This window comes from Uranotaenia lowii, chromosome 2 (assembly GCF_029784155.1).
Source record: "Uranotaenia lowii strain MFRU-FL chromosome 2, ASM2978415v1, whole genome shotgun sequence".
NCBI lineage: Eukaryota > Metazoa > Arthropoda > Insecta > Diptera > Culicidae > Uranotaenia > Uranotaenia lowii.
Window position 1 is genome coordinate 116,793,710 of NC_073692.1, and position 144,179 is coordinate 116,937,888.

General features: G+C 36.0%; 6 protein-coding genes across 9 annotated transcripts in view; 3 read left to right on the forward strand and 3 right to left on the reverse strand.

Annotated features, from left to right (window-relative positions):
- The first annotated feature begins 21,204 nt into the window (after positions 1–21,204).
- LOC129742515 (annulin-like) lies at positions 21,205–90,173 on the forward strand. Of its 3 annotated transcripts, none has more exons than XM_055734421.1 (7): positions 21,205–21,321; positions 22,605–22,878; positions 77,335–77,850; positions 77,911–78,294; positions 88,703–89,352; positions 89,420–89,854; positions 89,912–90,173. In XM_055734421.1, exons 2-7 carry the CDS (start codon positions 22,701–22,703, stop codon positions 90,122–90,124), a joined length of 2,376 nt encoding a protein of 791 aa, XP_055590396.1. In that variant the 5' UTR covers positions 21,205–21,321; positions 22,605–22,700; the 3' UTR covers positions 90,125–90,173. The 3 variants fall into 3 exon arrangements, with proteins under 3 accessions (XP_055590396.1, XP_055590395.1, XP_055590397.1); XM_055734420.1 differs by lacking the exon at positions 21,205–21,321 and adding an exon at positions 21,987–22,523; XM_055734422.1 differs by lacking the exons at positions 21,205–21,321; positions 22,605–22,878 and adding an exon at positions 52,325–52,596.
- LOC129742519 (RNA-binding protein 25-like) lies at positions 28,150–29,464 on the forward strand. The gene is made up of 2 exons (XM_055734426.1): positions 28,150–28,286; positions 28,344–29,464. Exon 2 carries the CDS (start codon positions 28,483–28,485, stop codon positions 29,167–29,169), a length of 687 nt encoding a protein of 228 aa, XP_055590401.1. The 5' UTR covers positions 28,150–28,286; positions 28,344–28,482; the 3' UTR covers positions 29,170–29,464.
- On the forward strand, positions 41,283–43,967 carry LOC129742516 (annulin-like). Its single transcript, XM_055734423.1, has 3 exons — positions 41,283–41,500; positions 41,603–42,142; positions 42,214–43,967. Exons 1-3 carry the CDS (start codon positions 41,437–41,439, stop codon positions 43,884–43,886), a joined length of 2,277 nt encoding a protein of 758 aa, XP_055590398.1. The 5' UTR covers positions 41,283–41,436; the 3' UTR covers positions 43,887–43,967.
- Positions 90,174–96,591: 6,418 nt separating the features above from the next.
- Positions 96,592–98,711, reverse strand: LOC129748302 (inactive pancreatic lipase-related protein 1). 2 transcript variants are annotated; one of them, XM_055742848.1, is made up of 4 exons: positions 98,583–98,711; positions 97,566–97,746; positions 97,305–97,495; positions 96,592–97,240 (listed from the first exon to the last, which is right to left on the reverse strand). In XM_055742848.1, the coding sequence occupies exons 1-4, from the start codon at positions 98,674–98,676 to the stop codon at positions 96,606–96,608; spliced, it is 1,101 nt and encodes a 366-aa protein (XP_055598823.1). In that variant the 5' UTR covers positions 98,677–98,711; the 3' UTR covers positions 96,592–96,605. The 2 variants fall into 2 exon arrangements, with proteins under 2 accessions (XP_055598823.1, XP_055598824.1); XM_055742849.1 differs by lacking the exon at positions 98,583–98,711 and adding an exon at positions 97,803–97,930.
- Positions 98,712–116,939: 18,228 nt separating this feature from the next.
- On the reverse strand, positions 116,940–127,938 carry LOC129745333 (phospholipase A1 member A-like). The gene is made up of 4 exons (XM_055738336.1): positions 126,990–127,938; positions 118,172–118,480; positions 117,686–118,117; positions 116,940–117,629 (listed from the first exon to the last, which is right to left on the reverse strand). Exons 1-4 carry the CDS (start codon positions 127,051–127,053, stop codon positions 116,986–116,988), a joined length of 1,449 nt encoding a protein of 482 aa, XP_055594311.1. The 5' UTR covers positions 127,054–127,938; the 3' UTR covers positions 116,940–116,985.
- Positions 127,939–137,154: 9,216 nt separating this feature from the next.
- LOC129741801 (pancreatic lipase-related protein 2-like) overlaps positions 137,155–144,179 on the reverse strand; it is a 32,483-nt gene continuing 25,458 nt past the window's right edge. The window contains exons 3-5 of the mRNA XM_055733593.1: positions 138,482–138,716; positions 137,895–138,188; positions 137,155–137,654 (exon numbers count right to left, since the gene is read on the reverse strand). Of these exons, the coding sequence (XP_055589568.1) occupies positions 137,594–137,654; positions 137,895–138,188; positions 138,482–138,716 (590 nt within the window). The 3' untranslated portion in view covers positions 137,155–137,593. The remainder of the gene's footprint in view (positions 137,655–137,894; positions 138,189–138,481; positions 138,717–144,179) is intronic.

Genomic DNA, 144,179 nt, shown 5'->3' on the forward strand with positions numbered 1-144,179 from the left:
CAAAACAGGTTATGCTATCTCAAAAAGAGGTAAAAAAGTTTAAGCGTGTATACGTTCTTCTCGATTGTCAAATCATCTGTCACTTAGTTTTATCATGCCTACATCCAATGTTCCAATAAAACAGTTTTTCAACTTGGCTTCAACGCTAGTTTTAAAAGCGCATTGAGAGCATTATTAAAACCTTTACCAAAGCTCTAATAAAAACAGAAAAGTATGTGTTTTATTGAATCTTTAGCAATACTTTTGCAACTTTTTTACAACACTCTTAAGATAGTGTTTTATTCAAGTTTTAGCAAAACTTTCAGGGCTCTTTTAAAACACACGATAAATGAAGCATTTCCTATGTTACAATAAAACCGTTTTAAAAATGGGATGCCATCGAAAAGTCTTCAAAAAACAATATTAAAACTCAAAAAAGCCAATTGGCTTGATCTGTGTTACTTGGGAACATTTAATATTGAAGGAAAACTATAATAACTATGAACTGGCGATTGCTTCGTACTGTGATGATGAAAAAAAAAACTGATGCAATGAATGAATGTGTTCATTATCTTTTCACAATGCCATTTCTTCTATTTTTCATAAGAACATCGTATGAAAATTGAAAGAATTTCATAAGACTCTTATGAAACATTATTTTACACTCTAAAAAGCGGTTCATAAGATGCATCTTATGAAAATTATAATAAGAATTTGCCTGAGTGTACATTCGATCCAGCTCTACAACATTTTTTCAGTTTGGCGCCCGTTCTCTCTCTGTTGGATGCCTCCTGGTTCTTTAGTCTTCCGATGACTCTCAACTACCTTCCAGTGATTAGGGCTGGCGACTTTCTACTGTGCCAGTCCGACGACCTTCTATATTATTATACCAAACGGCCGTTATGCCAAACGGCATTATGCCAAAAGACTTTATGCCAAATGACTTTATGCCAATCGGTATACAATCGATTTGGAGCTAATCGGTGCAAGATTTCCAGCTGTCGATTTTTTTTAAATTTTAAGTTCAAAACAGTCTATACAATCTTGTAGCGCTGATGTGGTCTAGTGGATAGGCTGGCGCGAGTCTGGTAACCCAGGCGTACTAGGTTCGATTCCCGGTATCGGCAAAAAAAACTTTTGGGTTCGAATCCCATAAGTTGCCGACGAGATGATTGGGGAGTAAGTAGAGGCCAGTCTCGAACCCACCCTTGTCCTTCCTCCAACTGGTATCAGGAGGGGTTGGTTTATTATCTTGAACTGCATTCTGTCCATATCCAGCCGGAATGGATAAAATGAAGTGCATGATGATCTAACCAACGTCTCATGATCGCTTACTATTCTACGCTGCCTACTCTAAACTTTAAAATTTTCTTCTCCAAAAACTATCTCTAATTTTCATTTCCAGCGTCAGCTCCCCGAGCTATTTAAACGCCACAAAAAAAAAACAAAAAAAAAACAAAAAACAGTCTGTCTCACTGTACAGTTTTGAGAATATCCTTCTTTACATGAACCAATAACGACGCCGGCCAAGTCCGTGTAGTCCGGCTATATGCCATCCCTCCACAAATCTCACGCTAAATGTATTAAAGCCCTACACTCAGAAAAATCCTATTATGTAGACCATAAGAATCTCTTATGAAGTGGCGCCATAAGAAAAAGTAATGAAATTCATAAGATTGTCTTATGATGGAATGAACTCAAAGGATGAACACCGGTTTCAATGAGGGGCTGTTGCTTTTCATAAGATTTTCTTATGGAAAAAACATATATCGCATAAAATTAAAATAAATGCAAGATTATTTTTCATTTCATTTTATTTTCTGCTTAATTCGTTTGAAAAAATACATGGTGACTAGCTGCACTTCAACACCCGATTCCATAATGAAGTATTATTTTACCTCACCTTTAACTTTGCGCTTTTTTCCGGTAACCAAGCTGAAAAGTAAATTAAACATAAAATTTACCTTGAGTTTACAAATACTTTCAACTTAAAAATAGATTTCAACTCATACTTACCATTTAGAAGGTCTAATTAACATCAATATTTTTAAAAAAAAGTAGTAACTTTACAACTGGTGAGTGCTTCTGACGACGGTGGCAAACATGACTGATGGAATGAATGTGTTCATCATTTTTTCGCAATGCCGTTTCTTCTATTTTTCATAAGAACTTCGAATGAGAATTGGAAGAATTTCATAAGACTCTTATGAAAAACGATTTTACACTCTAAAAACCGGTTCATAAGAAGCAACTTATGAAAATTATAATAAAAATTCGCCTGAGAGTACAGTAAAAGGGTGGCAGACTGTCACCGCGAAGTCGTAATCGAACTGTCAAAAGTCGTTCCAATCGAGCATAACCTATATGCGCCATAATATTAATTGATTAACACCCAGTGAAATCAGTTTATTTTTCAATGCTGATCTGCCGTTTTACGTGTCCCATGTGACTTTTTGGTCATTTCCCCTTTTTTGCTGGAAACTGCCTTTTTGGTGTAAACTTTTGAAAAAAAAAACACAAACAAATAAGAAACTTTTTTCTGACTTATGCAAAATTTTGATCAAAGTGGTTTTCTCTACACGGAAAAAAGGTAAAATTTACCTTTTTGCGAGGTGTTTTTTTCCATCCCTCTTTCGAGGTAAATTTTACCTTTTTTTCATTCACCTAGCAAAAAGGTAAATTTTACCTTTATTCAATTCACCTAGCAAAAAAGTTAATTTTACCTTTTTCGCATTCACCCAGCAACATAGTAAATAATACCATTTTCCCTTCACTGATATAAAAGGTATTGCTAGTTGATTTGATGGTTTCTTCAATAAAAATATTAACAAATTTTATGAAGAGATTAACCACCGTAATTTTTGTTTGTTACTTTGATTTATCGGCCTAGCGGTGAAAAGTGATGTCCTTTTTAGTAGGGACATCTAAAGATTATGAATTTTTTTTTTTTTTTTTATATAGATGGATAGAAGGTTAGAAGAAATGAAAGATGGTGAAAATGAGCGGGTAGAATTTGTCTAGAAGCATTACCATCACATACCAAATTTTTGTTCCTCACGAGCCTACTACTATGAAGTGGTAGATACAGATAGAGTTGCATCTACCACCACACATTAGTAGGCTTAGCGTGGTCCGCCCCACAAGCGAGAATTTGTAGTGCGGACGAACCTTTGATTTATCGGCCTAGCGGTGAAAAGTGATGTCCTTTTTAGTAGGGACATCTAAAGATTATGATTTTTTTTTTTTTTTTTTTTTTTTTTTATATAGATGGATAGAAGGTTAGAAGAAATGAAAGATGGTGAAAATGAGCGGGTAGAATTTGTCTAGAAGCATTACCATCACATACCAAATTTTTGTTCCTCACGAGCCTACTACTATGAAGTGGTAGATACAGATAGAGTTGCATCTACCACCACACATTAGTAGGCTTAGCGTGGTCCGCCCCACAAGCGAGAATTTGTAGTTCGTCCGCACTACAAATTCTCGCTTGTGGGGCGGACCACGCTAAGCCTACTAATGTGTGGTGGTAGATGCAACTCTATCTGTATCTACCACTTCATAGTAGTAGGCTCGTGAGGAACAAAAATTTGGTATGTGATGGTAATGCTTCTAGACAAATTCTACCCGCTCATTTTCACCATCTTTCATTTCTTCTAACCTTCTATCCATCTATATAAAAAAAAAAAAAAAAAAAATTCATAATCTTTAGATGTCCCTACTAAAAAGGACATCACTTTTCACCGCTAGGCCGATAAATCAAAGTAACAATATTAACAAAATTCATTCAAAAATTTATATTTATTCGAAATAAATAGGGATATTTACCTGATATTTATTTTTGAAATATATCACCGTGTTTGAAAAAAATTTTTGAGCTAAGTCCTATTTTTGCCAGGCTCGTGGCAATTCGGCTTCGCGTTCTTCCACGCCATAATGGTCACTAAATCCTCCTGCACTGCGTTGCTCTCTCCGTTCGACTAATCCGGTCAGGTGCGGCTTTTCTGGAATGATATCTGGAGGATGACGTGGAAAACATCTCGAAGCTGGGCCGATCTGCAAAGTATTATGACGAGAATCAGCACAACTAAATGATATCTAAGAAAATACTTACCATTCTGTTCCGTTTTTCTTATATTGGGCACGAAGCAAAACTTCCCTTCTGAACGACAAAACAGCTGTGGCTTGTACTCAATAAACGGATTCGGCAAATAGTTACTTTTTTCGAGAAGAATTGTATAGTCCAAGTCAACTTCACCTCGCTACGAGGTAAGTTTTGTTAAGTATGCAGAGATCACTCCCCCATCCCTGTATGTGTTTGTCGCCCACTTCTATTTTTTTGCTTCTTTTTGTCGTGCAACGAATGCATATTGAGGCGAAGCCGCCATTCTCAAAAGTGAACTCCACGAGTGAAAATCGTTCTTTCTTTTTTACTAATAATAAAGTTTATACGTTTTTTATTATTAAACTCGGCCTTTCAATTCTACTGCATGACCTCAGCCCAAGAGGTTATGGGCCCAGCAGCGCGGAAGTGATCGTGTTTTGTTGAACCTTTTGTTCGCGTGTGAAATTTTCCTGTGTCGTTGTTGGCGTCGGCGGAAGAAGTTCGTTCTTGTGAAAAGCAAGATGGCGGAACAGAAAATTCTAGTTGACCGGCTGAACGATGGAAATTACGCCATATGGAAATTTAAAATGCGGCTGATGCTGTCGCGAGAAGGATTGTGGAGTGTAGTTACCGGTCCGTTGCCGGAGAAAGTGACCGAAAATTGGACGAGTCAGGATGAAAAAGCGCAGGCAATCATCGGGTTGGCGCTTGAAGACAACCAACTTATACACATCATCCAGCAGCAGACCGCAAAAGGGATGTGGGATGCACTAAAAGATTTTCACGAGCGTGCATCTCTGTCGAGTATTATTCATGTGGTGCGGCAGCTGATTACGATCAGAATGCCGGAATCTGGGAACATGGCGGAGCATTTGAAAGAAATGACGTCATTGCGATTGCGTCCCACTGCGCTGGGAGAGGAAGTGAAAGATAGGGTAACGGACTTATTTTGGACCGGGTACATATTTTGGACCACCTTGCAGCTTTTTTCCAATTTTTCTCTCATATATCATGTAAATCATAAAAATTTCGAACTAATATAGTTAAAGCTACTTCTTATGATTATAATCATATCCAATATTCCATTTAAATAAACTGATAAGAGATAGACAATTGAAAATAAAGTTTTAATTTTTCACAGTTGGGCCAAACCAAGCCAATTTCAGGAGGAAGTGCCATTATTGGACTCAACTTTCAAGAAGTTTTCTGCCTAGGTGTGATAAGTTTAACAACTACAAACATGTTCACAGCTATGATAAAACACTTGAAAACTAGTTTGCAAGCACGCAGAATCAAAAAAACTTGTTTTAATCGCAATTCGAGCCATGTCGAAAATAGGTCCTACTTATTTCCTTAGGGACTTATTTTGGACCACCCAACATAACCTGCGTATTAAACTTGTTGTTAAATGTTCATTAACGCAATAAAACGTTGTACGGCGATATGAAAATTATTATGCACACTATTTCAATCGCTAAAGCCCAAAACCGCCCTCAAACCGGGTTCATTTAAATTGGCATATAATCAAGCCATTTATTGTTTTAATTCATCAGTGTTTTAACTTACTTTTTGTGCATTATGCTTTAAACCAAGTTAATCTTACAATCTACATTAATGGCAACTGTTTGATAAGCAGTTGTCAAAACTACAGCTTAAACAAAAACATGAAAAACTGGACATGCACCAATTTTTTATTAAGTCATTATTTGTTATGTTTCATGAAATTTTTTTGACAGTTTGGTCTAAAACTTACAAACATACAGGGTTGATTTTCGAGAATATAGTTGATTAGGTAGAAAGACGAAATATAAACCCCGTTTAAGAGAAGGGTTGGGAAAAAACCGACAACAAATCGGCAAATATGTAACTGAGTTTAAAATTTGTAACAGTTGAAATATCTCAGTTAATAGCAGACTTATTTATATAATACTAGCTGACCCGGTGTGCTTTGCTACACATTCCAAAAATAAATGTAATTTGTAAAAATTCATTCAAATTTAGATTTTTGTAAGCATTTTATTAAATCAAACCATCATATTTCAGATCCAACAACTTCCAACAACTTAAAGATGGTATCAATTATTTACTGAAACTTGATCTCTGAATTTGTTTTTCAAGATCCAAAATTTGTACTCTGTTTTTAAAGCTTCATATTGATTTAAATAATGTCAAAATTTATGGATTATCCACCTCTTTTCCCAAAGCGGGAAGTTACGAACTTCCATAAAAACATTTGTAACATCTATTTTTGTGTTATGCCAAATACCCATACGCAAAAAAACTCTCTTATAAAATATGGTCCCTTCTTTGAAAAGCTCTTTATCTTAAACTTACATGGGAGCTCCCCCATCTTTTCCAATTTTGTCCCCCACTGCTTGAAAAAGGTAGGCAGATTTACCCGGCTAGAGTTTACATAAATTTCTAATTGAAAGAAAAAGATTCGCATTGTACTTTATGGAGATAGAATTTTGAAAACCGATCAATAGCGTGAATCGGGACAATTTTTTGAGTATATTCCTAATATTATGTATTATGAGCACTTCCAGTTCCTGATTAGCTTTAGATGGTGTATTTTTGGAGTTGAAAAAATAAGCTATAGAAGTTTGAAGAAAATAAAACGATGGAAAGGATTTTTAATAACTATTTTCAAACAGCTTTTTTCACCATCCTCGCCCTTCGAAGCACTTTGAATATGTATCCTTTTTGCGGCAAAATTATGTTAAAAAATGTTTCGCCATATGCCAAACACGTGGACATGAGACATTACAGCTTGAAGTTTTCCCAAACAGCACTTGTCATGGTATGAAAATTATCGATTTCATACAGTGCAAATTTCTTTTTTTCTAATAAATTTGTTAAATAAAAAAATATAAATATTTAAAAAGAATATCAGTTGCATCACTGAATAAATTCTCATCTTTTTTTTCTTTGGAAGTCAAATACTCAAAAATGTTGGCAAAAACAATTTCTAAGTTAACATTTGTCCCGTATATTGGGGCAAGTGTAAATGCAAAGTTTATTTTCAGATGCGTCAGAGTAATGGTATTCCTGCAGTATAAATTTATGTTTTTTTACTCCACTTTTAACGAATGCTGTTCAAGGCAAATGACCTTCATATCAAAGACATTTAAAAAATTTTAATATCCGCTTCCGTTTCAACATTCAGAATACCCCTTCTGGTCTTTCCAACATATTGAATCATTTTGAAGATGAATTTCTTAAAAGTTCGACGTTTGCCCTTGCCCCACCGTGTAAGTTGACAGGAGGGGATATTGTTTTGAACACTTTAAAAGCATACTAAAAATTTCTCATAAAAATTTTGCTTCCAGCAGTTGAATATCAGTTCTAAAGTCTCACTTTAAAAAAAAGAAGCGGATCAAAACCCAAGCAACCAAAAGTTCGGATAACATTCCTCTATCAGGTTTAATCAGCTTAATCGAGTATGCTAATACAACTTCTTTTCAGATCAATTTTTAAGTAGTTAAACGAACTTTAAAGTTGACAAAAAGTTCGCATAAATCGTCAAACAACTTCTAACCAGCTTCAACATCCACTTTATAAGCAGCATAAAAAATCGAAAAAAATAACTCTTCCGCTCCTTCAATTGCCTTCTCAAGTCTGCTATTTTGATTCGTATTAATCAACTATATTAGTTACTAACTCACATTACATTTTAAACAACATGTTCTTACCAAGCCTCGAACCCGAGCTCACCGCTTGAAAGTTGAGATCCATACTTGTTGCCCTATATGAACATCATGAGTAGGCATCGATTTTACTCGATGTGATGATTTTCTTTAAAATGACTTTCAGGTTGTTTATTTCTACTTAATTCCCACTTTCAAGCTGTTAAAAAGTTCTTCCAGAACTTAACCCATTCGAGACGGAGGCCTTTTCACGACATCCGAACTCATAGTACTTTACTCTTAGATAACTTTTATGTCGTTTTATTTTCATCAAAACCACTTCCCAATACATTTTGCCTTACATTTGCGGATTCCATTGGTATAAGAATATTATTTTTCCGAGCAATAGTAAACTCACAATGAAAGATTGTTCTGACAAAGGCACAAAAATTCCATTGCACACACGGTGTGCAATCGGTCTCGAATGGGTTAATGTGTACTTCATATAGTTGTTTCCCAAGCAACGATATGTGTTTATTTATGCAAACACGCGTTGAAGTTCGAAAAAAGTAGATTTTAGCCTTTAAATCTACTTCAAAGTTTCTATAAAACGAAGTTGTTTTTGAATGCCCGTTGGAACTAATTAAAAACTTTCAAGTTCACAAAATAGTACAACAGACACTTTTTACGAACTATTGAGCTGTACAAAAAGACTTGCAATCCTTTGATAGCTACTTGATTTAAAAAAAAAATGAGAAGTACGTAACAAGTAGATTGATTTTCTTCATACAAACTTTAAAGTTCCCAAAAAGTAGAAACGGAAACAAAAACAGTACTTTAAAGCTTTTTTTGAGTATTGGCTGAACTTGATAAAGAATGAAGTTCCATGGACCTCCAAAAAGCATTTTGAACAGCAAAAAAGTTCCACAGAACTTTTGTACAGCTATATATGAACTTATTAGTTCGTTCCTTAAGTGATATTCGAACTTTTGGTTGCTTGGGAAGTCTCTTTTATGCAGCCATGTAACACAAAAGCACTTTTTATGTTAAGTACGTACTTGAATTGGTATGTAAGCAAAAAGTATGATGTTTTTTCAGAATTTTTTGAAATAAAAAGTTTCCATTTTCATTTCTAAATTCGTTTCAGTTGTGTATTTGGGCCGATGTAACAATTTTTAGAAGAAAACATTTTTTTTTTTTTTGTAACAGAGAAAAGTTGAACGTTTGAACATGTTCTAGTGATCCTTGAATGAAAATTCTTTCGGAAAATTAATTCCCTCACTTTTGGTCAATAAAAATCAGTTTATTTAACTGATCTCGTTAGTCCTATCTTATCCAATTTAAAGAAAAGGCTCTTGATCAGTTCATGTGTCGGATCGGATTTGTTTATCTTCTTTAATTTTAAATGGCGCTTGATAAAACTTGTTCATGTTCAACAAAATGTTTCTGATCTATCTCTGTAGAAAACATTTTATTCATATTTCTGTTATCAATATGATTAAAAAATAACCTTGTAATCAAAATGGGCCAAAAAATTGTACGTAAATTCTTTACTTTTTTTTTTTTTCAATCGTCCGCAAAATATCATACCATTATTTCATTAGCATCAGAACTAAATTTATATTTTTTTAGACAACAAATGCTACTCACATTAACACGAACTATTTTGGAAAATCTTTCAATTGCTTTTGATTCGATTGATAAAATACCAATCCGTGTCACATCTACCTAGGCGTCATTTATTTCCACGTGCTGTGTACAATTAAGCAAGAAAAACATCTAGGTTGCATATCGCCCCCACGTGCATAAGAAATATAGGTACTTGGTTGAGAAACAGGCGCCAAATTGTTAAATTTTTCCAGCGATCAATGAACAGTATGCTTCGGTTACTATCCACTTGCGACGACGTTTGCTTAACCATAGGGACGCAAAACAAACCCCTCAAAGAAAAAAAAACCTCTAAAAATGGATCCCATGACTTTTTAATTTCAGATTTTGGCAAAAATTATGTATATGTTTTATACGATCGGCAAAATGTCAATTTCGATCACATCTAGGCGTCATTCATAACCATGTGCTGTACAAATGAGCTAGGAATCAAGTAGAAAAAAATCACATCAAGGCTTCATATCGCCACCCCTTGCATTGAAAATATGCTTGGTTGAGAAAAACGCGCCAAAATATTCCCACTGATCAGTATGCTATGCCATGGTTACTATCCTTTTGCGACGTTGGCTCGCGACGCCTTGACTATGGAGACGAAAAACAAACCGCTAAAAGGAAAAAAAACTCGTGAAAATGGATGTCATGACTTTTATTTGTTTCGAAAAACTACAAATTTTGTATGGAAGCCCTCCCTCCCTTAAGTCGGAGGGGGTTTTAACTATCATAGAAACCATCACCGGCCCCAAAAACGCTTAGATGCCAATTTTGACGATGATCAGTTCAGTAGTTTCCGAGTCTATAGGGAACAGACAGACAGACAAACATTCATTTTTATATATATAGATATTCAACTATAGCTATGAGATAGTCTTAACGTGATTGAAAACTTAGGAAAAATAATTGTTGAAATGTGTAAAAATTACAAGCGAAAAAGTACTAAAACTCAAGTTTTTCTGCCTCTGCAATTATTGAAAAAGAAAACTGTTGATTAATTTACTCCAACGATAATTTATTTCGTAGCACAAAAGTTGTTTCAAAGATAAAACTGAACTTTTGCGAATTTTTCAGCGAAAAGAAAACTGGCTTTTAGATGGTTACAAAAATCGCATAATTCTCGCACATTTGAATCTTTTTGGAATCTACGAATTCTACAGAACTGAATCGAAACCAAATCCACTAAGGTTTTGGAAGTCAAAATGCATCAATTTGATGTTGTCAGACTTTCTTAACTTATCATTGGGTCGTCTGAAGAAGATTTGCGTTTAAAAAATTGATCCTAAAAATAAGCCAACTGGCCAGTATTTAACACTGCAGAACAAATTTCGTCGAGATTGCAGTGTGCTGACGGAATTTTCAAAAGATTTCAATACACTATACAACGGAGAACTTTTTCTGTTTTTACTCAATTCTTATCGAAAATTACTGTTTTAAAGCATAATTAGTTGTAGAAAAAACCGATGGTTTTAGTAGGAAATATTCAACATACAAGTGTACTCAAATAGAGGCTGGGGAGAAATTGAAGAAAGTTAGTTCAGGGATGAATTAACATGAACAAATAAAACTTGACTACAAGAATAAGAAAGGCATAATTGCGCATCAATCGCTGTCGTAAATATAGCAAAATTTAGAAAAAAACTTATTTAGTTTAAGGGTGGTCCAAAATAGGTCTAAAGGGTGGTCCAAAATAGAAACTTGGTGGTCCAAAATACCGACCAGAGCAATGTTCCAAGAAACGAGTTTTTAGGCTTATATCTTGTTACATTGCAACAAACGACGATATGTTTCGATAGAAAAAGCCTTGATCTTCGTAATGAACGGATAAAGTAGTCAAAAATTGTAACATGTACTTTTTTATTTAAAAAAATAGCATAGCCACTTCCCAAAGCAGTCCAAAATTGGTCCGTTACCCTACATGGTTTGTTGCGCTGTTGTTATCCAGTCTTCCGCGGTCGTACGACGGTCTTATTGTTGCATTGGAAAGTCGGCCAGACGCGGATCTTACCGTCGACTTCGTAAAGGGTAAGCTGCTTGATGAGGGACGACGTCGTGTGTCCTGTGCAGTTGATCCGGATGAGCAAGCATTGGCGACCAGAGCAGGAAGTTTGAGGTTATCTCAAAGAGTGAAGAAGAAAATAGTGTGTCATTTCTGTGGGAATACTGGATATATTCGACGGGACTGTCCAGATTTCCTAGAAAATAGGTCGCAGAAGTCTTCGGGTGACCAGAGAGCAAATTTAGTGAACCATTCCGAAACAGAACTTGAAATGTGTCTCGCGGCTGGGAGAGTGCATGGTGCCAATGTGTGGTATTTAGATTCAGGCGCCACCTCTCACATGACAAATGACGTTTCCATCTTAAGTGAAGTGGACTAATCAATGGAGGTAGCCATTATTTTAGCTGATGGTAAACCAATAAAATCAGCTGGGGCTGGTTCCGGTAAGTTGGTTTCTGTGAATGGAGATGGATTGAAGATCAAAGTGGTTCTGGATAAAGTGTTCCATGTTCCAACCTTGGCGGGAAATTTGCTCTCCGTAAGCTGTATCACTGATTTGGGATACACAGTGTTGTTCGGAAAAACGGGTTGTAAAGTGTTGAAAGGTGATAAAGTGATGCTTGTTGGGGAACGCAGTGGTGGCCTCTACCGTCTTAAACAATTTGAAGAACGCGTGTGCGCGGTGAACTTGCAACACAGTGATATGTGCCAACATCTGTGGCACAGGAGGTTTGGGCACCGCGATTCCCAAGCAATTGCGAAGATTATCCGAGAGGGCTTAGGCCACGGAATAAAAATGAACAACTGTGAAGTGAACTCAATATGTGGATCCTGCTGTGAGGGTAAAATGAGCCGAGATTCGTTTCCGAAAGTGTCGGAAAATCGTGCTGGTGCAGTGGGGGAATTGGTGCATACCGATTTAGTTGGTCCAATGGAGGCAGCTACACCAAGCGGCAATCGATTCTTCATGACAATGGTGGACGACCATAGTCGTTTCACCTTAGTTTACTTCCTCCAGAGGAAGTCGGATGCTGCTGAAAAGATTCAGGAGTACTGCAGTCTGGTGAAGACCCAATTTGGTCATTTTCCGAAAGTGATCCGTTCGGACGGTGGTGGCGAATATTCTGGTGAGTCTCTCCTTAATTTTTTTGCTTCAAATGGTATTGTTTCGCAAAAGTCGGCACCATATTCTCCGCAGCAGAATGGTGTAGCCGAACGAAAGAATCGCTATCTAACAGAAATGATGAGATGCATGCTTTCAGAGGCTGGCATGAAGAAGAAGTACTGGGGCGAGGCAGTGTGTACTGCTGCTTATCTGCAGAATCGTCTTCCATCTTCGGTGATTGATAGAACTCCTCATGAGCTGTGGTACAGTAGAAAACCATCATACGGTCACTTGCGAGTTTTCGGATCTGAAGCATACGTACATATTCCAAGAGAACGTCGTCTAAAACTTGATATGAAAGCTGAGAAGTTAGTATTTGTTGGATATTCCGAGGGCAGGAAGGCGTATCGATTCTTGAATCCAGAAACCGATCGAATCCGCATCAGCAGGGATGCCAAATTCATAGAAACCTGTAGTCCTACTGAAACCAAAAGAATGGAGCCGGTGGTGCTTGGTAAAACCATGGAAGTACTATTAATAACATCCTCTGAAGACGCACCTGACTTCGATCTTGATCAAACTGGCACTGAACATGACGGAGATGGAAGCGGTTCGTCGGACTTTCAAAGTGCTGACGATGACGAATCTTTCCATGATTTCACGACAGATGAGTTTGCGCGAAGATCCAAACGTCGGAACAAGGGAGTTCCTCCGAAACGCCTTGTAGAAGAACTTTTCATTGCTGGCTCTAAGCTTGAGGAGGAGATAGAACCTCGAACGCTTCGGGAAGCGCTAGCCTGTGAACACCAAAACGAATGGATAACAGCCATGAAAGACGAGTTGAAATCCCATTATGATAACGGAACTTGGCAATTGGGAGACTTGCCGGCTGGACGAAAGGCAGTTGGATGTCGTTGGGTCTACAAATTGAAGAGGAATGCCGCTGGAGAGATCACTAAGTACAAGGCTCGTTTGGTCGCTCAGGGATATTCCCAGCAGTATGGTGAGGACTAAGATGAAACTTCTGCGCCGGTTACGAGATACACTACGCTTCGTGTCCTGCTGGCAGTAGCGAGCAGCAGTAAAATGACTTTAAAACATTTTGATGTAAAAACTGCCTATTTGTACGGTGAACTAGATCAGGAGCTGTTTATGAAACAACCACCTGGTCATGTGATCAAAGGAAAAGAGCACATGGTGTGTATGCTTAAGAAAAGCATTTACGGACTAAAGCAATCCGCAAGATGCTGGAATCGGAAACTCCATAATGTCATTCTGGAAATAGGTTTCAAGCAGGGCAATTCGGATCCTTGTCTATACACCAAATCGGTAAACGACAAAACAGTTTATATCTTGGTATATGTATATGATATTATGGTCGGTTGCACCGATGAAGCTGAAGTGCAGTCTGTGTATGTTTCTCTTCGGAATCATTTTGAAATCACCGATATGGGAGACCTGAACTATTACATCGATCGTGTAGCGGAGAAGTTTGGTCTTGGTTCGGCGAAAGGCGCCAAAACACCCATGGATATTGGCTACACTAAAACGGAAGATACAAGCCCCAATCTGTCAGACATAACGCACTACAGGAGTCTAGTCGGTGCTCTTCTGTACATAGCGGTTTGTGCCAGGCCTGATGTAGCAGCGAGTGTAGCAATACTGGGTCGAAAAATGAGTTCTCCTACCGAAGCAGATTTGACAGCTGCAAAGCGAGTTCTACGTTACCTGAAGGCGACTAAGGATTGGCAGCTTAAATACGGAGAAGTGGATGCTGGTTCGGTTGGCTATTGCGACGCTGACTGGGCTGGCGATATCACCACTAGAAAATCAACAACAGGATTTGTTTTCTACCTGAGCGGTGGAGCAGTGTCGTGGGTTAGTCAAAGGCAATCTTGCGTGACGCTGTCATCAATGGAAAGTGAATACGTGGCATTAAGCGAAGCTTGCCAACAGTTGATTTGGCTTCGTACTTTGTTGGAGGATGTTGGACAGCCGATCCAAGGTGCAGTGAATGTATTTGAAGATAACCAGAGCTGCATTAGTTTTGTGGGTTCCGAGAGGTGCAGCCGTCGCTCTAAACACATCGAAACGCGCCAATTTTTCGTGAAGCAGCTGTGCGAAGACAACGTATTGGAACTTGTATACTGCCCTACAGAAGAAATGGTTGCGGATATTCTTACTAAACCCCTTGGAACAGTAAAACAAATTAAGTTTGCTAGAATGATGGGACTCTCGACGAAGTGATCATTGAGGAGGAGTGTTAAGTATGCAAAGATCACTCCCCCATCCCTGTATGTGTTTGTCGCCCACTTCTATTTTTTTGCTTCTTTTTGTCGTGCAACGAATGCATATTGAGGCGAAGCCGCCATTCTCAAAAGTGAACTCCACGAGTGAAAATCGTTCTTTCTTTTTTACTAATAATAAAGTTTATACGTTTTTTATTATTAAACTCGGCCTTTCAATTCCACTGCATGACCTCAGCCCAAGAAGTTTTACCTTTTTTGAATTCACCTTTTTTCTCGGTGAATTGTTCCTTTTTTTCAACCTCGATTCAGGTAAACTTTTCCTCGCTGTAAGGTGAGTTTCACCTCGAAGAAGTAAAAGTTATCTTTTTGGCTTTCACGAGCGTTCATCTTGCTATCTCGGTAAATTTTACCTTTTTATTATTTTCCGTGCACATTACATGAAAGATGGCTATTTTTGGAAAAACCGCTTCTGAGATAAATTGAGTTCAATGATTATAGGACAGGCATGTCAAACTCGTTTAAGTGTGCGGGCCGCATTAAAAATCTTTCATTTCCAAAAATAATATTATTTCCTCTCGTAGCTAAAAAAAATCTTTTTAATATTTTGTGGCAGGAAAGCCAGTGTACTTCTGTGTAGTAGGGAATTTTGTGATAATTTAATACGGGGATACGCGGGCCGCATTGACCGAGGCCGCAGGCCGCATGCGGCCCGCGAACCCCCAGTTTAACATGCCTGTTATAGGGTTACCATACGTACTCTTAGAGTACATGTACTCTTTTTCGATCGAAAAATGAGCGTACTCTTCTTTTTGTGAAATCTTGCGATTTGTGCTCTTTTTTGTTCGAAAGACATTTTATCAGAGAAACGAACTTATTTCTTCCAGTTCTTAAGTTCGTGCTCCTATATGTACAAGAAGTCCAAAAGAAATGCAACACTTTATGCATTCATGGCACGGTACTTCAGGTTTCTCTCTTTGTTGAGTTTTCCAAACAATGAATTGAAATGGAAAGGATCAGAAATCGAATAAAATCTAAATTTTTCGTTCAAAATACATTTTCTATGGCATCAGCAGTTCTTATCTATTAGTAAAATACAACAAGTTTAATAATTTTAAACCCACCTTTGAGAAAAGCTTCTCCCAGACGTCGAAATAAACTGTGCAAGCAATCAGCCCCTTTGAATATGCAATTTGCGCCCAAACAGGTGGCAAAGAGCACAACAGCAATTTGAACTCTTTTTGAAATTCAACATTTTCTGACGCTTGAGATGTTTCACTAAAAATCTGCAAGAAAATGAACAAAAGCTAAAAAAATGTAATTTCCAATTTTTAAAAGTACAGTCCCCCCACAATCATGGGTCACACACAATTATAAGTCACCGAACATCAGAACTGCTGATATCTACTAAACTAATAGAAATTATTTCATATTATTATTTTTAGTTAATCGAAAATATCATCAAAATGCATTAAAGGAGTTTTACTTTTGAAGGAAATTTTTCAAGACCTTTCAAATTCGAATTCAAATAGTTAATGTTTTGCTGAAGTAAATTTTAAGTCGAAACCGAAGATTTATTATGAAGATCTATTGGATATTTCGAGGATGTAGAAAGAAATTTCCCAGGAGAAAAGATGCTTCCTATTGGCTGAGCTTTGCGCGGTTGGAACGTGAAATTTAGAAGTTAGTGAAGGAAAATGTGGGTGAAAAAGTACGGATTCGAGGTTTAGCATACAAGTATAATTGATAGCAAATACGAAGATCTCAAAAGAATATGGCATGATGAAGATAAACAAAAACCCAAGCTAAGTATTATTTTGATTTATATTTTCTCAAATCATTGTAACATTATTTTTACGGTGGAACCAATTCACAAGTTTTTTCATCAACTGTATATGTTTATTTACGATTGAACCATATACCCATGTGGGTTGAAATACGACAAAAATCCACATTATTCTTCCAATAGTATCAAACGAGAATTTCAATTTAAGTATCGGACTACCAATTGACGTAATTTGAATTAATGATACCTATTATGTTTTTTTTATGTTATTCGGGAATCCTTTGGATTTAGTCAGGTTTGTTTCGTACAGTACTCGCTCATTAATAGAACGATTTTGTTTTGAATGTTATTGGGAGCCGAGATAAAATCCAAATTTATTCTATGATTGTTCTAATAACTTCAATATTTTAACTTATAAGTGAAATATTATTGAATGCTCCCTTATGTCGGTCGTTTCAACATCTATAAATCGGTCGTCGGTAATCGAAAAGTTTCGGTAGTCAGACACACCCTTTGGTCATAATAACGTTCGATTAACGTGATTATTGATCTGTCAAAAAGAAATCGATTTTGAGAGTTACAGAAACAAAAAGATGTTGTTTATCCAATTTCAAGAACTCATACCAAATAGCGTTGAATATCCAACATTTAAAAATTATGAAAACTCGTTCATTTTATGTAAAACAGTTTGAATTTACTTTGAATTTCTCATCGCTTTTAAATCTTTTTAAGAATTAGTTCCATAATAAATTAACTAATCAAAACACATAGTGTGACATATTCAATAAGAGCACCTGCAACGGTTCAGGCGTAAATATTGGTTTTAAGTATACCAGTTTAAGCACAATTTGAAATTTTAGAATCGGCTAAAACACCCACTCCCCACCGGTGTAGGAGCAAATTTTAAACGGAAACGCTTTCATTGCGGACACTTAATAATTGAGAAGAAAAAACCCATTTTATTAGAAAAATTGCATAAGTTTTGAGTTTCACGGTTAATTGTTTTAAAATTAATTCTACGAATATTCTTTTTGACAGAACAGTGATTTCAACTATTCTACCAGGATTTCATTAATTTAAAAGCAAACATGACTACACAACGTGGAAAAAAGGTCAACTGAAACAATTCTTCAATTAATTCAATCAAATTGTTTTGAATCAATGGAATAAGGTTAAAATGAAATGAAAAAGCAATTTTTTTCAAGTTATTGCTGACATTGATAAAGGAAATGATAAATGTTTATTCCAAAGTCAAAGGAAATTTTCCTTTGATTTGTAAACACTTTTGTTTGAAAAAAACTTGTTTCACTTTGTAAATTCATGTATATGGATACAGAAAAATATGCTGCTATTCACGAAAACTCCGAGCAATCTATACGAAACTAAAAATCTCTCAATATCTCAAATAAACAAAATTTATAGAACAAACAATAAACATTTATTATACCTCATCGAAAAAGTATTAAAATTTTCTTTTCGTTTATTTTTTTTTCAAATTTTAGAACGCTGACTGGATTCACTAATTCGTCGAGCCCAAATGAAAAGCTTTTTCTTTAATTATAATTAATCGAGAATAATGTGACATCTATTATTTATACTTGATATGGTTTTTATTAACATCTATTCTCAATTTATGTTACGTATAGGCTGGTTGAAGCAAAAAAACATTCAAATAATATCTCAAAAAGAAACTATGATCACACCCAATGTTACCCAAACATGTGTGAAAGAAATCATTGTTGGCTAAAATTTTCTCATTTTTTCATATGTGATGAAAGAAATTAGAGAAACATGAACTATCAAAGAACGAAAGAACATAAGCCGTAAATATCATGAAAATTTCGAAAAAGATACAACGGCTCACCGACAGGACTTGAACCTGCAATCTCCGCTTCGGTACAACGGCGCGTTAGCCAATTCCACCACGGTGAACGTGATGGAACCGGCGAACCATCACGTTCACCGTGGTGGAATTGGCTAACGCGCCGTTGTACCGAAGCGGAGATTGCAGGTTCAAGTCCTGTCGGTGAGCCGTTGTATCTTTTTCGAAATTTTCATGATATTTACGGCTTATGTTCTTTCGTTCTTTGATAGTTCATGTTTCTCTAATTTCTTTCATCACATATGAAAATGTGATCATTTTCAGGTACAAAGATGTACCAAGCGATTTCATAACATCAGTATTGAAAATTTTCTCACCGTGAACTAAATCGGTCTGTCGTATAATTTGAAATCCTGTTCCAAATTTGCATGAATTTGGAACAAAGGCGTATAACTGTTGGGAATTTTGAAATCGATAACTGTGCTAAAACAGCAATATACGCCACTGGTGCCAGCCGAAATGTTTTAGCGTGGTCGAAAACCGTGTTTTGCATCTACCGTTGGGACAGCCCTAAGAATTGTCAAAATCAAAAATCAAAGACCGACCTTTCAAGTTTATTTGAATTTTCTGGATGATATAATGTGCAAAAATTTCTTATTCCATACAAATTTCCATACAAAATTGTAACGCGTGGCGCTAACTCAGGAATCAACCAAATCATCTCAAATTTTACACTGATGCTTGGCGAACCAAAAACAATGGAAAAAATATGTGAGAGCAAAAAGTCATTGTTTGCAGCGGTCTATTGGCTCATTGGCAAAGAAGATTTTCGGGATTTTTTTATTTCAATCATACAGTTAGTCATCATTTTGAGACGAAATTTATATATTTGTGTGCATAATCGAATTTCAAAACGTAGGCGTATTTTTACAGATGTTCTTTAGCTACTTTATCAGCATTTTTTGTTGATTTGATGAAAAGTGTTTTCTTTACTGTAACATTCCTGCTCGTTGAACAGTCGCTAGCATATCAAAATGTGTTCTATTTCTATTTCTATTTTTGTTTATTTTAAGAGGATTTAAAACTTTCCAGTCATTCGTCCTCTATTAAAATATGTATTTGCTGATATTTGCAAAACACATAACGATTGGCCAATTTTCTGCTCCTGTGATGAAAAAAAAAACAATTTTCGTGACATAAACTTTGGTTTTCGCTGTTTTTAAAAGCCTTAAAAGAGTACTCTAGTTTGTATAATTCGCAGCCTACGATCTCAACTAGCCGATTTTATTTTTTATTCAACTCCCTGATGATTTTGCAATGTTTTGCCAGATTTTGCTTTCTGGAATCCCAGCCGAAACGCGTTTTAGTGGAACAAAAACAATCAAGTCTTATTAATTTCAAAACAGCTGAATCCACCAAATTGTACTCAGGTTCTCTGAAAAGAGAAGAATTGTGCAAAACTGTAGCGGATAATCACTTTTATATGTGGTGTGAGCAAGGTTGCTGAAATCACTGAAATATCTATCACATCCCCAGAATTTCGAGCAAAATTTCGTCACAGATCACAGAATATATAAAATTTTCACAGAATTCACAGACTTTCTAAATTTTGTACAGATTTCCAAAATAATAAATTTGTTTTGTCACTTTCGACTTTTTATTTCTGACTCTAATTCATGAAAATAATATGAAAACAAGGTAGTGTAAATCGATTTTTTTTAAACTGAAAGTAGTCCCATTTGATGATATTTCACATGATTTCTCAATAAACTTCATAGAAATAGCGTCACAGAAAACTGTCACACAATTTTAGATTCAAATCATAGAATTCGAGAATTTAGTTTGTGTAAAACACTTTTTTTTTCTCAGCAACCTTGGTTGTGAGCCTACTTAGTTGAATAATTCTACTGAATCAAGGCAATCGAAAGATTCCCTTTAATTTATCCACGGATACCGTGGTTGAACTAAAAGCTTTCGATTGCTTTGATTCAGAAGCGGAAATTGAAGAAGGAAAATGCACCAACCTACAATACAAATTAGGAAAGAAATAGAGAAAAAACTTGTCAATATCATATACCATGTCATGTCATGACTGAAAAAGTGTGCAATGGCCGATAGGAGATACCAAGAATAAAGTAGAAATATTTCTAACAAAGAACGATGTAATTTTTTTTTGCATATTATAACATCAATTATCATAAGATTACTTTTATTCCTTTCTAAGAAAGTTTTTCGATCAAACGATTGGTTTTTAATATACACGCATTCTTAACTGTCCCATTTCGAAATTAACTATGCTTTAGTGAGTATCCTCTTAACATTTCTAGAAATCTCAAATGAAATTTACTTTTTTAATGATTTTTAGAGACAATATTCAAACTTTTGGAAAAGTTCATATCTGCTGGAAACTTCTGAATATCTGGAATGCCACCGATAAGAGTGCATCCCACAAAAAAAAATGTTCTTGAACATTCAAAGATCAAATGGGAAAACTGGCCATTTTTAAAATGGAGTTCTTTTTTTTCATATCAACTAACTGCATGAAAGCTGGATTCAAATATTGATTCAGAAGACATGACCGCATGAGAAAAAAATAGCTTCCATCGAAGTTTTTCATTTAATATTCTTATACCGAAACATAGATAATCGATAATTTTGAATGGAAAAAAATCGTAAAAAAATTCAAGATACCATCGATGCCCACTTGAGATATGTGCAAGCAAAAGACGACACCATTTCTACATACATATTTGGAATATTGTCGAAAACTCGACTCCATGTACCTACACAAACGGCTCGTTTCCATGATGTTCTCGATCAGATTCGTATTCTTTGAATAGTAGCAAGTTGAAGCACACATTCTAGCGCTCAGATCTGCTAGGTGCTTAGCTCGGACAAGTCGTTCCCGCGCCAATCGATCGCATTCGATGGATTTTACGGTTTAGCGGCGCGGTTCAGAACGTCGATTTCTTTAAAGTGACTTTACACAAGTTGTCGGTAAATACACCAATTACTCCTTACTGCCGTTGATAACCGGTGGCGATCGTGTTTCCATCCGTTTTGGAGTTATCATGTGTGTCATTAAAACAAAACAAGACTCAATTCGAATTTAGATTAACTACACAACTGAATGAAGGGGGCTTATATTACAACTAATTGTATGCAAATTGTCGGGCAGTTTTCCGGTAGTTGTTGGTTTAAGATTTACGGCGTAGTGTCGCCAACTGTCAATGAATACTGAATAGTGTTCAGTAATCAGAATCATTCGAATTTTTCAAGTGTGATGCATCTTACAAGACTCGATGACATACTTATGTTGTTTGGAACCGTGAAGATTAATCGTGATTGTGTCCATATGGTTAAAAAATAGTCCGTGGTTTTGAATTTGAAAATATTGAATAAGATTCTCTAACATACAGATTGTTAAATGTTCAAGAAACCTGTCGATTTCAATTGAAAATGTAGAATGAGATAGTCTCTGTACGGCACAATTTAAATATTTACACGAGTTTCTACTCAGATAATGCTTACCTTATCTGGTTTATCTTTCATCATAGCTCTTTGAAGTTTTGAAGTGCTTCGAATTACAATACTTGAGATCTGATAACAAGAAAAAAAAGTTTGTTGTTAATTGTGTCATTCGAACATCTGTTCTAACTGATCATAATTATTTGCAAATGACCCTATAATAAGGTTTACTTTCCAACCGATCTCCCGATTTAACAGTGAAAAGATTTGATTGTTATTGGCTGGATCATCGAGTGATATCAAACTAGCTATCATCAGTTCAGATCTACTGAGGTGAGCGAACGGGAGTCCATGGCTCAATGAAGTCACTTTGCTTGGTTTGCTTCTGAGACAGTTGTGTTCAGATAAATGCCTTCTGTAAGGCAGCCTACATCTATTTTAAGTGCGTGGAGCTAAGCTATGAACAAAAAAGTGAGACTGTGGGTGTCAATATTTGTATTTTTAAGTAAAATTTGGTTACGATACAACGAATTCGGAGATGTGTTTTAAAGTGCCTCTAAAGTTTGCATCAATTCTGTTGTGATCGGCAAGTAGGTTTGGTGCAATTCTTTGTCCATGAGAATAAACCTATCGAATTATGAACATCGTTAACCTTTGGTAACCTAAGTGTGTGCGCGCTCAGTGAATACGTTACATTTTAGAAGAGAAACGTTCCGTCAGATGCTTCGTAGGTAAATGATGAGATCAATATCAGTGAGTGGAGAATTATTATTACCTTGTTAAATCTCAATGAAATTAGTTGTTCCATTTAGCCAGACAGTGCGAAAACAAAAGGTGTCGAGAAGTTGTTGGAAAAACTAACAAGTTGAATCGGTGGGTTTGAAACAGTAACGTACATTTGTTGTAATATGGGTAATCAAATAAGTGATTGTTGTGGTAAATCCACGTCTTGTGCGGATCTTCAAAAATGCTGTGGAAGCTTATGTGCCTCAAAAGATAAGTCCGGCGAGGAACGTGGACGCCTGATGGGACCCCTGAATCCTCTGGCAAAGCCGGTCTTGGAGCTGAAGAGATGGGATGAAGTCGGTAATTGAATGATCCTTATACATTTTTGCACTTGTTCTGGAGCTCCGTCTATCATGTTAAAAATAAAATTGGAAATGCAATTGTTCTATAGAAATTGGTACAAACATTAGCGCACTACTCAAGATATATTTTTTAACCATTTGGTTTTATTGAGGTTTTATAGAGTTTTTTTTTAATTATCACTGTTTTGTGGAATCTCTAGAAAAAAATATAAATAAATTCATCGTTCGTTTCTGAACAGGTTAAAGTTGCTTGTATGTATAAATAAATCAAGATATTTTGAAACAGTTCCAAGAATACATCAAAACACAAACTTTTCTATTTTATTAAAACCCTTTTTTTTCGTTCTGTTTCAATTAAGCATTTCATACGACCGTGGCCTAGAGGATAGCGTTCAAGTCTTCTAAGCCAGAGGTCATGAGATCGAATCTCGGTTTACATACAGCCCAAAAAATAATCCGCACGTCGTGGTTACGTGAAACACACATATTTTTTATCCAATTGATTTTCACGTAGCTTCTACGAGTAAAACATGTGAACGCACGTCAATAAGAATTCGCATGCTATAGACTCAGCTGCAATTTACGTGAATTTTCAGTATGTTCGACGGAATGGGATGATGAAAGCGTAATGAATTAATTTTAGTTTCGAAATGAAATTTGGGTCGATTTGTTTGATGCTTTTCTTTTTTTGTTTTTCATAAATACCAACGAATATGAAATTTAATCAAATTTCTTACCACCATTATTATTCAACACAACACTTACTGTCACTACAATTTTTTGTGATGAGAATTCCGCGGACTCTGCATGCATATGGCCTTCTATTTCCTTACTGGTTTGCTTCCTTTAGAGATCCCGGTTGACTGGCCTGAAAACATCCACAAAATTAGTATTCAAAAACAATCAAAAAAATAACTTGCATTGAACTCACCAGGATGCAACGATTTCTAGGAGCCGCTAATCGGAGTTTACCAAACATGACTTTCCTTCTCGATGCGCCGGAACTTCTCTAACCGAATCACTTTTCGTAGCAGAACGAATTCTCTTATTTCGCGAAACTTCGAAATAACCGTAAACTGCTGACTGACATCAGCTTCAATTCTTATAAGAATTTACTAGCACGCTTGGGAAAAATAACTCCAAACGCCATCCACTTAGACTTTACGTGAAAATCATGAGTAAGTTATGTGGAAGTAAAGTAATTACTACCAAGGCGTCCTTTGTACACTGTGGTTACTAAAAGATTCACGTAAAAACGATATGATGCAACAAAATCTAAGTGTACGTGAAAAATCCCGTATAAATAATTTCCTTATTTTTTTGGGTGTAGTACTCTTTCTGTGGGTTGGTGGTGTTAGCATTAGTATCCTTGAAAGATGTACGCTTTAGTTTATTTAAATCTCTTCAAAGAAACCAGACGGCGGCAACGCTATTCAAACCGTATGGAGCACATCTTTCAGATTTCTCCTCAGATTTCCCTTTTTTTGACAGATTTAAGCTTTTTTCTTCAGATTTAAGCTCTCGTCTCCTATCTTCTCAAGGTAAAAAAAGCTTAAATCTGAGGAAAAAAGGCTTAAAAACGAGATTCACGACCACTTATTTAAAAGATGTTGGTCACACGATACATAGACAAATCGTGTAGCGTTGGCGCCATCTGAAAGAAACATGAAGTTTCTCTGAGATCCTATATGTGTGTTCGTTTAAAAAAAAAAAACAAAGTGTCAGGTTTCGATAATGTACAGTGTCGGACAATAGAATAGGACCGCTCTAATGCAAAATATTCAAATCACCTTTAAACTGCCAATTCAAATATAATAATATGCGACACCTAGCGGCAAGCACTTATTGTAGTATGCCAACTTTGTAAACTGCACGTTTGTTGCAATCAAAGCAACCCGTTTGTTCTACTCGACCAGAAAGCTGTCAGAGGGTGAAAAAAGTCGCGTCATAAAATAAGACCGGCTCATCGGTTCGGCTGTTCCGGCATTTTTAGCGCTCTAGATTTGAAGAAAAGGTGTTGTTTTCGGTGTTGTTTGTCCATTTTCGTGTCCTGGTAAGTATTTCCCATAAAATTAATCGTGTAAATCATGAAAACAAACAAAAAATAAAGATTTCCTTCCCCCTACTCGGTTTTCAGCGAAAAAGCGATGGGTCGGGCACAGCACTGCACGGAGGTCCAGCGAGCGATCATACGGAATCTGTACAAGGCTGGCAAAAGCCAACGCGAGTTTGCCGACTACTTAGGAAGGTCGAAAACTTTCGTTTTCAACGCGCTTCACAGCACCGGCAAACGGGAACTGACCGGCCTCCCCCGCAAAACGACGCCGAAGGACGATTTGGAAATCAAGCGGGCCTCGCAAAATGACCCTTTCAAAGCGTCCAAGCACATCAGAGACGAGCTGAACTTATCTGTGAGTTCCCGGACGGTTCGGCGACGGTTGACGGAGAAGGGACTAGGAGGAAAAGGTCCCCGGAAGGTGCCGATGCTGACGCCGAAGCACTTGAAGGCGCCGCTGAAGTATGCGAAGGACCACTTCGATTGGGTCGGTCCAGAAAAGGAGAAACTATGGAGAAATGTGCTGTGGTCGGATGAGACCAAAGTGAAACTCATCGGCTCGGACGGAAAGAGTTGGGTCCATCGCCCACTTGGCTGTGCGTTTATGCCCCAGTATACAAATAAAACATTCAAACATGGAGGAGGTAGCATCATGGTGTGGGGGTGCTTTTCTTGGTACGGGGTGGGTCCCTTGTACTGGATCGACCGGATTATGGTTCAGCATCTCTACGCCCAGATACTTCGGGAAGTAATGCTGCCACACGCCGAGTGGGAGATGCCTCAAAGTGGCAGTTCCAGCAGGACAACGACCCCAAACATACTGCTAAAACGGTTAAAAAGTGGTTCCAGGATAATAAAGAAGACGTTATGGAGTGGCCAGCACAGTCCCCTGATCTCAATCCTATAGAGAACCTATGGGAAATAGTTAAACGTAAGGTGTACGCCGAAAAATCAAAAAAACAAGCAGCCGCTTTGGGAGAGAATCCAGGCGGTGTGGTACGCTATCCCGGTGAGAACGTGCCAAAATCTGGTGCAGTCGATGCTGGACCGAGTGCGAGAAGTGATGCGTAATAAGGGTTATACCACCAAGTACTAATCCTGCAAATCTATCACGGTATGAATTTCCTTTTTTTTTTAATTTTTTTACCATGAATTCTAAAGCGGTTCTATTTTATGTCGCGTTATTTTAGTCAGTAAGTATGCTTAAAACGCATTTTTAAATAAAGGACAATTGTTTTAACTACGGATGATTTTAATTTCTTCGAAGAATGGAATGTACAATTTGTAATTCGTTTGATGCACTTAAATGGAAATGTTTTTCTCAAAGTTTTGACACTTTCTGTTTTGGATTGCGCTGTGGTCCTATTCTATTGTCCGACACTGTATGTATGTATGTTTGTATGTATGGTTCTCCCTTCGGTAGCAAGGTCCAGCTTATGTCTGTGTGGCTTGGCCTTCGAATCATTTCTCAAGGCTTCCACGGCCGATGGTTCGTCGAGGAAAGGCATCCAACCTTTAGAGACATACAACCCAAGCAACTAAAAGTCGCGTTTTTACTTAACTCCGAACTCCGAAGTTCACATTTGGCTGAAAAAATGTTTTACGGGAACTTCAGGTGACTCTTGTCGCGTAAAAGTTACTCAGGAACTTCTATCGCCCTTTGATAGGATAAACTATCGATAACGAAACTTCTACGCGCATTTAATGGAACTGCTTTCAAGAAGGTCGATAACGTTCGCGTAACATTCCTAAACGTACCATTAAGATACTTGAAGGTGTTTTAAAGAACCTATATGGGAATTCTAAGCGACATGTCAAAAATGTCTGTCAATTTCATGTCATGGTATTTGTTTTGTTTATATCTGTACTGATATTTACAAATGGAATTCAAGATTTTTTCGAATTTTTCTTATAATTGTTAAGATATTCGAATAAATTTTTGATGATGCGAATTATTGTTATTATTCATATTGTGTACTGAAAGTCCTTCAAACGACATACGTAACTAACTATTGACCAACCTATTCAATCATCTCAAATGATATTGAGTTTAAATACTAATTATTACAATGGCAATGAACTATTGCTGGATTGGTCGAGAGGCTGATGAGTTTCATCGCAATCTAGAGAGCAGCGGTTCAATTCCCTAGGCGTGTAAGCAGCTTTTGTAATCAGAACAATATAATTAAAACCAATGAGATAGACCATGAAAGACCGGTAACCTAGCAATCTGACATCTGATTGTCAGAGCAATCTGTCAATCGGATTTTTTTTTTCGGCGCGTAGAAGTTTCTTGACATTCTCTTAGAAGCTGAATAGCGTTCTCTACAGCCACCTAAACGAACTTGAAAGTAGCTTTAAGAACTTATATTTTGGGCTGATTAGCATAACCTTCAGACACAAACGAGAGCTGATTGAGCTTCTATGGAACCTTTTTAAGGGAATTCTGGTTGCTCGGGAATCGAACCCGGTACACCTGGGTTACAAGACTTGCGCCAGCCTATCCACTAGACCACATCAGCGCTCAAAAACAAAGTGTCAGGTTTCGGTAATTAAGTAAAAATGGCTAAAATTTAAATTATTTTTCAATTCTCGATTTATTTTTCCTCCGAAAGGAAGGATGGTTCAGCGTTATTCCTATGCATATACCCTTTCATGTAAAATATTGATAAGTTCTCGAATTGTTTCAAAAATTTAGCATGGAATCCCTGCTACTCCGTCCCATCTTTTTACTGGAATATTGGATTCAAATAATCATAGAACATCCGTATCCAAATGCACTTCCCTGTTAAATTTGGTTTCACTTGCTTCATTTGCTCTTTATGTATACAAAGAAATTTGTAAAATGATCAAAACAACATAAATGTTGTAAATGACAAAAATTTCAGAAATGACCAAAAAGAACAAAATTGATAAAAAAAATTACCAAAATGTCAAAAACTACCTTAACGATAAACATGACAAAAATTACAAAAAAAAGCCAACATGGCAAAAATGACCGAAATGACAAAAATTACAACTATGATGTACATTGAAAAAACAAAAAGAATGAAAATTAAGAGGATTTTTAATTCATTTTCGCTGGACTAGCTGCGTTTATTTGATTCAATTTTGTCGAGGTTTAAAATGGATCATCACTGATCGTATTATTGTGAGCGTGTATCAACACCATAATTGAAGCTCGTTTGGCAACCCTGTGTTGAATGAAAGCACAGAAAGCGTAAACATCACTAGCTGAAGGCGATCCCGAGAAAACAAACTGAGTTCGTCAATAATCAAAAGTAAAACTTTGTATAAAAACCGTGAATCTACTCGATGTACACTGTCCAGAATTTACAATCGTAAAACAGGTAGATGTCTAAATTTATGTAATGTTAGTATTCAATCCCCTTCTATTGTCTCAACAGAATTGATAACAAGACTTGGCTGTCATTACCCGAAGCTCTCCTTCAAAACAAAAGAATAAAAAACTAGCCTGAGTATATGTATGAGCACTAAACATAAATAACAGAAATAGGAGTAAGCCGGCTGAAACAAAAAAAAACGATGAAAAAATTACCATCGAAAACAATGCCAAAAGCCAAAAAGATGAATTTGGATGAAATGGTAGTGGTGTCGGATGCAGAGACTGAACCCGAATCTAAATCTCAAACTGAACCTGAACCCAAAGGCCTACCTCCTGCTAAGAGGCCGAAAGCAAGACGAAAGAAACGAAAAACTAAGGCTGAACTGAAAGCGTTAAATCGTGAACGGGCCAGAAAAATCCGGGATACAGAAAGTGCGGAGGCTCGGTCAATCCGTTTGGAAAAGCTACGCCTGGCCCAAAGAGCTCGTTTGGAAAACGAAACTCCCAAGGAACGTGAGAGACGGTTGCAACGAGCCAATTTCAAAATAGCTAACCGTCAAATAGATGAAACGCCCATTGGCCGGTTGGAAAGATTGGAAAAACTGCGGGAATATCAACGGCGCCGTCTGGAGAAGGAAACTCCTGAAGCCAGAAAGGAACGATTGAGGAAAATGCGTGAATACTCCTACCAACGTCGTGGTGTTGATGCTTCTGAGGTGAAAAAAACAACCCGCAGCTTGAAGTTGGTAATCAAACTGAAACCGGGGACAAAAACAGGTCCACAAAAACCAGAAAAAACAAAAAGTCGTTCGACGGGAGAAAAATCCTTGAATAAAACTAAGGTAACAAACGCAAAAAATAACCAGCCGCGAAAGAAAAAGGGATAAATAAGCTTAGGAATAGAAACTCACATAAAATAAACTGTTCAGCATTGAAAACTTTTTTTATTTCCTTACTGGAGATTTTAGGTATATATCAATACGGTTTGTTCAAAAGATGGAATGAAATTGAGACAAAACCTAAGATAGCACAAAACATGTCAACGATTTCCTCTGTTGAAGTATTCTCGATCATAAGGAATCCTAGCAGATCTGCAAAACACAAGAAAAAGTCACACGAACGAAGAACTTCTGTTGCTATAATAAACTAAAATTAGCGATAAGAACTTAACGATGTGAGAGAAATAAATACAATGTATGCCTTCTTTTAAATATTATTGTTTGCCGTATGTATTAATTACATTTTGTTCAGCAAACGAAATGAAAACAAGAATCGGAGAAGTTTGATGACTACCTTGGTTTGGGTTTACTGTCTTATTCAATCGTTACTTGTTGCATTGATTCAAAAGATCAGACTGAGGCTGAAAAGGCGTTTTTCATAGCGTTTTTTACAGAATTCCATTATATTTTGTAAGTAATGTAAATATTACTTGAAAGATTTACTTTTTTTTTGTAAGCTGTGATTTAATTTTTTCATGTCCATCGTTTACATGAAATGTACAGCGTATACAGAATTGATTGAAACATCGAAATCCTCTTCATTTTAAACCATTCATTTATTTAAGCATAGGTTTTTTATTTAAACCATATGAAGCGTAAGAAGTCCTCACAAGTACTCCCAATAGTTTATGTCATGATCTTCCGATAAAGTTTCACCTGAATATTTCGTTTTGCCTTTTTAATTTGGAACAGATTGTGACACAATGTGACAGGATTATTGGATAAACTAACATAATCAAGTGAAAATTCTTGATGTTGGTTTCTTTGACTTCCTACTTTCAAAACGACAAAAATGTACACGAGCTAAGCAAACACTCGCAATCGTTTGATGTCAGAACTATTCCCTAGCAAACCAGTATTTACTTGAGTGGTTATTTTTCAATGAGCTGAAAAATATTGAAATAATTTTTATTTAGACTTGGGTCTTGTACAGTTAACAAATATACTTTTGGTATCAAATTCGGTATTGAGATTCAGCCTTCAGATTTCACTAGTAAAATTTCCCTGAACAATTCGAATAGTATTTTAACATTTCCGTTCCGCAGTTGCATTTGCCCCGCTACAATTTTATACAATTTTAAGCATTTGTTGTGTTTTTGGAAAGATATTCATGGTGGCCCCTCAATATCAATTTTTGATTTCCCCCCTTTTTTCCCGATTCTCAAATACTAAAAATGTTTTTTAATTATCAAATGCTTATTTAAGGGGGGTAGGGTCTAACACTTTCAAAAAAATCGATTTTTATTTTTTTTTATTTTCTTATTGTAAAACATTTTAAGAATGTTGTGTAAAATTTTCAAGTCAATCGAAGCAAAACTGTAGAAATTATTGGCTTTTATCTCCTCTTATCTAATACTGCAAGAATTCTAGAGCAGAAACTTCAAACGCGTTTTTCTCGAAAGCACATTTTTGAAGTCAGTGGACATCGTCATTTGAAAACTACTTCACCGATTCTTTTCAAATTTGAAACATATTTTCTACATATAAAATACCAGACCCCAACGTTTTTCTTTTTTTTTTTTTTTTCGTTACTTTGAGGAGATTTTACAGATAAAAAAATGGCGGATTTTTTCGTGAAAAATCGTAATTTTTACTTCAAACAGCCACAAAAATTTCATAAAATTTTTTTTAAGTCAAATAAAAACGTTGGGGTCCAGAAAAACATCTATTAAAAATATTTTGCTCTGATTTTTTTACTTCAGATGATTCTGTGCTGAGATACAGTGTCCACCGCAAATCCTGTTTTCTAAAAGGCATCCTCGAAAGTGCTCCGTCACCGGCTCATTTTTCAATATTTTTCTACGAAAAAATTACTAAATGTTCTTTAAACAATGCTTTGTATAATGCAAAAAATTTGAATACATTTGTTTGAACGATAGCTCTAGAAAAAAATCGTGAAAATGGTGTTTTTTTACCCGTTAGACCCTACCACCCCCCCCCCCCCCCCTTAACGATTTTATTTAAAGGTAATAATTTTATTATACTTTTTCTCTCCAAAGCCAAAAATTATAGCTTATATAAAAAGATCTCAAATTTCGTGACCTGCCCTTTGTTCTGTGTATTTTCATATCTCGCTCAAGAGAAATCCATTTTTCAAATTAAAAAAAAACCAAACAAAAATGAGAGAATGTACAGAGTTTGGGACAACATTTAAGGAAATTGGATAAACGCAGTGATATCTAAGAAGTGTATTCGAAAAATCTGGCGTGAGCTTTCATTACGTGGTATGAAACATCTTAAGAATTCACAGAAAACAGCTGCAAAGGTTATCAAAACATCTTTAAAATTTTTATTTCACAAATAGAATATGTTGTGCAATGTCCACACTACAAATATTCTAAATGGAGAGAAATTGCGACTAGTTTATGTCAGTTTTTGTATTTTTTTCGTAATACTTTTGTTAACATTCTGTTTCATTTTCTGCTAATTTTCGAAAAATATATGGAAAAATGACAAAACATGATAATTTAAAAGCATGTTTACTCGAAATAAGATTTTATGCACTTAATCCTTTTAGCTCCAAGGGCCTCATATTGCTTCAAACTTCCAGTAAACACTTAACATAGGTTAAGTTTCCTCGGCAATTACTAAAACTGTTTGATTAGTTTGTTTTGATATAAAATCATATACATATCTTTTATTTTGGTAAACAAAATTATATATTTTCCATTAATTTGCATTATTGAATACATACTTATTGCTATCAAGCCGGTTAAATAACGTAAAAAATAGTATTATTCCTTGATATCCGAATTTTAGTCCTGTTCAAAGTTTACAGGTTAAATAAGATTCTTATGACTGAATTCCGGCAATGTTAGTGATAACCGAATAGATTAAATGTTCATCCATGGAAAATGGCACAATTGGTTTTTTAAATCGACTGATATAAAGATGAACAATTAAGAACATAAAAAAAGCTCTTGCCTAAACATTTTATTTCGCAGGTTTTTTTTCTGTTTACTAGATTTTTTGAGACTAGGTATACAATTTAAAGATTAATAAGCATTGCCATCTAAAATTAATATTTTTTAGTATAACCCAAAATGATCCTACAAAATAAGATAAACATGTGGAGCATATACAAAATCTGTGACTTTTAAATTAAAATCTTTAATATACATTTTTACAACAATTTGTTTTTGAGATACTGGATCAAAATTTGTTTGCAGCTCTGTGAAATTATAGATATTTTAGTATTGAACCTGATGTTAAGTTCTATAAAGTAATTTAATAATTTTTCATAGAATTTTGTCGTTGTTATGTTAAATTCACTTTGATTCGTGATTTTAGAAATGTGAATTACGACCTCACCGGCCCCCTGAGCCCTTCCAACGCCCCCCAAATTTCAAAATTGAGGTATTTCTAAGTCGGTTAGTGAGAGATAATATTTTTTTCATTCCAAGCAAAGATATGGTTGTATGCTGGTATTTATGGAAATGATAAAAATTGAATAATAAAGACAGAGGTGAACCGATTTAGATTTCTTATCGATATGACCTAGCATCAAAGTCTCCAACAAAAATTCTAATTTCTGGTCAAGAACAGTTTCTGTAATTCTGTTATTCGATCCAAAAAGTTGGTGACGATTATCTGTGATGCTATTTTCAAAAATTTCATAGCAAAATCATGCCAACAATCTTGACTCAGAACTGATGTCAAAATCTCAAAAACTGATCCCAGGTTCAGAATTCAGCTACAGTTTTTCAAAATTTTCTCACTTATTGGTAGATATTCTATTCTGAATACTCATTTTTAAATAAGATTTGACTCATTACAGAAATTCTGGTTCCTTATAATCAAAATCTGAATTGTATTTGTGTTTTAATATTTCGGACTATGTATCCAGTTTAGGATTCTTGATTTTCAGTTCGAATTACCATTCAAAGTTTAAATGGAAAGCAGTGTTTGAAATCGTCGCCAAAATTTGGTTTTACATTTCCTTTAAAATTTGATTCATGAATTTCGGAACTGATACGCATTTTTAAACATTCATTTAATATTTTTTCCGAATTTAAAAAAAAAACTTAGAAACCTTCTGAGTTTTTGTTTCAAATTCAGATTCAAAGTTCATGAACATTATTTATGCTAAATTCAAACAAAACAAAGATTCAAAATGGAGATAAAGGATCATCATACAAAAATTTAGATTTACAAGTGATTTAAATAAAGAATAATCATTGAAATCCGAAACATCCGAATTATAGTTATGAATTCATGATTGAGGGCTTTGAAACTGGTTTCGATTCTTGGCTCATATGTTTAAATTCAGAAACCGTTTTCATTTTCATTTAAGAAAACGTATTGAAATTGATAAATTCCAAAACAGATTGAAAATTAATATTTTGAGTACAGGTCAAAATTTAGATTCAGATTCAGCTCGTAATTGAGTTCCACAATCAAAATAAAATGATTTTGACTATTTCGGTAAGGAATTTAAATTGCAAGAGATCGCAGGCTCATAATTCTGTTCGTTAGTTCGATTATAAAATTTAACGAAAGTATTTTTGTTTGCACAATTCAGCTGAATATGACAAAAATTAAGTAGAATTTTATTTCATTTTGAAAGTTTTGTCTTATGAAATACTTTTCTAAAAAAACCCCTTTCGCGGGAATTGATTTTTGATGAAAAGTGATTCATGATAAAGAAAAATTTATCTTCTCTTTAAAAATTGCAGGGAATTCTATATGGTTTGGTTTATTGTTCAACATTTCAGTTTTTTCAAGAACCAAATTTCAAGCTAAAATCTTGAACTAGGATCGAGTTTGCATAAATCCGATTTGAATCGCAAAATTTTTATCTTTTACTTTTACTTTAAAAAATTGGATTCATTTTTAGAATTTTTTTTTCTTTAAAAAATATTGTAAGTATAAATCAAATCAGCAAAATTAAGCTAGCCAGATTACCGGGTTTTACCCGGACTTGCCCAAGTGTTTAATAAAAATAAAATGGGAAAGGTTTGGCTCTGCCCGGTTGCCCAAATTTAGTTGAAAATTTCCTGATTTTGTCCAGATTCACTCACATTTTTTTGGAAAATCAAACGAACAATTCAAATTGAATCATTATTATTTTTAATTTTGCAGCCCGAAAATGAAAATATTCAAACTAGATTTATTAAAATAAACATAAAGGATTTTATGGGAGCCTGAAATACGATTCAAAATCTGATTACATATTACAATTAAAAAAAAATGATTCAATTGTTTTTTTCTTTATTTTTGTTGAATAGTTCGTGGATTTTAGTCAATTTTTTTCCAGATATTGCCCGAGTTTTGGTTTAAAAATTTGAAAATAGAATGTCCGAATTTAGACAGGTTTTAAATAAAATAACCCGGCGCGGGATACGGGATACGTGCGGCAGAACTTTTGGCAATCTTAAGTTCTCCAGATTTTTATGCAAATTTTGAGATTTCAACCATCGATGAAACTAAGTTTCCTATTTTGTTACTTAAGGATTCTTTATACAAATCCTTATCAAAGTTTCTATTTAACACGAAAAACTTAGAAATTAATAATCGAATAGTTATTAAAAATAATATTTTAACTTTTTTTTTTCATGCATCGTTTGAGCAAAAATTGTATATGGAAAAAATGTTCGCGAAAAAGTTCAAATCGATTAAAAAATTTGAATTGTTCAAAATTATCAAGATGTACGGCCCGTGCTGACTTTGATGCCCAAATTGATTGCAAACTTAGATCATAATAAGGTGTCAATAGCAAACTGAAAGCATTTTTTGCTGTTGATTTTTATACGAGAGCAAAATCAGGCATAATAAAGGTTTCATAATTTTTTTTGACAGCAAGCTGAGACCACATTTAGGTATTAGTAGCAAACAGCAAAATTTCGAGTAGAATTAAATTTGATAGTTTAGGCATGATTAAGGCCTTCCCTTTGGTGCCCGAATCGATAGCAAAGGGTGACGAAAATGAGCTATCAATGCCAAAATTATAGCATTATTTAGTGTCGTATTTTTTGCTAATGGCAAAACTAGGTTTAATAAAAGCAAATAGTAGGATGATGGCAAAACAACACCAAAGTATAGCATTGATAGCTAAATGAAAGCACTATAAGGTGTTGATTTATCTTCGAAAGTTAAATATGGCATCATTCAGTTTTTATTTGTTTCCATAGAGCAAAAAAGTGAGATTAACAAAACTTGGTACCACTTTGCTAACCAAGTATGAAAATTTGTGCTCTCATTTTTGCTGTGTACCACCTTGTGTCAAGCATAATGAGAGCAAATTTGGCTCTCAGGGCGTGAAAGCAAAATTGGCTATAATCATGTATCTATTCAATTTTGCCTTGTATTTAAAAAACACTGCGTGAAATATCGGTTTTCCTTTGAACACATGAATTTGTTTTATTTTCCCTCTTTCAGTTACGTTTTAGTTGAAAATTTGTTTTAAAAAACTATGACGTAAAGCTCTGCTAATTATTAATAAATATTATTTAGAGTGCGGCCCTTCGAAAAGATTTAAAATCAAAATTGGCCTTTTGCTTCAAAAGGTTGCTCACACATGAGGTAGAGGTATCTTTTTTTTAAATTTTTGTGTTACGCAACAAAATTTGAGCTTGAGCTTGAGCTTGCTATCAACTACGGTCCACCTACGGCCCCTCCCGGCCAATGGCATAATGGTTGCACTCCGTGATTGGTTCGAGATAATCAACATTGTACAATGAACCAATTGAAAGATTGCTGGGAACAAGCAATACAATCTCACTGTACCATTTTGAGGATCTCCTACTTTTAAATGAACCAATAACGACGCCGGCCAAGTCCGTGTAGTCGATAGGAGGAAGGGAAGTGCAGCACATGTGATGATTTGTTTTGCGGAGACCGGCTGTACGCCATCCCTCCACAAATCTCACGCTGAATGTTTGGGGGTAAAGGTATTGTGGCATGGATATCACTATGGTAAGTGATGTGGCCATTTGAAACCTAAGCTCCTACACCTCCTGAATCCTATGTTTCCTATTGAAACTCCTAAAAACTCCTATAGAGGCCATATAAATAAAGAATTCAAAAAAAAAGGTACACTGTAGAACAGTAACCGTGGTTAACATTATTCACACTTTTAAATGAGAAAAAAAATCTTTCATAACGAATTAGTATAAAAGCACAATTATTCATCTCGATTTTTATCCATATTAAACCTAATTTAGAACAATTAAGTGTCCCTATCTGAACTTGGCCTCAATTATTGAAAGCTGTGAGAATTTGTTGGTTGACCCTCAGTCCTCACCGATATAGATACACTTTTATTCCATTTATTCAATTTTGGAAATACTTAACTATTCCATGTAAAACGGCAGAATATTTAAAAATCTACACTTTTGATTGTATTTAACAAAATTGTTTGCCTGACATATGAAGCTATTTAATATTCTGGTAAAATTGATCACGTTAGTTCTAATCCGCGAAGAGTTAAACCATCATAAAAAAAAATGAAATTGAAATATCTGTGATGCAAGATGCACGTCTGCTAAATTTGCTATAATGGTTTCACACCTTGACATTAACATTATTGACTATCATTAATTGACCCAGGGCGAGAAGTAAAACCGGTAGAATCTCATATTTCACTCTTCAAAACACGGGAAACTTATGCAACATCAGTAAAATGCTAATCCCCCATGCACTCATGAAAATAATATATTAAATAAAGAAAATACATTTCATTTACGACATTCAACGCGCACAACCTAGAGGCCCGAAACTCTGTAGGTACTCACCAACAGTCCCATTAGGAAAGAAAGTAAGAACTCGAAACACAGACCTTCTCGTGAAAAAAAGGTGCTACCGGCGATAAGGACTAGAATTTTTATAAGGACTCCAACACTCAAGGACTCCAACACTTAAGACATATCCGATCTCCCTACGGCTAGCAAACATCATTAGACTTAGATTCTATCCACCCGCTATCCCTCATATCTGGAAGCTAAATTTAATAATATAATGTGAAAAGGTACTTAGCTTTTCTTTCGGGTCCTCATATGTCCATGTAAATCCTATCGCAGCAAGCCGAGCAAAACTAAATACTTATGTCATTTCTACAGCAGCTCGGCCAACAGCAACTCCTCGCCATGATCTTATTTCAATCACATTTTCTCATTTTTTTTATTCCCCCAATTTCACATGCATTTTTCAGCTAATTTAATTTTCCGTCTCTTTCGATTAAATAAGTGCATCACGTTGAACGCTTCGCTCTTTTCCTCTTTCACTCCAGTGCAATACGTTTTGATGCAAATTTTTCACTAAAACCCAACCATTCCGAAAACCCAGCGCAGCGCATGTATATTCAAAGTTCACTATATCCCAACCCTAACGACACTAGCATTTATACGCATGCAACGGAAATACAGACTTCCCTAAACATTTTTGAGGTTCCAAACCTGCCTCTTGTACAGCATTTATTTTAAGTTTTTCTAATAACTATTCCCTGAGCTTCAAAATGCCAGCCCGCACAGTCGGGGGACGAGAAAAACCATCCACTACACATTTCGATAGCCGTCTACCGATTCTTCAATTCTTTCTCCTTTCCCGGCAATAACTAGCAAGCACTTTTAATGTAAACTACTGCAAATTACTACTTTGGTAATAATGTTTTCGAGGTTTTTCTATAATTTTAATAGCAAAATAAAAACTTGGAGAAAAAAAAACACGTGCGCTCCGAACTGGTCAACGCCTACTTCAAATTTTTGTGTTACGCAACAAAATTGTATACAATCTTCATGATACAATATCGATAAATCGAGTTATTTCAATACCAAAATTTGAAAAAAAAAAAAGCTGGAGTACAAAAGCTGGTAACATTTTCACCTTTCGCAGTACTTTAAGCTTTATTTTTTCCCCTCTTTGGGTTTTCTAAAGTTTGTAGAAGTCGATTAAAAAATTATTGAGATATAAGGTGTAAGATCCAGCGTTTCAACTTTTGTGGGGTCTTGTGCCTTAAATAATCATTGGGTTTTAAGTGTTAAAGGTACCTAAATTTTGTACCAATTTACAACACTTCCGATATCATTGAAATGGTACTATAGTACCGTATATAGTATTCTTGAAAAGATCAATTCTATTTTCACGACTCCTATTTATCGACCTATATTTATCAGAACAATTATTTCGATCAACATTTCTGGATCCTAGTTTGATAGTTGGGGATTTTTTTTAATTATCTGACAATTTGCGCCGGGGGTCTTCAGATTTTCCCCAAAATTGAAAATTTGGTTCATTTTTGCGACTTAAAAACACATGTATTTTTTCAGATTTCTAACATTTTTATTTTTTGAGTTAACTTCGGTTAGATTTTTTTGTAAATAAAAAATAACCATTTTTCAAAGCTACATAACTCTATTGTTTCTCAACGGAAATTATAAAATAGCACAAATTTTATCAGCTTTCCAAATAGAGTAGTTGAAAAAAAATTAAATAATGACCTTCAACATGAAAAGTTGTAAATAAACTTTAAATGGCGTCTAAAAGTACCGTCTGCACCACCGAATATTTTGCAAAAAATACCATTGTATAGCTCGATTCATGATGCAACTTTCATCTGAAGACACCAAAGTGGGCCATTAACACCTTGAAGAGTTATGAAAGAAATAATGACAATTCATCTCTTTTTTTGCATCGAAAACAAACAATGGTGGAACAACTGCACTCACATATGGGGATAGCAAGTACTTCTAACAACATGGAAACAAAAGAACTTACCAAAGCAGGTAAAAAACACTACTTTTTCGTGCTTTGTAGAGTGTTTGCAGCAAAACTGGCTTTAAATTTTAACCAAAATTCTGAGTATCGTATTGTTTAAGTGATATAACTAATAATGGGAATGTTGCTTTTACAACCTGGTCATATAATATATAACTTATTAATTTTTCGATCAAAGATCATTGTGAAGCATAATCAATGCCAATAGTAAAAGGTTCAGTCCCTGTGTTTGGGATCACAAAAATGTGATTAAAAAAAATGAAATATATACGTGCGTATTTATGTCGGGAGCTAAGCACTGGACACCAAAATCCTTTCCCATTGATCAAAAAAGTATGAGAAAGTGCCACAAATGTTGTAGAAATAATCAAAGAGCTCAGTATGGCCAACCCAGACTGTAAAATGATGAAAATATGATACTTTTACCGTATTCGTTTTCTACATTTGCCCAGTTTTGAGGTTTACCATACTAGAACGAACATAATTCGTTGTCAGTGTTTTGCTATCTCGATCGCTCACACACGAATCTTCAGTGTTTCACCGTTCATTTTAAATCAAATCTGGGGAATTACGGATGTAAAACTTAGCGCATAAACTTCCAAAAATTACAGTAAAATGTGCATAACTTGTTGTGACCTGGTGCAAAACTGGGTATAAACGAATACTTTATTAGATTTTTGGATATAACATGAAGTCAGTTAAGCTGCAACAATCTAGATCCCCTTCTTTCATAACAGTCCCATATACAAAAATGAGCAAGCGAGACAATCAGCTTTTTCTGCTTTGGAATATATTTTTAAATTGTGACCACCACTTTCAGCATAAACGAAAATCGTGTCTAGGTTGTCATAATAAATCGTTAGGCCTGAAATTTTCGAAGTTGGGTTATTGGTAAGGTCGAGAGCACCATTTTTGTTCATTATGGGACTGTTAATCGACCATATTTGAAACCTTTTTCGAATCTACTAGCATAACAGTCCCATACAAAATATATTTTTCTCACCAAGCTACTTTCTAAGACTTAAATTTGATCATTTTTGAACTTCTAAATGCAATTGTCAGAAAAAGAAACATACTTTTGCAAAAAAATATCATGAATTCCACATTGTAAGTTGAATCTTTTTACGATTTTTGATTGCATCCGATAATTTTTCGCTCAGGAAGTTATTCCTAAGAAAGTCAGACCTGCCTTCGAAAACTAGTGTGCATCATTCGACATCAAGTGAGTTAAAAAAATGTTTAAATGATTCAAAGCAATAAACCAAAGACTATTTCGCCGAAAGAAACATTGAAAAGTAACCAAATCCGTGGTATTCCACATATGGGACTGTTATTCAGGTATATTTCATATAGGACAGCCACGAATTGAAATTTTTTTCGAAATTTCTAGAACAAAACCTCTTTTTTTAGTCTTTTATGTTGAAGGGCAGTCTGAAAAAGACGAAAAAATAGTGTTTTTTACCTGCTTTGGTAAGTTCTTTTGTTTCCATGTTGTTAGAAGTACTTGCTATCCCTATATGTGAGTGCAGTTGTTCGACCATTGTTTGTTTTCGATGCAAAAAAAGAGATTTGTTGTCATTATTTCTTTCATAACTCTTCAAGGTGTTAATGGCCCACTTTGGTGTCTTCAGATGAAAGTTGCATCATGAATCGAGCTATACAATGGTATTTTTTGCAAAATATTCGGTGGTGCAGACGGTACTTTTAGACGCCATTTAAAGTTTATTTACAACTTTTCATGTTGAAGGTCATTATTTAATTTTTTTTCAACTATTCTATTTGGAAAGCTGATAAAATTTCAATGCATTTTGATGTGCTATTTTATAATTTCCGTTGAGAAACAACAGAGTTATGTAGCTTTGAAAAATGGTTATTTTTTATTTACAAAAAAATCTAACCGAAGCTAACTCAAAAAATAAAAATGTTAGAAATCTGAAAAATACATGTGTTTTTAAGTCGCAAAAATGAACTAAATTTTCAATTTTGGGGAAAATCTGAAGACCCCCGGCGCAAACCCGTCAGATAATAAAAAAAAATCCCCAGTTGGAAAAATGATTATTATATTCAGCTAGACGCCCAAGCAAATAGTAAACGCCCGGAAGGATGACTAATTCGTGTAGAACACTGAAGCACGACCACGAAATAAATCAGGGATAGGACGATGATGATGATTGCTCTTGAGCCGTTCCGTTTTTCAAACGCAGCTTCGACACATCAGTCAGTCACTCACTCACTCGAGTCAGTCAGCCGGCCAATATTTTTTTTACGGTATCGTATATAAAATCTACATTTCTCCGATTGCGCGCGCCAGTCCGGTTCGCATCGCTGATCGTGAAATATATTATTGCTGAGTGACAATTTCCCGCGGGATCCACCGGGTATTGCGAAGATATTGTGTAACAAAATAGTAGTCGAAAAGTGTTTGTAATCCTGCTGCGTTGAGAAATGTTCAATATCTATGGAGCCGGAAATTTGCCACCGTTCATGACGATGTGGCCTTCGATCAACGGTGAGTTTAGTGAGTTTGTGTATTGAATAAAAGTTGTTAGAAGTGATGTTCTCGGAGCTAATTCTTAACATTCCACCTTGAATTACGAATGTGTTATTATAGAACCGGATTCGGGCGGTGATGATGAGACGAGCGTCCTCAGGGTTCTTGAGGTGGATCCTTGCATAGCAGAGAATGGAACGGCCCATCGGACCAACCGCTTTGAGCTGATGAATCGAGATTCTATCGATGGAAGTTCGTCGGTGCTAATAGCGAGACGAGGTCAAAGTATTAAATTCAAGATTCTTTGCAATCGTGAATTCAACGAAGAACGGGATATTGTTTCCATAATGTTGGCCGTTCAACCGATGAATAGTGAAACAATTAGCCATGGTCACTCTACAGTGGTTTACTTGCCACTAGACGTTTCAGGGGGCGAATTTGATGAAAATGTGACCAGCTGGAAGGCTCGATTAAGTAAAATTAAAGAGAACACGATGCACGTAGAAGTTATTACTTCTCCAATGGCTTCAGTTTCCCGATGGGAACTTTCTGTTGACACAAAACTCAAGGGAAATGACAAAGTTAACAGCTCCAACACACCTATTCCGTTCTATCTGCTGTTCAATCCTTGGTGTGAGAGAGATGCTGTTTTCTTAGAAGGTAAATCTATTATCAATATTTGATATGGATTTTAACACTGAGTGTATTATTTATTTCTTTTCAATTCACAGACGAATCTCTCCGTGAAGAATACGTCCTAGCCGATACGACTATGATCTGGCGTGGGTGTGACCGAAGTTTTCACCCAACAATTTGGAAGCTGGGCCAGTTCGAGAAAGATATTTTGGACTGCGGTTTACTGTTGGTGTCCCGTGTTGGGCGGGTGCGTGCAACTTACCGCGGTAATCCCATACGGGTGGCCAGAGCTCTCTCGGCTGCAATAAACAGTAACGATGATAATGGTGCCTTGATCGGCAACTGGGACACAGAATTTCCCGATGGAACAGCTCCAACTGCTTGGGTGGGATCTGTAGAAATTTTGCAGCAATATTATCGCAATCGAAGATCCGTTAAGTATGGCCAGTGTTGGGTATTTTCGGGAGTTTTGGCTACAGTTGCTCGAGCATTGGGTATTCCCTGCAGAGTTGTGTCTAACTTCAACTCAGCTCACGATTCGGAGGCTTCACTAACCATCGACTACTACTTCGGAAATAATAACGATCACCTGAAAGAATTTAGCTCCGATTCAACCTGGAATTTCCACGTATGGAATGAGTTGTGGATGAAGAGGGAAGATCTGGGTCAGGAATCTGCTGATCTGTACGATGGATGGCAGGCCGTTGATGCAACTCCTCAAGAGTTATCCGATGGAATGTACAAACTTGGTCCAGCTCCAGTGAAGGCCGTAAAACGCGGTGAAGTTAATGTTTTGTACGACTGTGATTTCGTTTTTGCTGAAGTTAATGCAGATGAAGTTTACTGGCGCTATAGAGGACCAGGACAAGCCATTAAACTTATAAGAAAAGATCCTTCGCGTATTGGTCAATTTATCAGTACGAAGGCTGTTGGCATATGGGAACGTGAAGATATTACGGAATCGTACAAGTTCAGAGAACGATCCTGTGATGAAAGAATCACTATGATGAAAGCTTTAAAGGAAACCAGTAATCCTTTCGCTAGACTATACACTAATGAAGAATTCCATGACATTCACTTTGATCTGGACATCCGAAATGATATCAAAATTGGCGAGCCGTTCACAATCACGTTAAACGTGAGGAACACATCCGATGAAAACACCTACCCGGTAGAAGGAATTGTTCATGTTGACACGGTTCTGTATACCGGTAGAATGAGAAGACCTCTGAAAGCTCTACCATTCAAAGTTGAAGTTGAACCAAATTCCACCAACACCGTAGAACTTCACTTAGAATTTGACGAGTACTACAGCAACGTTTTAGATCAAGCTTACTTCAAGATCCTTTGCTCAGCCAGCGTCGAGGGAACGAATTATGAATATTTCGCTCAAGATGACTACCGTGTCAGGAAACCAGACATCAAAATTGCCCTGGACAACGAACCAATCGGTAAAAGTCCTCTGTATGTAACAGCCACCCTAACAAATCCATTGCCCATCCCACTGACCAGTGGCGTGTTCAAGTTTGAATGTTCCGGTGTGTGGCAATCGGTCGACATTCCGTACGATTACATCGGAGCCGGAGAGGAGTCAACGGTTAAGTTTCGCATCATGCCTCATTTCCAAGGGACCGCACAGATAGCCGCCAAATTTAGCTCAACCGAACTGAACGATGTTGATGGTTTTCTTTCATTCCATATTCAAGAGGATCGAGACAGTGAATTAAATGCCGGTCATTCCCTAAAAAATACGCTAGTATTTTCCTGATTTCTAAGCCTGCGATTTCGTGTTATTTTTTTTGCGTTATCCCACCATGACTCAATAAAATTTGTCCTATTGTAAAGAAAACATCTTTTGATTATTCTTCGGTTCATTTGAAGGTATGACGAATAGATGGAGGCGTCTTAACAAATGCTTCAAATAACCACATCAGTTATAGAGTTTTATGAGACTTCACCACTAAGAAAATGATTGATGACATTCAACAATAAAGACCACTTTGTAAATTAAAACATTTACATCCGAAAATGTTTGTTCTACATGCATATGCAAAACATTCATCATTCTACCGATGAATTAAGTTTTTTTTCCTAACTATAAATATTAGAAAATCGATATCGATTAACGTTATTTTGGTGCGTGTGTTGAATAAGCAGAGCACACATAAATATCATTCGTTGATTTGCAGAAATTCATTTTCTAAAATTTTCTCTGTGAGCTCCTTTCCTGTTGAGTATTGATTCATTTAGAAACTTTTCAGAGAAATAAAATCAAAACTGATTGAAAAATGTAGGAGCTTTGCAACATTCGCCAGATTATTGTATATAACACAACATTGCTTTATAGCTGAACTCTCACAATCAATGGAATGAATGTTTAGAGAAGATATAAAATTGTTTTTTTTTCTCGGGAAAGGGAAATTTAAGTTTTGATTCAGATTTGAATCTTTTTAAAATCCATGAATAGTCTTTTTTCAGAGCAGCAAATGTCATATTTAGATTGCTTTACTGCCGTTCCAAGCAAGACTGTCCCATGTGACTTTTGAGTCATTTTCCCTTTTTTGCTGAAAACATTCTCTTTTAGTGTTAATTTCCGAATAAAAACACAAACAAGAATACTTTGTTCTGAACTTATACGAAATTGTTGACGCTTCTCTCTATGTTGATGTTTCTACATGGGACAATTTTGCTTGGAACGGCAGTTTAGCGTTCTCAAAACAGCCATAACTAGTTTTAACCAAAAAAAAAAAAAAATTTCATGGACGATCAGGCACGGGAATCCCGGTTTCTTCTTGATTATGTATCCTTAGTTACCGAAAAAAACATTTGATTCATTGTACTTATGCATAATTTAAATTTGCATAACACAGGCACAGCTAGAGCAGCTTGTATCTATTTTTTTTGTAAGTACATATGTTAACTTCAAGTGTAGATTGAATTTAATACCGATTTTTCCCATACACCATTTTAAAAGTAGATCATTTGAGAAAGGCTTCATAACTATTCGTAGATGATTTTCTTGGTGTATAGAATATCAAATTTTGGTGGAAGTCATTCCTGAACTTATGTTCAACCAAAGGCTGAACTTATGTTCAACATTGATGCCGGCGACTTACAAAACTTACTTTTTAAAAGTGTGTTAAGGAATTTGATGCATTCTTACATATAGCCCTTAGAAATCATTTTACCCCTCAAGTTGTTTATTGAGGAATATATTACTTTATTTTGGATATTTGCTGCTGTTTTTTGTGTAGATTATATGTTTATACTTGTTTCACTGTTGAATTTTGACGAATTTATCTCTTTTCCCTCATACGGATACTTACTTTGGTCAGAGAACAAACTTACAAACTCAAACAAAAAAATCTTCCAAAAAGTGTGTAAAATTTCAAATGTTATCATCATCAAATTTATTGCTAGTAAAAGAAATTAGGTTTACTTTTAACTGCACAGCAAAAAAAGTATTGCGATATTACATTATATACCTGCACACAACTTGAGTCGCAAATGATTCTAAATATTACCGTCTTGATGTACCTGGTTGTTTGAAATCATTTGATATTTTCAAATCGGTTGAATTTCCTGAAAATGCAAAATAATGAAATTATATTCGACGCTATGGCACAAAAGAACAGACAGGAAGAAAATCCGATAATTTTTTCGCAAAGTGATTTTACTGTCATCTGTTGCCGACATTGCCTACCAACATCACGATTGTTAAATAAATCATAGTAGGAAACTATGATATCTTGGCATGTATAACTCAAGTTTAAACAAACAATCCATAGTTTTTGTCGATTTTATAATCTAGTAGGAAAACTTTTGGTTTTCAAATAGCCGTGATTGATATTATTATCGTAATATAAATAGCTTCACCAACCCAGAGTGGAGTAGTGAAGAACGAAGTATAAGTACTTCACTAATCAGAGACAGCTGCCACAAAACAAAAGATAATTGAATAATCCTCCAGTAACGGAAGTCAATATTTGGAACCGTTGAGAACATTTGAAATGAATGCATGAATATTGTGTTAAAACATAAATTTTGTTTTTGATTTTATCAAGAGAATAATTTTTATGATTTCCGTGAATTCTCTTTAGTTCGGTAACGTTATTATGCGGGTTGAATTTTTTTTCATACGTATAAACAAAGTCCATTGAACGGGTTTAAAAAATGTGGCATACATATTATCAAAGTCTAAACATTTTGAGGTTTTATGTTTTTAATGTATAAGTTTGTTCGTTTAAAAAATATTGACAATATAAGCTGAGACTCAGGTTTGCGCTAAAGTATTTTTTTAAAATTTGATATTGTAGTGCCTCTTGTCGTCTTTTTGATTTAGGTTTAAAATTTTATTTTATTCTCTAGTTTTCTGCAGTAACTGTGCTTTTCAAGAGTCAGGTAATAATTCCAGAATGGCGGACGCTCTTTTTTCAATTTTCTTTTGAATGATTCGAGTAACGCTCGAATGTAATCAATTCTGGTAGCAAGACCGGTTGTACAACACTTCCTCGGCAAGAGTTTTTTTTCCCCTTTGAAACCCCTCGCACCGTATCGTAATTTATTAATCGCAGCGCACTAAATTGGACTGCGCACTCATGACTGCGACATTTGTGCGAACTTGTACATTCGTGCGACCTGTCAAATCAGTATAAAATCTGTCGGAGTTCTACACGCTAACCCTTTTTTCAGTCAATCTTTGTACGGATAACTGCATGCGACTGCAAAACATTGCACGAAATCCAATTTTTAATGAAAGAGATAATATGAATACAACTTTTAGCCTCCTTGTGAAAAAGACTATGAATTGTTTTGACAGCTGTTCGGTGATCGCGTGTTATTTGTTTATTTGTTTATTTGTTTATTTGTGTAAAACATCAACGGATCACATGTTGATCCTAATGATAACCTGATAAAATATAGACATCTATACTGCCGCTTTTCGCAAGACTGTCCCATATGCATTTTCGTAATTTTTCAGTTTATCTCAAAAATCGTTTAAATACAGTTAGTTCTTCAATTTAGACTAAAAACTTTCATAACTTTGTTCTCAACATATATGAAAAAAATACCAAGTCATGTCTGTCCCATATGAAATATACCCGCAAAGCTGTCCCATATGTCTATTTATACAGAATGCTTCAAAATTGCTCCTCTAATTTACGTTAATTTTACAAATATTCATACAATGTGTGTGACAAAATAAGCATTCATTGAAATTGCGAAAGTTAGACTAGATAAAACAGTACAGTAAAGTTAAAATTAACAATCTCCATAATTTTTACAAGCTAAGTTTAGCCTAATGGGTAAATTCCACCGAACTGTTTTTTTTTTAATTTCGCATGAAGCTTATTGAATTGTTCTTTGTAAAACATGGAAAATAGTCAGCTACAAAGCCATATTTTTTAGGTATTTGTCATGCTGTTACTTGCTGCTTGGACTTTCATAAAATCTATGAACAAAAATACGCGTACCTGGTAGCACACGCTTAAGTCATATTGAATTGATTTTTCTCATCAAATATTTGCAGCCAAGATACTTTACTGTTTCTGATTCGGCATTAATTTAATTTGAAGGTATTTATAGTCTTTCTAAAAAGATAATCGACCGAAAAGCTTTCCAAAATATGATAGTACAGGTTGTTTTATTCATGGAACGTTGTTATTCATTTTATTTTAGACCCACTCAATTCTTACGATAAACTTTCTTTATCTTTGACTATCTAAACATGTCACAAACATCATTTCAAACTCATTTTTATCAGTAAACAACCAGTAAAGTGAATAATACAGCGCAGATAGAGAGAATCAAATGATCAACTGACAAAAGAAAAGCCAAATATGGGACAGCTTTGCGGGTATATTTAATCCGCATGCGAAATATACTCGCAAGGCTGTCTCATCATTATTTTCTCCTCCGCATCAACAACTTCCAAATCAAAAACACATTGGACGAAATTCTACAACAATTATTTTAATATTTGTGAAGAAAGGAGTAGAAAATGTAAAGTTTCAACCGAGAAATCTACGAAAGTTAATAAAATCTTTAAAGCCGTTTTTCTCGGTTCGTTGTTTTTGCATATGGGACAGACTTGCCGGCAGCGGCAGTATAGACATAGTAAAGAAACAGAATATCACGAAAAAAGTTGAGTTTTGAATCCCGGCGCAGCAATGAAGGGACTTTCGAAAGAAAAACGGAAAACGAGTGTGACCAAATACTACTGCACTACTTAGGCAGTCAAACTAACTCAAACCTCTGGAATAAGTATTTGCAGTCAAATAGAAACATTCGTGACGATCAGTCTCACCCAACAGTATTACTTCTAGTAGACATCTCAAAGCGGATTTCTATGAAGTATCATTTTTGCATCCTATTGTTCAAAACTTAGTACTTTTAGCAGGTTTGAAGAAAATAGCGAATAAGTTTAAAGCTATTTTTTTCATTTTGAAACAGGACGAATGTATTGTGTAAGCCCAATTTCCGTTTGCGAGTCTCCGAAACCTCTGGCGGTCACACCAGAACTCCCTACGAACGAAAATCCGAATCTTCAACACGAACGTCAGTCCGTATTGTTGTACGGGTGCGAAACTTGGTGCACATATGCGGTGAAGACGCAAAAACTGCAAGTTTTTGTGAACCACTGCCTCCATCGCCGGTGTCATCAAAACCCAGAAAACATCAAATCGAACAAGAAATGATAGCTCTCGTCGTCAACAACGTTACAGCGAATCGCAATTCCTACCATATACATAAGAAAACGATCGTAAAAATAGTTACTTGAAGTCGGTTCAAATCGGATATGAAGAAAAGTCTGCCATGTTTGCAGATTGTGAAGCCGATTTCGCACAATTTGTACTCTCACGTGGGCTTCAAGTGAGAAAACAGCCTTGTTGCTCTCTATGCGACCAGCAGTGCAACCAATATACTCAAATTTAAAAGGTGTTTTTGGAACAATTGTCCAATGAGATAATCTGTTAATATTGTCGCTGGCAGCGTTTAGCGTTGAGAACAAAAACTTGCGCCCTCTTGTATTGTTTCAGTATGTACGAATAAAGTGTCGAATATCGTCCCATTCGTATAGTTCTTACCGCTTTCACCAGAAGTTGAAAATTTGTGTTTATATTGCCTTCACTTTGGTAGGTAAAATTATGTTTGTGATTTTTTTACGATCATTGTTCAATGTATATGAAAGGTATAAAAAAATTGTTGAGAAACATACAGTTGCGTTAAAAAAAGGATGAAATCGCTTCCACCTTTGACCAACTTAATTTCCAAACCAGTCCATCGCATTAGACGATTTTGATGAAACTCGACCAGGTACTAGATAAAACTTTTACATGTTTTGGCCAGATTTTAGGTATTTTCAATATATATATATTTTTAAATACAGAGAATTCTGTGATCTAAAATTTCCTTTTTCACGCAAATAGCTGTATTTTTTCAGTAATAGTACAGTCATAAAATTTTGTGGAGTATTAGATTTTGTGAAATTTTCATGAAAAAATATCAACCCAGACAGACATGGAAGCTGGTCAAAGTTGGAAGTGAGTGCACTGATTCACGCGATTTTTTTTTAAAGCAACTGTACCTACAAAAATATTTGTTGGAAAAGAGCTAGAAATCGAGATTCGGGTACGTAAGTGGGTATAGATTGGGCCTACGCTGCGAACAGATGAAAACGAGATTTGCAGAGACGCGCTTGAATGGAATTCAGGTGGGAATCGAAGAAGAGGCAGACCCAGAAGCTCGAGAAGAAACCTTGGCTGGCAGCAACTGACGACAACTTTGTTATTTTTCTCAGTTTTTTTTTAGACAGTTATCTTTGGTGTGTTTAGAGACATCTGTTGGCTCAGCCAAAAAACAAAAATGGGTTCAAAAAGGTCGTTGGAATTTTCACACAAGTTTCGTAGGCCAGCTTGTACGTCTGATCTCTCTGTTGAAAGCTACCGGTCGATAAAAATGACATTGTTGAAGAAAATCGGAATCACCCGCAACAGTCGTACTTCCCGTTTAAGGTCTACCAAACACCCTTTTTCATAGGAACTTAACCCATTTGGGCATTCTTCCTCCGGGAAGACACCCCAATTTGAGGTTGCAAAAGAATTTGTGGAGTCCATTTCGAGCTTGGCGAGTTCAGCTGATCTGCACTCTATGGAATTAGCTGTCTGGAGTATATTGAAGGCCGAAGTCTGCTCTACATTTGGTATGTTTATTGACTTTTGTCACCGACTGTAGATTGCAAAAGTAGTGGATCCAACAGCTTTATTAAGTTCGGGAATGAATTCGTTATAATCTCCACAACTTAGGTGCCTGGGTTACAAGGCAATTTATTCGTAATCTACCTGTTCCCGAAAACTGTTGATCTTCTGTAATCCGTTTTATTCTCATACGTCCCTTTCTATAATTTTCTTTTAAAAACTTAAAAAATTGATACCGAGTTTGACTTTTTCAAACCAGTGATGTAGGACGTGATGATCATACGGACAGGACACTTAGAACAATTTTCGTCACATTTAGCAGGTTCGCTATACCGACGGTAGGTGGCGAACCTACCATTTTTCCGATACAAAAGCCCTGTAGGAAAAATGTACCTGTTTAGCCTGATTTTATCGTCTCAATTGCCAATTTTTTATTCGAAAGTTGGGAAGAACTTTCTTACTGGGATAGCATTTCTTTAAATCGATCGATGCTTACTCTGGAATCGATATTGCGTACTGTTGGAAAAATTATCCAACAAACGAATTCGAGTGTCCAGTAAGTATGGTCAGTGCCACATATACAATCTCATTTTAAATAAACAACCATAAAAAAAATTAAATGATGTATCCTGACCTGGAGTCTGCTTTCCTTGACGAATCTGAATCAGAATCGCAATATAAATCTATCGTTTGAGCTTTATTGCCTACGTACAAAAATGATAATTCATTTGCATTGGGTCAACAATGGATGTGATTGATGGCACGAGAGCTTCCCTAATATGTTAAGCAATAGTTAGGTTTGCCATTAAACGGTATTGATCAATTTGCTTTGCCACTTCAATCAAAGGCTTGTCAACAACCTGTCGATTGTGATTCTCTACATTGTGAGAAATAAATTACTTTCTGTTTGCTTAGAAACTTTTTTATCCCATTTGGAAGGATAAACAAATTTGTCACCTCTAGCGATAACATGTGAGTGTTCTTGCTATTCGGTTACAAAGTTTTTCCGTGTAAACTCGCTGAGTTCCCGCCTATTATTATCCCGAAAATGCTTGTTGAACGTTCGTTTTCTGCGATGACATCATGTTTCATTATTCCTGGCCACTACTCGAGACACAATTTGTTGAAGCTTTCTGCTAGTCCTATCGGTGACGTCCAAATTGTTTCTGCTGTTTCGCTTCTGCTTTCGATCGTCGTGAATGACGCCATGAATCACGGCTTTTTTCTTATTATTTTCGGCGAAACTCTCTTTACCCCGTTGCTGATGATGATTGATGACGACAAAAAGCACAAGCAATGTGCGGTCCTGCTAGCATTATTGGGGGGATTCCCAGCATCCACGCCTCCCGTAGGGCGCCTTTTGGAATGGCAAATCTCGCGGGTGTGATCGGCTGCCGGTTGCTCGGTAGTTTGTCGGTCGAGCGAATACAAACTCGATGAGCAATGATGCCGTTGATTACTCTCGGAGACGTCGATTTGGCCGGTTTCATTCATAAACCTGATGGGGCCGTGTTTGATAGACGAGGTGCGATCATACATTCTTCGGGCTCGCCAGTGGCGTAACTGGAACTAATAAGGGTTTAATGGTGCTCATGAATCAAAACTGTTGTTTTTGCGAATCAAGGGTCGAAACACAAATACGTCGGGATAGTTTAAGGAACATGATCTTAAAAACTAATTGAATTATTGTCAAGTACTCGCACATGGTTAATTCATTTGTCTAAATGGAAATCTAACTTAACTAGCTTATAGTACTATAGTATAGTACCAACTCATGAGGAATTTACTAGCATCATCATTGCATCCGAACGTTGAACAAACACTGTTGAACGTTCGGGTCATGTTTGATATAAACGATCGAGCGTGTTGGGGTCACATATTGGGACCGATCGAATGAAGCTGTTCCGTGCATGCATACGACTCGTCTCACGAATCGAGCCACGGGATAAATCCGCCATGTGGTTATAAGAAAATCTGTAACCGTCAGATCTAACGTTAGTTGGAGCTCTTTTTGCATCGCGTACGGTTCTAAGCGGTAGAAGTTCGGTTTCGAGTTCTCGGCAAAGGTTAATTGTGGGTGATTGGACAGTTTGTGGAACAGGGATCAGATACCTACTGTACACCTACAATCCTCTAACAATCAACTAGTGATCGCAAGTGAATACCGGATCTAGATCGAAAAAATGAGCTACATCTACGATTATATGGAAAAACTGCTGCCAGTTTCCTGGAGGCGGAAGCGGATTCGTCGTCCCATGGTGCATTGGTCCCCACCGGAAAGTAAATATTCGTTTCTAATCAATTGTGTGATTCCATGTGTATAAGAGCGGGTGCAAATTTATCGGATTGCATCATAGGTGGTGTCGACCGTGTCCAGTCGAGCATTTGTAAATATTTGCAAGTCGTTCGCGGGGTGTCATTCCTCATTCCAATTCTATTGAAGATGTTAAGGAAATTTTATATGCATCTGACGCAGCGATAAACAATGCGGTTGGAATTAATTGAAAATTTTGAATACTGAGTCTGTATTTAAAACTTTGGACTATGAATGACTCAGATCAAGTGTTCATGAAAATTGTTAGGGTTTGTTTATGACTGGTGTTTATCCTGTCCTGTGGAGAATCCGCAAATATTTGGGAGATGTGAAGTGCCTGTGTGAAGAAAATTTGGTTATTTGGTATCCAATACTGTGTTTCCTGTGTGTTCTCCGATTTCAAAATTTGTGGGATTTCAAAAAGTTCTATTTTGAAGGGTAAAAATGAACCAAAATTTTTTGTTCCAATTATTTAAAGGTTTTTTTTTCAAAATAATTCTTAGTTTAATATGTTTGTTTTGCGACTAGATAATTTACATTTCAAGTTTCAATAATTTACGCCTTGGTCAGGTCAAATAATTAAAAAATTCTGGGCAAAAGTACCTACCGTAAAGGTTGATCACTTTTTTTCAGTATTTCTCGATTATTTTTTCTGTTAAGGGGATATGGCATATTTCATATTTTTAAAACCAGTACTGGACTCCTATGAACGTAAAACATGATTGTAGGAATGTATTAGATTACTTTAAATTTGATTTAAAAATCGATTTCGTCTTTTTTTAGAATTTGATGCTTTGGAGAAACATTGCTATTTTAACGGTTTTAAAGAGTTTCCTTGATCATAAAGGATACAAAACACCTTCATAATATTTGCAAATGCTAGTAATTGATAAACTAAGGCAGTTCGTGTGTTAAGTACAAACAACAATTAAAATCAAAAGATAGACCATGATGCTGCATAAATTATGGGGCTATTTTTTTTACATTACTTATAAAATTTTAATTACAAAAAAAATGATTTTTTTTTATTAAATTTTTTAGGCCCTCGTACTAATTTCCTTTAATTTTTTCCTTCAAATTTTACCATTTGATAGGGTTTCTAGCCTTTTGTCCCAGACTGGCTTGCTCTTGGAAAACGTCCCTATTTTTTAAATATCAAAAATTTACCTCCAAATACAACAGAAACTACACCAAAACTATAAATTTACTAAGGAAAAAAGTTGAAATGTCACATAAATCAACCTGCTGCTTCTAAACGCTTTGATTCCATCAGGAAGGGTGTTTGTTTGCGCGCCTTCGAAAGAATTAATATTTCAAGATTTTGAAATAACATTTTTACTTACATTTGAAATGTTCTAAAACAAACCAAGTTTTATCCAATTTGAAACTCAACATGTTGGTTTTTAAACGTAGAAATAAGTTTAAAGATATTTTAACTTAAGACTTAGTTGTTAATGATTATGTGGCAAAATTTAATGCTGATCAAAGCTACCCCGGTGATTAATGTTACCCCGTTTTACGGTACTCAAAATCGTACATTCTAGGTTTCATATTTTGTATCATGAATAGCATTTTGATCGTTTAAATTCGAATATTGGATCCAAATAAGGAAAAACCTCGTAATTGTTTGTCTCTACTAATGATTCAACTGACCAAAAAAATAAAATGAATTTTATTAAAAACGAGTGTTTCTAGAAAAATGTTACATGATTGGTCGGATTTTATTCAAATTTTCAAGAATGGTAACCAGAATGTAATTTAACTTACCTTTGGGAATAATTTGTAATTTTGATGAGTTTTTCCAAATTGTTCCAAAGTCATTTGGATTCTTTACAAATAAATTAGATTTTACTACAATTTGTTTTCCTTTGTTGGCTTAAACGTCGATAATTTTGAAGTGAAAGTATTTGCGGTGATATTTAAATTTCAAAGATAATTAAAATTTTTCGTTCTACAAGTTTTAAATTTAAACCTAACGCATGTTATGCAGTATTCGTTTTTGGACCTTACCCGTAGTTAGCTACCTGTAGTATAGAATATTCATTTTATATATTTCTTCGAAAAATTTGCACCTCTTCTGCTAGCAGTAAAAAATTGCGTCAAAAACCCAAGACGTCACTGATATTATAATTTTAAATGCTCGCGAATTTCATTCAGAACATGAGTTAGATGCATATTATAAGTGACCTTTTTTCATACCTGGTATGAAATTTAAAAAAAAATTAAAAAAAACCAAAATCAGTAATTTATTTCGAAAGAGATCTCATATTAAGAAGAATGACTTGTATTGTAATGATGTATAACTTTGAATATTGAAGTAAGATAATAGATACTTTACGTTGAATATTTGAGGCTAAAAATAGCTTACATGGGCAAAATTTTGGTAGATCCGTGTACTCATGAACAATAAATAAATGTATCTAGTTATTTTCCATATTTTACATTCTTACTAGCAAGCATAATGCTCATGAAAGTTAACCCGCTAGAACGCACTATTTTCACTAAAAAATTCACAGAAGCCTAGTTTTATGATTACAAAAAAATTGTTCTACAAAAAGCTTTATGGATAAGAAACTTTTTTTTAACAATTTTTCCAAAAATTGTACAACTACAGGGACTTAAAACTTGACTTTCTGAACTTTTCCAGTTGCAGTTTTGATTCACTTCAACCCATTTTCTTTCTAAATTTTGAAGTATGTTAACCCGTAGTTTTTGTTGAAATTGTTCCAGGAATATCACAGATATTTTAACTTATATAAAAATAAATATTGTGCATTCTTGAATTCTCGTCTTGCTTTCCTAACCTTAAGAAGGGGTTTATGTTTCGTCTCACCTATCCTTAAGATATTTTTTTTGTATATTAAAATTCTATCGACTGGATGGGTAATGAATAAATTGATTTTCGGCGATTTCAGTCACGAAAAAATCATAAAACGATTTTTATTTCTTCATCCGACGTTTCGGCATTTATTATGCCTTTTTCAAGGAGTCTATTAATATAACATAATTAATGATGTGCTTAAAAAGGTGTTACAATATATGGTGTACTTACTGAAATTTCTCGTTTTAATTGTCCAAAAAGTTTTTTGAATCTGCTAAACTGTCTAATCGGGAAATGTAAGTCCAGTTGTCTGTGGTGTATAACAAAAATATTAAAAGTTGAGCATTCTACTTGCATGCAGTCTTCCTTGGAATCTGTTCTACTTACTATTGATCTGGTTGAGATGGATATAACACTTTGAAAGTTTTGAAAACGAAAACGAATATAAAAATAATTTTCACTGTTTTGGATGTTGTTTTCCACCTAGCCACTACTGATGTTTGTTGTATTTTGTGTGTTTGATGTATTGTTATGTGTATTGGTGTGTTTTTGTTTGTTTTTGATGGAGTTGAAAATGCCGGCATAGATGACACTGAGACCTTCAGTATCAGTCTTCTTATTTACCGTGTTGCCATTCCTCGCGATGTGACAGATTTCTAAAGTTTGTAGACCGGAAGTGGATTGGTGACGATCAATTATTTTCGTGCTGTTCAAATCAAAGGAGTGATCGTGTTTTATGCTGTGATGAAGTAATGCAGTTTGACCATTCAAATTTGCCATTCGCGGGTCGTCTTTATCCACTCCTTCGCTTCGCAGTTTGTCCAATGCCTTTTTGTTCGATTTGTGTGCGCCAATCCTCTCCTTAAGTGTGTTTGTTGTCATTCCAATGTATTGAAAATCGCAGTCATTGCAAGGTATCGAGTAACGACGTTCGAAAAGTCGTCCTTGTGTACCGGATCTTTTACTTTCGTTAAAATCTGCTTTATTTTAGAAATCGTTTTCGTAGCTAACTTAATCGATGAATAGTCTGTTTTTAGAAACTCAAACTAAACAATTATCCTGTTTCACTGCGACATAGGTTAATTAACAGTCGAAAATGTAAAAAGACAGTGGATTTGATTGAAACTGAGCAATACAAATACAAATCCATCTCGTACATTCCTGGATTAACCGAGAAAATCGGAAAATTTCTAAAAACAGACTATTCACAAAATACAACAAACATCAGTAAAGTGGCTAGGTGGAAAACAACATCCAAAACAGTGAAAATTATTTTTATATCCGTTTTCGTTTTCAAAACTTTCATAGTGTTATATCCATCTCAACCAGATCAATAGTAAGTAGAACAGATTCCAAGGAAGATTGCATGCAAGTAGAAAGCTCAACTTTTAATATTTTTGTTATACACCACAGACAACTGGACTTACATTTCCCGATTAGACAGTTTAGCAGATTCAAAAAACTTTTTGGACAATTAAAACGAGAAATTTCAGTAAGTACACCATATATTGTAACACCTTTTTAAACACATCATTAATTATGTTATATTAATAGACTCTTTGAAAAAGGCATAATAAATGCCGAAACGTCGGATAAAGAAATAAAAATCGTTTTATGATTTTTTCGTGACTGAAATCGCCGAAAATCAATTTATTCGATATTATTTTGCTCAAAAAATCAATCCCGAATGGTGGTAACTCTTTGGCCTAACCGCCAATCTTTTTTTAGATTAAAAATACATTGACGAAGGGGGCTCCCAAACGGATGATTTATCGAAAAATAGGATTGATAGATTAACATCTTGTTAAACATTGGCCGAAAAAAAATTGTTAAACCAACTGTTCGATGCGGTTTTATGACTATTTTAGTATACCCCGTCCAAAGGCGGGGTTTGGCACCAGAGGTTTAATATTGTATTTAAAAAAAATGGATGTATAAAGAAAAGGTTTGAGACACATAAAAAATTTAATTAATGAGACATGCGTTAGGTTTATAAACTTATGATACTTGATATATCGGCCTTACGGGGAAGAGCTATGTCCTTTTTAGTCAACATATTAAGAATTTGAAAGTTCATAGACGGAAAGGATGTTAGAAAAGGATGTTACTCTATTTTTATCTACCGTTTACTGAACAAAAATTCCATATGTGTTGATAATGTTTCTAAATAGAAATCCACCCGCTTCTTTTCACCAGCTTTAATTTCTTCTAACTTTCTATTCGTCTGAAGAAAAATTAAATTCTTTAGATGTTAATAAAATCTTCGATGTTTAATATCTTCTTAGAAGTTTCAAACTTATTTAAGTGCACATTTACATATTTCAAATCATACAAAATACTTAATATCTTTACAATTTCACAACCTTTTCAGAATTATTTAAAATTTATCCATTATTCAATACAGATTTACCTTAGAGTTTAGTTCAACTTGCTTCAGAATAAGTTTGGAAATGATTTAAAATGCAATTTCCAACCTTTTTGAGTTTCTGCAGATTTAATTCAAAATTCCATTAAAAAACATTCAAATGTTAACTTATTCGTTTGAGGATTCATTTAAGGAATTTAGAGTTTAAATCAGTTATTTGAGAGTCAGTGTGAGAAATAAAATTTGGTGTCTTTAAGTCTTTTGGTGAATTTGTACTTACGAATACGAAAACCGATTTCGAATTAATTAAGGATTCATATTTTTCCTATATGTAGCAGTTTGGTTCAAATTTCCCGAAATTCTCGTATTTTATTCAGCTCTTAAATTTTTTGCGTTTTGTAAAAATGTTAATTTTGTAGATCTGTCTGATTTGAAAGGATCGTTTCTGATGATTTTCACATATCATAAAGAATTTCTATATTCTATGTATTTTGATAGAATTATAATGTTTGATGTTGATCTATTGATTCTCGATTTCCAACTTCTTCATAAAGAACTCATTCATTCGTCATTTAAAATAATTCAATTTGTTTATGTTCAATAGCTTAGTTTTACAAAAAAAAAACAGCCACAAGTAACAGTCCTAAAAATCTGCGCTCCTTAAGTCAATCCGTCTTTTCCACCGGAAGGCCAAACCAAAACGAACAAGAATCACAAAAAAAATATACCGAGATGTACCGGATATGCGGTGTTCAAGCCAATTGAAATGAGCTTGAAAAATTTAAAACTTCCAAAATATTCTAGAATTTCCTTGCTGAATTTAGTCACGTGTTTTCGAAGCTTCTGGATTCTTATTTTCAGGTTCCAGAATCTTCTATCTTCAAGAGTTGAGTGCCAGGAACATTCTAGAAAGTTCGATGTGCTAAAAAAGGAGCCGAGTTGAGTTTCATTTAAGAATCATTGGAGAATCATTGTCAGTAAATCGTAAGGTAAACCTTCCAAGTTATAGTAACCTTTGTAAATTAAGAGAAGAAAACATAGAGAAAACCTTTAAGTTGAAGTGTTGTGTCGTTCTTTAAAACAACAATCCAAAAATACAGTCCAATTGCCCAAACATTCGGTCAGCCGAATATCACCAATAAATCGTTAAGCCGAATATTCGGCTCACAGCTTTATTTTTAAAATTCATAACAATAACAGATTTGTCAAATTTTCTACATGTTTGATAACTGATAAAATCATCGTTTATTCCAGATTGGATAGATTCGGGCCTGCCGATAAATTCAATAAAAAATTAGAGACACGCCAAATGTGACCAGGATGCCAAGATATTTTTAAAAACTTGCCGAGTTCTACCCGGGTTTATTCATATTATTTGCTAAATTGAAAAAAATAAATAAAATTCTTCTTTAAAAAGTTTTAGTTTTGGAGCCAAAAACGATTTTAGAGTTAATTGCTAAATAAATATTATTTTTTTTAGTCCTTAGATACGATTTGAACGCTGCTAATTCGAACAAAAACTTTAGTTTCCTCTTGTATGTTTTGGAATATCGCCTAGTTTTTTTTTCAGTTTTTCCGTACTTTTTTCCAGATTTTTCAAAAAATTTGAAGATATTTTACCCTTTATTTGACTTTCATCTGATTCTATATCAAATATGCAATTTCAAATAGCTTGGTGTCTGTTTCGACATATTAAGTCCCAGATTTTAGTGGGATTCATCCTCTTGTCGATGGACGCCCTAAAACGCGACAAATTATGTCTTTTTAGTGAGTTATGACTTTTAGAAAATCGTCTTATCCACTGGAGCGTGCTTAAATGAAATTGGATTGACGAGGGACCCATTCTCGACATTACATCTTAGACATTATTTTAAATTAACAGTCTGATATCTGGTAACCTGATTGTCAGCAATTTCCTTACTGGTAACGCATCAAACTTCTGCTATTAACTTGTATTTCACATCTGGTTGGATATAATCGACTCTTAAACATGAGGGTCATTTGAATGGAAAAAAAGTTTCAAATAACCACATTTGTTTTTTCTTGAAAAAAAAAACTTTTCATCGAATATGTAGTTGAAATGGTCAGAATTGTTGAAAAGATCATTAACAGTAATTTTTTTATTTCTGCAAAATCCCGAGCATTTTGCAAATTTATTACAGTCTACCATTTTAAATTGTTGTACAAATGTTGAAAATGTTTCTCGGCGATTTCAGCCTCAAAAATCATAAAACAATGTTTAATTACTACAAACGAAGTTTCGGCTTGTTTATTTAGCCTTTATCAAGGAATAGTAATTTTTCTTTTCAATTGTTCAAAATGTTTTTGAGTTTATGAAACTGTCTTGAAGAAAAGTCGTCTCGTTGTTGGCTGAGCGTGTGGAAATCTATTCCAAGCTTGTGATGTTTTTGTAGATTAAGAAAACATTCTGGACAATTAACACGAAAAATTACTTTCCTTGAAATAGGCAAAATAAACATGCCAAAACGTCGGATGTAGTAAATACTTAAACACCGTTCTATCATATTTTGTCAACATCACCGGATCAGTCGATAGGAAATTTAAATATGAAAAATACAAACGTTAGACGAATATTCTTGATACATTCTGGTTACACTTTAAATTAAATTTGATCATCAAGTATGTGTTCTGATTTCTCTTATTGAGTTTGGAGAAAGATGATAATAGATCTTTGAATTCTAAATTCAGAGATACTATTTCATATTTTTAATCTCAGCTAACATTAAATTTAACTTCAAAGTTGTCTGATTTTTGTTTAAAAATCATTTTTCTTCTTGTTCAAGAAGGGCTTCAGATTCTGCTCTAATTGAAAACATTGAATTCAAACCCTTTTTCTGAATACAAGCTTTTTGTTTTAAATTTTTTTATGTGCTGAATCTTTCTTAAGCTATGAATTGTAAAAGACCCATTTCAACGTTGCGTCGAATCTCACTCAGGGTTTTGCTTCTGATGTAACGCAACGTAAAAGATAGCTCTGGGTTTTCATCAATAACTTATTTCAATAGTGATAGACAAATATTTCACTCGAAACTTCACCTCGATTGGAGTTATAATATAAAAAAATAATAATGGTTAGAAAATTATGTGAATTACATTACAAAATACTTATAGAGTAAGTTTGCCCGGTTTTAACCGAATTTACCCGGATAATAGACAAAAAAATTGGGAACAGTAATCAGTCCGGTCTAATTACCCGGATTTTTTAAAAAAATGGCTGGATTTTGCCCGGATTGATTCACTTTATGTATTTGCAATATCAGACAATAACTCAAAGTTGCGGTACTCTATCGTTTTGATATTGCTGGCAGAAATTTGTGTAGTTGCGGCCAAGGTTACCATGACATCGAGCATATTGTTTGGTCATGCGAGGTCCATCTTGTCGCTAGAACAAATTTGATAGACTCCCTTCGGGCCCGAGGAAAACCACCCTATGTTCCAGTGAGAGATGTGCTGGCTGTCATAGACTTGGACTATATGTTTGAAATATACCTTTTCCTAAAAGCTATTGATCTTCGTCTATAATTCTTTTTTATTTTCATATTTCCCTATCTATCTTCTTTTTTCTTTAAAAGTGAACTAGCTATAAGCACACAATTGTAATCAAACAAAACGAGTTTGGCTCCTTAAAGCCTAAAGGTACGAGCCGTTTCAAATAAAGAATTTACAAAAAAAAAATAACTCAAACTGAGTTTTTAAACAACAATCAAGAACAGTTTTCTGGAATTAAAAATATGATTTCAAAACTGCTAATGTGTTTCGATGGTGAAAAATGTATCAAATGTTTTTCTTCTTTATTTTTGTTAAGTTATTCCCGGGTTTGTCCGGTCCGGAAAATTCTGGCAACCTTCGGATCGGGATCTGAATCAGAGTCAGCATTGTATTCTAAAGTACCAATAGGAATAGGCAGTTTAAAAATAAAGAACAATAGCGTACTTCGGTATCTTCTTTTTCGACTATCCATTCAATGATAAGAAGGCTTGGCTTGATAAGGGGCCGTCCATAAATGATGTCACGCGTTAGGGGGGGAGAGGGGGTTTCGATTTTTGTGACAATTTGTGACATGGGAGGGAGGGGGGCTCAGCTTGAGCGTGACATCACTTATCTTTACAAAAAAAAAAAACACAGCAAAACAATAACAAATAATTTTATCCTAAATTCAATAAAACTACACTTGCACCATTCATTTAATGAATAATAATACTCACGTAATCACTTTTGGTAAATTTTATTAGCATAAGGAAGTTCACAAGAACACTTTCACTGCAACACTCAGGAAAGTCCTTCCCACATAAATTGTGGCAAAATGTGAACAGGATTGCTTGGTTATTCTAACCTGTGGAGAAGATTTGGATTGCGAATGAATTGAAAAAGAGGAACTAGATTTGGATGGTTGGATAGACTAGATTTGGTCGTTGATATTGAAAGTCATCAACATAATCCTTGGACTCATGATTGAAATGTGTTTTAAGCCATGATTGAAGGCTTGTTAAAAGTTGTTAACCTTTTTTTTCAATTCTTTGAATAAAACTGATGAATTTAAAAAAGCAACATTTTTAATCAAATTTCAAAAAGTTGAAAATTTTACTCCAGGGGGGGGGGGGGGTTAGGAAAACGTGACGTAATACAAAAGGGGGTTACGGAATTTGTGACAATATGTGACGGAGGGGGGAGGGGGGGTAGATTTTTCCAAATTTTGCGTGACATCATTAATGGACAGCCCCTAATACCATAAGAATTCCTTTAACACTAAACGTACCGGAAGCGGTCAAATGACGGTTTTTGAACTTTAAACGATAATTACGCCTTATATAATTGTTTTTTCGCATATTTAACGACAGGACTATTTTTGTTTTTAAAATGCAAGTATTTTTGCGTTTTTAAATTTTTTTAAGTGTTACGGTTTTCGAATAACGTATGTGGTATACCTATTCATACCGCGAGCGGTCAAATGACGGCAAACACCGTTTTCGCTAAAACTCTCTTGTTTCTCAACCGATTTCTACCAAATTTAAAGTTTTGAAAAGCTTATAATTCGACTCAAATATGTTTCTCAGACAAATTTCAGCTACAATCAATAATTTTAAAGTTATTTACAGTACAAGAAAAAATTTATGAAAAAACATGCTTCAGGAAAAAGGTTGTAAATCAGTTATTAAGTGCTCGAAAAAAATTTCACTTAGTGCCTGAGAAAGCTGAAGTTAGAAGCTATATGTTGCACATATGGAAAAAAAATTTAAAAAATTTCTAAGATCATGGCCACAAAAAATGTAAAAAAATTGTGTAAAACCCGTACTTTTCAATTAATCAACCGCCAAAGCTGTTCCTGTTACAGTAGAAAATATTGAAAAAGTGAATTGAAAAGTAGACGTAATTTGTCACATTTTGGCATCTTTAGATTTTTTGAAATACGAAGTACATAATTTATGACGACTTTTCAAAGGTAGCTGTTTTTCGAACTTTTTATCAATTTGGATTTTCTAAGACAATTCCTACACCTAAGCTCAGCTTTGCACTGCATTTTGAGTACGTTAACGTAAGGTTTAGGCAATAAAACTATATGCAAAAGAAGGCAAATTTCATACCGGTTCTAGTGGTGTAAGTGCATTGGCGGTGCAATGCTTGGCAAAAATATTATAAATGCAACAGTGAACTAGTTTCTGAATTTTGAGAAGTCAGCACAAATTCTTGCTTGGCAGACGGGCGAAGTGGGTGGTAATATCTCAAAGCTATTTTGCACACGAAGACGGATAAAAAGAAACGAAAAAACAAACAAGCATTAGCTCAAATTTTCTAGTTTTACTTTCAGAAATATATTTATTATATTTTTGTAAAGCTGTGCACCGCCAATGCAGTTACATCACTAGAACCGGCATGAAATTTGCCTTCTTTTGCATATAGTTTTATTGCCTAAACCTTACGTTAACGTACTCAAAATCCAGTGCAAAGCTGAGCTTAGGTGTAGGAATTGTCTTAGAAAATCCAAATTGATAAAAAGTTCGAAAAACAGCTACCTTTGAAAAGCCGTCAAAAATTATGTATTTAGTATTTTAAAAATCTAAAGATGCCAAAATGTGACAAATTACGTCTACTTTTCAATTCACTTTTTCAAAATTTTCTACTGTAACAGGAACAGCTTTGGCAGTTGATTGATTGAAAAGTACGGGTTTTACACAACTTTTTTACATTTTTTGTGGCCATGATCTTAAAAAATTTTTAAATTTTTTTTCCATATGTGCAATATATAGCTTCTAACTTCAGCTTTCTCAGACACTAAGTGAAATTTTTTTCGAGCACTTAATAACTGATTTACAACCTTTGTCCCGAAGCATGTTTTTTCATAAAATTTTTCTTGTACTGTAAATAACTTTAAAGTTATTGATTGTAGCTGAAAATTGTCTGAGAAACATATTTGAGTCGAATTATAAGCTTTTCAAAACTTTAAATTTGGTAGAAATCGGTTGAGAAACAAGGGAGGTTTAGCGAAAACGGTGTTTGCCGTCATTTGACCGCTCGCGGTATGAATAGGTATATACAAAGTGTCGGTATGTTTAGTGTTAAATAAGAATTCTTTTGAAAAGGATAGTGACATAGTACTGTGGCGCGAAATTCGTACGGAAATTTCAATTTATACCCCTATATGTAGTGTTGTCGTAAGGCGTAATTCTACGTAATTATTGTTTCATCAGTTCACATTTTGTAGTTCATTCGGCTACCTACCATTTGTCAGATCCAGTTGTGAATTAGCGTCTGCAAACGCCCATATAAATCCGCAATAATCAACGAATAATAGACTATTAACGGAATAAGCACCCCTTTTTGTCGTAAGCGCATTGCGTGGGACTCAACTTTGTTTTGATTTGCACCTTCTGAGAAGACGCCGACGACCAATATGTCGGATCCAGCCACGAGCAAGGTGGTGGTACACATCAGTCATTTACATTTGGGGGAGATTGAAACCTGATCATTGTGTATGCGTTTTTTTTTTCAATGATGTTTGGAGGTAGGGTAACCATTAAAGTAATCATCGATGAGCTGCAATATTGTTCCTTCTATTGTTATAAGTAATAAACACTGCTTCTTAAAAAATTAATTTTATTCTCTTATTTTCCTATAAGTTTAATTTTCACCACCGACAAAAACAACCCAGAACGTATTGAAAAACTAAATGTTCATTCAAAATGAAAATATCATGGTCACCTCCAGATCGAAACGTTTTGTATCCAGCTGTGGATTAGAAGTAATACGAGCTTCACATTTCGGTAACCTGTCAGACTAAACTCCGCGATTAGACCCCTATTTCAAACGGCAAGCAACGACTTCAAACGCGAATAGCTGTGTTCTGTGCGTAGGTTAAGGTTATGAGAGGAGGAGATTTTGGGGAAGACCTTCACCGAGTTCGTTCGTGGAAGTCAGATTTGTATTTTAGAAGCTGTTTAATGCGGAATGACGTAGTGGTTCCGATCATCGGATGCATTGAGGCATAACTTTCGAAGATTTCCAGAGTATCAAATATTTGCCGCTGACAGAAACAGTTTTGTCAAAGTCTCAAAGTTATTTCCGAGGAATGCAGAAGGAATGCACCAGCAAATATGTTTACTCAGATGAAACATTTGTCTGAATTAATTTTTGTACCATTAAAACATCTGTAGAGATGATTCAGCTGTAGGTATATGAAGCTACGTGAAAGTGTACTTTTTCGTTTCGATTGATTGCAAGGAATAATCATTACTCATAACAGCAATCGTCAAATGTCCAGAACCGTTTGAAAAGGAAATGTGGATCCCGGTAGCAACGCAAGAAAATATGTAACCTCTTAATCATCTTCGCAGAAGTTTCAAACCTGACATAGTTTTAATCTTCAAAGCACTGAACTCGACTGATTCAAGCTTTGGGTTTTCAGGAGCTCAGCACTGCAGGCGCCACGCGGAAGCACTCATTCAATATTTCCATTTCATCGAATAATTGAATATTCAACCTGTCAATTTTTACAGGACTGTTGTGTTGTGATCAAATTGTGACTTACTTGTTTGAACCTAGAGGATGTGATGAGAAAAAGTCGTGACTAAGAATAGCTGAGCACAATCTGATAGGAGATTATCAACTTTCTATGCCAAGCAGTTGGTCTGACTGAACAGTCTTCAACTTTGATTGTGTGAAGATAAAATGTCATCAGCTGTTACGTGATGATTACCTAGTTGTCGATTTTGATTTATGATATGGTGATTGATTATTTATCTTATTGTGGCCGATGGATTCATCGTCGGTTAAGGACTTTGATTTATAAACGTCTACGAACCGTTTTACGTCATTTTCTAAGCCTTCAATTGCGCTTATAAAATGACGCAGCTGTTTCTCCAGACTTCGAGAATTCTTCATCTACAGGACTGATTCCCGTGAAAGATTCATTAACCCTTCACTTTTAAAAGGTAACGGCCAAAAGATAGCCATAACTAACCTACGACATGTGAAACTGCTTTGTCACTGAACTGTTAAGTATGGCCACTGACAGAAGCTGATTATAGATAAATACACAATTTAAACTGTAGATACTTTAGATAGTTGACAACTTCTCTAGAAAGAAGAAAGTGAATGGTTGAACAGTTTAGCCTAAAGACTTGTTAAGGCTGAAAAAAATAGACATGCACTTCTCCTTCTTATTCTACTTATTCGCAGATGATTTTTTAGCACAACTCGGAACTGTCTTATTGACGAGCTCCTAAAATGGATCAATCATAGAGACCATATGATCAATGTTTCCGTTCATACTCCGTAGAGATTTTTAGCATTTTTTTATACTTAGTAGAGTTTACAATTTTCGTTTCACTGGGTTTCCTTGTGGGCTACAATACATTGTGTGTATATGTTTTAACATCCGCGGACTTCAAAATTTTCCTTAACCTAGTTAGGGGCGGCAAGATTCGATCTCTGATTGCCTGATTACAAACCAAACACGCTAGCCATTAGGCTTAAACAATTTTTTTGTATACCAGACCTCTAAACAGACACATCTCCTGATGAAATTTATGTTCCTGAATGAAAATGGTCAGCTTTTTTTAAATAAGATTTTCAGCTTAAGAACAGAAAAATAATCAAAACATGGCTTGAGCTGAAGTTTATTTTGTTTTTTTTTCATCAGCTCATGATGGTTACTGGGAATCATTTTCTTCAGCATAATTCTAAGCAGCTTTTTCCACAGCCGTTCTTTTTTTTTTAAAGAAACTTCAAAGAGCATTTCAAAAACTGCTCCTATAACATTGTTTTCACATGTTTTCAAATATTCTTGCTTATTCACTACAATTTTCAGTACTTTTTTTTTATTATTTTGCAATTTTAAGTTAGAAGTGAATAAGCAAGAATATTTGAAAACATGTGAAAAGAATGTTAGAATTCTAAGCTGCTTTTTCCACAGCCGTTCATTTTTTTTAAAGAAACTTCGAAGAGCATTTCAAAAACTGCTCCTATAACATTTTTTTCACATGTTTTCAAATATTCTTGCTTATTCACTACAATTTTCAGTACTTTTTTTTTATTATTTTGCAATTTTAAGTGATAAGTAATTCATTACTTATATACATGTATATTGGAATGAAATGTTAAAAAAATCAAAATAATACCAATGCGCAATGGCTGCTGGAATGACATGTAAAGATAATAGTTTTTCAAATTCGATCTTCACTTAAAATTTGAAAATCAATTCTTCCAAAGATTCCAATTTGGGTGATATAATCGTTGAACAATTTTACCACATTTTGCTATTTCGGTAAGTTCCAATATCCCAATTTATCTTTACCATTGTTTCATTCAACTTAAAACAATTTTAAATACAAAAAAATCTAATTTTGAATACCGATACCGCCTTTACTCAAAACAGTGCAATCTGGCAAAATCGATGTTCAAAATTGGAATGGTTTTTGTATATTTAAATATTGTTTGGATAATTAAAGCGTTTGGAAACGTTTTTATTCTTTAAAAGACGCTAAGTAATCTTCTAAATTTTGCGATCCTTTTTTGTTATTTTTTAATTCAGTACCCTCTTGTAAAAGACAGAAATATCTATCTAGCATAAAGTTGACAGAATTTTCCCGCACGGCTGGGCAAATCCGGGCTATTTTATTTTTTTTAAATAAGATTTTCAGCTTAAGAACAGAAAAATAATCAAAACATGGCTTGATTACCATTCATTTGAATCGATTTAGGTGATCGACCTTTTGCTGAAGATCGCACAATCCTATTTCTGATTCTAAACCGGAGTCTGATACTTATTCTGTTTCGGTATATGATCCCGACTTTGAATCCAATCCTGAGTCTAAACCTTATCCCGAGTTCTGGTTCAAAATAAAATCACAATCCTGATCCATAATTTGATCCTAAACCCGATCCTATTCCCAATTCTGATACAGTTCTAAGGTCCTGATCGCGACTTGGGATCCACGTTTTGATTCTATATCCTGGATCATGATCCATATTCTGATATTGGATTCTCATCATGGACTCTGATGCTGAACCTGGATCACAATACTGATTCTCATATAGGACCCTGAACCTGGATTTTAATCCTAAGACTGGACTTTCTTCCTGGAATCTTCTCTCAAATCCTGGTCCTGGATAATGATTGGATCTTTTATCCTGATCCTTGATCAAGAAATCTGCTCCAAGATCAAGGATCTCTGACGCTAATCTCTGAGCAATGCAGAGTTTAACCTGGTCTTGATTGCGGATTCTAGTTTTGCTCCTGTATGCTGGGTTCTGATTCTGATTATGGATCTTGATCATGATTCAGGTTCGCGATCTCTGATCTTGAACTCTATTCTCAGATCCTAAATTCCATACTGGATCCTGATTTCTATCCTAGATTTTGATTTTAGATACTGACCCTATACTCTGATTTTGGCTGTAGGCTCCCAGCAAACATAAAATCGCATTAGAAATAGCTCATGATGATAGCTCAAATCATTAACAATGTGAATGCGAATCGCAATTCCTACCACTTTATTGAACGATCGTAAAAATGATTACTAAAGTCGGTATAAATCGGATCTGATAATAAGTACGCCATGTTTCCAAATTTGTTCGCCCGCGTGGGATTCAAGTGAGAAAACAGCCTTGTTCTTCTTTCTGCAATATGCAGTGCAACCAGATTGCGAAAAATCAGATAGTTTATTTGAAAAAATTGTCCAATGGCAGAAGTAGCAAATATTGTCATTGGCAACGGTTTGCATGCATTGGAAGGAAAATGGTCGCTCTCTCGCATACTTTTAGGTTATACGAATAAGGTGTTGAATATCGTCCAGTTAGTATAATTCTTATCGCTTAAGCCAGAAGTTGAAAAAATGCATGTATATTGCCTCCACTTCGGTTGATAAATTCTGTTTTTTCAAGTTTTATACGATGATTCTATTACGTATATGAAACATATAACAAAGTTTGTTAAGAAATATACCTACAAAAATATTTGCTGGGCTTCAAATGTTTTCTCAAATACGATTTAGTAAGAGCCTATAAAGCTTCAATCGGTCTCGCTTGAGAACAATTTGGCGGATTCATCTTATTCGATATGATCTGAACTTAGTTTTATTAGCACCAAGCCATCGTGTCCTTTGGGTAGTGAACTGATAGGAAATCATTCCAAAACAGTACTGGGTGATCAAGCTTGCCGATCATGAGGAACAGTCGAAAATTTTAGGCACTCTCGGACGTAAAACGCTGTATTTATTCTTATATGTCTTTAGATCCTTACAAATCTTACATTGGCGAGATGGACGGTGCGGAGAGGGAATCCTACATTTTTGGCCACATCCTGTACTGAAGCAGTTTTTCTGCTGACGTAAGCACGCATGATTTTCTGGTCCTAAGTTTTGTCCACCGGACCCGGTTTTCGCACAGATTTCCACGAAGATATATTTCTCACTACAGTGCTTTAAAACTGGAAAAATTTGATCATGGTCTTTTTGAAGCCTTAAATGTCAAAATAGCTTTATAGTATGTTCTACAATGTTTCATCATTTTAAAATGCGCATATTTTATTGTAAATTTTTTCCTGATCAATCCACCTATAAGTGAGATAATTTTTCTATTTTTTGTATTTATCATTTTATCACTATAACGTCTTCAAAAAAGTTGTAGATCATCACATTTTAAAAAACTTTGTTGAAGACGTCAAAGTTCTATCTTTTGAAACAACATGTTTTGAAGACATTTTTTCAAAAACTAACCTCAAAAATCGAAAAACTCGTTAAACTTTTTTCGAAGCAAGTTTGAGGCCAACTTTGTATGAGCGAGTTGTGACAATTGTAAAACTACACAACTTCATTGGAGGTGTCAAGTCCCTATTTTGAAGTTAAATAGTACTTTTGAGGTGATTGCTTTTAAAAATAGCATATTTTCATTGTTTAATATATCTGAAAGTTGCAAACATACCAAAACAAAAATATAAACATTAGAAAGGGCAATCTATAAACTTTCATGGACATATTTAGTTTCATTTGCATGCATGAGGATTTACTAATAAATAAATTTAAATGAGATTGGCAAATTTCATTACTTTCTCACACTCTTACATAAGTTTCCGCTTCAACACGAAAGTGACATAGTTGGCTGATCGAGGAATTGTTGAATCGGCTTTACTAAAACTTTAAAACTGGCATCTTTCAGTTAGGTTATTTTAGTAGTAAAACCTCATGCATACATATGAAACTATATGTCCATAAAAGTTGAAAGATTGCCCTTTCAAATGAATATATTTTTGTTTTGGTATGTTTGCAACTTTCAGCGAAAATCATGAAAACTGTAGCTCACGATACACAAAATTTTCAGTTGAACTGTAAACAACAACACACAGAAGAAATCAGCTGTTTAAGCGCCATCCGGAATAAGCAGAATTGTATCAAAACCGGTCTTAAACACAATGGGACCCCCTATAATTAAGGTTCAAGTTCAATTTCATTTTTCAAACTCAGCTCGTTCCATTGAAAAATTGGATAATTTTAACAGTTTTACTTATTGTTGAAACGGATATTTTTTTTGTTTATCGCCACGTTAGATTGTGATTTAATTAATCGACTTTTTTCGGCGAGTTATCGAATGATTAAAAACTTTTTTACCAGTTGTCCATACGTTTCGAGCAACTATGGCATTCGCTCTTCTTCAGTGGAATATTTTACTGGCCTCCGTCTATTTTTATTTGCCATTTCAATAATGCAGTCTTGGAATTAAATATTTGTCATAGTTAAGATTATAAGAAAAACTGTTTTCAAAACGAAATCGGCAGAAGGGGACCAAAGTTATTCATGAAAAACTTGATTTGCATGTTCCTCCCGAACAAATTGTCTCAAAATCCCATACAAACTTTAGGCTCGTTGAGCGACCCCTTCCCGTGATCCGATCTGGCCCAAATTTGGCATGAGACCTTGTACTAGGCCTAGGATCAATTTAAGCCTGCAGCGCATAACATTTCACTATCTTGAAATTTCCCATATAAATTTGAGGCAGTCTAATGAGGAACAAACCGAGCATTTGGTATCCAAATTTCCAATCTAGATTAGGTATTAGAATATTTGGCTTAGTTTACGGAAAATTTGGTTTCATTTGGGTGGGCGAATGATCGGTAGGTAGGTACATATCTATTATTGGGCACTTCCAGCGGTAAAAAGTAGTAATGAATATACTGGAAGAATTGATGTGAGGTTATCCTGCAATAATGCTATAAAGACTATCTTCAATAGAAGCAAATCGAGCATAACTGATAATGATAACTGGTTTATCACATGCTTGAGTCTTATACTGTATTTGTTTATGCCGAGTGTTGCACTGGTGCACCACTAGGTGCTGCCAAACTGTTTGTTTATTCGGACGGTGTTGCACTGGTTTTGACCTGGTGTTGCACTGCCATCGGGCGGTGTTGCCCCGAAAATTTTGTCAGTGTTGCGAGAGAGCGTGTGAGTGAGCGAGGTAGCAATACACTGGCGACGATTTGTGTTTGTTTTTATCGGGTACGGTGGAACCAAGGGACTGAAAGAGAAGGAAATTTCCGAACTGACATTTCAGTACCGCACTGACGTTTTGGTACCAAAATGCCATTGAAATCAAAGGGGAACTGACGTTCTGGTTCCAAAAAGTCGGTACGGTCCGTTTGTATGTGATTTGACAGTTGCTTCAGTCCTTTGGGTGGAACACTCCACGAAGACTTCTCATCCGTTTGCAATGACGATCAAGATGACTCGCTCGAAATTGTTTTCTCTCAGAAGCGTTGCCAAATAACAAACCTCTTAAATAAGTAAATTTGACAGAAAACGAAAAATGAACTGATTTTAAACTGGATGACCCTTTTTTTAGGTCGTCAGGTACAATTTTCGTTTATCCGTATAATTTCCTGTCCATTTTCGATCATCCGTAGGGAATGCAGAAAATCCGTAGTTTTCGAACATCGATCTGTAGATTCGTAGAAAAATTCAAAATCCGTAGATCTACGGAGAAATCCGTAGATATGGCAACGCTGTCTCTCAGTCAGTTCTAGTGCTGAGAATATTATAGAATCGAGCAAGAGAACAAACGCACAGGCAGTGCTTTTTCCGGCTATTTGCGTCCATTCTGACTCTCTACGCCCTAAGCTCCATGCAAAATAGTGAGAAATTTTCTCTTGTACGTAAGCGAGAACTTATCCTTGAAGTTAAAAGAGAAGATTAATTTGAATCGGAATGCACAAATTATCGAGAGCAAAATTGAAAGTGATGAGTTGTGTTGTGTTTGCGGATGAAAAACTTCCCATTTAACAACCTTCTTCGGTGTATTCCTAACTTTTCAATTACTAATTCGAATCATCTCCTGCCGTTTTTCAACAAAAATTTTGAATTTTGACTTTTTTGTCAAAAAATTTAAGTCCAAACTCGAAAGCCTGGAAATATCTGGAAGAAATGGCAAACCTCTGGAAGTCTGGACACCTAAAACAATGTCTGACAAAAGTCCAAAACGTCTGGAAGATCCAGACAAAATCTGGAAGGTTGACATCACTGTCGGCAACCTCTATCAGAGGATAACGATTTTTGGATTTCCTGCTACCTTCAGAGTGGGTAAAATTAGCACTGCCATCGGGCGGTGTTGCCCCGAAAATTTTGTCAGTGTTGCGAGAGAGCGTGTGAGTGAGCGAGGTAGCAATACACTGGCGACGATTTGTGTTTGTTTTTATCGGGTACGGTGGAACCAAGGGACTGAAAGAGAAGGAAATTTCCGAACTGACATTTCAGTACCGCACTGACGTTTTGGTACCAAAATGCCATTGAAATCAAAGGGGAACTGACGTTCTGGTTCCAAAAAGTCGGTACGGTCCGTTTGTATGTGATTTGACAGTTGCTTCAGTCCTTTGGGTGGAACACTCCACGAAGACTTCTCATCCGTTTGCAATGACGATCAAGATGACTCGCTCGAAATTGTTTTCTCTCAGAAGCGTTGCCAAATAACAAACCTCTTAAATAAGTAAATTTGACAGAAAACGAAAAATGAACTGATTTTAAACTGGATGACCCTTTTTTTAGGTCGTCAGGTACAATTTTCGTTTATCCGTATAATTTCCTGTCCATTTTCGATCATCCGTAGGGAATGCAGAAAATCCGTAGTTTTCGAACATCGATCTGTAGATTCGTAGAAAAATTCAAAATCCGTAGATCTACGGAGAAATCCGTAGATATGGCAACGCTGTCTCTCAGTCAGTTCTAGTGCTGAGAATATTATAGAATCGAGCAAGAGAACAAACGCACAGGCAGTGCTTTTTCCGGCTATTTGCGTCCATTCTGACTCTCTACGCCCTAAGCTCCATGCAAAATAGTGAGAAATTTTCTCTTGTACGTAAGCGAGAACTTATCCTTGAAGTTAAAAGAGAAGATTAATTTGAATCGGAATGCACAAATTATCGAGAGCAAAATTGAAAGTGATGAGTGCTAGTATGTTGTGTTTGCGGATGAAAAACTTCCCATTTAACAACCTTCTTCGGTGTATTCCTAACTTTTCAATTACTAATTCGAATCACCTCCTGCCGTTTTTCAACAAAAATTTTGAATTTTGACTTTTTTGTCAAAAAATTTAAGTCCAAACTCGAAAGCCTGGAAATATCTGGAAGAAATGGCAAACCTCTGGAAGTCTGGACACCTAAAACAATGTCTGACAAAAGTCCAAAACGTCTGGAAGATCCAGACAAAATCTGGAAGGTTGACATCACTGTCGGCAACCTCTATCAGAGGATAACGATTTTTGGATTTCCTGCTACCTTCAGAGTGGGTAAAATTAGGTATTGAAGGAATAATTAGAATTGTTTGCACGCTGAAGAATGAAATTAGTTCAAAATCGACCTACCAGATGGTCACATGCAAATTTGAAACAAATCAAATCACAAGACACAATTAGTCTGAAAGTTGCATGAAATGTCTAGACATTTTGTTTAGAAGTAGTAAAAATAGGTTATCATCGACAAACAAGCTTCGATTATTTTTCGATCACTGCCGTAACTATAAGTTGCAGGTAAATATTGATATTGTTGACAGCTATTAATACAAAAAATATTTATTTCGTATCACCCAATCCAACAGGATAATTTTTGTTTAAATCTATCATTGTTTTACGGAAAATCATGCTTAGGTAGAGGCTAAGAATCACTTTTACCTTGCAGCGCATATGATTTTGACAGTCAGTTCATATGAGCCACATATGTATATTAGGGGGGCAATTAATGTATGAGAAAAATTTAATCTTCGAATTTTGAAACCCGATCATATACATTTTGTAGATGGGCCCAAAACAATTCGCCTGTGCAAATTTTCAGCTAAATAGGACTTGATTTAGGGGTGCCTTAAAGCGATCAAAGTTTCGGTTCATTTTGCCTTCAAAGGGGGACCAAAGGAAGTTTGGAACATCGAAATTTTAATTGGATGCAAATGACATTGAACGTCTGGTAATATCACGAGAAAAAATGTTTTGCGCAAAAATCGACTTTCTCGGGTTTTTCAGAAAACCGAAGAAGTTCAGAATGTCCAAATTTTTTTTTGAGATTTCACTAGATCTCGACGTTACATGTATTTATAAGTCTTGTGGCATCAAAATTATTATTTCGATTTTCTGAATTTCCTTTGGTCCCTCCATTGATGATTTTTTGATATTTATAGTCGATTTTTGACATTTTTGTTTCGAGATAATACCAGATTTTGATGTTTTATGCATTTTTAAATCATTTGGCATCAACATGAAAATTTCGATACTTCGGATTTCCTTTGGTCCCCCCTTTGGCAATTTTTGAGAATAAAAAAACCGAAGTTTTGAGCGCATTGAGGCACCCATGAATCAAGTCCTATTGAGCAGAAATTTTGCCAGGTCAGTTTTTTTGCCAATCTACACAATGTATACGGTTGGTTTTCGACATGACTCATTTGGCTGCCACCCTAATGTATATAAAGCTTAGTTCTTTTAGAAATGGGACAGTTACGAATGCGTGTATCTCGAAAACCGTTCGTTTGACCTAAATACTTTCTATGAAGCAAATGAAGGTAATTTTATGATGATTCATGAAAAATTTTGAAAAAATTATTTATCGTTTTTTGTAAGAAAAAAATCTACTTTATTCTTGGTACCTCCCATCGGCCAACGCACACTTTTTTCATTAATAATATTGATCAGTTTTTCAAACATATACTTCGTCTAATCTGAATTTTAAATTGCTACATCCTCCTCCTTCAATTTCTGATACTTTTAGGTCCAATACTTCTCTTTTAAATGAAACTGAGTGCAATTAAGTGGATTCAGCTGTTTCGAAATCAACAAAACTTGGTTATTTTTGAGCCACTTTAAAGCGTTTTACGTAGAATTTCTGCTAGCAAAATCTGACAACAACGAAGTAAAGCCATCATGAGATTGAACTTAAAGTATAATCGGTTAGTCTAGATCGTTGGTTGCGAAGAGTATTTACAAGATTACTCTTTCAAGGCTTTTAAAAACAGCGAAAACAAAAGTTTTCTTTTTGAAAATTGTTGCTTTTTTCAACAGGTGCGGAATTTTGGCAAATGATTATATTTTATACAAAACAACCAGCAAATACATACTCGGGACCTTGCCACGAGCAGACATAGTATAGAATTCAAACGCAGAAATTTGTTTGAAATAGGGTATTTAATAAGGTTTGTTATTCATTAGAAATCATCTATCCCGTTGCCTCGGTACCGGTTATGCAGCTTACGAGCTCTGGAAATAGCAAAAAATTGTTGTTTAAAGTTGGGTTTGAATGACTCATTACTAGGTAACACTTTCAGCTTATCGGAGAATTTTTTTTCGAACATTTCAGAGATCCACCCTAAGTTTTGAGCTTATTCCAAATAAAAAATGCTGCTAATGAGACTTGACTTCTCAGATGACCCTTAACCGTAGTTGCCGATCATGTGCTTCACTTCAATGCTGAATTTGAATTTTTTGGACATTTTTGACAGTGTTTGCATACTTTTCCACCACTCACACACAGTAATTCTTTGAATAATCAACGGTTTTGTCAGCTATCAATTTGATAATGATGGATTTTGAAGGAAACTGTGCAAAATTATTTTTTTCATTTTCTCTTGCATCGTTAATATCTCAAAAACGCATTAAGTTAAAATTGTGAGAAAAATATGTCAGAAAGTAGTTTTCACAGGCAGCAAAATGCTGTCAAAATTTTGAATGTCCGATTACTAGTAAACGAGCTATTAGCAAAACAAAGTGTCCCATTTCTAAAAGAACTAAGCTTTACATAAATTTCCATGAAAAAAAAACTATACAGGTGAAGTACCTTTGAACTAACGGATAAAAAACTTCACCAAGTGCAATTAATCAAACAGGAGTGGTGATATACATATATGCTGTTTTCCACCGGGTGCTGAAGTTTGGTTAATCGCTAGTTCACCAAAAATTTAGTGAGATTATAAATTTTCTTAGCGAGTTTTTTTATACAAGATATCGCCCAAATCTATCATATGTTTGAAGAGGTGCAACCAGAAACAAATGTGCCAAATGTGCCAAAAAGCGCCAAATTCAAACGGATATTTAACACCGGCTTAAATTTCAACGAGGTACACCATTTTGTAAGAGATTGATTTGAAAAATTTCAACCAGCTGTCGAGCTGAGTCATGGAATGTCATCATTGATGTCCGTTATTTAATAACAAATGGCATCTATAAAATTCATCGCCATTCTTACGACTTCTTAGATGCAAAGTAAAGGGAATATTGTAGGAATAACAATTCACTCGATTAACAAGATAGAACACTCTAGCAGAAGCTAAGTATTACGGCATCTAAATTTACATTCTGGAAGCAGGTACCCACATGCATTTTCTCAAGCCAAGGCACGATCGTCTCTAATCTCGTGGGCGAGACTCGTGCGGTTAATGTGATTTCGGCGCTGTTGGCCCGAGCTCCAGACGCAATGCCGTGATCACGTTTGTTTAGTGAAATATTGACGTTAAATGGTTTTTCGAATTTATGCGATTTCAGATTCGCCATCGGCAGACGTCCTGGCCGTGAAATGGGTTGACCTGTGTCTTGAGGAAAACGGAAAGCTGCATCACACTAAGAGGTTCGAGTTGATGAATCGAGATGGCAACAGTGGGCCATTGCCAAGGTTGGTTGTCCGGAGGGGTCAGGAATTCCGGCTGCGAATACACTGCGATCGACCTTATGATCGAAGCCGCGATGCCATGAGTTTGATCTTTTCGGCGGACGAGGAAGAACGTCCGTCTCATGGCCATGGGACGCTTGTGGGTGTTGCCTTGCAGCAGTACCGGTACGCGATTGAAGATCCAAATGAATGGGGGGCCGCTATCGATTTTGTAAGCGGTGATTTGCTGGAGATTCTGGTTAAACCTGCTGTGACGGCCCCAGTTACCCGGTGGAAGTTGGATTTCGATACAAAATTGTTGAGCGAAGGGTTTGGAAAAAGCTACTCACTGCCACAGCCGTTCTATTTGCTTTTTAATCCTTGGTGCGAACATGATCAGGTGTATATTGAAGGTTGGTTTAATGTGATCTATATGTATTAAAGGTTTCTAAATTTACTTCTATCGATCTCAGATAAAGCTAGCCGGGATGAGTACGTGAAAGCTGATACAACCCTGATCTGGCGGGGCTCCTACAATCGGCTCAGACCAACAGTTTGGAAATTCGGACAGTTCGAAAAGCACGTCCTGGATTGTTCCCTGCTGCTGGTTTCCAAAATCGGTAGAGTCAGTGCAGCCCATCGCGGTGATCCGGTGCGGGTGTGCCGAGCCATATCGGCAGCCGTAAATTCACCGGACGACGATGGGGCCCTTCTGGGAAATTGGAGCAACGATTACTCGGGAGGAACTGCCCCCACAAAGTGGGTGGGATCCGTTGAGATTATGCAGCAGTTCTACAAGAAGCAGAAGCCGGTCAAGTTCGGCCAGTGCTGGGTGTTTGCTGGCGTTGTTTCAACAAGTAAGTAAGGATGCCTGAACCCTGATCCGTCCTATATTTGTTTACTAGTGAAATCTCAAGGAGTATCAGTTTGGCGCTTCTTACTTGAATCGATATATTTCATTTGTTTTTCAATCGATTTGGACATAATTAATTAATATGAAACCATGCAAAGTCGCCGAAAAAAGGTCACGTTATATCACGACGAAAAGCATGTCACACAATCTTTAGGCTTCAATCATTTTTTTCGGATTATAAAGTCGAAGAAAAATGCAATAAAATCTTTGACAAAAACTTGTAGATCGGCTATCAAATGCCCAAAAAAGCTCCGCTTATTGCATTAATACGCTAAAGTGAGGCACACAAAAATGTATTTGTTCTTAATTTTTCATTGATCATGACCCCAAAGACTGTTGAGAGTGGTGAAGAAATCGCACTTTTAATTCAATAAACTGTCAAAATTGTTTCTGTAGAAACATTTTGATAAATGGAATGCGAAGTTGACGTAGTTTTACACATCTTGGCATCATTGGATTATGAAAAACGAAATACAAAAAAAATCAAAAGTTGGGCTGTTTTTTTAGACATTTTTCACCTTGAACTTTTTTAATTTTTTAACACCTACACCTAATTTGTAGGTACATTTATTTAGAATTACACACCCATTTGGCGCAACTCCTTATTAGTGTACTTTTGATCCGATATCGGATAAGACTGGGTTAACACCTTTTTCATGTATAGCCCTTGTACCCTTTATAGGGTACCCAGGCTTTATTTCTGATGTCGGGTCAAATTTACACATTATTTGAAACGCTTGCCCTCGGTGGAGATGTGAGCAGATTCATGTGGCGAGGAAGTATTACATGCGAGGGATATCAAATCATGATAAAGTGAAATGTGCTTAGATAAAATTCCTGGTTTATTATTCATATTTCACTTCACATAGATTCAAACTAAATAAAAATATAATGTATAAATCATTTATAATTTATCGTTTTACCGTCTCAAATTTTTTGCCAAAATTGTCTTGTTTTAACCTTTTCATCCTGAGTCAATCATCTTTGAGTCATCGAGAAAAATACTTTTCTTTTACTTCAAAATCGTGTGAAATATTGGAAAAATTACTTTGCAATCCCCTGTAGGAGGAGCTTATCAATTAAAAACCCGTCTTCATTTGTACCTAGAAAGTTTTCCGATTTTCGTTTTTCAAGGCAGACCTGTAAGAAAAATGATTCTCGTTTAGTATACAATTATGATGGATATAATGTATAATAGATTGAGAAAATACTTACCACAATTCTACATCGTAATGAAAATTGCAGCAAAACGGTTGAAATTTTGACAATATTTAACACTACCGTCTTGCAGCGTACTCGAGCCGTTCAAAATAATGTGTGAGATTGACCGGATAAATTGACCCATTATTTGACAGATCATGGGGGTTCTAAATAACGGGTCAATTTTAGAACTTTGAGGGGTTCCGCCAAAAGAGTATGTGCTGGTGTGCTTAGCTACACAATCAATTGTTGTAACTTGTAAAAATTATAAAGATTAAAAATAAATTGAAATAGAAGCTGAGCTAAATGTTTTATAGTGTCTAATAAGTTAAGATTTTATTTTATACCTTTTTTGGAATTCGTCCTGAATTTTATGTCAGTTTTTTTTTCAGGGAAGTTCATCTTTATTGATGATTCATTCCTAAAGACGAATCAGCATATGATTTTTTAATAACTTTCATGACAAACGCGATTTTGATGTTTTCAGTATGAAAATAAATTTCGGTAAGGTTCACCGAGGTAAATGGGGACGATGGATATTAAAACAATACTGTGCACTATTTTTTCAAACTTTTGATGCAGAATGTTTAATTGACTTATAATCTATCCAATAGCTTGTAAAATGATACGATTCCGACAATAACGGATGTTTACAGCGATTTTTTATTTACTATTGGTATTCAACTACGATGTCGAGTTTATGTGCATCATTTTCAATTGCAATTTTCTCGTAAACTAACAGGCTCTAAACAACAAATTCTTTATTAGAACAATCCTTACAATCGGAATAACAAGTTAAGAAAAGAAACGGCGGTTGAAAAAAAATTCTTCATTCGTTTACAAAACACAAAAATTTTGTCTCCAAAACCCAACCTGGAGTAAGTGGGGACGGCTTTATTCAGACTTTTAGCGTAACATTTCATAATGGCGAAACTAGCAATAAGCTCGAAACGAGAAAAAAAGCGTTTGAAATTTCGGAACATCTTATCAAATCCTATTTAAAAAATCAAACCCCTTTGGTTCAAGAAAATCAAGAAATGAGCATTATATTCACTTATTGTTCGTTGGTTATCAAGAACTTTTTTCACTAAATTTCAGATATTTTCGAATTTAGCCCTTTTATGTTTTCGATTCCAGTTATGCTTGCAAGTTTCGCCCAATTGATCGACCGTTTTTGTTTTGATTTTAACCCTCATCCGCATTAGATTTCATTACCCTAATCAGCACTTGTGGTGTCAATTTGACACCATAAGCTCAAATCGTTATAACTTATGGCATGTTAGACCGATTTAAACAAAACTTACATCAAAAGAAACCTTGTAATGTCAGTAAAATATGTTTAGAACATTATATACAGCTAAAGTTACAAGTTTTTTCATTATTCAGCATGAAAGAAAAAAAAACCGAAAAAACATGCCTCACGAAAACTGCTGTAGTTCATATGTTACACGTCCAAAAAAATATTTGCCGAATCGTGTTTGTTTGCTCTCCGAGTAGGTACGGTGGGTGGTGATTCAGGCAGAGAGCGAAGCCGACAGACGAAATAATGATGCGTGTCGTACGTTTCACGGTTGGAAATTTTCTATTGAAAGTAGTTCTCGTTTGCTAGTCACGACACGCATCATTATTTCGTCTGTCGGCTTCGCTCTCTGCCCGAATCACCACCCACCGTACCTACTCGGAGAGCAAACAAACACGATTTGCTGGACGCGGTGCTTGTAGTTCTAGAAATTCAGGAATGATTTTACGTTTATAATTTTCATATTTTTGTGAAACCTCACAACGTGAATTGTAGCACCTCACTAGAATTTAGATTAAATGTGCTTTCCAATGAATATACTCTTGATTGGTCCAAACAAAGTAAAAGCACTGATAATCTGGGTACAACCTGACAGTGGACCACAAAAACAGATGAAATTTCAATTTGTAAAAAAAACGCGCAAAGTAGTGAACTTTGAAAAATTACAGTTAATTCAATTTTTGTTGCATCAAAAATCTAAAGACAGCAAAATGTTGGAATTTTAATACATTTTGTAGTCATATTTTTTTCAAAACTCTACCATCGCTCAAACAGTATTTACTAGCAATCGAATGAAAAGTAGGTTTTTTAGACCACTTTTTTAAACTTTTTGTGACCATTTCATTAAAAAAAAAAATTTAAAAAAATATTTCTTGTCTCCATGATGTAGGCATTAACTTCAGCTTTCATATGCATAAGGCAAATATTTTTTTGGACGTGTAACATATGAACTACAGCAGTTTTCGTGAGGCATGTTTTTTCGGATTTTTTTTCTTTCATGCCGAATAACGAGAAAACTAGTAACTTTAGCTGTATATAATGTTCCAAACATATTTTACTGACATTACAAGGTTTCTATTGATATAAGTTTTATATGAAGTTCATAATGATTCAAACGACTTAAATAGATTTTACTTTTGTGGTGTCAAAATGACACCAAAAGTCGGAAAAGGGAGTTTTTTTGTCCAGGCTTCCAGGGTTCGTCCATAAAAAAAGTAAAGATGCAATATTGAAGAACTTTTGAATTCATTTAGGGTCCCCGAAGAAATTTTTGTATTTTGAAGCTTCTGAAAGAAGTTACAAGCCTTCAAACTTGCAATGGTGTCAAAATGACACCCTTATGCGGATGAGGGTTAAAGTGATTAGGCCATTTCGTCACACACGGTCAACTCAGTTACGCTTATTGGCCATACACGAATAGAAAAATTTGCCCCATTTTGAATAGGCGCAACTTCACGTTCCAACGAAAATGCAGTAACAGGAAGTTTCGCCCAAATGAATTTTATCAATTTTTGGAAAGTTTTAAGTGATTTTAAGATGAAACTGCGCTTATTAGGTAAAGTGCAACCGCGAACATCCGGAATGATCGTTAACTCGATTTATTTACACTTGGTAATTTCGCCCTTTTGAAATGTTATGCTAGACTTGATGCTTATACATTTTTTTTTCAATTTGCTTTCCATCATCCAATGAAATTTAGCTGTAAAAAGCTTTTGGGAGATAAAAAGATGGGAAAAGTACTTGCTTTCGTGTGTTAAATTTTCGATAAAATCGACACCAGACACCAGCAGTACAAAACAATTTACGTGATAACTTTTCTCTTTTGCATTTATCAAGCTCATCTCTTCAGCATTTGTAAAGAACATGTTCTGCATCACATTGAAAATTGATCAACTGCTGATTTTTTCATGATTTTATGGAGTATCCACTTACCCCGGTGTACCCTATCGAATTTTCAAAAGGGCATACGTCAAATGTAATGAAATCGAGTAATCAGCTGGGAGAAATAGTACGTTCGAAGACCTGCATTTTGAATGTACTCACTTTTAACAGATGGATAATTTGTGTTCGAGGTAGGTAAGGAGAACAAAATAATATTTTTATGACCTTATAAAGCTGTCAAACTTTAAATTACTAAAAACGATACCGATTTATGTTTATTTTCAAATGATCATTGATTACTTATTCTAAAAATTTTGAAATCAATTACTTTTGTATTTTGAATTCTACTTCCAGCCTATCAAATTCTTAATTGTATGATGATCAGCATCGTTAAATATCCAAAAAAATCTGTTGACAGCATTCAATATTTTAACCTTTGTAGATGAATATTTGAAAATCGGCTTTATTTTGATTTCTGAATGAAGAATTTAATTCGAATATCATGCAGGCTTTGATCAGGAATATTTTTTACAACTTTATGTATTGGAATAAAAGCTCTCTCTTTCAAGGTGTTCAAAACAACAAATCATATCATTATGTTAAAACTCGTTTCAAACCAAACTTTAAAGAGGATCATTTGCAAGTGATTTGCGCCAATTGTGACGTGGTTTCATTTGGGATGTTTTCTTTACAATAAATGAAAGAGGTAAACTAAGTCTATTAACGCAGTGAATCTTACATTTAATCAAATCTGAACAATATACCAAATTTTATAAAAAATATAGAAATTGTTCTGGTTGATTGTATGTTACATTTATTTACTACTAGCTAATCCCATACGAACTCCGTTTCGCTTTCAACTTGTTGTATAAATACGCCAATTGTCAAGCATTTTCCAGATGCACTTCCATAATCATTGTTGTTATTATTGCAAAAATATTGGACGTTCACTTTTCTGTCGTCTGCTACTAAATTTTAAATCAGAAATCAATTGAACGTGCCAAAAAACCCCGTGTATGAATTTCGACTCGACAGTTTCATAACAACGCAATTATTGCCAAAAAGTTAAACCCCTTTCGGTGGCCTCTTATACAATCTTTGATATCTGAAATTAATTTCCTTCCCTCAAAACTTCCGTGCGCAAACTTTCAAGGAAATCTATTGCATAGTAACGTCAATATTGCTAAAAGCAGTAAAAAACTAATGGACGACTCCTGTCGTAGACCTCTGGCAAAACATATGACATCTATAATCGATTGTCCGTCCCTGAAAACTACCGTGTGCCAATTTTCATCCCAATCCGATGTATGGTAACGACGATATTGCAAAAATATTGAAACGTTAATATGGACGCCCACCTTTTGCCGGCCCCTTACACTAAATTCAATACCTGAAATTGATTGCCTCAAAACTCTCGTGTACAAATTTTCATCCCAATCCTTCATCCTTTCATGAAAAACATTTTTTACAACCATCATTTTTCAGGAAGCTTGAATAGATTTGGCTGAATAGTTTTATCTTCAAAAGATTAAACTGCTTTTTTATTATTTCCATCCCCTATCTAATGAAAATATCTGTTGAAGATTATCCCACTTTTCAATATGGATGATCTCCCTGTAAAATGGTGTATTTAAGTTTCATTTAATTAGAAATTTCTTAAAAAAACCTCCGAACTTTGTTGAAGCATGTTGAAAACTCACTTTGCATGTTTTCAATTGCATGTGAGTATTTTTTTTCGCTTTTCAATTTCGCTCTGTTTTATTATTAGTTTACCTTAAATGTTGAAAGTTCAACGAATAGCTTTTAGAAGTTATCGAAAGCAAATCATCCCGAAAACACCATTTTTATATTATGAAAAAGGTTTTTTTTAGTTCTGTTTTTTTCATGGACACAAACATCCCATTCAAGGATAACTCAAAAGTTAGAAATTGGCCAGTGAAATCAAATTGTATAAAACTCAAAACCTCAAATTTAATTATCTTATCATTTTTCTAATCCCCCATTAACATTCCAATTGGAGCGTTAAAATCACAGCCTTGAACTTATAACTCTGAATCTAAAAAAAATTTCTTTCTCTATGAGGAATTCCAAAAATATAAAAATCGTTGATCCTCAAAGCCCCCCAGCGGCGGTAAAGAGCACTTTGAAAGCCACTACTATTCAAGTCAATATATTCCTACAGGCTAGTTTAATTTTCCAATCAAAATGTAGGCTTATAATTGCATCCAAATATCTCGTACCGGTAGCATGTGCTTTGAACAGTAGAAGGTACAAAAAACACCCGCCAAAATTTTTACTTTCAAATTTTTAATGCTGAGCAAGCTTTGATTTGCTATCCAGTACATGTGAGCTCTGGATGGTCGTTTCTAATAGCCTGCCTATGGTGATGGTGAAAATAATCCCGCCAACGAAACGAACGGAAACGAAAGTCGGTTCAAAAAATGGGTGCCATGACTTTTGGTTCGGGGGAATAAAACCGTTGTTGTATGGACGACCGCCTTCAAAAGGGGTCATCCGAAAATCTAAAAACATTTTTCATCATTCCTGGTCCTAATGAGCACCCATGCCAAATTTCAGCTCTCTAGCTCTTAAGGCAGCTGAGCCTATTGAAGACAAACATACAAACGAACAAACAAACGGAAATTACTTTTTATATATATAGACTAGCTGAACCCGTACGAACTTCGTTTCGCTTTAAATCATTGGTACGTCAAAATGAGTTTAGAAAATGAATTCGAAACATTCTTTCGACAATTTTGGGGAAAAAATTCAACAGTGTTTAAAGTCGCTACTATTACTATTACTTGAAATTCAAATTAAACTGTTGATTGGCTTTCTATTAAAATTTATGTGAGAGTGTTTTCTTCTCGATCGGTTGCAAAATCTAGACATTATGGCAGAAAAATGTACTATTTGTTTGTGTGCACGACTCTTGCTTGACCTTCACACTTAAATTGGTATCAATTAACTGCCTCCAACAAAATTATTGCACAAAACACTGAACTTTCAATGAAACCCTCTTTTTCTGTCCCATGACCCGAAATTCGATAATTGAAACCAATTTGTCGTTCCTCAAAACTCCCTTGTGCCATTTTTTCTTTTCAAATTATATGTAAAATTACGTCAGGAACTTGAAAACAGTGATCAGTGAATATAGACGCCCCTTTCGCCGACCCTTGACACTTAACATGCTACCTGGAGTCAATTGCTCATAGTTTATAACCCTCATCTGAACATTTTCCTCTCAATCCGATGCAAGATCACGACAATATCGCGAAAACAGTGAGCAACTAACATGGATGGCCTTTTTTTTACCACGATTCAAAACTTGAACACCTGAAATCAATTATCTTTTCTGTTAAACTCCCATGTGCCAATTTTCATTACAATTCTATGCTCAATCAAGAGAATATCGTAAAAACAGTGAACAGATAATAACCCCTTTTGCCGACCCCTGAGTCAAGATATGAAACCTGAAAGCAAAACAGCGTCCCTCGAAACTCCTATGCGGAAATTTTCATCTCAATCCAATGTAGAATAACGTCAAAATCACAAAAACATTAAAGTTGGGTATGGACGACTCCTTCAGCCGACTTCTGATCCGCAATTCGAAACTTGAAATCGATTGCTCGTCTTTCAAAACACTCATGTGCAAATTTTCATCACAATCCAGTGTATAATAACACCAATATCGCAAAAACATTAATCAGTGAATATGGACGACCCCTTTGGCCAACCCCTGACCCTAAATTTGATAACTGTAATCGATTGTTCGTCTCTCAAAACACCCATGTGCAAATTTTCATCACAATCCGATGTAAAATAAAGCCAATATCGCATAAACATAAATCAGTGGATATGGACGACCCCTTTTGCCGACCTCTATCCCTAAATTTGACAACTGTAATCGATTGCTCGTCTCTCAAAACACTCATGTGCAAATTTTCATCACAATCCGGTGTATAATAACGCCAATATCGCAAAAATATTAATCAGTTGATATGGACGACCCCTTTGGCCAACCCCTGACCCTAAATTTGATAACTGTAATCGATTCCTCGTCTCTCAAAACACTCATGTGCAAATTTTCATCACAATCCGACGGAAAATAACGTCAATAACGTGAAAACAATATTTGTCTTGTATGGACGACCCCCTTCAGAAGGGGTCGTCCAAAAATCTAAAAACATTTTTCATCATTCCTGGTCCTAATGAGCATCCCTGCCAAATTTCAGATCTCTAGCTCTTAAGGCGGCTGAGTCTATAGAGGACAAACAAACAAACAAACAAACAAACAAACATACAGATAATTGCTTTTTATATATATAGATGAAAGCTGATTTAAAAAAAAAATCAATAGAATAAGCTATCTCATTTTAGCAAGACTTGTTTGCTAATTCAATCTATCATATATTAATGAGAAAACTTATTGTGCATCGATTTTAAATGAACATCTATTGGAAATTATTGTTGACGTTTTTCGGTTATTTTGTATGGTAGTCCCTCTTAAAAAAGGGAAAACGAAAGAAATCTTCTTATTACCTTAAAACTTTGAATTGTAGGTACCAAATTTGATAAAATAGTTTGAAAATTGTTCGAGTTCTGTCACATTTTATATGAGCATTTTATATGAAAAACAATACATTGATGATGTCAATTGAATTTATTGTTTTTCAATGCAAAAAGACATACCCCTGTTAAATAGTAAAAAAATACCCAAAATACTCCACACTCCCTGATACCGAATCCTGATTAAGAAGTTATAGACACGATTTTATTCAATTTTTCTGTAATCGTCTTTAACAAGTTACTGTGGTATTTTGGAAAAAGTTTCAATAAAAAGTAAAACTACAAGATTTTTCGAAAAAAAGTTCCTTTTTCACGTTAAATTGGTCTATATTTAGGGGGTATAACTGGGTATTGATACACTTAATCGGACAAAACGAATTTTTTTTCTCTAAATTGGTTTTAAGCACTTACAAAACTATGGATTTGAAGATTTTAAATATTTTCACGTAGTATCAACACCATTTTTTCGATATTTTTAACAGTTCTGAAAAAATTCTAGAGAACCCAAAATTTTTACAATTCTTTTACAAATCTTTTTATTTTTAAAGTCACAATTTCCAAATATTTTGGTGTGTTTTTGAGGTGAAATGATATATGTTCCAAAAATTGAAGAAGTTACAGGTACTCGTTATAATTTCTCAACAGCAATGATGTTTTGTTAAAGTGTTTGCAGATCTTATCCACTTACCCACACTCCCAAACAATTTTTTTTTGCTTGGATACAGAGGTGACCTTGGTCCTAAAGTACTAGGACGTAGCCGGTGGCGTTATTGATGTTCAAAAAGCATGCATTAATTTTGTATATTAAGAATGAGCTTCTAATCCCAAGAACTCTTGACCCTTGTACAAAATTGGTAGCCTCGGTCAATCACTGAGAAGCAACCATGGAGGAAGATCATGGAATTCGAAATTATTCAATTCAGATTAAGAAAAAGCAACGAAAATTTAAATATAGACTTCAGTGTATCAATATCTATGTATATCAATATTCCGTTCAATTTATGAAACATTTAAAAATAGTTTCGAGTTCAATGATTTATGGTGGATGTGAGTAGTCGATCAAGCTAAGCTAATTTAACTGACATTCATATTTTTGTTTCGTTACAAGGTGTATAAATTCATAAATTTTGTACAGATCGGTTAAAGCAAGAACGATATAGCTATTTCCAAACAAAATTGTTAGAGTGTCTAGAGTTTTATTTTATCTGGGCTTTCAGGGAGCTTCCATAAAAACTAGTTAAGCAAAGTAAAAGACTCCATCATTCTTTCGGGGTCCAAGATGTTTTTTTGATACCATTGAAAAAAGTTACAAGTTACCAAACTTCCAATATTGTTCAATTGGTACTCTAAATAGACCAGATACGGATTAAATAAAGTCTATAAATTAATCAAATTCCTATAGTTGCCAGAGCCCTCGGAATCCCGTCCAGGATAGTGACCACCTATTCATCGGCACACGACACTCAAGCGTCCCTGACGGTAGATTATTTCGTGGACAAAAACGGAAAAGTAATGGAGGAAATGAACTCCGATTCCATTTGGAACTATCACGTCTGGAACGAAGTGTGGATGCAGCGACCGGACCTGGGTGTTGGGTCCGATGGCGATTATGGCGGTTGGCAAGCAATCGATGCCACACCTCAGGAAATGTCTGATGGCATGTTCCGATGTGGGCCAGCTTCCGTGCTGGCCGTAAAACTTGGCGAAATCGCTAGACCGTACGACAATAACTTCTTGTTTGCGGAAGTGAACGCTGACAAGGTTTTCTGGAGATATACAGGGCCAGCACATCCGTTGAAACTCATTCGGAAGGATATTTACGGTATTGGACACTTCATTAGCACGAAAGCGATCGGAAAATGGGAACGAGAAGATATTACCAGTAGCTACAAGTTTGCCGAGAAGAGCAAAGAAGAGCGGGACACAATGCTCAAGGCTTTGAAGCAAGCCAACAGCGCCTTCAGTCGATATTATTTGAACGAAGACTTCAACGAAGTCTACTTTAACTTCGAACTCAGGGATGACATCAAAATTGGAGAGTCATTTTCAGTGGTAGGTTTTAGAGTTTGTTCACACAAAAAATATCGAACTATTCAAAACTATTTCGGTGTTCTTTCAGATTCTTCAAATTAAAAATCGTTCATCAGAAAACACCCACGTTATTGCTGGTTCACTGAATGTGGAAACAGTCATGTATACTGGGAGAAACCGTGACTCGGTAAAAGTGCTACCATTCACCATAAGCTTAGAACCATCATCGGAGGAATTCGTTCGAATGGACGTCTCCTTCGAAGAGTATTACAAGAAGCTAAGGGACCAAGCTGCCTTCAACATCTCCTGTCTGGCCACCGTGGAAGATACGGAGTACGAATTTTTCGCACAGGACGACTTCCGGGTCCGAAAACCCGATATCAAAATCAAACTTGCCGATACTCCGGTCCAACGGGATCCAGTTGAAGTTACCATTTCCCTGCTTAATCCACTGCCCATCCCGCTTCGTAAGGGAATCTTCCACATTGAGGGATCCGGTATTGAAAAACCGTTAATATTCAAGGTTGGTAGTAGTCTGATTCGTTTTTGTCCCAAATAAATATTTTTTAAACTTTTTAAGCACTCGGATATCGATGTGGAGGAAACGGTGAGCAACACCTTCACGCTGACGCCGCAGTTTGTGGGGCGTGCCTCTATTGCTGCCAAATTTACCTCCAAAGAGTTGGACGATGTCGACGGTTTTCTGGCATACGAGATCGACCCTCGGCCGGAGGATATTATAATGGAAACTCATGATAATGAAATTATAGAAAGGACAGATGTTATCGATTGATATGCTTGAACGTGGTACGCGAAACCTTACCGTAAGGTTCGGAAGTTTTTAATAATTGAAAATTATACATGTATGATTAATAATTTGTTAATGTGACTATGTATATTGTGTTGATATAAATAATTTATTTGTATAAAAGAATTTCAGTCTGATTTTTTTTGAACATTTGTCAATTTGTAATAAAATTTGAAAGCCCTAAGAGTGTTTGAAAGCTTCGATCAAGCATTTTGATTCTATTTACTTCTGGACAAGATAACAATATTGTGAATGTATATACCTATGATTTTATAACTTATAGTTAGAACAAATGACGTAAAATTTCCATACAAACTGGCTTTGAGGCTTTTGGAGCTACCCTTCAGAGTTAATTAAATGAGCTGACATTTGGGGCTTTCTGGCATTTCAAGGAACGATTGCAGCCCCCAAGGATTTATTCCGAAATAAAGGCCTATTTTTGCCTATTGTTCGAGTCCCTGAGAGTGGTAGGGGGCTCAAAAAATAAATGTTAGGGGATTTTTTTTATTATCTGACAATTTGCGCCGGGGGTCTTTCGATCTTTCCCTAAATTTAAAATTTTATTCATTTTTACGACTAAAAACACATGTATTTTTTCAGATGTCTATCATTCTTATTTTTCGTCAATTAGATTCGGATAGTTTTTTTTTTGTAAATAAAATAAAACCAAATTTCAATGCTACATAACTCTGTTATTTTCCAACGAAAATCTTAGAACATCAAAACGCATTGAATTTTTTCCAGCTTTTCACGTAAAATATTTCAAAACTTTTAACTCACGACCTTTAACATGATTAATAGTGAATAAGCTTTAAATGGTGTATGTCCACATCACCGAATAATCTGCAACAATACCATTGTATAGCCCAATTTATGATGCAACTTTCATCTGAAGACATCAAAGTGGGCCAACAACTCCTTTTAAAAAAAACGAGCACACACACATAGGATCTCAGTGAAATTTCATGTTTCTTTGAAGAGATCTCCTTTTCCTTAACTCTATGCGTACAACTTTCGAAGTTATGATGGCTAGTATCTAACAAATGCTAAAACCACTAGACCACAGAAAGTGTACTATGTATGCCATGAACAAGGCTCAGCTCACAGTGTCTATTATTTGTCTGTTTCATAACACAGCCCAGCATTACACTTCGAAACAATAAAGCTCAGCCCACGGTGGCTTTTATTTATCTGTTGCATTACACAACACAGCATTACACATCGTAAAAACAAAGCACTGCCCACAATGGCTATTATTTGTCTGTTCCATTACACAACACAATGTTACATATCGTAGCATCCAAACTGCAACACATTGACATGTTATATAATGAAAAATAAAACCCCTTTGATCGTAATACCTTCGTTTGACTTTCTAACTTATCAGGGAGGTACCAGTGGTTTATTGAGTGCCAGTGCTTAGTTCTTTAGGGGTATTACGGTCTCGCCAACTCCTTCCCAATTCATTTACCTAGCTTTCCCTCAAGGTGAAAAGTTTTGCACTCGAAAAGGCCTGTGATGTCTCACAAGCTACGCAAAATTGTTCACCTGTTGTCGGAGTTCGTTAAAACAGCAGTAGTTACTTAACCAGGAGCGGCGATCGGTGTTACACCACCTCCTTTCCACAAACCATTCACATTTATTGTAAAATGTACTGTAGCGCCTATTAAACTCACTTTGTAGGAACACATCTTCACTCCATATCACCTCGCAAATGAATTTAGTGCTATCCGCACATCTAAATGTAAAATTCAAAATTAAATCTTATGCCAATTACGTGAAGATACCTAGATGTCATGATGGGAGTAGATCCTCCACTGTTAATGTTTATAAGTTGATCATCCAGGTGGTAAATCCTTTTGACGGATTGCATTCCAAGGCACGGCGAGCCACTGCGTCCCCCCAGTATGCTACTCTGGGTCCATAGGTGCAATTGGTCGAATTATGATACGCCATAAAGTTCACCTGGGGCCTCTGGTCATAATTCCCATCCGGACCTGCATCAAAGGCTGTACCCGAGATAGGAGACCAAGTCCGCGCTTAAGCGCTCATCGGCTTACTTAATTTGAAGTCAAAACTCCAGCATATATACCCTGCCTCTTGTTACGATTCAAGACTAAGGACCTCTCGTCTGACGACTCGAGGTCCGGTCTTTACTGGTAGCTCGAGGCTCGCTTGGTTTGCACGACTATCGTGCGCTCCGCCTCTGTTCGAGACCACTGCAAGAGGCCAATGACCTCTCCTCTAACGACTCGAGATTTTGGCTCCGCTTGGTTTGGTTCCGCTTGGTTTGGCTCGAGGCCCTCTCCTCTTTGCCCGTCCGTGAGCCGAATCGAGAGCAGCTTATCCTAAACACGCGCCTTTCACAGCACACGTCCGGGGCTTAACGAAACTACTCGGATGTTTCCCGGCGAAGACGTCATTCTACTCCGACTCGAGTAACTCACCCACCGACGACGTGAAGTCACTCTACCCGAGAGTATTTCACGGCGTAAATACTCTTCCCCCTATGAGTTCGACTGCGAAGAAGGTCAAGTCTTATCCCCGCAGTTTCCGTCGTAGGGAGCGCGTTCTACAAAGATACTCCGCGGCGGTGGAGGTATCCTACACAACGTTCACGAAGTACCTAGCAGCTCGGCATACGCAGAAGGTAGAGTCTTATCTTTGTTTGCTTTACTGCTAGGATCGGACGCACACTACTCGAATGCCACCCTCACCCCCCCCCCTCCCCCCGCCGAAAGGGCATTCTACTCCGACCGTGGTTCGGTCTTCCTCCTTCCTTTGGCTTGCAACTTTGGGGCAGGCAACCCTAGGCTTTTTGACCGCCGTGTACCGAATCGAGAGCAGCTTATCCTAGACTCGCGCCTGTCACAGCACACGTACGGGTCTTAGACGCTTGCGACTCAGATGAATCCCGACGGTGATGTCATCCTACTCGACTCGGGTGACTCAACAGACGCGACGGCGACGTGAGACCACTCTACCCGAGAGTACTCCGCGACGTGAATACTCTTCTCCCTACGAGTTCGATAGCGGAGAAGGTCGTGTCTTATCCCCACAGCCTCCGTCGCAGAGGGCGCGTACGACTCGGATACTCCACGACGATAACGTTGGAGGTATCCTACACACAGACGCGTGACGTACCTAGCAGCTCGGCATACGCAGAAGGTATAGTATCTTTGTATGCTATACTGCCAGGGTCGGACGCACACTACTCAGGTGCTCCCCGACGAAGGAGTCACCCTTCACCGATCGCGGACTGGTGCTGGATTCAACTCCTCTGCGGAGCAGTCATGGTCCGGGTGAGCCCATCGCTGACCACGCGGCAAGTATTGGCATCCTCACACATCCTCCGCACGATCTTGTCGGCTGTCGTGTCTGCTCCGCAGGTGGCAAGCATGTAAGCGCGTACCCCTTCGAACCTCGGAAAGTTGAACACTACGTGCTCTGCTGTCTCTACTTTGGCACCGTAGGTTGGGCAGAATGGCGAGGTCACGTGTCCAAACCGTTGGTGGTACCGTGACCAATCAAGAACTGTGTCATGCAGAAATCCACCTCTTCATCCATCCAGAATCCGACTTAGGGATCAAGCGAGGGGTCCACTGGCCACGTTCCGAACTGTCCCACTGGCGCTACCAATTGAACATCGAGGCCTCTCTGGCATGTTTCCGCACATCGGGCATGTGCCTGTGCTCGTAGCAGACATCAGCAGCTAACGAGGACACCGTTCGGTATGCGTTGAACACTCGCAGGTTCATCAGCAGCTGCACACTGCAGATCTTTTGTAGGTTACACTGCCTGCACAAGGCTGCCGCTCCGTACCGCAAAATGGACGAGGTCACACTCGCCAGGACCCTCCTTCTGCTGCAGCGGATCGCCGAATTATTCGACATATGCCACGTTCTCAATAGCTACTGTGGCGAGTAGCTCGACCTCTCCGGTTGATGGGCCCGATGCCAGGAGAATCACGTCGTCGGCGAATCCCACAAGTCTCACTCCCGTGGGTAGACGCAGTCTTAGCAGTTCGTTGTGGACAATGTTTCTCCATACCGGGCCAAGTATCGATCCCTGTGGAACCCCTACCGATACACTCATTGTTTCCAGTCCCTCGCTTGTCATACACTGTAGTTGGCGGTTACGGAAGTAACGCTCCACCATCCTACAGATATATGCCGAAATCTTCATATGAATAAGCGACGACGCAATCGCTGGCCAATTGACGCTGTTGAAGGCGTTCTTCACCTCACGGGTAACCACTGCGCAAAACCGATCTCCTCTCCTCTTCTTCAGTCTGGCTTCGTCTGTCCCTTCGATGAAACTTCGGATGGCATCCACCGTACTGCGGCCTTTCCGAAAACCGAACTGTTTATCGGATAGGCCGCGTTCGCATTTTCGGTATAGAGCTTGATCCTGCTCTGTACCACCTTCTCTTGCACTTTTCCAGCAGTATCTTTTTTTTTTTAGTTGGTAACCACAGGTGGTAAATCCCGGTTTACGGATTGTATTCCAAGGCACGGCGAGCCACCGCTTCCCCCCAGTTTGCTACTCTGGGTCCATGGGTACAATGGGAAGACTCATGATATACTCTGTGTATACCCCCTACTCCCTAAACTCCACGTAGGGCCGCAGACCTGGTTCCCACCTCGAACTGTTTAGTACACTATGCTTCAATAGTGGGAGGTCTCTTCGCGCTATTGCGCTCCAAGGCAATACTCATTAACTAGACCACTTTCAGCAAAACCTCTCGTCTTTACGACTCGACGCCTGAACTCTCCTCTAACGACTTGAGAACCGACATCTCCTCGCAATGACTCAAGATTCTCACACAAACCTCTCCTCTTCGCGGCTTGAGGCCTGAACTCTCCTCTAACGACTTGAGATCCGACCCCTCCTCGTATCGACTCGAGGTTTACCTCTCCTCTACACGATTCAAGGCCCGATCTCTCCTCTAACGACTTGAAACCTGACCTCTCCTCGTAATGACTCGAGGTGACCACTTGTACCCCTCCTCTTGTTGATAAGGGGCCTGATCCCTCCTTTTACGACTCGAGACCCGACCCCTTGTCATAAAAACTCGGGGTTGACCACACAAACCTCTCCGCCTGAAGGTTTGAGACCTTACCTCTTCTCTAACGACTCGAAGCCCGACCTCTTATCTAGGGTTCGAAGTTTGCCACCTTGCCCGTCGTGTGCCTGATAGAGAGCAGCTTATCCTAGACTCGTGCCTGTCACGGCACACGCGCGGGACTTAACGCAACGACCAGCAGTATCTAGGAGATATATCGAGCGATATGCTGATGGGTCCCCTGGTGGCTTGCCCGGTTTTGGCAGGAGCACCAATCGCTGCCGCTTCCACATGTCTGGGAAGACCCTTTCATCCACGTACTGTTGCAGTGATGACCGGAACATTTCCATGAGCGCGGCCTTCACTGCTACATTAGGGATGCCATCCGGACCGGGAGCTTTGTTCAACTGGAGGGACTTAGCGATGTCGCGCAGTTCCTCCAGCGAAATCTGATCCTCTTCACTCGTATCCCAGTCGTATGGGACCCTTGGCCATGTAACTTCCCCATGCTGAGAGAAGTGCCCGTTGACGATTTCTCTCAGTTTGTTCGGACACGATTCATGTGGCGCACTTCCGCTCCGCGTCTTCGCCATGACAATCCCGTAAGCGTTGCCCTAGGGGTTGTCATTGGCGTCCTCGCAGAGTTGCCTGAAATGTACCTTTTTGCTCGCCTTGATTGCCCTGCAGAGGGCAGACCTCGTAATTGCGTAGGGCACTCTTCGCTCCGCTCTCGCTGACGGGAAATCGCTCTCTGCATATGTCGTCTAGCCCGTAGGCAGGTAGTACGCAGATTCGCAAATTCCGTCGTCCACCAGTAGACAGGTTGCCTAGTGCCTTTCCGCTTGGCCCTCATGCGCGTCACATGCCTCGCCAGGTTTTCCGCGGACAGGTTTTCCAAGGTCCGCTCCCAGTTTAACTCTTCGACAAAGACGTCCCGGTCGAACTGTGTTGTCTTCCAGAGGCGTGTGTGATCGCTATCAGTGTCGCTTATTCTCCAGTCGCTCGTCCAGCCCGGACTACTGAAGATGACTGCTATATTCGATAATGATTTTTTTCCCATACATCCATTGCCACTCTTATGGACATACTAAATTTAAAACGGGAGTGATTTTTTTTCTTGCCGGTTACTGTAGGTTAAGAAAAAATACAACAAATTCTAGCGATACCTTTCTTCAACGTCCCTGCTTGTTGCAAGCTCCACGAGAGATTCATGTTTGAATTTGTAGCTTGCTACTATAAAAAAACGATTTTTTCAGGATCTGCTTCTTTGATAAAAAAAATCAGTGTTTGCATGACAAAATGTGAGTTGATTTTTACAAGGATGACAAACTTTGTTTCTCTAAATTAAAATTATGTAAAACATTAACAATCGTATCAGTGATTATTTATTTCTAACACCCATCAATCCAGACCTCTCCCATAGTTTGGTTCCGGATTGGTTTCCAAATAGTAGGTTCCACGGGCATCGACTGTGGTCGCATCGCCCATCGGTTGCGGAGCTGCACGACACTGCTCGCTGCGATATTCATTCATATCGCCACACTGATAGGACATGAACCCTTTCTGATAGTTCACCGATTCCGCAAAGTATTCGTACGCCCTTCCATGGCTACACGCTCCGGTAAAATCATTCATTCCGGAGCACCCTGGTTGATTGGCTCGGCCACCATTAGGGAAAAAATCTGCATGACCAAGGTTCTGCTCCTGTCCCAACATGCCGGCACATGTGTGAATTACATCCACGAAACGCGCGTCGCTAGGATCCAAAATTTTGTCCGGTTGATTGTCGGTGAAGCCCGGAAGGGCAGGATCCAGCCCCGTTACTCGTGCCACTTTGCCCGTTCGGGTGAATTGTCCCGCGAAGCCGGAAGTATGGGCCCCCAAGCTGTGTCCAATTATGTGAACCGAATTCAAACTCGTTCCCTCGTTAAGAACCATTCGGTCCACCAGGGCCGCAACATGACGACCCACGTCTTTGGTGGCCGACGCAGATCGGAAGTAGAACGTGTCTCCTGCTAACGCACTCCAGTCGACCACTGTGAAAGGATATGGGTTTTCAAGTAAACATATTTAGTTTTGGAAATAATTTTTCATCTTCACCAAACACATTCATGTCCTGCCGTTGGAGGTACGCGTTTTTGATCAGTTGGGCAATAGGACTGCTGTAAGAATTGTGCCAGCCGTGTATCAAAAATTTTGTAGGAAGTTTAGGGTTGTATGATAGAGGAATTTTTGCTGGAACAGCTGGATCATTCTTGAATTTGAATGCCACCGGATTGTTGATTGTGTATCTAGAAGAAGAAAGTTTCTGTCAGCGTCAGTCGGAATGACTGTAATTAATTTTGATTTTCCGCCAATTACTTCCGATAGTAGTAAAATGTCACATCTTCGTTGCAATTATTGGCAGCACGCTCGCTGGACGATTCGTTGGCAGGGACCGTCAAATCGACCACGTGAAGGTTACCTTTGTCATCCGGCATAAACATCCAGGTGACGCCATAGTTTGGATCGATGCTTTTCAGTTGCTCCATATCACATTTCACTGAATCGGGAAAGATAACATCACTTTAGAACTATGCAGCAGCTATGATTTCTTACCGATAAATCTTACGTTCGAACACATTTTTCAAGAACAAATGTTGACACATAAATGTTATCAGAAATTCGAACATTTTTGATTTTCACTAGTTGAAAACTTCCCGTGCAAACGATTCGAAATATTGTACATAGGACTGGTCAAACTTGTCACTACGAATAGAATCAGTATTTTTCATCCAATGAAGGTCAGTAGTAGAAGGTAGTAGATACTACAAAAAGTTAGCGATCCATGAAATTATCGGCCATTTAAACGGTGTTCGAAGCACGTGTTGTATGATTGGGGTTTTTTTTCTATCGTGAATACAAAAATTAAGTTAATGCTGATAAACTTATCAGATTTGATTTTGAAAAAAATAACTAATGATTGGTATAGTGCATGTTATAAAGAGACGACGCTTGGATGAATTGAAAGTCCAAAGTTTTTGTTTAGTCAGAAACGTAACGCCAACAACATTCAACCGAAGAATATTCTAACGAAGTTCCACCGATGGTTTATGACGAACACTTTTATCAAAACAGGTCTTTCTAACCAAGCCCGTTCCAAGTGCTTCATGTTCACGTTTTAAAACTGCGGTTCAATTCCACTTAATCAATATTGTATGTTTTAAACGTTAGATCCCTACTACAATTTTACTCGAATGCTCACAAACACCACCCTACTCGAAAGTAGTTTTCACTTTTCGATTTTTTTAAAAATAATTTTAGTTTGAACAGTTTAACGATTGACGAATTCTTGAGTAACATATTTGAAAATCTTCTCCAACAGTTATCTTCCACTACCTGAATAACTAACAGCCAGAACCACTAGGACAGTGTGAAACCCGAAAAATTTAGCGAATGTCATCGTGCTGCTCCAGACACCATCTGTGGGCATGAAATATTGCTAAGAAACTAAACGGCGGATTCCTTATTGAGCACGAATTTAAATGGTTTCCTTTCGGAAAACAATTAAAACGAACATTATCAATATACTTGCGCTGGTAATGTCTATCAAAGAATGGTGACACCGACGAGGAACATGTTCCGGTGGCGAAAAAACGACTGAGCCAGCTTGTATGTCAAAGGTGTGCAACTTCTTGCACATAAATACTACAGTTGATTAATGACCTTTGGTTTACTTTCAACGTTCTTTGAAAGGGTTTGTAATTTCGGAATAGACAAATTTTGTTTTTGCCGTTTGCAACGCTTGATCAATATTGAAGTAAAAACTTATTGTGATTCTTTCCATGAACATACTAACATCATCATCATCAAAACCAACAGTCAGAAAAAATTAAACTTTTTTGACGTAATCGATTTCGATGATGTTTAGGTAAAAAAAATAGAAGCGTTTTAGAAAACATGCTGTAGAAAAAAGGAAAATTCAATGCCAAAACACACCATACCAAAGCAGAGGGGTAAATAAAACTGTAGAAAAGATTGTATAATTTTAATACTATGTATAATAGATGCAGGTATTTTATATACGGTCTTCTGTTCAAGCACAAATTGTATTAAAAAAAAGGTAAAACATATTTTTTGTTATGTAATGTGCTCAAGAACTTAAAAAAAACAACATGCAACACTTTTATTAAATACCTTTTATTGCATGGTAAGAACCAATGAAAATTCGAGAAAAAACATACTTTTGAATACAAGGTAACAAAATTCATCTTAGTTCTTTTTTTCAAGAATTTTTTTTAAAATTGGTGAATTTTTTTTGAAGAAATATGTGTACTTTTTTTTTGGAAAAACTTTGATCCTTACAAACGTGTTGAAAATAATTTTTGATTTAAATGATTAACTTTCCCAAAGATCGCGAGTAATGTTGACTTTTGCGAAAAATAATTTATAGAAATTTTCTTTTGGTTTATTTTTCCCACCAGACAGAATTGCATCGTAAATATTTTTTTCAGTAAAGAAAAATTGATTCGTAGTCTTCAACAAAGTTGTTAGATGAATTGTAGCCTTCAATGTCAAAAACTTAAAAAACTCTCATTTTTTTTGTCAGATTTAGTTGTAATGTTATTTAACAAAATTTCCATAAATTATATAAATCTTTTTTTACAACTCCGTAGGTGAGATGGGGGCATAATGGCCACCTTAAGGAAAACGCTTATTTTACCATAGAAAACAGCTGTAATATGTAAATTACATCATTGTTTTGTGTTCAGACACTCAAATAGTCTATTGCCTGTCTCTAAACTTGAAAAAATAGATAAAAACGTTTAAAAATGCATTTTAAAATTTTTGTGCCGAAAGCTTAAAACCAGTTATTGTAGAGGCATAATGAGAAACCCCCCGAGGCAGTATGAGCACCATTAATCAAGGCATAATGAGCGTTTTCTGCCGGGGATTCTAGCAGCAAATTCGACTCGATGAAGTCAACTGGGTAATAGAGCTACAGCTTGACTTGTATCGTCTGACGATTTGGCCTATTGGTAAGATGTCGGTGAGGTAATCAGTAGGCTCGAGTTCGATTCCTGGTCGAGGTGATTTTTTTTTTTCATTTATCATTCATGATCATGATTGCACTAAACGGCGAGGCGTAGATTCATCAAACAAAGCAATAACAAAATAATCTAGGCCTGATTGTAGAATTGAAAGAATTAACACACGCTCATACATTATGTTTCTGGTGTTTTGTTTGACGGATGATACTTTGATGATATTAGCCGTATAATGTAACAATAAAAAAATCAATCATGAATGGTATGTGCAAAAAAAAAACCCCTCGAACAGGAATCGAACTCGAGTCTACTGATTACCTCTCTGACACCTTACCAATAGGCCAAATCGACAGACGAAATAAGCCAAGCTGTAGCTCTATTATTCAGTTGACTTCATCGAGTTGAATTCGCTGCTAGATTCCCCGGCAGAAAATGCTCATTATGCCTTCATTGATAGTGCTCTGTTCGCCTCTAGTGAACAAATTAAAGTAAAAAATCGTTTTAAAATTGATTAAAGTGAAAAATCAAAAATTTTATGATGTTGAAAATTGAGAAACAATGTGTAGATCATGTTGCAGTACGTACATTTCAGATCAAGATGATTTAAAGGTCATAAAAGCTTATTTAGTGGTGCTCAAAAATTATAATATTTTCGTCACTTGAGAACCTAGCTGGTTATTATTTAATATTTCTGTACTGCCGTTCTAAGCAAGATTGTCCCATGTGGAAAAACGTGCAAACGAGAAAAACGCGATTGAAATATCAGCTATATTTCCAACTTTTCTCTCAAACTAAAAATTCACCGACAATTTTTTCGTAGTGAACAGTTCAAGTTAATCATTTTACAATGTTTTCTGCCAAAAAAATTACATTTCCTACAAAAAAACAGCGAATTAGAGCCAAAAATGCTCCGTGTGACACTTTTGCGTAGAATCAGAACGCATGCCGATGCTAGTTCTACGAAAAACTGTCACACGGCTACAATTTTTCTATCATTTTAAAAGCTTGCGTAGTTTATTTTTTTCCTAAAAACATGCTAAACCGTAATTTGAGCAATACGTTCCTCTTTGTTAATAAAAATGTATAGTTGAGTATGGATCCTGTAAGTAATGCCTACCGAAAAGTGTTTAGTGAAAATTTCTCCGAATAAAACACTCAAGGCTTATCGCTCCTCCTCTGCCCTCTATTTCAGTGTTCTTTTCAGTGAATAACATTAAATTCAATAGTTTGAACTCATCTTAAGACAATTTTTGATAAAATTTGCATTTTTCATAGAATTTTCTCTAGTGTGACATTCTTGCGTAGAACTACCAACATAGAGACAACCACCTTGATGAAAATTTCGTATAAGTTCAGAACAAAGTATACTTGTTTGTGTTTTTATTCGAAAGTTAACACTAAAAGAGACCGTTTCCAGCAAAAAAGTGAAAATGACCCAAAAGTCACATGGGACATTCTTGCTTAGAACGGCAGTGTAGAGATGAAAAGGGTATTTCTTTTTTGGTGAAAAATTAATACTACGGGTAGTACGAAACAAGTCCTTATGAAAATTTGTTCAAGAAAATACGTACTTATGTAGAAAAAAGGAGTGCTCATTATGCCCTGGGTGCTCGTTATGCCCTCATCTCCCCTACTGAAATTACCAAGTTTGGTTTTGAATCGACCTACTTTTCCTACCGAGTAATTTTTAGATACATTTTTCAAAACAATAAACGGTTGATAAAGTTGATTCTGAAGGGTATTTTGAGATATTGTGGAAAATTGTGTATTGAACTCGTGGGAAGCCTCGTTGGATAAATTTACGATTCCTGCTGAAAAAATCTACTTGTTGCAAATTGTTTCATAAATAACTATTTCGATACGAAATTTGGTTTTGAAAAGACCTGCTTTTTGCACCAAAAAACAGTTCCGAAAAGTAGTACTTTTCGGTACAGTTTTCAAAACGAATGCAACTTTTCGACACCGCTTTGATTTGGAAGGACTGTTGGACCTCGACGTTGTGTGATTCCTAAACGTTCCAGGTTTACGACGTGCAACGGTTTTTAACGTTAAACTTCCGTACTAGATGGCGGGCTAACTCAGCTGAGGCGACAACCAAACTTGGTTGTGAACACTTTTCGAGGGGCTCAGATGAAACACACCGGTAATTGGAAACGAACTTTATTGCTTGGAAATGAACCTTACTGAGTAAAGATTGCGTCCTAACCTGGGGGAGGAAGACTGAAATTTGCTGTATCGTTTTCTGTATCGTTTTTTTACTGTTCGGCAAAAAGTCAGCAATTGTTGAAAAGATTTGTAATCGTTCAAATTTAAACTTTAGATGATCCGTTTCGTGTAACGAGTCATGTAACTCAGTTGGTTAGGTGCTTAATTTAGATTTAGCTATATTTTTAGAACAACCATTAATCAAACCATTTTTATTTATCAGCTTAAAAACTTTGACGAAATTTGAGCGACTCAATACGCCTGATCATGCAGGAGTTTGCCAGAGCAAAACAAAACCTAATTAAATCATTGTTTTATGCAAAACAAGTGCTTTTCAGCATCAAACAAGTTTTATTAAAAATCACTAAATAAGATAGTAAAATTTTGAACCTTCGCACTGGTCGGTAGATTGATTTGAAATTTGACGTTTGAAAGATTTTTTTCTTTTTTTATTCAGTCTTCCTCCCCCAGGTCCTAACTAACTTTATTCAAATCATTCTTACTCTCTATACATGACAGCTGGCGTTGATCTGAACAGTGTGTATGTGGTTGTGTTGATATAATTATGGCTAACAATACTAGGGATGTCAGTGTTTTCTGGGGAGATAAACTGCTCGAATCCTAACAAGGACTATAATCGGTTTTTTTCAGGTTGAAAAACTAAATTCTGAAGTGTCTTTCGCGGTATTGCAAAAAGAAATCTGTATGCAACTTGGTTTTTCCATCACTCGTCGTTACGTTGGGTTTTAGGGATGAATGACAGCTTGCTGTTAAATTCCCGGAAAAATAAAAATCTTCGTTACGACTAATACGTATACGACTCGTGCTGAAAAAATCCACTATTTGCAACTTGTTGCATAATTTACTTTTTTCTTAAGAGTTTTATTTCTGAAACTAAAATATCTAGCTAAAATGATCCTTGATTGAATGAAGAATAATGAATATATTCGAAATTAGTTTTGTTTCTCGTGTAGTTTTATTGGTTCATCATTTATCAATGATTAATTTCACTCAGACAAAATTGTACGATTGGTTCGATTTTTGGTCGTCAAACTCTTTCCGAATCAGTTATTAAAACGAAGACTTAAAAAAATTCTGTTCCCTAATGCAATGAATTGATAACACGTTACAAAATATTTGATTTGAAGAGACTACATACGATTGTTAGTCTGGCGCACTTTTAATATGACTTAAGTCTTTGTCTAAAATGCTATCACTTCAAGGAGAAGATTTCCAAAAGAGTTTTTTTCTAATGAAGATTGGTACCTTCAAGTCGCATACTTCGTAGAATTTTTAATATTTTAAATAGGAATTTTTATACGTTTACTTAAATCAGAAAGTCCCAGCTAATCCAAATCATATTTCGACAGCTCACAGCGTTGAATTACGATAGTATTGGTGAAATTCAGAGCCGGTTGGATGGGCTTGTGAAATAGCTCAGTTGGCAAGTCTGATGTCTCCTGAGCCGATGTCCGCGAGTTCGAGCCCAAGAGTAAACATCGAACACAGTTGTACCGGATAAGTTTTTCAATAACGATCCGCCAACTGTAACGTTGATAAAGTCGCGATTGCCATAAAGATGGTAAAACGACTATAATCGAAACAAAAAAAAAAAAGAGCCGGTTGGAATGTTACGTGAGTTTTAACGTTGAAATAAAAGTCAGTTGAGGAAAATATGTTTGGAAACTCAAGCCGTTTAACACGTTCGTCGCCACGCTCATTTTGGTAGTTTTACTAACCGGACATAAAGAAATTCTCGGAGAGACAAAATAAAGAAGGAGATTTCCCAGCTTTGCAGCGTGTGGCTTAACTGAGCGGCTAACATGAGTAAGAGAGCGTCACACGTTTTTGATGTGACGGGGCCTCGCACGAAATATGTACACCCGTCACCCGAATATGGGCCCAATCTTGACGAACGTGTTTAATCGCGGTCTTTTATAACGAATAATTCATCGGTCGATCGCTACAGTATGTCCATTCATTTGGCCATACATTGTAAGCAAATCCTTTGATATGACCTAATTTTTATCATTTTTATTTGTTTTAAGAACATTTAGTCTGAGGAAATTTTGTACAAGGTGCCTATTACGTCTAACGGAACCTCGCAGTGGATGACGCAAGGTTTGCAAGTTGAAGCAATATAAACTGACATGTGCAAGGCTTTCCTCGTGTTCAACATAAACGCTATATTGTCGGTATCGAGCAAAAATGGACCGTACCTGATCGAAAACACTCATTACGTCAAACTGGAGAACGTGAGATCTACACAGCAAAAATATTATCGTGTAATTTTCGGTCCAAAACGATGCAAATTTTTGGACCATCGCTTTCAACACACATTTAAATAAGAGCATTTAAAATCGCATTGAATGATGTAAAATTACAATCTATGAACAATGCCAAAAATTTGATTTTACATGACCCGCTTTTTATTCAAATTTTAATTTTGCATCCAATCGAATGTAAAAATACTTAAGCACATGTCACAGTTATAGCTAGTGAAGTAGACAATGTGCAACTCGAGACCCCATACACCCAACCTTCGGGTAGTGGTCATATCACCTCTTGTCTGCAACTCCGATTCTCTACCTCCCCGTGGTACTAGCTGGGGTGCGAGCAACCTTAGCGGAGATCGGGTACCCAACCCCGGTGGATGCTTTGGTCGCATGCAGAATGAGTTAGGGGGCTTCGTACGCGTCTGTTCTCCATGTTAGGGGCGGCGTGCGGAGTGCAACAACGTCCTGGTGGTGTTCGGGACCCAAAACAGCAACATCACGACGGTCCTCCTGCGAGATAGTGGGGTTAGCTGCGGGCCTTGCGAGCCTGTGACTACTAAAAAACATAAGCAACGAATAACGAACAACAAATTTCGGATGGAAATCGGCAAAGACCCACGCGACGAAAAGGGACTAGCGATTGGAAACTTGGAACATGGAACTGCCGATCTCTAAATTTTGTGGGCAGTACCCACGTGCTCTCCAACGAATTGAAGAGCCGCAAATTCGACATCGTAGCGCTGCAGGAGGTATGCTGGAAGGGCTCCACGGTACGAACGTATCCAGATGGTCGTGCCATCTACCAGAGCTGCGGCAACACACACGAGCTTGGAACAGCTTTTATAGTGATGGGAAAGATGCAAAAGCGCGTGATCGGGTGGTGGCCGATCAACTCACGAATGTGCCGGTTGAGAATCAAGGGTCGGTTCTTCAACATCAGCATCATCAACGTGCACAGCCCTCACCTCGGAAGTACCGGTGACGACAAAGACGAATTCTACGCGCAGCTGGAGCGTGAATACGACCGTTGCCCAAAACATGATATCAAGATCGTCATCGGGGATTTCAATGCTCAGGTCGGCCAGGAGGAGGAATTTAAACCGACAATTGGAAGGTTCAGCGCGCACCAGCTGACCAACGAAAACGGCCTCAGACTCATTGATTTCGCCGCCTCCAAACGAATGGCCGTACGTAGTACCTTTTTTCAGCACCGCCTCCCACACAAGTACACCTGGAGATCACCGTACCAAACTCAATCACAGATCGACCACGTTTTGATCGACAGCCGGCACTTTTCGGACATCATCGACGTCAGATCCTGTCGGGGCGCCAACATCGAGTCGGACCATTATCTGGTGATGGTGAAGATGCGCCCAAAACTCTCCGTAGTGAACAACACGCGAAACCGGCGCCCGCCTCGGTTAAATATCGCGCGACTGAAGCAACCTGAGGTCGCGGCAGACTACGCGCAATCGGTCGAAGCAGCGCTGCCGGCAGAGGGCGAGCTTGACGAAGCCCCTCTCGAGGACTGTTGGGATACCATCAAAACAGCCATCAACAGTGCTGCGGAGAACGTCATCGGTTATGTGGAGCGATCTCGACGGAACGACTGGTTCGACGAGGAGTGTAGGAGGGTGATGGACGAAGAGAATGCTGCGCGGGCGGCAGTAGTGCAAAGAGGCACCCGTCGAAATGTGGAAAATCACCGACAGCGGAAGAGGCAGCGAGTCCGACTTTTCCAGGAGAAAAAGCGCCGCCTGGAGGAGGAGGAGCTCGAGGAGCTGGAGCAGCTGCATCGTTCCCAAGAAACACGAAAGTTCTATCAGAAACTCAACGCATCCCGCAAAGGCTTCGTGCCGCAAGCCGAAATGTGCCGGGATAAGGACGGGGGTATCCTGACGGACAATCGTGAGGTGATCAAAAGGTGGAAGCAGCACTTCGATGAACACCTGAACGGCGCACATGCAGGAGATCAAGACGGTGGGGGAAGGTACATCGCCGGCGTAGCCAACGACGAAGAGGAGCCACTCCCAACGATGAGTGAAGTTAAGGAAGCCATTCGCCAGCTGAATAGAAACAAGTCGGCTGGGAAGGATGGCATCGCAGCTGAACTCATCAAAATGGGCCCGGACAGGTTGGCCGATTGCCTACACCGGTTGATAGTCCGGATCTGGGACATAGAACAGCTACCGGAGGAGTGCAAGGAGGGGGTAATATGTCCCATCTACAAGAAGGGCGACAAATTGGACTGTGAGAACTACCGAGCGATCACTGTCCTCAATGCCGCCTACAAAGTGTTGTCCCAAATCTTACTCCGCCGCCTCACGCCACAAGCAAACAGATTCGTGGGAAGTCATCAGGCCGGCTTCATGGAGGGACGGTCTACGACGGACCAGATATTCACATTACGGCAAATCTTCCAAAAATGCCGTGAACACCAAGTCCCTACGCATCATCTATTCATCGACTTCAAAGCCGCATACGACACGATCGACCGTAACGAGCTATGGAAAATCATGGACGAGAACGGCTTTTCCGGGAAGCTAATCAGACTGATCAAGGCGACGATGGATGGAACGCAGTGCTGTGTGCGGATTTCGGGTGAATTGTCGAGTTCATTCGAATCGCGCAGGGGGCTTCGACAAGGTGATGGTCTATCCTGCATGATGTTCAACGTGGCGCTAGAAGGTGTTATTCGACGAGCGGTGGGCGAAATGCGGGGCACGATTTTCAACAGATCCAGTCAACTTATCTGCTTTGCCGGTGACATTGATATAGTCGGCAGATCATCTGCGGCGGTGGAGGAGATCTACCGCAAACTGAAACGCGAAGCAGGAAGGATTGGGTTGATGATTAATACGTCCAAGACGAAGTACATGCTGGCCTGCGGATCCGAGACCGACCGAACCCGCTTGTCCAGTAATAACAAGGTCATGATCGACGGCGACGAGCTGGAGATAGTCGAAGATTTTGTCTATCTCGGCTCACTGGTGACCGCAGACAATGACACCAGCCGTGAGATCCGGAGGCGAATTATCAGCGGAAGTCGTGCCTACTATGGACTCCACAAGCAACTGCGGTCGAGAAGACTTTGCCCTCGTACGAAGTGTAACCTGTATATGACGCTTATTAGACCGGTTGTTCTCTACGGGCACGAGACATGGATATTGCTCAAGGAGGACCTGCGTACACTCGGAGTATTCGAGCGACGAGTGTTAAGAACCATCTTTGGCGGCGTACAGGAGAACGGAGTGTGGAGGCGAAGGATGAACCACGAGCTCGCGCGACTCTACGGCGAACCCAGTATCCAGAAGGTGGTGAAAGCTGGCCGGATACGCTGGGCTGGACATGTTGCGAGAAAGCCGGACGACTGTCCTGCAAAACAGGTGTTCGCTACGAATCCGGTAGGAACAAGACGAGCGGGGGCGCAACGAGCGAGGTGGTTAGACCAAGTGGAGCGTGATCTGGCGAACGTGGGGTGCCCGAGAAATTGGAGAACGGTTGCTATGAACCGAGTGAATTTTAGGAATTATGTTCGTCAAGTTATGTCGTGAGACGGAAGACTATGTAAATAAAAAAATAAATAATGTCACAGTTTCTTGCTTTCAACATGCGAAATCAATATGAAAACTTCATGTTTAATAGTATTTATTTCTGTATTCTTCACTGATTCACACACAATAACACATATAACATTTTCGTATTAAAAGTAATATTTCATTTACACTTTTTTCACTAGTCAATAACAAATTATAAATCGATCTCGATATTTTTACCTTGAGGATTTTTCATAAATTAATTACTTATAGAATATCAAAACCTCCTCTTCATCCGTTGATTAAATAAGCAGCTGTGGGTGGCACCAGTAACCTGCCGAAAATGTTTATCCGGTTTTGAGGTGAGAGTAAATTCTCTGAAGTACTGTCCGACCATTTCTAGTTGTTTTTTTCTGGTTGAAGATTTTAGCTACGTAGATTACCCATCGATCCGACCGTTTCCGAACGATAGTCAAGTTTCACTGGATGGCAGGGTTCCCTAGTGAAGTGGGGGAACACCATTCTTGATTTTACGGAGCTACAAGCGGCGTACAGGGGAAACTTTGAATCAGCTCCAGCAGCTGTTCGTGCTCACATCCAGAGCCGGTCCGAATGCACCTCATTCTTGAAGCTCACAGTATCAACGGCATCAACAAGACTTCCGGTATCCGGGATAGTTGCCACAAAAACGGAGGCGGATTTGCTGACGGGTAGACAAATCTGAAAAAAAAAAATCATTCAAACACCAAATGGAAAAGCATAATTAGGTGCAACTTACCAAATACAAATCCAGCATCATAACAGTTGTTTTGAGATTTCGGAAGTTGCCACAAAGAATCGCAAGATTTCGTAACCAAACATCAAGTGTGTTCAACAACCAATTGAAATCGGTTTCAATCGATTTCGATTGGTAAATTGTTGTTCACTCAGCCAATGTTGTGATCGAAACTAATCCAATTGACGTTCAATGAAGCCAATCGGAATCGATCGAAACCAATCGAAATCGATCAAGCTCGAGAGCAGGATTCGTTTCTATCGGTTTCTATCGCACTAACACAAATACAGTTGTTTACTGTCAAAAAACAGCTGATTCAATTTGTTTTTAATTTTTGGTGTGATGTGAGTCGTGCAGTGCAAGTTATAGTGGAATCAACCGGTGCAGCGTCGATGATGTTGTGCCAGTGGATCTGTGACAGGGCAGTGGTGCAAGGCGGGCAATGTGATGTCTGTCGAATCAGTTGCTGCAGGCAGTCCGTGTTGGTGTGGTTCGTGTTGGGTGGTATGGTGCTGATAGCATCGGTCGGTGCGGTGTTGCTGCGTTGGTCGCATCAGTCGGTGTGCTTGCTGCAGCAACTGATGAAAAAGTGATGATGTAGTGTCGGTGGTGCTGTGCCGGTGGCGCAGTGTTAGTGGTGTGGTGTCAATCAAATCAGTTGCTGCAACTGCTTGCTGAAAATTCACCCAGAAACAGGATCACCGAATAAAAAAGAAGAATTTATCTGTGAAATATATGATATGCCAAATAAATTTTAAATAAATCCCTCGAATTTTATTTCTTAATATCATGTTTAATATTAGGTGCTCAATATCATTTCCCTAGCAACTTTATCATTAATTTTCAATATTTGAAAAGGTGTTTCTGGAAGAAAATATGCCAAAACATGTTTGTTGTTCGCCAAATCCGGATAAGCAAAAACAAAACTCGATTTGTTCTGTTCGCACATCCGTCGGACTTTATCGCGGTAGGCATACTGGCCCTTGCTGTTAAATCGGTTAGCGATTTAGGTACGTGAACCCAACATAGAAACCCATTCCTTCATGCTTTGCCCCTTGGCCCTTGGTATCTTCCAAGTTTTCCGCCACTCCTTCAGCAGCTTTCTCAGCCGCTTGGCTCGGGGCATATGATCGTCATCGTCATATTTTTCGTAGAAAAGTTCCCGATTGTCTAGATGAATTCCGGTTGCGCGATCACGACGACGCATCTCAGCCTCAGCGTTTGCTGTCCGCAAAATTTGTGGACGAATGCTTGACGCGCGCAGCCGAATAAAAAATGAAAACAAACTGAGCGCATTTGTATTGGTGTCTGGCTGTTCATTCAGCAGCCTGATAGAAATCGATCGAAGTCAATTGGAAAAACAGCTGATCAACTGTCAATCCATTTCAATTGATTTCGATTGAGTTCTGTTGAACACACCTATCTACTACACAAACTTCATTTCTTTGCGCAAAAAAAGAATCCTCACGCACAACGACGACAACAACCGGCGGCGATGTTTTTTTTTTCGTTTGACGTTTCGATGGGACGAAGCCGTTTATGTGTAGAGGTATGCAATTTTACGACACGCGATGTAATATTAGTACTATTCAGTGTCATATTTGAGGTCGGCGTACAATTGAAGAAAAAAAAAAATTTTAAATCTTTTTCGATGTAGATTTACATATGAAGAAAATTGAGGCGCAGAAGTTTTACATCGTTTTTTCAGTTACGTTAAGTGTAAATTTATTTATTTTTTGCTGTGTAGTACTTTTCGGTCAACAGTGGTGTGCCACAGGGAAGTCAATTGGGACCCCTTCTTTTCATACATGTTATAAAAGAATTTCCTGAAGTGCTGACTGATGTGTTCGTGCTGATTTATGCCGATGATTTTAAAATATTTTTGCCTATCCACCACCCAAATTATTGTGTGACTTTGCAAAATGCCTTACACATATTCACAAAGTGTTGCAGTAGATTCTACCTAAAGATAATTCCTCGAAAAGCAACGTGATAACATTTTCTCTGAAAAATAAGCAATATCACTTATAAATATCGCTTAGAAAACAACTGAATCATTGCGCGGAAAAACTCAGTGAAAAACTTGGGCGTGAAGTTGGACGCGGATTTTAATTTATAGAAATTTATAGAAAAAGGTATAGCAAAGAAAAATTCTATGTTTGGACTGGTCAGTAGAATCTGTCACGAGCTGAATGATCCCTTGACGATTGTTTCAATCTACACTGGATTAGTTAGGACCGTCATTGAATTTAGCGTACTACAACATAGACAGCAACATACAGAGTTAAGAGAGAGTTCAGAAGAATTTCTTTTAATATGCTTTGAGAAACCTTGGGTGGCAAGCAGAAATGCTGGAGTATCGAGTCTTGTGCATGCAGGTAGGTTTGGCCGCATTTGCCTTACGAAGGCCGCAGCAGTTTACGAAGCTTAGGATCTTAACAATACCTACACTTGAAACCAACATCGAGGAAAAAATCTCCAGCCATGAATCCAGGGGCACAGGACATAACTGTCATACAGGTCATCCGTATAGTCCAGCCATCCATCAGATATCAGGCAAGGTAAACCCACCCCAACACAAGGGGTATGAAAAGAAAGAATTGAATGGATCGGAGGATAAGTATTTTGGTTGATTTGTTCGTCCGCTTTCAGGGGCTTAAATTACTTTTTTGAGCACAAAGCTATAACCCGTTCGTCCCTTCATTGCCTAAGTAAAGCCATAAATAAAGGTTTAGAGTTAAGAGAGCCAATTATTTCAACCATATAGTATCTGCGGGATGCTGAGAGCACCTGCAACGGTTCAGGCGTAAATATTGGTTTTAAGTATACCAGTTTTAGCAAAATTTGAAATTTTAGAATCGGCTAAAACACCCACTCCCCACCGGTCTAGGAGCAAATTTAAAACGGAAACACTTTCATTGCAGACACTCAATAATTGAGAAGAAAAAACCCATTTTATTAGAAAAATTGCATAAGTTTTGAGTTTCACGGTTAATTGTCTTAAAATTAATTCTACGAATATTCTTTTTGACAGAACAATGATTTCAACTATTCTACCAGGATTTCATTAATTTAAAAGCAAAAATGACTACACAACGAGGGAAAAAGGTCAATTGAAACAATTCTTCAATTAATTCAATCAAATTGCTTTGAATCAATGGAATAAAGTTTTGTTAAAATGAAATGAAAGAGCATTTTTTTTTTCAAGTTTTTGCTGACATTGATAAGGAAACGAGAAATGTTTATCCCAAAGTCAAAGGAAATTTTCCCTTGATTTGCCGACATTTTTGTTTGACAAAAACTTGTTTCACTATTTGCAAATTTATGTATGGATACAGAAAAATATGCTGATATTGACGAAAACTCCGAGCAATCCATACGAAACTAAAAATCTCTCAATATTAACAATAACAATAAACATTTATTTTACCTCATCGAAAAAGTATTAAAGTTTTCTTTTCGTTTATTTTTTCAAATTTTAGAACGCTGACTGGATTAACTAATTCGTCGAGCCCTAATGAAAAGTTTCTTATCTATATATATAAAAAGCAATTATCTGTATGTTTGTTTGTTTGTTTGTTTGTTTGTTTGTTTGTTTGTTTGTTTGTCCTCTATAGACTCAGCCGCCTTAAGAGCTAGAGATCTGAAATTTGGCATGGATGCTCATTAGGACCAGGAATGATGAAAAATGTTTTTAGATTTTTGGACGACCTCTTCTGAAGGGGGTCGTCCATACGAGACAAATATTGTTTTCACGTTATTGACGTTATTTTCCGTCGGATTGTGATGAAAATTTGCACATGAGTGTTTTGAGAGACGAGCAACCGGTTACAGTTATGAAATTTAGTGGTCGGCCAAAGGGGTCGTCCATATTCACTGATTAATGTTTTTGCGATATTGACGTTATTATACATCGGATTGTGATGAAAATTTGCACATGAGTGTTTTGGGAGACGAGCAATCCATTACAGTTATCAAATTTAGGGTTAGAGGTCGGCAAAAGGGGTCGTCCATATCCACTGATTAATGTTTTTGCGATATTGGCTTTATTATACATCGGATTGTGATGAAAATTTGCACATGAGTGTTTTGGGAGACGAGCAATCGATTTTAGAGTCAGGGGTCGGCAAAAGGGGTCGTCCATATCCACTGATTAATGTTTTTGCGATATTGGCGTTTTTATAGATCGTATTGTGATGAAAATTAGCAAATGAGTGTTTTGAGGGAAGAGCAATCGATTTCAAGTTTCGAATTGCGGATCAGAAGTCGGCTGAAGGAGTCGTCCATACCCAACTTTAATGTTTTTGACGTTATTCTACATTGGATTGAGATCAAAATATCCGCATAGGAGTTTTGAGGGACGCTCTTTTGCTTTCAGGTTTCAAATCTTGACTCAGGGGTCGGCAAAAGGGGTTATTATCTGTTTACTGTTTTTACGATATTCTCTTGATTGAGCATAGAATTGTAATCAAAATTGACACATGGGAGTTTAACAGAAAAGATAACTGATTTCAGGAGTCAAGTTTTGAATCGTGGTAAAAAAATGCCGTCCATGTTAGTTGCTCACTGTTTTAGCGATATTGTCGTGATCATGCATCGGATTGAGATGAAAATGTTCAGATGAGGTTTATAAACTATGAGCAGTTGACTCCAGGTAGCATGTTCCGTGTCAAGGGTCGGCGAAAGGGGCGTCTATATTCACTGTTCACTGTTTGCAAGTTCCTGACGTTATTTTACATATAATTTGAAAAAAAAAAATGGCACAAGGGAGTTGTGAGGAACGTAAAATTGGTTTTAATTATCGAATTTCGAGCCACGGGACAGAAAAAGAGGGTTTCATTGAAAGTTCAGTGTTTTGTGCAATAATTTTGTTCGAGGCAGTTAATTGATACCAATTTAAGTGTGAAGATCAAGCAAAAGAGTCGTGCACATAAACAAATAGGACATGTTTCTGCCATAGTGTCTAGATTTTGCAACCGATCGAGAAGAAAACACTCTCACATAAATTTTAATAAAAATCCAATCAACCGTTTAATTTGAATTTCAAGTAATAGTAATAATAGCGACTTTAAACACTGTTGAATTTTTTCCCAAAAATTGTTGAAAGAATGTTTCGAACTCATTTTCTAAACTCATTTTGACGTACCAATGATTTAAAGCGAAACGAAGTTCGTACGGGATCAGCTAGTTTATTTATAAAATCGAGAATAATTTGACATCTATTATTTATACTTGATATGGTTTTTATTAACATCTATTCTCAATTTATGTTACGTATAGGGTGGTTGAAGTGAAAAAAAAAACATTCAAATAATATCTCAAAAAGAAACTATTATAGAAACTATCACACCCAATGTTACCCAAACATGTGTGAAAGAAATCATTGTTCGCTAAAATTTGCTCACCGTGAACTAAATCGGTCTGTCGTATATTTTGAAATCCTGTTCCAAATTTGCATGAATTTGGAACAAAGGCGTATAACTGTTGGGAATTTTGAAATCGATAACTGTGCTAAAACAGCAATTTACGCCACCGGTGCCAGCCGAAATGTTTTAGCGTGGTCGAAAACCGTGTTTTGCATCTACCGTTGGGACAGCCCTGATAGTGTCAACGATCAAGAACTTGTCGCGTATCGAACAAACTATTAAGCTTAAAAACATCCGAATATATCCCTAAGATGTAAAACGCGATTGTAGCGCTGAATTCTGACTTCTTGATATTGATTCTATCTAGTTGAGATTCATGTTTTTTAACATCCAGAAAACAATTGCAGCTACGTAGTAGTTTGATAAGGTGTATTTCTTGAAGTATATATTAATCTGAATAAATCACCTATGGTGTTTCAATGAATATTTACATCTCTGAAATTGCCCTCGTAAATTTTGAAAGTATTATCCTTCAGAGTATCCGTTGTTGACCAATTGAGAATTTGTAAGCACCAAGTTATTTCACTTTTTCAATTTTTTCAATTCAATGCAAAGTGTTCAACAGACCTCAAAAAATTGTCAACTTGGACATATTTCAGAAATTTGGTACAACGATAAGTTTCGAAAATTATATAATCTTCCCTCTTATTGCATCAACATTTTCACATCGTTCCTTTGCTCTATGTTTCTGTGTTTGTGTACTACACCTACAGAAGAGGTTCCAAAATTGCAATGCCGCTCACTAACCCTATGCCAAAAATGCGCTGAAAAATTTACTGTACCAAAGATGATATTATTGGAAAAGCACAAATGGCATAAAGACTCGAGCTCCCAAGCAAAATGATGCACGACCGCTACGTTCAGGCAAAACAAGAGAAACATTCTTTGGGATTTTCATTCTATTGGATAATTTATCCCAGAATAAAAAAAAATAAAGTGAATACCGAACCCAACGAAATATTCTTAATTCGACTTGCCAGTCCGATAACTTAACTAAGGTACCAACTGAGTCAGTAAGCAAATGAAGATGTATTGTTATTGTCCTTCTGCCACGCCCGATCAAAAATTAACGCATTACGTTGGCTGTCTGTCATATGGCCTATGGTTTTTTTTCATCCTCTTTTGTCTGCGATGGGAATGAGATGGGAATGGGATGTAAATTGGATTGGGAATCGAGAAACTGTCGGAATATGTTTTATTTGGTTTCTTTTATACATATGCAGTTTTAGACAACGCCATCAATAGCTTAGTGCCGGTCCGGCATAGAATCTTATGCCGATAATTCCATCTTCAAGGAAGGTCATTATTAGAGTAGCGTCTGATTTGTGGGTGTATGATACAGTTTTAGTGTAACTTTCTTACATATTAACGATTTAATTTGTTTAACTTAATTTATTAGGTAGCACTTTCGACTCAAGTTATGTGCACGTTTTTTGATGTAATATCGCAAAAAAAAAAAAAATTCTGCTGTGGTTAAAAATATGCTCAGAGATGATCTTTGCGAATCAAATGTCTCTTAAAATTTTAGCGAATTATTATCCTAAATAGTAGAGATATTTCACGAAAAAATGAAAATTTGAAAGAAAAGTTTTGAAATTTATATCGTTCTCTACTGAATCCATATGAGATTAGGAAATTTAGTTAGAATTTATGCATGTTGTTAGTAGGTCATATCCTGTTTTTCCCTTATCGATGCTTACGACGTTCGGGATATTTATTATGGAAGAACGGCTCCGGAAGAGTTTTGAACGATTTTATGAAATCATGTGTGTGATTTCTACAAACCTTTTCTTAACATTTCTAAACTCACTGCTGAGTAGCTTCGAAAATATAAAACCATTTTCCATAGCATCGTTAAAGAAAGAACACAATTGGAAAATAGTGCAACAATGTTTGTATACGCAAAGCATAACTTTTATCGCCTGTGTGGGCAGCTGAAGGAACAGGTTTTAACTTAGTTTCCAACAAGCCCTTTATGCTAACAAAACTATGTACAAGGGGTTTCCATTTTTTCAAATTTTCCTTCTCGTTAGTTCATTGTGTTTTCTCTTTAAGTATAAGCTCTTTAAGTCTTATACAAAAGTTTGAAGTCTGTCATGCTCACTCATATATTCTATCAATTCTCTGTCTATATAGAAGTGAATTTGAATTTTCTACCCTTCTAAATTCCAAGAACCAGCCTACCAATGGTGCCCCATCAAACATTGATCGGAAACCAACTTTTTAATAACATTTCCAATTATTTCGCAGAACCTGTTTCGTCACATAGTGATGGTGTCCCATATGGGCGCTTTCAGTGCCTTTTTTCTGTTACCGGCGACAAATTGTCTGACTAGTATTATATCGCAGAAACTTTCGACCGGTCGCAAGCTTAATATAGTGCGTTTTCATTTTAATCACAAACATCGTTTTCAGTGTAAACAGTGACACAACATTTTGGACTCGTTCCCACAATCAAGGTTTTTCTTTCACAGAACATTTTCCCTCAGATAGTTTGAAGGTTATATTTAAGTACCTGTTACGTTTCACCTGATTCTCAAAACGGGTTATACACCGGTAACGTGTAATGTTCCATCACACTAGCTTCTTTCAACTGTAACCTTTTCCTTAGATCACTCAGTCCATCGTTGTTATTATTGTCACTATTTCCTATCACTACGTTGTGTTGCTTGATTTGATTGCTACTTTCGGATGTGCCTTCGTATCGAGTACTGTCTTGCTCGATTATTTTCCTTATATATTCTTTGGTTAATTTATTAGTACCAATATGGTTGAAATACGGCCAATCTTCGTCGTTGGCGTGATTTGGATCTTGCGAGTATGGCGTAGGGAAGTGTTCAATGTTGTTGAAATTGCTATCGAGTTTTCCCCATTGATCAATGTCGTTGATGAATGGATCCCGATCAATGCCAAACTTGTGCAACGGGACTCCCTTCTTCTGTAAAGTGTCGGTCCATCGGCCAATCGCGAAGGGAGCATCCGAATTCGTTGTTATCATGAACATTCCTTCGGTTCCAGGAGTGCAATCTTCCCCTGCCACCACTTGGTATTGATTATGCGGACATAGACCAAGCAGATAGTAAATGTAGCTGGTACATTTCCATCCCCAGAATCCGGTTAGGCTTCGAATCGATTCCGCGAAGTAATCTGGCGCTCTATGGTGACTGCAAGCCATTGGATCTGAAATATAAAGGTTTTAAAATGTTTGCGTTTAGTAATTTAAAAGGTGATTGTACTTTGTCCTCCACTCCAACATCCGGGTTGAATAATTCCCCCGTTCATATAAAAATCCACGTGGCCACAACGTTCAATCTTTCCCTGAACTAGTGCGTTTGTGTGGATCACATCTACGAAATCTGCATCTGTTGGATCCAACTTATCATCTGCGCTAGCCGTGATGAACAGGGGCATGGCCGGATCCAGCCCGGTGATGCGTTTCAGCTTAAACGGTCTCATATGAACGGAAACGTAGTTTGTGACTTGCGCACCCAATGAAAATCCTATCAGGTGGATATTCTCGGTTCCGGTTTCCAGCAGACGTTCCACCAGTTGACCTATGCATGTGCCCACGTGTTTCGTATTGTGAACCGCCGAAGGATAACACGGACCCGGACCAAGTAAACTCCAATCCACGTAGAACAGATTGTATCGGCCTCTGCTCAAATATTCTAAAAAAAACACTAATTAGCAATCAATTAAACAAAACCATAAATTTCTCTCACCAAACTTCATGTTGATCAACGGGGCCAAAAACATATCGGCATTATATCCATGGATAATCACCTTGGTGGGCAAAGCCGGATCGAAATACGACGAGCTAAGGTTGGATTTTTCCAGCGTCTCATCAATATGTACAAACTGGCGATCTTCCGGGTTCGATCGAGTAAACAGATAGAACTTAATGTCCCCATCCGGGCAGGGACGATCAATGACCCAGGTGCAGGTGCCAACGGTGAAGTCACTTCGCGGGCCACGAACTATCACCGGTGACGGGGCCGCTTTGCCCAACGTAGCCAAAATCGGTAACGACACTGCAAGGGTTGGAGAGAAATTAAACGCCTGAATGTAGATATTGAATTGTGGTTTAATGAATTTCTTCAATGGTCGTATGAAAAAACAAGCCGTTGGCTTCTCAGGTTATTCCACGTGATATAAAGGTAGGGTTGCCATCCGTCCCGCAAAAGCGGGACATGTCCCGCTTTTTTGTTGAATGTCCCGCTGTCCCGCTTTTTCCTCAAAATGTCCCGCTTTTTTCATGGAAAGCTTTAACAAAGTTTACTGACTTACACTGGAAAGAATCAAACTTTATCCTCAATATCAATTCAATGGTTCAACACGAACAATCATACCAATACGTCTTTTTTTCTCAAAATAAGCAGCACAACACAAAAAAAAAATTGATTGCGTCTTTTTCTTCTAAAGAAGCATAATTTTATCAGAGCTTACATAAGACAATACCAATTAACCCTAAAGTTACAGTAAGAATCTGGTTCATTAAAGCGTTGATGGAGCACGTTCAATCAATGCAATGTTAATAAATTTGGTTCAAAGAATATATTGTTTAAGATGCTTCTATATGATTAAAGATCTTAATTTTTCGACAGAATCTTAGTTAAATTTCCTTTTATTATACACCACCTTTTTCGAATCAGATGTCCATTGTCTACAATGATGGAAATTTTCTTGAATTTTCAAATTTTTAAAACAAATTTTAAATATATTTGTAGCTCCACAAGGGGTTGAACCTGAAATATTTTTCTCATATAACGTGTTAATTTGCGAGAACCGTAGAAAATTAACGTGTTTATGGCAAAAACCCGTGTAAATAGAAGTCGTGTACGAACAACTGAGCAAAATCAATCCGCATTAAAAAAAGACCTTATTGTACTTTCTATGAATAACTTTGGTTGATGGTATACGTATAAGTTTTCCAATACAATTAAGCCATTTTTAAGAGTTTCTTAAATGTCCCGTTTTATTGTCCTCAAATGTTCCGCTTTTTTCTGAAAGTATCTGGCAAGCCTATATAAAAGTGAAGTGGCTCGGTTTGAGGAGCTGTGATAAAATTGTTGGTTTCATAATGTCCGTTTGTCATTTTATTTTGTTTTCAACATATTAGATGTTGATCACTTGGGAACACTAGTTTAAAAAAAATAAAAAAATAAATCGTTAATTAGAAATTTCTTTTGTGCATATTAAAGATGAATTAAATTTAAAACGATCATCAGAACGTCATTTTTGCGTTTGATCAACAGTATTGTTTAAATCAGTAAATTTATGATAAATAATGCTATTTGAAGAAAAAATCAATTCATAGTAAGTTTTAGAGTCGTTGATAATATTTTAATATTTTTCGCGTCCCGCACGCAATGTGTACATTTTACGCATTGTTTTTGATACGATAATTTGCGGCCAAAATACAATCCCTGAACCGTAGTAACTTTTTTGTTTGCAAAATTGATGTTCAGATGTTCGATATCTAATTTATTCACCTTTAACATGCACAAGAGAGATTTCAAATGAATGCTATGCAGTCCGAGATATTTGAATCTAAGTACAAGTATTTTTTGATTTTTCAAAATTTGGGGAGCATAATTTAAAAAAAAAACTGTTCTACGAGATTTTTTTTTAATATTATTTCCAAATTCAGCGCCTGATTTTACATTAAAATTTATCTTCAGCTTACTTAGTTCAAAAATGCTGTAAACTAGTGTAATTCTAGCATGATCCTATTCTACTCTAAAATTCATTCTACCAAGCCTCACTTTTCGTCTATATTTGTTTACTTATTCAAATTCTTTTATTATCATCATTTATTGGTCAGCGAATACTGTCAATATCCAAAAAATGTGAATCTTTCTTCGAATTCCATGAAATGCTCAAGATTGTTTTATAATAAGTGAGAAAGTGATTACTGTTTGGAATAGATCAAGTCCTTGGTCCAACTTCCCCCAAAATAAGTGGAACTGTGCTTCCCGGTGACCTAAATATGTTGGTCATTGCAAAGCACGTCAGAACCCGATCAGGTGGGATATCAAGATGAGATATTTCGAAACTCATTTTTTTCCATCTAAATAAATTAAAATTTAATAATAGTAGGATGTTAAAATATCTCAAACTAAATTATATCAGTTTTTGATATGCTCTTATAAAGATTATACCTCGTTCAGATAGCATAGTTGGATATTGGGCAGGGCAAAACCGAACATAACTATAATTCATCAAGATATGAATGCCTTGAGGAAAATTTCTAGCGGAATGTCAATAACCCACATTATTTGCTTAAACCATGCTCCATTTTTTGGTTTTCCAAAATATGGATTCAATTTTATGTTCAGCGAAACTCAGTCAGGGCCGTTGACGTTGATGTCCGTGTTTCTGAGAAAGTTGTATGTATATCAAAATAAAATACGCTTATAATATGTTATAACAATTTGAAACAAATTCTTTATTGTTGAAAGTGAGTTTAATCCTATTCAAAAATGTCAATCAAAATAAGATATTACCAAGATTCAAAAAGCTTATAGTTGTAAATTTAGAGAACAAAATTCTTATTGAAAATAAATATGAATATCTCGTTGAGATATGTTTAAGTTATTATTTCGATATGCGCTCCTGGCCGGGAACATGTTGGCTCCCCAAAAAAATATCTGTGATACTTTTTTATGCTTCTCATGTTCGTTCAGAAGTCGGAATTAAGCACTCAACACAAAATTTTTGTAATTCAGCCGAGTACTTTTTATTGAGCCAAATGTGAAGTTTGAACACTCAAGATTAAGTAATAAAAGTAACATCCATGATTCTAAGGAACTTAGATGCGCCTGCACTGTCACTTCAATTACAAACATCCATAACATTTTACTATGACAATAATTTTTGTTCGAATTTTCTACAAACGGTAGACCAACTATTACACTGTAAAGTTAAGAAATCGACTTTTTCGACTAAAGCCTTAAAAATTGCATCTCGTATGGCTTTTGATCCAATCGATTATTGTTTTCAAAAACATACCACATATTAAATTTAGGGTTATTCGTCAATCGTTGCACAGCTGAGCACATGATTTAATTTTTAATCAGTATGATTGGCATTTTAACCGAATTCACTCGTTTTTTTTGTCGATTGTTCTCATACAGGATGAATCAATAAAATCCAGAAGTTAAAGTGTTCGAAAAAAGTTGCATATTTTAAAATTAAAAAATTATTAAAAACAGCTTGTCTGTGCCCCACCGGAAAATTTGATGTCGTGCCTTATGTTGTCCAATTTTTTCCAATGGTTGGACCCTAAATTAAAAAAAATCAAAGCAGCCGGTTTGAAAACCAAGAATAGCTCTTAGAGATTTTTTTTATCAACTGGCAATCTGGCCGGAGGTTTTTAGATCATCTCCAATATTGAAAATTGTATCCATTTATACGACTTATATAGGTTAACACATGTATTCTTTTCAGATTTCTAAAATTTTTATTTTTGCAGTTAGATTTTTTGTAAACAAAATAAAACAATATTTAAAGCTACATTACTCGGTTATTTTTCAAAGAAAATCGCCAAATATTCTGAAAAAAAATACCATTTAGTGGTATGAATAAGGTTTAGCAATTGCTTCGATAGCTTTTACTTAGCTCGAAATCAATCAAAGCAAAAGTCCAAAGCATTTGCTTAGTTTGGTATGAATAAACCTTTGCTTAGCGGATGTGTACTAAAGTCTTAGAACATAGCTTTTGCTTCGAAAAATAGAGCTATCCAACCAGCAGAATCTGAAGTTTTCTAAAGTAAAATGAAAGAAGACGACCAGAAAATTGAAAAGTACGGCTAAAGTAGCCTTGAAGTCGACGAAGCGGCTGGTGGGTGTAAGAACGACCGGATTTTTTTTGGTAAATGCGTGCTCGTATGTTGATGTTTAAAGAAAAATGAAAACATATTCGAATATTGTCAAACAAAAATTGCCTAACTTTAATATTTATCATAAGCTCTTCCACATGTATTCGGATCGGGATAATCCGATGTATAAAAAAAATAGCAATAGGCGCGCTTTTTAATTTAGATTTTTTTTTAAATCTTAGGATTATAACAAAATTATATAAAAATGATAGATCTGTATAATATTTTAAATTATTACAATTTATTTCTTACTTTGAGCCAATTGGGACTTCTTCCACTATAGCCTGATTTTTTTTAATTTGAAATATTTACTAATTGATTTGTTTAATTTTATCTTAGAGGGCATCCATTAATTACGTAACGCTCCAGGGGGGGGGGGGGAGGGAGTCAGTTCGAGCGTTACGAATTGTGACATAGGGGAGGGGGGGAGGTATACTCCTCGTTACGTAACGATTTTTTCCTTAAAAATTTCAGTTTAATCGCAGCTATTTTGATGTCATGCAATTTTTGCAGAATGATTAGCAAACCAAAATCAGCTTAAAATTTGTAAGCTTCAACATGATAAAACTGGTTTGTAACCTTTCCTCTTTAATGATTCTGATATAGACTCTTTAAACTGTGTATAGGATATCAATGTACAATGTACAAGAAATCAATTAATCCTTAAGACGGAAATTTTACTATTTTTCTCAATTTGCAAAAAAAGCAATTTCGGTTATTCCACTTAGTAATAGGAGTATATTTTGCATAACAAGTTATGCTCCTTGAACAAAATAAATTAAAGAAGGTAGATCATCAGTTGACAAGCACAGAACATATGACAATCATATTATTCTATCAGAGAGTTATCATCAATGAGTACTAACAAGCGATTTGGATAGATATTAATTCGGTTTCGAAAAACGTAAAAAAAATTTATGTTAAAGTCTTTTCTTACCATCGAAAATTATTCAAAAACATGAAAGATGGGGGGGGGGGGTAATTATTAGCGTTACGTAATTTTCATAGGGGGGTACGTCAAAGCGTGACGATTCGTGACATACGGGGGGGAGGGGGTCAAAAAAAGTGCATTTTTGCGTTACGTAATTTATGGACGCCGCCTTAGACGAATGATTTTATACAACGACAGGAATATGAAAAAAGTTGGGTTATCACTTCGAATTTTCTTTATCCATGTTGAAAATGCCTTTTTGAATTGTTTTGAAGTGAAATATTGCTAATTTGATAAATTCATGACGTTATTAAAGATTTTTTATTGGAAAAGTCTGCTTCCGAGCATGCTTAGAAAATAAAGCAATTGCTAGGAGATTTGTCGACCAATTGCTTCAGATTTGAGCTTTATTCATACCAAACTAGCTTGTTCTAAAAGTAAAAGCTCCTGACTGAGAAAACAGCTGTCAAAAAAACTTTATTCATAACAACCGAAGCAATTGCTTTAAGCGACTGCTCGACTGCTCGATTTAGTTTAGCAAAAGCAATTACTAGGTTTTTTTCATACCACCCATTGTTTAACCCAATTTATGATGCAACTTTCATCAGAAGACCAACAACTCCTTTAACCCTAATCCGCTCTTGAGTGTCAATATGACACTATTGGAAGTTTGACGGCTTGTAACTTTATTCGGATGAATCCAAATGAATCAATTTCTTCGGGAACTCTTAATGAATTCTCGGAATTTTTAATTTTGCATCATTACTTTTTTTTAATGGACGCACTCTGAAACCCCAGGAAAAAAAACTCTCTAATCTGCCCTTGCGTGTCAATTTGACGCTGCTCGTTTTGAACAACTATATCTCTCTTGTTTATCAACCGATTTTCTACACAATTCATCACTTTCGAAAACTCGTAATGTAACTTAAATATGATTTTCAGCCAATATTCACTCACAACACTTCAGTTTTCCGTTAGTTTAGGCCGGATTTTTAAAGGCAGCTGTTTTTCGTACTTTTTGTCAATTTGCAATTTTTTTAAAATCTGTTGAGAAACAAAAGAGATAAATTGTTTCTAGTCAGGAGTGTCCAGGGACTGTTAAGGTGAAAAATTTCAGGGACGGATGAGGGTTAAGAGTTATGAAAGAAATAATGTCAATAAATCTCTTTTTTGCATCGAAAATATGGTCGACCAACTGCACTCACATACTCATGGAGCGCGCGATTCTTACAAAGTGGGAACAAAAGTACTCAAAATATTCTATTTAAAAAGCTGAAAAAACTTCAATACGTTTTGGTGTACTCTTTTATGGTTTCCGGTGAAAAATAACAGAGTTATGCAGCGTAGCTTTGAAATATATTTTTATTTTATTTACAAAAAATCTAACCGAATTTAACTCGAAACATAAAAATTGTATAAATCTGAAAAAATAAATGAACACTAATGGAATTATTGAAAGATGATGATAGAAGTTTTTCAACATAGTAGTGGCTACAAATTGATTCAGAAACTTAGTTTTTTTTTGTGGAATCTATCATGTTTCGGACAAAAATAACTGCTATATCTGGTAAGAAAATCATAAATTTACTTGTTTCATTGCTTTTCGTATTAGTAAATATAATTCTGCATTTTTTTCTGATAAAATTTAATTTTGATTTTTTCAAATAAATCCAGAAGGAAGCTATTTTGGAAGAGATCGATTTTGTGGGTACCGTAATCCGGGGTAAGATTGATCACTTTATCAGATTTATCACGATACTGGACTCCTATGAACGTAAAAAATTGTTGCAGAAAATTATTAGACTACATACTTTAAATTTGATTTAAAAATCGATTTCGTCTCTGTTTAGGATTTGATGCTTTGGGGTAGGTAACATTGATCAGTCTCTATTTTGACGGTTTTAACGAGTTTTCTTGAGCAAAAGGATACAAAACACTTTTTGAATTCCTGTGTTTCTTGGTTAAGATTTCTTATCGATCAAAAAAAAAAAAACATCGCGGCCCTTAATGTGTTAACGCCGAACAACAATTAAAATCGAAAGATAGACAATGATGCGGTATAAATTATGGGGCTAAATTTGATTGACATTACTTATAAAATTTTAACTACAAAAAAAATAAAATTTTGTCTTCATTCACTTCCCTAGCCCTCGCATTTTTCCTTTTCTATATTTCCTTAAAACTTTACCATTTCATAGGGTTTCTAGCCTTTTGTCATACGCTGGCTTACTCTTGGAAAATGTCTCTATTTGATAAATGTCAATAATTTACCTCAACTAAAACTAAAACTACACTAAAACTACACATTTACTAAGAAAAAAAAGTTGAACTCTCTCATAAATCAAGCTGTTTGCTTCTTAACGCTTTTACTTCATCAGAAAAGGTGTTTGTTTGCAAGCCTTCGAAAAAATAGATATTTAAAGATTTTGAAATTACATTCTTACTCACATTTGAAATTTTCAAAAACAAACCAAGTTTTCCCTATTTGAAACTCAACTTATAGTGTTTTAAACTCTGAAAAAAGTTTTAAGATATTTTATCTTTAGACTTAGTTATTGACGATTATCTGGAAAAAAAATCATGTTGATCGAAGTTATCCGGTGATCAATGTTATCCCGTTTTACGGTAAAACCAAACTCAGGGAGGTGAATGGGTTGCTTAATGTGGTTTTGGTTTTGCTTACGATCGTTTGAACAAAACAGTAGAGAAATATATACTGATAATTTCCATGAAAATTGAAAAAAATGCAACATTTTGTTTTGTGATATGCTGAAAAAGTATGGCTGCTGTGTGATGGACGACGGAACGTATATAAAAGCTGATTTTAGACAAATTCTGGGGTTGGAGTTTTTCACAGGCAAGAGCAAGTTCGAAGTGGATGAGAAATTTGAGAAGAAGAAAATGTCGAAGTTCGCCTCCAAATATCTCGTTTGGCAGGCTACTGCTCTTGCGGACTGAGGAGTGACCATTCGTGAAAAAGGGCTCAGTAAATGGCGAGATCTACAAATCTGAGTGCCTCGAGAAACGCCTTTTTCCGTTCTTGCAGCAGCATGATGAAGTTCCGCTATTTCGGCCAGATTTGGCATCATGCCACTATTCTAAAAGTGTCCTGGAGTGGTATGAGGCCAATTCTGTCCATTTTGTTCCAAAGGACATGAGTCCGCAAAACTGTCCGGAGCTGCGGTCGGTGGAGCAGTACTGGGTAATAATGAAGCGGAAACTTCGGAAGAGCAAGAAGACAGTGAAAGACAAGAAGGACATGTTAAGAAAATGGAAAAAAAATCTTAGAAACTTGTATTGGATTTTGACGAAGGGCATCAAGCGAAAATGCGTTCAATTTTACATTCAAGAATAAAATTTTCTTTTGATTTTTGAAGCCAAAAAATAGGTATAAAAGTAGCTTCAAATTTTGGTTTGATTGTAAACATTATTAGAAAATTGGCATGACATTTTCGGTATCGCAATAATTTCGTGTTCACCCTTTATTCAACGCATGAATCTTTTAACGAACATATATCTACATTTTTTTTCCTTTTTTCAATTTGAATAAAATTACTGTTATTGCAAGTTATTGCTAGCTAGAAATGTTCCATTTTTTCTTAACACAGTAAGCTGAAGTTTGTTCTAACTTCAACTTCTAATGTCAGAAATACAGAAACAATACCTACATAAAGCTTCTTCAATTGTTGCTTTTTCGTTTAAATTCATATCGGTAAAAAACCTTGCTTACCAATTATAGCAAAAAGATTGTATTTTGATAACACTATAGGAATCTTCCTCAATTCGTTCCTCATGGCGCTGCTTATCAGTAGTACTGGCTCATTGCTCGTCGATTGGGATGCTTTTGGTGTTAGTAATATCACTGATTAATATATTCACACTGACCAGTCCTATAAGCGTTCACAGTTCTTGAAATGTATCAAATCGAAAAAATAACACTACTCCACACTAACCCCTACACTAAAAAATCCCGCTACAATCTGTCACCTATGATACTTCCTTCAATCAAATCCAGCACCTGTTCGATCGTCTAGAATCGCGAGAACTGAACTAAACTTCACCTTCGTCATGCGCAACACACATATCACGCGACATTCGCGCGGTTCAAACTTTCGGACCCTGGAGCACATAACTCATCCGGCAGAGACCCACTTGGCCAAGCCAAGCCAAGCTAAGCCAAACTAAACGGTGCGTATCGGTCAATGAATCGGGCGTGCACTTTCTTTACGACACATTTTCAGTTTTGCTTTCCCTTATTTAGGCTGCTGACTGGCTGTATTTTTTCCTGCTTCGAATTGAGGATTTCAATCACAATCCGCAAATCGGTGGCCTATGAGATTTGCGCATTCCGTTCGCCGTTCTTAATTCCAATTCCAATCACAGCGGAATTGTTTGGAGTGGCACACCGCACCACGTCGATTAGCAAACATTTCCACTAAATAGTAGATATGTCTCGCGATGAAGCATCGGAAAGGCGGCGAGAGAGAGTTTTTGGGTGGTCATCAAACGTTGATATATGGTATTGCCAAGGAGTACTTATTTCGAACACCTGCTCGATAGAGAATCCATAATAAATTAAGAATCATTGCTAACTTAACCGGACAAGTGATAGAAAATTTTGGACTTTCTCTGGCCGCCGTGCTCTAATCAGTTCCAGAGGAAACTGAATGCAAGATTGTGTTTATGTTTTTTTTTGGTTTGATGCACACTTTCGATCGATAGTAGAGGAAATGACCCTATTTTTGATCCATGTCTACAGTTTCTGAGAACAAATCAAACAAGTGAAAACTTTGGCTCTAGGAAATAAAATATCACAGTTGGATGAAGAAAAGTTAAATAATAAAAAATAATAATTTATTGATTGGGTAATCAAGTTGTTACCCTACATGCGCTGGGTGCCAAATGTTTGCGAACTATGTCACATCGTTCGCGAGTGCTTCTACTAAAAAATAGTATGCACGCTACACACTCAACTGTAGGGGAGAGTGGGGATACTTGGTCCCTTTTTCTTATTTTCACCATATCTTTTTGGAAAAATTTAGCAGCTCGCACTCTTTTACATTTTCTGACAGCGTGTAACTTCAAGTTTCTATGCTCCTTAAATTAGAATGATACTTGAACCCGTAAATGAACTAGAAGCATTTTCGTTGGAGTAAAAATATTGCGATATTTTTGAAGTTAGGGGAGACTTGATCCTTTATTCAGGAAGCCCTAATCCATGGAAAACAAAACCCCAAACAAAACCCCAAGATAGAATGTTGATTGACTATTTTGGTCATGTTTGTTCTCATTTCACAATCACAAAAAACTCATTTCACAAAAAAATTTTATAGCTGATTCTCAAACCTTATGACATTGCATACTTACGGGCGCAATTTTTTATAAACAAGAGAAAATCAATTATTTTAGCCCTTTTCTTCAGATAATTGATGGATGAATATAAGCTATTGGATAAATATTAGTAATCTCGTAATCAGCAATGACTACGATCCATTGAGAAGAAGAATATACCGGGATCATTTGTACCCATATATTAGGGATCAATTGTACCCAAAATCAACATTTTAGAAAACTTTTTCTGAAAAAAGTTGGGAGTTTTCCATCGCTTTTAAAATAATGTATTTTGAAGTTCATTTTACACTCGAAAGATTGATGTATTGGAATAAATATTTTTGTTATAATATTTCCATGTTAGGAACATTTTAAAATGATGAAAAAAGATCTCCAAGTCATATTTTGTGAAATTTTTCAAACAAAGCTCAATAACACAAAAACTTATTTTGTTAAAATTTTATGAGCTTCAACCATTGCTGTTTTTTTTCCATTTGGCACATTTTTCTAGAATATTTGATCTTTGTACGACATTCCAGTTTGGAGATATAGCTAAGGAATCAAGTATCCCCAGGGATCAAGTATCCTCACTCTCCCCTATGTGTATTGAAATCTAGTGGACAAACTGAGTGTTACGACTGGACTGGTTCAATTTTACAATTTAGTTGAGTCTCAACTAGTGGAGCTCACTTTCTTTAAATTTACGACAGTGATATGATGAGCGTTGAAAAGACCGACTCAAGATTGGCTCAAAACGGAATATTCTCTAATTATTACCGAATAGTTAAGCTAAGTATTCGGCCGAATAGGCCAAATATTTCTCTGAAAATTTACATAGAAGCAGATTTATCGGATTTTTAAATAATGTTGGATATTTTATAAAATATCCAAATGTAGTGTTGGGAAAAAGCTACACATAATGGCGGCCCCAATCATGAAAATAAATATAAAACATACTGGCAAAGTTTCAGCTCAATAAAATAACTCTAAGACGACCCTCAGAGACCTTCAAACTTGTATGCAACTTTCTATGAAAAATGTGAAAATATTGAAAAAAAAAAACTCGTAATTATTTCAACTTGGTAGGACAGTTTAAATCATTTTGACGCACTTGAAAAAAGTTATAGGTATTTATTATAAAATCAATGGAAAGGTAACAACAGAACCATGACGCCGGGAACTACACAGTAAATTTTTGCCTCAATTTCCAGCAAAAAAAAAATTGCTGCAAACGTTCAGCAATCTAAATTTTTGCTGGAAACCAGCTATCGGTTTTCTAATTGCTGAATTTTTCAGCATTCGGTTGTGTTCTTGTCATTTTAGCTGAAAACTAGCAGTTTGTTTTCAAATTGCCAGACTTTCCAGCAATTGGTCTAGTTAGCTGGAAAATCAACAACCAAGTTGTCAAATTGGAGTCTGTTTGTTTCCGTACGCTGAAGCAAGGTAAGACTCTATTTTACGAATTTTGGTTACATTAATATAACTATTTTTATTTTCTTCTATATTCTAGCAACCAGACATCAAGTCAAGGGAGAGTTTCTATTGGTCAGGTAGATATTTCATAAAAAAAAACTAATCTAAACTTTTTTTTCAGGTGGCGGATTATCAACACTTTGGCACCAAATTGCCACCAAGAGCCGTTGTTGGAATATAGCAAAAACAATCATTGTTTTGAAAATAAATACATCCCTTATAGAAAATTGGGAGAAAATAAAAGTTTTTATTGCTAATTATATGCACAGCCAATATTCACAAATTAAATTTTGAATTGAAATATAAATTTTATACTAAATACAGCCGGCTGTGTTGAAAGAAATAGCTGGTTTCAAGCAACCTGGATTGCTAATTTTCCAGCAATTTGAATTGCTGGAAACCAGCATTATCGTTTCCTGTTTTTTCCAGCAATTTAAATGGCTGGAAATTTTTCTTGAAAGTCAGCGAAACAAAAACAAGCACAATTTCGAAAACTTTCTCACTTGTTGATAGATATTAAAAGACTGCTCTTGAAAAACGCTATCAAAAGTTAATTACAAATGAAGTTGGTTCATGAAATTTGGTTGAAGTCCTTAGTGCCAAATATTAAATTGTATTCGAGTAATAAGAATTCGTATAATAAGATTAGAATTACTAAGGTTGCCAGATGCCCCGGATTTTGCCCGAATGTTTTCCCTTTATTTGCAGAATCAAAAAAAAAAACAAATTACCTAATCACAATTATGTAATTTGTTTCTAAAACCGTTTTTTAGCATATTTTATCCTTATAAACTTGCTAATATTTTTCGAAGAAAAAAAAAACAATTTTTCGAGTTTTTTCTTTTTGATTTTTATTGCAGAATTTTAAAATTTGCCTGAATATTGCCCAGATTCTGGGTTGTGATTTTGCAAGATTTAAAGTTAAAATAGCCCAGATTTGTCCTGTTCGGATATGTGCGGAAAAATATCTGGTAAGCCTCTGTTTGAATCATCCCTCATGTTCTGGTTTAAAACTTAAAACAAATCAAAACAATTAGATCCTGGAATCTGTCTCCAGTTTGTTATTCTTGATTTTCAGCTCGGTTCATCATTGGGACAAAATTCTGATTTGATTTAGCATTTGATACTGAAATTAGATTCAATTTCCATGTTCAAAACTCAGCTCACCGAAATATTGAAAGAAAATATTCAATATTACAAACCATTTTTAAAATTTTGATTTGACATTTTACTCTAAATTCTTAAGTCGAACTGAAACCTAAACAAGTTGCATAACGGTGATCAAGAATTGAAGTAACAAAGTTTCATCATAAGGAATTTTGATTCGAATCACTAGTCGAATTACGAATAAAAAATGGAATAATAGAATATAGAAAATCAAAGATAAATAATTCAAATAAGAGATTTCTAGTGAGAATTTTGTTATAAAATGCCCTCATCGGTTCAAATTTGTTGAGAATTTTTGTTTTGAATTTGAATTCAGAAATCGATTTAAAATTAGAATTCAGTTTTTTTTTAGGTTCAAAATGTCGAATTCAGATTTGTAATTCAAATTCAAAACTGTTCAAATAACACAAAACAGGTGAAAAAAACTATTATAAAATTAGATCTGAATTCTTTTTGAAGATTGCGTTCTTTGAAAACCCTTAATATCAAGTAAATTTTTTATCACAGAACTTTAATAACTCAATAAATCATATTTTGTTGTTAATAAATTCACTTGCAATTAATCTTCATTATTATTATTATTATTATTATTATTATTTATTTAATTAAGGACATTTTACAAACTTTTGATATTCGTAATTAATCTTCAGGTTCTAGAAAATTTGGCTGGAAATATATTTTATTGGTTTGTTTTTAAACATTATTTATATTGAAGATTGAAGTGTCGAAGATTTACTCAAATTTGAATGTATCGAGTTTACAAGAGTTGAAAATAAATCTGATTTGAAATTAAATCTTTAACGTTTATTTTTTAATATTTGTTACATTTTCACTAACGTTTTTCTTTCAAATGTAGCATTCAAGATCACTAATTTTTTATTTAAAGATGAAAACAAAAACTAGAAACTTCAAGGACTTATTTTCGAAAGTAATGATGAATAACCTTTAATATGAAAGAACCCAACCCAAATAATGAATTTATGAATGCATTTTTCAAGAAAAAATGATAAAGGAAAATTTTTTCACCGAACATGTGATATCGCGAACCACTATAAAAATGGCCAACCCAAGTAACCAAAAGTCCCATAAAACAGGCACAACAACGCTTACTCAGCCCCATCATTTATATAAAGTACGTTCTATGCAGCTCAAAATTTAAGTTCTTATTGATACTTTCAAGTTCCAAAACAAGTCTTAATGATCTTCTATTCAGCTTCCAGTGGCCTCTTAATTCAGCTTCCAAAAAATCGCAAAATGAACAAAAAATCTCTCTCTATCTCGACTGAACACTTGGTTTCGGTTCATTTCACCTTCTCTTGATTATTAACTGTGTTCTGTACCGTTGCCGCCATGATGCCACGCGCCGGATTCCAAACTCGACAAATTGCACAATTGCTTCTTTCCTACGTTTCCTACATATATACCATCAGAATGGTCACTCAATTACTAAATTACTTATTGAAAAAAAACTTGCCCGGCTTGGGAATCGAACCCCAAGCTTCGTGGTGAGATTCGAACACGCTACCACAAGACCATGCCTAGATGTTGCTCTAACTGAAACTAAAACTCGAAGTGGTGATTTAATTTTGAAAGCACATCAATGCACTTTTTGTGACTGACCAAATTTCATTTTGAGCACTTTTGTGCCCTTTATGTGACTTAAGTCTCGTACAACGTACGAAATCACGTTGGCAACTTTCAAGCTCGTTAATAAGTACATATAGTTCACTTATGAAAATTGGGCAAAACAAGTCACATTCAACGTTCATTTAAATCACTTTTGCAACTTTCAAGTTCATTTATGAGTACATAAAGTTCACTAAAGGGAATTGAGCAGTTGATTCTCTTTGTCAGCCTATATGTAATATTCAATGCCTTCATTCAAGTAAATATGGGATTTTTGGTTGCTTGGGTATGACTATTTGTAGGTGCTGATTCCAAATATTTTTGTAATCAGTTCTAGCTTTAGGTAACTAAAATTTCATCAAAAAAAAATTGTGAACTTTTTTGGCAAAATCGTAAGTACATTAGACTAGTTCACTTTTCGGCTTTTTTTTGCTGATCAAAGCCGGACTCATATGGGTTGTTTCTCATGCATTCTCAAGTATTTCTGGCAAATTTGAGATCTATTGAACTATTCTGCGCAATGAGTTTTTGTGAAAAAATCAATTTTTCTTGATTTTTTTTTATGAGAGTTTAGCAAGTCCCTGTTAATATAAAACGATAATTTTAAGATGCAAGGTGGTTGATATTATTAGCATATTTATGGATCTGTTCCAGATAATCGTTCAAAACAAACCGAAAAAAAATAAAAAAAATCAAGTTTTCTCCACACCAACTTGTGCACAAGCAAAGATATATTATTCAATCTAGTACCCCCACTTCCCGGCAATGCTATACAAACCGTATGGAGCATATCTCTCAGATTTCCCCTCAGATTTCCCCTTTTTTGACAGATTTAAGCTTTTTTCTTCAGATTTGAGCTTTCATCTCCTATGCTCTCAAGGCAAAAAAAGCTTAAATCTGAGGAAAAAAAGCTTAAAAACGAGTTTCACGAGCACATATTTAAAAGATGTTGGTCACACGATACATAGACAAATCGTGTAACGTTGCAGGCATCTGAGTACCCCATGACTGGGCCAAGAGTAAAAAAAGCGCGTGCCTTGATCAAGTTGTATGCAAGCCTTTTGATGCCACGTTTATCAGGTTGCATGAAGCTAAAACTTGAATAGGAACACTGTTATGATTTGAAAACTGATGCAGGAATATTTGAATAACTTTGCTCCTATTCAGGCGATAATTACATTTTAAACATCAAATGAATTGTAATAAACAGGGGTATCTATTAATCAATAATAAAAGATTTTGCGATAAACATTTTTTTCGGATTATCTGCAGATTTTAAGCCTTAAACTTGTAAGTAAAATTTCTAAACAAGTTGGAACTTAATGATTTTAAAAAAAATTTCGGTTTGTTTTGAACGATTATCTAAAACAGATCCATTATTATGCAAATAATATCAACCACCATGCACTTTAAAATTATCGTTTTATATTAACAAGGGCTTGCTAGAACTCTCATAGGAATTTTAAAGAAAAATTGACTTTTTTCACGAAATTTCATTGCGCAGAACAGAGATTAGTTCAATAGATCTCAAATTTGGCAGAAATACTTGAAAATGCATGAGAAACAACCTTTATGAGTCTGGCTGTGATCTGCGAAAAAAGCTAAAAAGTGAACTAGTCTAAAGTACATATATGAAAGATTTAAGAAGTATCAATTTTCCAATGGACCTCAAGTAAATTTGACTTGTTAAATAGCAATTAGTTATATAGATTGAAATCTTTAATACATATAAAATACAAACGGCTTGATTTCAATATTCATAAAAATTACATTGCTGATACTGTTTCAAGCTCATCCACACAATAATGATTAAAATTTGAAGTGGAAAGCAAGCTATAGATTTTAAAACGCACTCTGATTCTGATTGGTTGATTCAATTGCAAGTGATTAACCTTCCCATGCCGTTCGGGTCAATATGACCCGAAGCGCACATTTAAAATCTCTTTATCATCATTCCAATATACTGAAGAACTTGGAATTTTGACAGACCAAGTATGTTCTATGAAAATAATGATCAAATTAACGTCAAAAAATTGAAATTTGAGTTTTGAAAATCGGTTCATTGGGAAATGAAATACAGCTAAGCAAAGCAAAAATTGGATATCGTTTTTTTAAAGTTAGATTTTTTCTACCGGAAGATCTGAGATAGCGGTCAAAACTATCATTGGACCCCAACATATCTATACACTGTCGGATAGATGGATTCTTGACGATTTCAAACATCAATGAAACACTTAAATACAGAAAAGCTGTCAAAAGTTATGAGCATTTTAAAAATAAAATTGATTTTTCGGACTTTTTACTTTCTGAACCAGTTTCTGATAACTTGGTAATACATATCGACTTTATTTTAAAATTTTGAGTATTAAGAACAAATTACCTACACAATGAGTATAATATTATCAAAATCGGTTAACATTTACAGCCAGGAGAACGAAATCAAACTACAACTCAAATTTCCCCGAAACGGATATTTGGCGAACGGCATGGGAAGGTTAAGACTCTTCATTAAAAAAAAGTATTAACTATCAGAAATCAACACTTTTTAGTTTGTTTTTAATATTTGTAAATTATCCAAAAAAATTATAAAAGTGTACATACAGGTAAAAATTCAACTTTCCCCTTTTTTTATAAACTATTTGTTGCAAATTTTTTACTACTTCTTTCGTGTCAGTTCGAATAAAATTAAAAATCTAGCTTGAAATTTAAACGGAAATCCATAATAAAAATGATTCATAACTCAGAATCTGATTGTGATAATATTATTTTAGATTTAAAATTTATTTAAGAAATTCAAGAATCGAAACTGGAATTGATAATAATAAAACGACTTTTTCTGCTACTTCAGAAAAATAGTATCAGTATTTAAGAATCAGTTTTCAATTCATAGCATGTATTTATATACATTTTCTCAAATGTTTGTTTTTCAAATGTATAGTTGCAATATAAGAATTATCAAAATTTTGTTGTGAGCCTAGTCGTTACATGAAGAAGCTCAGGAAAAATATCATTGATGGTTGAAATTTTTTTTATACATTTTCTATTCCAAAAATGTGTATGTGTTATTTTCATTCGAAAGATTCTTCAAAGAGATAAAAAGGGGTTATATTTTGAACTACCAGATTTACAAATTACGAAAATTGTCTTTGTATATACATTTTAATTGCTTCAAAGGACAACGAACAAGGTATATTGAGCAAATTTGTAAAATGTTTTCACTATTCTTCCCTGATTCAATATTTTTCAAAATAAGTTTGAAAATTTATATCTTTTTTTTTATATTTGTGATGTCACAACGCATAAAGGTCAAATTGCAGTAATTTTCATTCCTTTTAATTACATTTTTTAATTTTTATTGCCAAAAATGTTTTTGAAGAAAAAGCATAAGGGTGACGCATACATTTAGGGGTAAAAAGTACTACAACAATTTAACTAGCTGAAATCATGAAAAATAATGCTTGGATGGATGAAATTTTGAAATTAATAAACGTGTGGTGCAAAACAATAATATTCTATCATATGGAAACGAGATTTTAAAAGGCGAAGCTTTGATCTGCATTTGATTAATTTTAGTCCAAACTGGTAGCTAAATTATAAAAATAAATTTAAATAAATTTGGTCATTGTCCGAAAACTATTTTTCCACCATCAGCGTTGGTACCTATAGGATAATAAAAACAATATAAAGTTTGTAGGTGATATCATTAAGCCAATCCGTAATACTGGGTAAAGTTTATATGGCATAGAAAAATTAAAAAATGTGTACATCTGTTGCTCGATTTTTTAATTTTCTTTTGAAAACCAAAAATTTTAAAAAAACTTTCTCATATACCATCATCATTTTGTTATCATTGAATGATTACTTTATTACATTAATTGAAATGAAAAAAAAATTGAATAAGTGGTATTCAAATGTTGCATCTAACCTTGCTGTTGCATGATGCCCCGTTTGACGGTACTTCTAATTTTGTTCAATGAAATTCAAGAGAAGAATGCAGAGCAGTGTGCAGAAAATATGGAAGACTGATTTTAAACTGTACCCTTCCTTGACCATCTCCCTCCCTCTCGGACCTTCTATTTGCTCTCTCAAAATGAAAATTTTTTTCACCAGATATTCACGTGAATGGTATGGTTATGTATGGTTTTATTAACTGTTTTTTATTGTTTTTAATCTTTAAATCTGAAGTTTGATAATTTATCTTCATGGTTGTTTATTTCTTTCACAATAACTAAATGAAGCTCGTTTGAATCATTTTATTAAAAAAATTGTCGAAACTTATCTAAAAACATCACTGCAGCTCACCTGGTTTCGTAAATAAATATCTAAGGTATAAGCAAATAAAACATAGGCGAATGATTGTTTTGACTGGAAATTTGAAATCATTTAACGACACAATCATGCGATTGAGGCAACTTGTTGACAAACATTAGGTATACCGTGTAAAATTCAATTAGAAGCATAGCGGAAAAAGCCCATTGCATCCACACGCCTTATACCAGTCAGTTTTCCTCTTCTAATTACCAGCTATGCGCAATCTAGGTTGATTTCCGTGATGGTATCAAGCGTAACAGCAATTCGTTGCTCGTTGTTTCACTTTTTGTTTGTTTGGAAGAAGCGCTCGACACCTGCTCATCTGCTTAACATAGTTTGAATTGAACTTGACAGCCGCTGTCACTTCTGCCGGCCTCTATGTACACGTTTGGTGGCAGTGAAAATTATAATTCAGTCTTTTGTTCCTCAGTAGCCCATAGCGTATGGTGGCTTCATCTGGGTTTGTACGAAATATACTCCGTTGGCGCTGAAACGGCACGGAAAAGACAAACGGAGAAAATTGTTATTTATGTACCTACTGATTTGAGAAATCTAGTTCCGACACGGCTCTGGACTGTATTTAAATCTGAAGAAGGGTAAAATTCGGTCGTGGGCGTGTTAGAATGTTGTTCTATACATTTGTGATCGGGGGCTACCCACAGAAAGTCAACAATAAAATTATGCAGTCTGATGAACAGTGCTGCGAAATGCTAAATATTTTACTCACGTCTTTGCACAGTGCTCGCCCATCAATATTCGATCGGAATCAATCTCATTGTTGTCAGTCAAGCCGTTTTCCTGATTACGATCGTCTTCACCCGGCAATTGCTGTTGATGTTGCTCGACTTTATACCGGCAGAAGCCAAAAAAGTAGGAGAAGTAGCTCGTACACTTGGTCGCCCAAAAGCCGGTTTTACTGTTGATCGACTCGGCGAAAAAGACAGCTGCCATCATGTGGTTGCAGAGGGGTTGATCTTTACGATGGTTTACCGGCCCATGGTGGTTGTTCATCACACCGGATCAGATCGAAAACCGAGCAGCATGGATGGAAAAGAATCGAAATCATCATATTTAGTAAGAAAATGTAGCTCCCGGGGCGGTCATAAATTCTCAGTTACGATCGATTAGCTTCGATCATTTCTCGTAGCTGACATTGGAGCTTTAAGTTCACGGATATAAAACACTTGAAGTTACCTGTAATTGGCTGGCAGTCATGGTCCTTAATATTAACAGTAGAATCGTATCACACTGCCCGATATTTTAGGGGTTGAATCGATTTGATACTAGATTGAGCATAACCACCTCCCAACTTACCGGGTTGAAATCTTAATTTTTATCGCCTCCCCCTCCCTCCAATACTCACTGGATGCATTGTCGCACATCGGCTGCGCCTGGCCCCCGTTCATGTAGAAATCGACGTGGCCGCAAGTTTCAATTTTTCCGTAGACCCCCGCGTTGGTGTGTATCACATCGACGAAGTCGGCATCGGTCAGGTCCAGCTTCCATTGCTGCCGAGCGGTCGCGAAGAAGGGAAGGGCCGGATCGAGACCTAGAAATTTGCAACCAATATGATTCTAATTTGCCTATAGTGAAGCTTCATTAATGAGGACTGGTGTACCCTGAAGGCAGCTGCTTATGGAAAGTAATCTAAGGCAAGTATCAGTGCCTTCACTGTATCACATTAAAAGTCCTGCAGTGGGTCACGGAGCGTTGCCCTGAATTACTTACATTTAATCGATCATTGGGCACACATTCTATTTTTTGTTCTAGGTTATAACCTCAGTTAAGATGATCGGGTAATCGATTAATCTACTTTTATGAACTTATTTCTGATAACCGCTGATTAGTTTTAACTAGATATTGGTGTTTAAGATATAATGATAACTTTATAAGACTTTTTTGGATTTTGAGAGATATAAAACGACCTCGTGGGGGCAGTAAAGTAATATTCAAGTGAAAAAATAACACATTGGGTAACGGACCTATTTTGGACATCACTACAACTATTTTCACTCATGAATCAAGTTAACCATGAAAATTATAAAAAAAAAATAGTTAAAGCTGTTCGCTATCATTCTATTAAAACCTAACATTCAATTTAGAAGGGCTTATAAGGGATAGAAAATTGAAAATAAAATTTTGATTTTTCACAGTTGAGCTGAATCAAGCCCATTTCAGGAGAATGTGTCATTATTGGAGTCAACTTCAAGAGGTTTTCTGCACAGCTGTGATGAATTAAATAACTATAAACATGTGCTATGATAAAACACTCAAAAACTGCTGTAATTCAATAAACTTTTTGTATTGAAACTCATATCTTGACACAAAAAACCTATCTCGTCTATAAAATGGGTTTTATTAAGAAGTGTAACCAAAAAAGTTTAAAATATTTAGTCAACCATTAATACAAATTTCAAATTTTCAATGAAAATTTTCTGCCTATATAAAATATTCTTCAAATAACCAATGCCACCCTCAATGTTGCTCTGTATTTATTGTTCTTCCTAATGCACAACTACATTTTCATAAGAAGTTTAATAAATTACACAAGCCCACAAAATTCACATTTTTCCTAGTGCAAAGAATAGAGCTAACTTCTATTAAGTTGGGTGCCTTGAATCCAAATATGAAAATAGACAGAATATTCGACACTTTTTTGGCAAAACTTAAAACTATTATAAAAAATTTTAAAATAAAGGTATTAAATTAACTATCAACTTTTCCCAAGACCGCAAGTAACATTGACTTCTGCGAAAAAAATCAGAAAAGTTTCTTTTGGTTTACTTTTCCCCATTCTGTAAAATATGAGAATTTCAACGATTTTTTTAAAATGTTTCATTCCATTTTGAATATTTTATATTTTCAGAAGCAAAAATCAAAGCATTTTGCAGGCTATAACTTTTAGGTTTTATTAAAAAAAACCTTTCTTATAACGTACTTCAGTAATGCCAGATATATGTACCTGTTATGATATCTTTCCAATTTAAAAATAAACGGATAAATTTAACTATTTAAGATCATTTATCATCGTCATGATCTTAATATATTTATTTATCTTTTTTTTTTATTCATTTTATATGTTTTATAAATCTATTTATTTATTTATTTTTAAAATAATAAACTCTATATCATCCAAACTAGAGTTGATAGACAAAAATTGTGCAAGGTTCGAGTTCAGGACTCCAAAATCTATTAAATTAACTTAGGCACGAAAATGCTGTATTCTGAAGTTATCGATTAAATTCTATAAATAAGTTTTTGAAATGGATGAAGTTTCTATTGAAAATTTCATCTAAAATGATAAAAAACTTACCTTTTGATCATAATATTTTTGTATTATCAATTCAGTTCGGAATTTTACAGTATAGTTTTTTGAAATTTTTAAATAAATTTACTGCATTTTATAGTCAAACTATTTTAATTATTTGAAATATTTAAAAAAGTTTGTCATTGTTTTTTAATTTAGAATTTTTGCTTTCTGAAAACATAATCTTCTTTGAAGATTAATTTCAAAAACACAGTTTATCATCTCTTTTGTCATTGTCAGGACCCAATTTTTCAATGCACGGCGAAAAAAATATTCAGAGCTTGAAATGCACTTGATATTTATAAACGTTCCACTTTTTTTTTAAATAATCTTTTTAGAATTGATCATTATTATTAAACTTCAAAAAATAATTCAAATAGCAGCTTTAAAGCTTAACTTTAACGTTTTGAAATGTTTACAACAAAACATGGAATTCCTCTTTTCAACTTCTAACGTATAAACTTTAATTATTTTTAAATCAAATTCAATCATACACTCTTTTTTCTTGAATAAAATCTTTTGTTCGAAATGAATTTTTTACTGAACAATTGACATTTCATAATACAAATATATTTTTCCCATATTAAAGATATTATAATTAAATTTTTCAATCAACTTTTCAATTGAAAATAAAGAAAGGAAATGTAAATTAAGATGATTAAAAATTACCAAATATTATTATCTTGCTAAAAGAGGTTATATATGCTGATCTGACCTGAAATTCATTTGAGAATTTGGATTAAATTTCTTTTGAAATCTCATGTTAATATTTATGTGTTCTATTTCTGTGCACTGATGCTCATGTCTCAAGCTTTAAATTCAACTAAATAACTAGTTCAGAAAAAGCAACATAATTTTGAATATTTTTTAAAGACTTACCGGATTTATTGTGCATTTTTGGTCTTGTTTTCACTTTAAGTTGAATTTGAATTTCGATAACGATATTTTTCTGACCAAGATTTTGTTCAGATTGGCCCTTTTTTTGACAAATTACTTTCCACCTGTTTCGACGTGTTTTGTCCCAGATTTCACAGGAACCTAGGGGAGATGGGGGCATAATGGCCACCTTAAGGAAAACGGTTATTTAACCATAGAAAATAGCTATAATATGGAGGTTACATTATTGTTTCGTGTTCAGACACTTGAAAAGCCTATTCCCTAACGGGCTGAAACGTGAAAAACTAGATGAAAATGTTAAAAAATGCATTTTAAAAAATTTTGCCAGAAGCTGAAAACCAGCCACTCAAACAAACAAACAAATCCTCATGAAAATTTATTTAAGAAAATACGCACTTTCGTAGAAAAGCGTAGTTCTCATTATGCCTCGGGTGCTCGTTATGCCCTCATCTCCCCTTTTCTCTTTGGTGATAAACGCCCTAGAAGCGACAAGTCATCTGATGTCCTTCTAGTTATTGGTGACATTTTTTTTAAATTGGAGAGACCCTTTTTGAAGAATATTTTTGTAATTAATCATCTGACAATATCATTTGGTTGAAAATAATCAACTCAAAAACATGAGGGGCACTAAGATGGAAGAAATAGAAGGAAATTTGGAACATCGTTCAGTTGGGCAACTCCATGCTCTAGAATTTATAGGCAACTCATGCACAAAACAACTTTTTGTTTTTCTGTTACCTTTTGAAGCAAAGCTGATTATAATCGGCTTATTATATTAATTTTTATTTCATTAAACATCCATTTTATAAGACACATAAGCAAAACATTGGCTGACAATCCAATAGGTCGAAATTCGGTTCAGGGAATGGTAAATAACACCTTTTTTGATTTTGAGGACCGACTTTTTTTTTATCTTGGGTCTTTGAGTGTTGATTTGCAGCTGATTTTAGCTTCAATTAATCCTTCTAGCAAAGTGGTTTTCAAAATGGTCAGAACCACTCCTGGGGGGCGTTGAGAGCTTCCAGGGGGGTGATGAGCATTGCGTTGATTTTTGAGAGGCGTTGAAAGGGCTCAAGGGGGCGGTGAAATCATAATTGAATTCGAATAACAAAACTGCTCAGTATTGAAATCATAAAGCGAAACTTAAAAATAAACTCCATGTATAAATTTTAAAATCCTTCATTTGAATTTACCTACAATAAGCTTTCCAAAGACACTTTTGCACGTCGGCAATATACGCAAATGAAATAAATTTACAAAAATCAATAACCGGTGGTTAACTTATCTTAAAAATAATAAAATTATCTACTCAGAGTTTGTAAAACTATTTAAGTCACGAAAGCTGTGTCACAGGTTATAGATTTTTGTGAATTGTCACAAATTCCACATATTCACAATTCACCGGCGAAACATTGATTAATTGTTGCACAAAGAACTGTACACACTATAGAATTTATTTTTTAATTTTAAATTGAGATTTAAGGCATCTGTGAAATTTTTACATATTTATGGAAAAGTAGGTGATTATTGAAATCTGGTATTTTCTATGAATTTGGTTTTCAAACCAGCTGAACGGTGCATAAGTTAAGTACCTTTACAAAAAATTGCAATTGGATGCAAAGCTGCTGTGATACAAAGTAATAAGTACAATATAAATTATTACTGTTGTATTCAGTTTCATTTGCCATCAATTTACTTTTAAAAAAAATTACTACTCAAAAATTTGAAAACATTTTTTTTAATAGTACTTTGTTAAACATTTGAAAATAGTATTATTTCTGTGAAGGTAAATTTGTCTGAAAATCCTCCATATTTAAATAAGAAAAAATTGATTAAACATTAACACATTTGGACTCAACTTTTAAATATCTTTTGAGATGTTTTTGTCTAAGTTTGACAACGAAAAATTAAATTTTATATTAAACCTCATGTTTTTAGCTCGTCTTGGTACATTTTCGTATCCGAAAATTATCACATTTTCAAAGGTGATGGAAAGTATGAGAAAAAAATGAGATATCAAAGAAAGAAAGAAAGAACAATTTTTAATTGAATTAGTTTCAATTTGTGGCAACTAGAAATATTTTTAGCTAACCGGTTTTTAACACATCGACTAAATAGGAGATATCCCGTTTTTTTCCTTATACTATACAGGTAAAAATGAAACTTTATTCTACAAAATGAAAAACAACACTTCTGGTAACTCAAGGATACCCGTCCACTTTTATAAATTTGGTCCAACGGTTTCTAAGTTATAGAACGCCAAATATCAAAAAATCTTGCTTACAACAAGTCAATGCGAGAAAATCGATAACATGTCCCGTAGATTTATGAAAGCTTGGTAAAAGAGCTTAGGATTTTTCCACATTTTTTAAAAGTTTTTTAGAACTTAACAACTTTAGAACTTTTGTAGGTTGGTCCAAAAAACTGACCTAAGGAACATTTCAGCACAATCGGACTTGATTTAGGGATGCCTCAAAGCGCCTAAAATTTCGATTTCTAAAAAGTCACCTAAATAAAAAAGGAACCAAAAAATTGATTTTTGTTTTATCTCACGTAGCTGGCACATTGTCATAATTGACCAAGAATTTATTTAGATAAGATTATAAATCAAACTGTTGGATCTTTGATAATTCCATTTCAGAATTTGTCAAAATTTACTAATGTTATTGATACCTTTATATTCTTTAGAAACACGACTAAGTAATGAATTATTTGGGTAGGGAAGAGTGGGGTATCATGGGCTCTTTTTTTTTGCTTCGTAACTTCTTTATTATAATAGATAAAAAGAAAAAATAATTTGAAACGTTT

Bases quoted from the DNA above. Each gene is read 5' to 3' on its own strand.
- LOC129745333 (XM_055738336.1), bottom strand. From the start codon at position 127,053: ATGAGGAACGAATTGAGGAAGATTCCTATAGTGTTATCAAAATACAAT. The intron at 118,118-118,171 runs GTGAGAGAAATT...TGTTTTTTTTAG, and splicing joins GTTGATCAACATGAAGTTTG to AATATTTGAGCAGAGGCCGA. The intron at 117,630-117,685 runs GTACAATCACCT...TTTATATTTCAG, and splicing joins ATGTTGGAGTGGAGGACAAA to ATCCAATGGCTTGCAGTCAC.
- LOC129748302 (XM_055742848.1), bottom strand. From the start codon at position 98,676: ATGCCCACAGATGGTGTCTGGAGCAGCACGATGACATTCGCTAAATTT. The intron at 97,747-98,582 runs GTAGTGGAAGAT...TTCCCGATTCAG, and splicing joins TCTGGCTGTTAGTTATTCAG to TGAAATGTGATATGGAGCAA. The intron at 97,496-97,565 runs GTAATTGGCGGA...TTCTTCTTCTAG, and splicing joins ACATTTTACTACTATCGGAA to ATACACAATCAACAATCCGG.
- LOC129742516 (XM_055734423.1), top strand. From the start codon at position 41,437: ATGTTCAATATCTATGGAGCCGGAAATTTGCCACCGTTCATGACGATG. The intron at 41,501-41,602 runs GTGAGTTTAGTG...GTGTTATTATAG, and splicing joins GATGTGGCCTTCGATCAACG to AACCGGATTCGGGCGGTGAT. The intron at 42,143-42,213 runs GTAAATCTATTA...TTCAATTCACAG, and splicing joins AGATGCTGTTTTCTTAGAAG to ACGAATCTCTCCGTGAAGAA.
- LOC129742515 (XM_055734421.1), top strand. From the start codon at position 22,701: ATGGGTAATCAAATAAGTGATTGTTGTGGTAAATCCACGTCTTGTGCG. The intron at 77,851-77,910 runs GTTGGTTTAATG...TATCGATCTCAG, and splicing joins TGATCAGGTGTATATTGAAG to ATAAAGCTAGCCGGGATGAG. The intron at 89,353-89,419 runs GTAGGTTTTAGA...GTGTTCTTTCAG, and splicing joins TTGGAGAGTCATTTTCAGTG to ATTCTTCAAATTAAAAATCG.
- LOC129742519 (XM_055734426.1), top strand. From the start codon at position 28,483: ATGAAAAAATTACCATCGAAAACAATGCCAAAAGCCAAAAAGATGAAT.